At 42.2% G+C, this 144,179-nt stretch overlaps 2 protein-coding genes and 1 non-coding gene across 7 annotated transcripts in view; all 3 read right to left on the minus strand.

The window, feature by feature from the left end:
• Positions 1 to 6,754, minus strand: part of LOC122540818 (hyaluronan and proteoglycan link protein 3-like) — a 21,851-nt gene extending 15,097 nt beyond the window's left edge. For both annotated transcript variants that reach the window (XM_043677032.2, XM_043677031.2), the window contains exon 1: positions 6,598 to 6,754. The gene's annotated coding sequence lies outside the window, so the exon portion shown is untranslated. The remainder of the gene's footprint in view (positions 1 to 6,597) is intronic.
• Positions 6,755 to 25,687: 18,933 nt separating this feature from the next.
• Positions 25,688 to 115,462, minus strand: LOC122540930 (lactadherin-like). Of its 4 annotated transcripts, none has more exons than XM_043677244.2 (11): positions 115,314 to 115,462; positions 77,613 to 77,738; positions 74,096 to 74,176; positions 69,796 to 69,921; positions 46,802 to 46,915; positions 44,349 to 44,530; positions 41,103 to 41,258; positions 39,770 to 39,914; positions 34,757 to 34,959; positions 32,638 to 32,793; positions 25,688 to 29,370 (listed from the first exon to the last, which is right to left on the minus strand). In XM_043677244.2, exons 1-11 carry the CDS (start codon positions 115,381 to 115,383, stop codon positions 29,227 to 29,229), a joined length of 1,503 nt encoding a protein of 500 aa, XP_043533179.2. In that variant the 5' UTR covers positions 115,384 to 115,462; the 3' UTR covers positions 25,688 to 29,226. The 4 variants fall into 4 exon arrangements, with proteins under 4 accessions (XP_043533179.2, XP_043533180.2, XP_043533181.2 ...); XM_043677245.2 differs by having other exon boundaries at positions 34,757 to 34,941; positions 115,314 to 115,460; XM_043677246.2 differs by lacking the exon at positions 74,096 to 74,176 and having other exon boundaries at positions 115,314 to 115,459.
• Positions 97,192 to 97,354, minus strand: LOC122541144 (U1 spliceosomal RNA). Its single transcript, XR_006309533.1, has one exon. It is a non-coding gene; the product is annotated as a U1 spliceosomal RNA (small nuclear RNA).
• Positions 115,463 to 144,179: the final 28,717 nt, after the last annotated feature.

Consider the following 144,179-nt stretch of genomic DNA (forward strand, 5'->3'; position numbering starts at 1 on the left):
ATAAAGTCAAACTCTAATGTCTGTTCATTTCTCCAAATGCTACTGTACAGAACCAATTTGCTTCAGTGACTATGTATGTATGTAAAGCTTTGTTATGAATAAAGTGCATTTTTGAAATAAAAGGAACTGGTGCTACCCACTCAGCTGTCTATGCAGTGATAATGCTGACACCATGGGCTGTTTTACCACCTGCCTCACCAACCAAGGTTGGCATTAATTGGAGGTCCCTTGCCAACACTTGCTGGGTACGAGCAATATGCTCACAGGTGGGCTCCTAACAACCACTCTGCGTGCTCACTGTCCAATTAAGGACAGGCTCTCACTGTAGCTGAACCTGAGTGTCTGAGAGAGAAAACCAAAATGGCGTCATCTGCATAGCGTCAAGCAAACAACAAGGATTCCAGCCCAGGAGGTTTCCATGGCTGGAGAGGAACATTCTTCCACTATAGGGTCTCAACCTTGATTCCACCCATTTACATCCATTGTCCACGCTTTGTGGGCTACAGTCACAGACAGCCACTTCCATTGAGCTTCAGCACATGGCCACGGCTTCTCCAAAGTCGTAAATGCACCCCAATTGGTGCCTTAACATTGTTCGGTAGCTGTCCACCTCCATGGCAGGGATATACTCCTATTTTCCTGCTCACTCCCTCAACTTGAGGCCAGTAGCATTCAGGCACTAGAAATGAGATACAGAAATATACCAATCCTCCTTAAAACATTTTTACCAAGCTCCCAATTACTTTATCTAATAGCTCCTTCTTTGGCCCACTGCTGATAGTTCTCTGTTTGTGGTTCTCAGGAGTTTTTCTTACAATGAGGAGATTGCTAAGTTAAAGTTGCTCACCTGTTTGCTGAGACCCTCATCCACACCTCCACTAACTCAGGTTTTGACTCTTGCAATGCATTTCTGGCTGGTCCTTCCATTTTACACATTGTAAACATGTACTCATGTAAAATTCTACTCCCTGAAACATGTCACTCCTGTGCTCACTGACCTACATATTCCAGTTGCATTTTGATTTTAAAATTCCAACCCAGTGTTAAAATTTCCCGACAGCATCTCCGTTCCCTATCTCTAATCTCCAACCTCACAATAACCTGAGGGATATGTACCTCCTCATCTGTGTTCCTCTATAGAATCCCCACAATGTGGAAGCAGGCCATTTAGCCCATCGAGTCCACAGTGACCCTCTGAAGAAACTACACCCAGACCCAATCCTCTGCCCTATTCCTGTAATCCTGCATTCCCCATGGCTAATCCACCTAGCCTGCACACTCTGGACAATTTAGCATAGCCAAGCCACACTAACCTGCACATCTTTGGACTGTGGGACGAAACTGGACTTGCCAGAGGAAACCCACACAGACACGAGAAGAATGTGCAAACTCCACGCAGTCGCCTGAGGGTGGAATTGAACCCAGATCCCTGGCGATGTGAGGCAGCAGCGCTAACCACTGAGTCACTGTGCTGCCCATATAATTAAAATAAAAACAGAAAATACTGGTGGAACTCAGCTGGAACCTGATGGCATCTGTGCAGAGGGAAACAGAGTTAACTGCTTGAGACCAATATAACTCTTATTTGGAATTCTGAAGAAATCACATTTGACTCAAAGCCTTAATTCTTTTTCTATTTGCTTGGAAGCTGCTGGGCCTGCTGAGTTTCTCCAGCACTTTTTGCTTTTCTTTCAGAACTCCAGCATCTGCAGCATTTTACTTTTTTTAAATTTTTGTTCCATTAGTGGCTGTTCCTTGGTCATTGCAGAGGTCCCAGCTCTGAAAAATCCTTCCTATACCTCACCGCCTCATCTTCCTCCATTAGACAGTCCTAAAAACTGACTTCTTTGACCGAGTTTTGGTCACCTGACCTAAAATCTCCTGTGCAGTTCAGTATCACACCTTCTTTAATAATGTGCCTGTGAAGCATTTTGGTATGTTCCATTGTGTTAAAGGAGCTATATAAATGTAAGTTGCTGTTGTTGGTAAATGCAACTGGTGATCACTTGTATCACCAATACCCATCTCTAACATTGCAGTCACTAATGACAGACAACCAGAATATTAATCAGTTTATAAATAAGAATCTCTTGTCCATTTCAGCTTTCAGTTATCAAGATGAGTTGGAGGTGAGAATGATCTCTGGTAGAATATTCCCAAATGTGAATCACTAACTGGTTTGCCCAACATGGCAAGAAATAGTTCATTGATAAGTTAGTGCTTCACTATTTTAAACTGACAAGTCTCCAGTCCCAATCTCCTGAGCTGAAAACAATTCAGCATCAAGGTCCTTTTGACCTGAGGGGTTAATGTCTAAGCTCTGACAGCAGATGGCAGCAGAAGCCAACATAAGGAACATAAACTACAGTTGATCGGGAGAGAGACAAGAGGGTTCAATGTTTCATCCAAAAGTTGACCTCTCTCCACAGTGCAGTATTCTCTCAAGACTGCACTGGAAAGTGAGCCCAGACTTTGTGCTTGATCTTGGTGGCTGGATTTCCTCAGAAGACGATGCCACCACTCAGTCAAAGTTAACATCTTGTGTCTGCTGCATTGAGTACAAGGCTCCTCCGCTCTTGTTAATGTACAGTGACAGACTGATGTAGCATGTTCACACAGTGCTGTGAAAAGACAAATCCAACCCAGTCAATTACCATTCCAACAGTCTACTCTCAATCAGGAGTAAAGTGATGGAAGGTGTCATTGACGGCGCTATCAAGCCGCATCTGCTTAGCAATAACCTCCTCTTTCACGGTCACTCGGTCAAAATCTTGGAATTCCCTCCCAAAGGGCATTGCAGGTGGATGTGTTTGTTCAAGAAGGCAACTCCCCACCAGCTTCTCAAGGGCAACTAGGGACGGGTAGTAAATGATGGCCAGCCAGATACGCCCACATCCCACAAATAAATAACTTTTTAAAGAGTCCTACAGTGCAACAGTGTTAGCCCATTGACACTTTTCCATTGAGTTAGAGAGTCTGTTTTTAAATTGACTAATGGGATGTGGATATCCCTGGCTGAGTCAGTTATTACCTGTCCCTAATTACCCTTAGGGTATTTATAGGTCACCTACATTGCTGTGGGTCTGGAGTCACACGATTAATTAAGGTGGCAGATTCTCATCTTTAAAATGGACATTAGTGAACCAGATGGGTTTTTCCAACAATCGACAACAGTTTCACCGTCATCATTAGATGCTTAATTCAGGAGGTTTTTTTTCAATGAATTCAAACTCCACCATGTGCCACTGGGAGTTTCTGATGAGTAGTTTATCGATAATCCCACCAGGTCATCACATCCTACCCATCCCAACTCCGTAGCCCATTCCAACCATGCCCCCACTTTGCTCAAGAACCAATTTCATTTTGGAAGCATTCACTGTCTGATTCCAGCACTTCCAGGGGGAAGCAATCCCCATTTGACAAAAATTTTATTTCTTCAAAAGAATAAGAAGATCCCCTTGGGACACAGTTGCAAGGTTTCTTGGTCACTCAATAAACCAAACTCTGTAGGAGACAGTGAGGACTGCATATGCTGGAGATCAGAGTTGAGAGTGTGTTGCTGGAAAAGCGCAGCAGGAAAATTTTCCTGCTCCTCTGATGCTGCCTGATCTGCTGTGCTTTTCCAGCAACACACTCTCAAATCAAATTCTGTTCTGAGTACAAAGGTAAATGTTTGGATATTGTTCTGCAGATTATATTTCACAATTAATTCCACCCATTTCCCCTGATAACTGCACGTCAGCAGACTTGGCGTCCTTTGGAAGGCTCTTGTCTTCACCGCTGCACCTCAGGTGGGTCCCACATTAACAGGGCATTGCTTGATTTGCAGAATTTCATCCCATCTCCCCCCTCCTTTCTGATACAGATAGCAAAGGTATAGGTATGTTGAATAGAAACTTCATTGAAAATGACATGAGCTGAAATCTGAGCTTCTGCAAATTTTGATCTTTGTTTCCTGAGAAAATTTAATTCAGTTTCCAGATTAGGGTCTGGACCCCAAGTCCTGTGAGTGAGGGTGAGATGCAGCTTGATGCACTATAAATGGGCTACCCACAGTCCTCTTCTGCCGCACAGAAGATTGCGAGTGACAACAAAAGGGTCTAACTGCTGCTGTATTTTATTCCCCTCAAACCCTTTGAGCAATCTCCATGAGCAGCCAAACGGAGCTGATTTCTGGCCACATAACGGCTCCTGAGAAGCCACTGAGGAGATTTTAAAAAGGACAATTTCATGGGTGAAAGTTAGGTTGGTGAAACTACAGTTGTGTTCCTTTGAACAAGGGAGATCGAGGGGAGATTTAACGGAGGCATCCAAGATTATGACAGGGTTAGATAAGGTACACAGGGAAAGGCTGCTCCTATACTTAATGGTGCAAGAACAAAGGAACACAGATTTAAGTTTTAAGAACAGAGACTAGGGAACACAGATGTAAGCTGAAAATGTGTTGCTGGAAAAGCGCAGCAGGTCTGGCAGCATCCAAGGAGCAGGAGAATCAATGCTTCGGGCATGAGCCCGTCGATTCTCCTGCTCCTTGGATGCTGCCTGACCTGCTGCGCTTTTCCAGCAACGCATTTTCAGCTCTGATCTCCAGCATCTGCAGTCCTCACTTCCTCCAACACACATGTAAGGTTTAAGTACAGGGACTAGTGAAGTACAGGTTTAAGGTTTGAGTACAGGGACTAGGGAACAGGCTAGAAGCTGGGACATGAAGAGGAACTCTTACACAATGCGTGGTAATGGCCTGGAGCTTGAGGGGCATGCGAGCAACAACATCAGTGATTTCAAACGGACATTAAATTGTCACATAAGGGAGAAACATTCGCAGGATCCTGGTGAGCCAATTGGAGGAATGCGACAAATCTACCTTGACTCAAATCTGAAAGTATTTTGCAGCTGAGGCAGCTACCATGGTTATGGACCAAATGACACTTTGTGTACAGTAAGATCCCACAAAGATCAGTGGCCAGATAACGCATTCTTTTTGCAGCATTAGTTGAAGGAGAAATGTTGGTGTGGCCACAGCCTTCACAAAACAGCAAGGCATCTTTAATATCTTCCTTGAGCAGGCCTTGCAGTTTAGCACATCACCCTCGACAGTGCAGAGCTCCCTCAGTATGTCACAGAACGTTAGGCTGGATTATGTGCTTCGGACCTGAGGCTATTATCTAAGTTGTGAAGTCACCCCATGTCGCTGTAGCTTTAAACATCTTGAGCTCATAGAAAACACTAAATGCCTTCATATTAAAGCAGCAACCTCAGGCATTTGAACAACATTTTAAAATTGGTGCTTACTTACACTAGACACTACACTTTACATAATAGTTTAGTTTTGTGAAACATTAAAATGTTTCGCAATAATTTGCATTTATTTTCAAGTAATAATTATTATTTGTTTTCTTTCCTTGTTCCAAATTTGAGAAAATTACTTCCAGCGATCATCATACTAACTGCAGTCAATTTGTACTTCAACCAGACATATAATAGCAATGATGATATTTACAGCGATTCTTAACTTTATTTGACAGAAATATTCAGAACTAAACAAATATTGCAACAGGGAGAAAACAGCTTAGATCTGCATCAAAATTTGCCCAAATTAAGCCAGCGAAAATAACCCCAGCCCCGACAAAAAAATGCATTAAAATAGGGTGCATCTGGAGGGTGTGTCTATTTTTTTGGTACAGTAATTAATTCGACGTGTTGAGAAGTATTATTTCTTAAATATTCTTATATCTCCTGCCGCTCTCTGTCATGTCTTTGGGGACCCTGCCAATCCTTGTCGCTGCAGAGCGCGACATTGCCAGCAGATGGCGCTGCAGAAAGCTATTCCCTCAAAACTTTGTCCCAAAAAGTTTAGGAATTCTTCCCGAGTTTCAAAAACTTCAGAACTCCACTTCCGCACGAATCTCTCTCCCAACCGCACCGCAAACCAACCATCAACACGGGCATTTTGTCGATAGTGTGGTTGAATCTACAATTCAACTTCCAAGTTCATCATAAAATCTCACAGTAACAATAAACGAAATAGAGAGAAATCTGTTTTTTTAAACAAAAACGAATAATGAATCTGATTGAAATATTGCAATAAAATGTGCTACATCCACATTGCCCTATATTAGGGTCCTGGATACCAGAAATGTGTGAAAATGTATTTTCTTCTTTGTTTCTTAATTAACAAGGACTCGGATAACGAATGTTATCAGAAAAATACATTTTTTTTGTAAATTTTAGGATTTTTTTGAAATAGGTACTGGAAAAATGTTTTAATTGTCCTATCCGTTAACACGTTAACAATTAAATTATACTTGTTTTTTTTTTAATCTCAGCAAACTCACTACAATTGGAACTTGGCTCCTTGATTAATCAGATTCACGCAGATTCCTCATGTATCTCTTCAACCCTCTCTTATCTTCCCAACAAAAGGGTAATTATTTCAGCTCTCTCTCACAAATATTGCTTTTTTTTTTGTTTGGTGGGACATACTTTGAAAGGTCACTTGCAAATTTCTTCCCCCTTAAAATCCGAACAAAACTGAACTCATATGAACATCAACCACAACATTTTTTTTAAAAGAATGCATTGCAAAATTGCACAAACCTGTCTCTTTAAATCCAGGGAGTCTTGCGATTTACAAAAATCGGATAATTTCCCTTCGCTTCAGGTTAACCTCCTGCAAGATAACATTTACCCTTTTGCCAGACGCTGCTGTGCCTTTGTATCACAGGCTTGTAATAAATCTCTGGCACTTAATAACTGTACTTTTTATAAAAAAAACAGGGGGGGGAGGGGTTGGAAGTTAGAGAACGTTAGCAGTCAGTTCAATGACGCTTCGTCCTTAAAGCAGCCCACCCCCATGTAGTCCAGCCGGACACAGGCCGTCACATCCCGACGGTATGTTTTTGTAAAAGGAGTTGCTATTGAATCGGGCACGTCTGCCTGCCCGCTGTAGGGGGTTAGTCTGTACCAACAGAGTGAGGGCCGCTGGAATGCAGAGCATTCGACAGTAATCTGCAGTCCTCAACACCTCAAAAAGCTACCTGAGCCTGAATTGAACCGGGAACTAAATTCTGGTGTATTTTAGGTTCAGTCAAAGCTCTTTCTGTGAGAAGAAGGTCTTTGTGTGGAAGATGTTTGGCATTAGATCAATAAACAAGGGTGCTGTTCACTTAAACTGTCTCTCTCTCTGAATTTATCCATACATCGACTCGGCTCTATTTATATCTTTTTTTGTTCTGTCTTTAATGAACACAAACCGTATTAATTAATTTTGGTCATCTGTCTCATTTTGCAACCCACAGATTCGTATTCGGCGCACCCAATTTAAAGAAAACATTAAACGTATAAACTCTCACCGTTCACCAAAGTCGACATTTCCCCCAAAATGGTAAAAACAATGACTGCAGATGCTGGAAACCAGATTCTGGATCAGTGGTGCTGGAAGAGCACAGCAATTCAGGCAGCATCCGAAGACAGGCAAAATCGACATTTCGGGCAAAAGCCCTTCATCAGGAATAAAAGGACATTTCCCCCAAAATGTCCTACAGCCTGGTGCATTGTTTCAATCGGTGACAGCAACCCCTTCCCCCCCCCCAAAAACATCTCCAGACACTGTCACAGACAGACACACCCAAACTCAGCACAAGTCCCACTCCCTGTCCCACAGTCACCCCGCACCCCCACACCCTGTCCCACAGTGACCCCTCACCCCACTCCCTATCCCACAGTGATCCCTCACCCCGTACCCTGTCCCACAGTGACCCCTACACCCTCACACCTTGTCCCACAGTGACCCCTCACCCCCAGACCTTGTCACATAATCACTCCTCGCCCCCACTCCCGATCCCACAGTGACCCCTCACCCCGTACCCTGTCCCACAGTGACCTCTAGCCCCGTACCCTGTCTCACAGTGATCCTTCATCCCCACTCCCTGTCCCACAGTGACCCCTCGCCCCTACAACCCTGTCCCATAATCACCCCTCACCCCCACACCCTGTCCTATAGTGATCCCTCACCCCTACAACCCTGTTCCACAGTCACGCCTCACTCCTACACCCTGTCCCACAGTGACCCCTCACCCCTCGACCCCACTCCCTGTCCCACAGTGACCCCTAGCCCCGTACCCTGTCCCACAGTGATCTTTCACCCCCACACCCTGTCCCACAGTGACCCCTCACCTCCACACCTTGACCCATAGTGACCCCTCACCCCCAGCCCCACCACCTCTCCCACAGTAACCCCTCCCCCAACCCCGATACATACACCCAGACTAAGATCCCTCAGCCCCTCCCACCCATACATTGGCCCAGACAGCATTCCAAGATTCCAAAAACCACTCAGTCTCATAGAAACATAACAGCACAAAGTGATCATTCAGCCCATTATTCCTGTGCTAGCTCGCAGCTCCTCACAGGTCCATCTTGATGCACAAAATGAATAATCCACCTATTCATCCCCCCACCACATACTCAGTTTATAGTATCCTACCCTAGCAATCTACTCAATCCAAAGTAATTTATACCCCTACAGTGGTGCTCAAAGTTCCTGGTCCATGTTGCAGATATAAACAGAAAATGCTGGCAATATTAGTGTCTCAGTTGCTCGGTGGTTAGCACTGCTGCCTCACAGCACCAGGGACCTGGGTTTGACTCCAGCCTCAGGTGACTACGGAGTTTGCATGTTCTCCCCGTGTCTGCATAGGTTCCCTCTGGAGACTCCAGTTTCCTCCCACAGTCCAAAGATGTACAGGTTAGGTGAATTGCCCATGCTAATTTGCCCAGGGTTGTGTAGGTTAGGTGCATTAGTCAGGGGAAATGTACGGCAATGAGTCTGGGTGGGTTACTCTTTGGGGAGTCAGCGTGCACGTGTTGGGCCAAATGGCCTGTTTCTACACGGTAGAGGTTCTGTGATCTATTCTATCAGAGACCAAGCAGGGGGATGGCCTACATTTCAAGTCAATGACATTCCATTGGAACTGGGAAAAATTCCAGAACATCAACACTGACTTCTACCCAGCATCCGAGGAGCAGTGCCTGAACTGCTGTGCTTTTCCAGCACCACTAATCCAGAATCTGGTTTCCAGCATCTGCAGTCATTGTTTTTATTTACTGACTTCTACCTAACAATGTGCAGAATTGCCCACAACACAAAAAGCAAGACAAATGCAACCCAATCAATTAGCACCCCACAGCCTTTCTTGATCATCGCTTCGGAGTACCCAACAGTGATATCAAGCAGGACTTGCTCAGCAATGGCCTGTTCAGTGACGCTCAGTTTGGGTTCCTCCAGGAGCACTCAATCCCTAACCTCTATCCAGCCCTGGTCCAAACAAGGACCAAACAGACAAATCCCAGAGTTGAGGTGAGAGTGGCTGCCCTTGGTCAGAAAGCAGAAGTTACTATTTCGGAGCCAAAGAGAATGAGGATGGGAACAGGAAAAGAATCAAAAGCAGAAGCAATGCTGTCTGAAAATAATAGTAAGAGAAAAACCACAGGAAGAAAGGAAGGGAAACAAAATGGATGCAGAGATAATGGTTTGCAATTGTTGGATCAATGTTGAGTTTGGAAGATTCTAAACATAGAATTCCTACAGTGTGTAAGCAGGTCTTTTGGCCCATCGAGTACACACCAACCCTCCAAAGAGCATCACACTCCAATCCCTGTAACCCTGCACCTACAACAGAAATACAAGGAGAATGTGCAAATTCCACAGAGACAGTTGCTTATGCCTGGAATTGAGCCCAGGTCCCTGGTGCTGTGAGGCAGCAGTGCTAATCACTGAGCCACTGTGTCACCCCAAGCCATCTTTTCTGCTCAGCTATCTTCCTCACCCATCTATTCTGCTGAACCCCTTCACAGTCCACTTCAACTAACTTTCTCTTCATTCCTTTGTAAAAAGATATGTCGATGAAATCAGCTTCCAAGGGCTAACATTTCCCCAAATTGGCACAATTTACTTTACATACCTATCTATGTAAATATATTTCTTGACTATTTAAAGCAACATTCCATTGCAATTTCTAAGTTGAAGTTTCTATTGGAAGGTACGAGATCAATAATTCATGATACATTCCAGGATCATTACCATAGGCTCGATTCACATCACATTAAATAGTTGCAAGAGGCTCAAAGATGTAACAAAATTGAAAATACTTCCAGTTAATGTTCCATCCAGAGCAGTGCTTTACTAGATCCCCCTTGCAACATAGACAAGATGGGATTGGAACATGGACCAGAGAACTATGCCCACTGTAATGCCCGTTGGACCGGAATGAGCAAAGTCAAAAATCACACGACACCGGACTATAGTCCAGCAGGTTTACTTGAAACCACAAGCTTTTGGAGTCCCCGCTCCTTCCTTAGGCAGCTGCGGTTCAAATAAACCTGTTGGACCACAACTCAGCGTCATGTGACCCTTGACCCCGCTCATCCCAGTCCAACACCAGCATCCCCACATCACAGCAAACATGTTTCTCCGGTCCAGGAGAGAAATGTTCCAATCCCCATCCCATCGATGTTGCAAAGGGGATCTAGCAAAGCAATCAAGATGCTGTCAGCCAGCGAAGGAGGGAGCATAACATTGATCTCCTCTGCTTTGTCTTCCAAAGATGAAAAGCTGTTTCTCCAATTTATATTCCATTTCTTCCTGGTGGATCCAACAACTATCCTCTATCTGATTTTTCGGTGTATAACTGAACATCAGATTCCTTCCCAGCTCTCCAGCTCTTTGTTAGGCATCCTTTATCAAATTCTAACTTGTTTGCTAAACTTCTCTTTCTTAATGGCTTCCTATTCTTGTTGTGTTCCCACCCTGATGTATAGTCCTTGTTGTTGTCAAACTATGACCTGTACTCGCTCTCCAGATTGTCCTAGGTATGGGCAGCACAGTGACCTGGGTTCGATTCCAGCCTCAGGTGACTGTCTGTGTGGGGTTTGCACATTCTCCCAGCGTCAGCGTGGGTTTCCTCCATGTGCTCTGGTTTCCTCCCACAATCCAAAGATGTGCAGGTTAGGTGAATTGGCCATGCTAAATTGCCCATAGTGTTCAGGGATGTTCAGGTTAGATGCACTAATTCCTGATGAAGGGCTTTTGCCCAAAACGTCGATTCTCCTGCTCCTTGGATGCTGCCTGATGGGCTGTGCTACTCCAGCACCACACTCTCGACTCTAATCTCCAGCATCTGCAGACCTCACTTTCTCCAGGTTAGGTCATTAGTAAAGGTTCAATGTGGAGTAATAGGGGAATGGATCTGGTTGGGATACTCTTCGGAGAGTCGGTGTGGACTTGTTGGGCCAAAGGGCCTGTTTCCACACTGTAGGCATTCTAGTTTTAATTCTAATTCTAATTCTAAAACAAATACTGCTGCAATATCACCCCTTCCTGAGATCAGAACTTCTGTCACAAGTTCACAAGCTTTTCTTTGGCAATATTCACTTCCAGTTCCACTTTCAGAACTCATACTACATTTTCTGGCCTTCTGACATTACTAACTGTTCAATCGTATAGCTCCTCTCACACGTACTTATTTTCATCTTCAGGTATTTTTAACTAACATGTTCAACAAAGTTATGAAACAACCCTGGAGCAGCCAGAACCTCGTCCAGGCCTGCTGACCCAGAGGTAGGGACATTACCAACACACCACTCTTGTTTTCCCCTTTATATCTACTTAGTCAAGCAGCTATTTTCTATATCAGCTTGTGCAGAGATCTTATTACACACCTGGGCGATAGATGGGAATTGAAACAAGGCCTCTTGGTCCAGAGGTAGTGACACTACCACTGTATGACACAAGTACCAATTCTACCCAATTATTAATTATCAATCAAGCTCAATCACCTGCTTAACTATTTCCTATGTTAATGGATGTAAAATCGCTCTCCTTTCATTCCATTTCTCTTCCAGAAGACACTGGGGTCTGCAGATTCTGGGGATCTGAGTTGAGAGTGTGTTGCTGGAAAAGCACAGCAGGTCAGGCAGCATCCGGAAATGAAGGGCTCCGGCCCGAAACGGCCATTCTCCAGCTCTCAAATGCTGCCTGACCTGCTATACTTTTCCAGCAACACACTCTCAACCTATTTCCCTTGCACCCCATCACAGACCTTTCCTTTCCATCCACCATTCACTCATAACCAATTACATCTCTATTTTTTCACAAGTCTGATGAAAGCTCATTGATGAAGCATTTCTCTCTCCACAGATGCTGCTGGATCTTGCTGAGTTTTTTCCAGCATTTTCTGTTTCTTCCGGCATTTTCCAGCTTTTCTGCTTTTGAGCTCATTGTTGTTCACCTATGGCACCATCAGTTTGCAATGCCCCAATGTGATATGGAGATCCCCATGTTGACTGAAACCTCAGATTTGATCTTAGCTCCAGGGCCTGTTAATGTCTCTCAGCTGAGGTGTGGTCAGTTTGGCACAAATGACCTTCAGGGAGGAAGTGAAGACTGCACGTGCTGGAGATCAAAGTCAAGAGCGTAGTGCTGGAAAAGCGCAGCCTGTCAGGCAGCAACCGAGGAGCTAGAGTAGGCCTGATGAAGGGCTTATGCCCGAAACGTCGATTTTCCTGCTCCTTGGAAGCTGCCTGACCTGCTGTGCTTTTCCAGCACCACACTCTCAACAAGTGACCTTTACCCTGGGCCAGCAGGCTGCAAGGGAGGGGGGTGGAGAGGCAATGGGTGAGTTTAGAAATCCGCTCAGATTTCAGCACCTCATCAGTATCCAAGTGTCAAGAATTTTCTTCTCTCAAATTGTACAAAATAATCAGAGAAACCTTCCTTCCCTTGGTTCAGTTTTTGAACAACATCTGGATCCCAAATGTTGGAATGTTGATTTATATAATTATTGCAAAGCAAGTCATTTAGAGTTGAATCTATTTTCTGATTCCTTCTTGACCCTTACCTAGATTGCATTAGGAGTGAATGTTTGATCCCTGGTAATGCTTTCATAGGTGACATGCAAAACTCATCATATATTTCTGCTGGAGTCCGTTTTACAGATCGATTTGAACAGATTGTTCTTCACTTTCCACACAAGTAAGATATCCTCGGGAGGTTTTACAATTTATAACTAATTGATTGAAAACAGCAAAGCCAGAACAGACTGAGGATTAACCCTGGAACATTAAGGATTGTGAGATTTTTATTGCTGCCCCATATCATGATACCTCTAGCTGTCTATGTTGTTTCTGTTTTAATCTGCAAACTACGATTGTAACTGACTCTGTAAGGCAGTGAATTAGGTAGAGGCTGGTTTCACCTTCCCACCTGGGTGGATAAAAGACAAAGTTCTGCTTAAAACAGCTCGGAGGGATTGGCTATCACTCTCAGCCATGTGCCTGAGCTCATTCACTCCATTAATATTCTCGGGGTCAGTCTGATGAACAGCAGCTTCTATGGCAAAACACAGCGAAATTCATCAAGAAAACGTGCATGAGATATAAATGTCTTCATTACCTGATCAAAGAAAATTGGTTCAAGTTACAGACAGTAAGTGACCTTGAGGGGAACAGTCAGTAAGTTACATAGTGGGTAACAGACAGTTAGTACATTACACAGAGGATAATGAGTTAAACTAAAGATTAAGACTATCTGTTATATATGCTGTACCTGATCTAGACGTTGTTGATGAAAGAGCCCACAATCAGGAGTTCTGTTCTCTTGCTGTTCAGAATTGCTGTCATACACCTCTGAATATTTTCTAACCACCACTGAATCACCCATGTTTCTAATTAAAAGAACAATTTACAAGCATAGCTCTTTCAGACAAAACAACTACAATAAAAGTGAGGAAAGACAAGGAGAGGGGGAAGGTAGATTATAGGGAGTAAACTCTGAAACCAACCATCTGCAATGTTTCAAGGGACAATGCAGGATATCCCCCTATTAAACACATGTTTAATCTGACCTGGGCAGTGTTTGATTGAACCATGTAGAGGGGCTTTATTCTGTATCTAATCTGCGCTTTAACTGACCGGAGGGTATTTGATGAGACAGTGTAGAGGAAACTTTATTATCTGTCTAATTATGCTGTACTGGATCTGGGGAATGTTTGATATGACAGTGCACAGGGGGGCTTACCGCTCTATATCTAACCTGTACCTGACCAGGAGGGTGCTGTTATTAAATAATAAGTAATTTTGCTCTGCATTATTTAACTTTGAGATTCCAGGAGAACATCTTTGCCATTTCTCTATTTATAATTGCCTCCTATTTAGCAGCATCTCTGAAGTCAGTGGGATGACCCTCTAGTTCTGAGTGTGTTCAGGATTTGGGTCAGCCTAGCTATGGTTCAGTATTCATGAACCAGATGAGCATGCAGTGGAAAGGTGTGTGTGTGTGTGTATCAAGGAACTGAGGGTCAGTGTACCTACCTTTTGCTCTAGAAGATGGACCAAAGCCAGGAGAGATGCAAACCACTAAAGATGAATGAAATTGGAAATGTTATAAACTTTATTTTGCTTTAAGAGCAGCAACAGCCCAGTGAATTGGAACCAGCAATATGGGATTAACCCAGAGGATAAAAGACCAACCCACAAAGTGAATGATTATCCCACACAGTGAACAATTATCCCACACAGTAAGAGATCATCCCACACGGTGATTATCCCACACACTGAGAGATTATCCCACGCAGTGAATGATGAAACCACACACTGAGAGATTATCCCACACAATGAGTGGTTAACTCTCACAGTGAATGATTTTCCCACACAGTGAGTGATTATCCCACACAGTGAGTGATTATCCCACACAGTGAATGATTATCCCACACAGGGAGAGATTATTCCCACACAGTGAGTGATTAACCTGCACAGTGAGAGATTATCCCACACATTGAGTGATAATCCCACACAGTGAGTGATTATCCCACACAGTGAGCGATTATCCCACACAGTGAGAGATTATCCCACACAGTGAGAGATTATCCCACCTAGTGTGTGGTTATTGCACATAGTGAATGATTAAAACACACAGTGAGTCATTATCCCACACAGTGAGTGATTATCCCACACAGTGAGAGATTATCCCACACATTGAATGATTATCCCATACAGTGAATGATTATTCCACACAGTGAGTGATTATACCACACAGTCACTGATTATACCACACAGTGAGAGATTATCCCACACAGGAGTGATTATACCATACATTGAGTGATAATCCCACACAGTAATAGATTATCCCACACAGTGAATGATTATCCTAAGCAGTGAATGATTATCCCACACAGTGAGTGATTATCCCATACAGTGAGAGATTATCCCACACAGTGAATGATTATCCCACACAGTGAGAGATTATCCCACACAGTAAATGATTATCCCACACAGTGAGAGATTATCCCACACAGTGAATGATTATCCAACACCTTGAATGATTATCCCACACAGTAAGAGACCATCCCACACAGTGATTATCCCACACAGTGAATGATTATCCCACACAGTGAGAGATTATCCAACACAGTCAGAGATTATCCCACGCAGAGAATGATGAAACCACACACTGAGAGATTATCCCACACAGTGTGTGGTTAACCCTCACAGTGAGCAATTATCCCACACAGTGAATGATTATCCCACACAGTGAGTGATTATCCCACGCAGTGAGCGATTATCCTACACAGTGAGCGATTATCCCACACAGTAATAGATTATCCCACACAGGAGTGATTATCCTACATAGTGAGCGATTATCCCACACAGTGAACGATTAGCCCATGCAGTGAGTGCTTATCCCACCACAATGAGAGGTCATCCCACACAGTGAATGATTATCCCACACAGCGAGTGATTAATCCACACAGCGAGTGATTATCCCATACGGTGAGTGATTATCCCACAGAGTTAGAGATTATCCCACACAGTGAATGATTATCCCACACAGCGAGTGATTATCCCACACAGTGAGCAATTATCCCATACAGTGAGAGATTATCCCACACAATGAGAGATTATCCCACACACTGAGAGATTATCCCACACAGTGAGAGATTATCCCATACAGTGAGAGATTATCCCACACACTGAGTGATTATCCCACACAGTGAATGATTATCCCACACAGTGAGTGATTATCCCATACAATGAGCAATTATCCCACACAGTGAATGATTATCCCACACAGTGAGTGATTATCCCAAACAGTGAGCAATTATCCCACACAGTGAATGATTATCCCACACAGTGAACGATTAGCCCATGCAGTGAGTGCTTATCCCACCACAATGAGATGTCATCCCACACAGTGAATGATTATCCCACACAGCGAGTGATTAATCCACACAGCGAGTGATTAATCCACACAGCGAGTGATTATCCCATACGGTGAGTGATTATCCCACAGAGTTAGAGATTATCCCGCACAGTGAATGATTATCCCACACAGCGAGTGATTAACCTATACAGTGAGTGATTATCCCACACAGTGAGTGATTATCCCACACAGTAAGAGATTATCCCACACAGTGAATGATGAAACCACACTCTGAGAGATTATCCCACACAGTGAGTGGTTAACCCACACAGTGAACAATTATCCCACACAGTGAGCAATTATCCCACACAGTGAATGATTATCCCGCACAGCGAGTGATTAATCCACACAGTGAGAGATTATCCCACACAGTGAGTGATTAATTTGCACAGTGAGTGATTATCCCACACAGTGAGCGATTATCCCACACAGTGAGAGATTATCCCACACATTGAGCGATTATCCCACACAGTGAGAGATTATCCCACACTTTGAGTGAATATCCCACACAGTGAGTGATTATCCCATACAGTGAGTGATTATCCCACACAGTGAGAGATTATCCCACACATTGAGTGATTATCCCACACAGGGAGAGATTATCCCACACATTGAGTGATTATCCCACACAGTGAATGATTATCCCACACAGTGAGTGATTATCCCAAACAGTGAGCAATTATCCCACACAGTGAATGATTATCCCACACAGTGAGCAATTATCCCACACAGTGAGCAATTATCCCACACAGTGAATGATTATCCCACACAGTGAGCAATTATCCCACACAGTGAGAGATTATCCCATACAGTGAGAGATTATCCCACACACTGAGTGATTATCCCACACAGTGAGTGATTATCCCACGCAGTGAACGATTATCCTATACAGTGAGCGATTATCCCACACAGTAATAGATTATCCCATACAGGAGTGATTATCCTACATAGTGAGCGATTATCCCTCACAGTGAACGATTATCCCACACAGTGAACGATTAGCCCATGCAGTGAGTGCTTATCCCACCACAATGAGAGGTCATCCCACACAGTGAATGATTATCCCACACAGCGAGTGATTAATCCACACAGTGAGTGATTATCCCATACGGTGAGTGATTATCCCACAGAGTTAGAGATTATCCCACACAGTGAATGATTATCCCACACAGCGAGTGATTATCCCACACAGTGAGAGATTATCCCATACAGTGAGAGATTATCCCACACAGTGAGAGATTATCCCACACATTGAGTGATTATCCCACACAGTGAATGATTATCCCACACAGTGAGTGATTATCCCAAACAGTGAATGATTATCCCACACAATGAGTGATTATCCCACACAGTGAATGATTATCCCACACAGTGAGTGATTATCCCACACAGTGAATGATTATCCCACACAGTGAGTGACCCCAAACAGTGAATGATTATCCCACACAATGAGTGATTATCCCACACAGTGAATGATTATCCCACACAGTGAGTGATTATCCCACACAGTGAATGATTATCCCACACATTGAGCGATTATCCCACACAGTGAGAGATTATCCCAGACAGTGAGAGATTATCCCACACAGTGAGAGATCATCCCACACAGTGAGTGATTATCCCACGCAGTGAGCGATTATCCTATACAGTGAGCGATTATCCCACACAGTAATAGATTATCCCACACAGGAGTGATTATCCTACATAGTGAGCGATTATCCCACACAGTGAGTGATTAACTAGCATAATGAGTGATTAATCTGCACAGTGAGAGATTATCCCACAGAGTTGAGATTATTCCAGAAAGTGAGTTATTATCTCATACACTGAGAGATTATTCCACACTAAATGAGATGACCTGACGTGGTGTGAGATTCATGCACACAACACTAATCTTTTCCAGTAGTTACAGTGACTAAATCTGCATAAGTGACACCTTGTGGAAGCAATAGGCATCTTGGCCACCAGCCGGGGAGCCATTGGGAACCCCAGATCACTCAGGCACAGAGCATTGAGGTGATTCAATTAAAGACCCTGCGAGGGGGAGAGCCATCTGCAAAGTACTGGGAAGATGGCAGCTAATGCTGGTACGACATCCACACCAGGTCTAAGGTTGATAGTGGATCTTATAATAGAAGTGAGCTATGGCAGGAGGGGTGCCATAGATGAAGTGGTTAGCAAGGCCAAAGTAGGGGGGTGGGGGGCATTTTCACTGTCTACACCCCCCTCATTCAATCAGGCATTTGATTGAGAACACCACCAACACCTCACCCTCTGGGAATCCCACAGCTCGCCTTTTCATACTGCTCACATTGTGAGACCCCTGCCAACCTCAGGTACTTACTGGCATGGACTTAATCAAGTGGAGCCAGGAAAGAGGTGGCATTCCTCACCTGCCACTTGCCCTCACAATAAAATACCTCCACGGAGGACAACCCAAGATTCATCCTAGAGTTAAATGAGGGAGATAGGTATAAGCCTCCTAATAGTAGTATGTATGTGAGGCAGAAAATAAATCAGGATTTGTAAAAGGTGTGTAAGAAAGGCATTATTACAATAATCATGGGGGACTTCAATATGCAGGTGGACTGGGAAAATCAGGCTGATATTGGATCCCAAGAAAAGGAATTTGTGGCATGTCTATGAGATGGGTTTCTGGAGCACCTTGTGATAGATCTTATTAGCGAACTGGTAATTCTGGATATTGGTGATGTGTAATGAGGCAGAGTTGATTTGGGAGCTTAAGGTACAGGAACCCCTAGTGACCATGATATAGTAGAATTCACCCTGCAGTTTGAGCGTTGTACAGACTCTGAAGCATTGTAATGAGTTCACCACACTACGCCTCAATAAAGAATTATTGACCCAAGAGGTGGGGTAGTACACACTGACTAGAATTATAATAGGCTATAAAGGGTTAAATTATGAAGACTTTTTGCACAAAAGAGACCTGTCGTTTCTAGAACTTAGAGGGTAAGGAGTGAGCTAATATTTAAAATAACAAAACGAGTTGCTTGGTTAGATAGATACTGCTCCAAATAATGGATCACAACGTCAAAAACTTATGTGAGATCAGGCAAACACATCATCTCCCACCCTCCTGCTCAAAAGGTTAAGATTCGCATGCAGGGTCAAGTGAAATTCTCAGGTTCAAGACTGACAGATTTTTGCTATGTAAGGATATTGAGGGTTATGGATCAAAGGCATTTAAATGGAATTTTAACAAAGGTTAGATCAACTAAAATAGTTCTGGACTCCCTGACCCCAGGGAAAAGACCTTGCCAATTTTCCTATCCATGCTCTTCATGATTTTATAAACCTCTATAAGGTCACCCCTCAGCTTCCGAAGCTCCCAGGAAAACAGCCCCAACCTATTCAGCTTCTTCCCTATAGCTCAAACCCTCCAAGCCTGACAACCTCATTGTAAATCTTTTCTGAACTCTTCCACATTTCACAACATCTTTCCGATAGGAAGGAGACCAGAATTGCACACAATATTCTAAAAGTGGCCTGACAGCTGCAGCACGAACTCCGAACTCTATACTCAATGCACTGACCAATAAAGGCAAGAATAATAAACGTCTTCTTCACAAACCTGTCTACCGGCAACTTCACTTTCAAGCAACTATGAACCTACACTCCAAGGTTTCTTTGTTCAGTAGCACTCCCCAGGACCTTACCATTAAGTGTATAAGTCCTGCCCTTATTGACCTTTCCAAATTGCAGCCCCTCACATTTATTTAAACTCCATCTGCCAATACAGTGTTCTAAGTGTCCAATAGAGTCTTGCCTTCATTGGTAAGAACATTGACTATGGGAGTTGGAATGTCATGTTTCAGCTAGAGATGATATTGGTCAGGCCAACAAGAATACTGCATACAATTCTGGTCACCCTTCAATAGGAAGGATATTGTCAAACGTGAGAGGATGCCGAAACGATTAACAAGGACATCACCGGGACTGGAGGGCTTAAACTATAGGGAGAGGTTCGATAGGCTGGGGCTATTTTCCCTGGAGCGGAGACTGAGGGGGTGACCTTAGAAAGATTTGTAAAATCATGAGGGGCATGGATAGGGTAAATAGACAAGGTCTCTTTCCTAGGGTGGGAGACTCCAAAACTAGAGGGTATAAGTTTAATGTGAGAGGGAAAAGATTTAAGAAGGACCTAAGGGTCCTTCATGCAGAGGATGGTGCATGTATGAAAATGAGTTACCAGAAGAAGTGGTGGAGGCTGGTACAATTGCAAAATTTAAAAGGCATCTGGATGGGCATATGAATAGGAAAGGTTTAGAGGGATATGGGCTAAATGCTGACAAATGCAATTATGTTGGACTGGGATTGTCTGGTCAACATAGACAAGTTGGACAGAGGGGCCTGTTTCCGTGCTGTATGACTCAATGACTTTATAACTGATATGTTACTGCGCTGTCCTCAGTAACAGAGAATGTGTGAACACTTGGCAGTTACTTGCCAAATATTTGCTGTTGTGGTTTTGAGTATCACAAAATTCAGAATTTCAACACAAAACATTCAGCCCATGATGCCTCTGATGGTGACAGTTAATATGTTGGCATTTCCTGACCTAAGCACATCCCACTCTTAAAAAATCTCATTAACCCCAACCTTGAAACTGCAGAACCAAATTGACATTTTTCCCTTCCCCATGCAACTCAACCTAAGACCTCTCTCGCCAGTGGTATGCTTGTGACAATGATTGACACCTATTTAGCAGCTGGGTCAAACTTTGATTTGTTCTCAGGATGTTGGAGATTCCAGCAAGGAGACATTTTGTTGGGCACTTAGTCATGGGCCTGCAGATCAGCTGTCTTGCAGTGGAATGTTTCCCCCAGGGCAGTGTATTGGTAGCTTCAAGTCCAACCTTCTCCAGAAGTGTGTATAAGAACATCTTTCTAAACAGATTGATTAGAAAGTACCTTCCCTCAGACAATATCATTCAACTTGGGCTGAGTCTGGGAGAAGATGAGAGAACGTTGTATCTCACTGAACAACCCTGTCCCACTTTACATCCACCATACACTAAAATCAGACCCACATTTTCTGAACTCCTTTTTATTAGGTTTTGTTTATCTTCTTAATCAAACAGTTTAAATTTTTTTAATGCTTGTATTTGGCCACAAATGTTAGTGCTGTTGTTTGAAGTTTGCCACAAGTCCAGTTTTGATGTAAGATTGGAATAAATCCACCAGACAGGATAATTCAAAACCCAAAAGGCATCTCTTCATGTGGTGTGGACAGTGAAATGAATCAACCTAATGGTCAGGGACAAGATCAAACAGAGTTGTATTTGGTCACTTTTGTTTTACAGTTTAGTTAAGGACTGGTTTCTGTAAGCTTTAGAAACTGTTTCATGTCTATTCCATGTTGGATTATAGATCTGAAATTAAAGGTATTTGATGTTTCTTTTCCTGGCAGTTAAACTACTCCTCTCTACTGCAGAATATTTGACCCATTCCCTCCTGAAGCAAACTATGTTACTCTGACAAAAGAGGCTTGTTTGTTGATGAGGCAGGAATCTGGAGGAGCTTTGAAGTATTTTCCCCAGTGTTAATGAACCCATATATTGACACGTTTACATTACCAACCAGCTGAACATCTCGCACTGTTTCAATGAAATTTGCTAAAAAAAAAACATGTGGTTAACAGTCTTGTGCAAGACCTGACTTCTGGCGTTGGCAAATAAAAGATTATTTGCTCCCATAATCTGGGATTTGATGCAAAAAGATGTGGTGATGCAGGGGAGTTGTTGGAAGGGGAAGGTGTCTAAATGTTTATCCCACTTAAAATAAAGACTTTAATTCTTGCTGACATGCAGTTCCATGCACTTCACAAAGTACTTCATCAGTGGTAAAATGCTTCAGGATATCCTGAGGTCATGAAAGGCACCATGTAAATAAAAATTTTTACTGTTTAAACTGGAAATTGAGGTTGAGTTGTTACAGCTGAAGCCAAAGCTCTGGGTTCAAATCCTACTCCAGGACCTGATAACCAAAGCTGTGTTTGTAACATAGCCACACATAGGTGGAGTATCAGCTTGTACCAGATTAGAGTGGAAAAGCACAGCAGGTCAGGCAGCATCCTAGGAGCAGGAAAATCGACGTTTCGGGCAAAAGCCCTTCATCAGGAATGAAGGCAGGGACCCTCCTGGGGGTGGAGAGATAAATGAGAGGGCAGCCTCGGATGCTGCCTGACCTGCTGTGCTTTTCCAGCACCACTCAGTTCTAGACTCTGATTTCCAGCATCTGCAGTCCTCACTTTTGCCTGTCAGCTTGTATCATCCTTCCAACATTGCCCCATGGCAGGCAGTAAGAACGGGAGAGATTCCTGATCAGTCAGGTGATGAAAACAAATCAGAGCCTCTCCCAGTATTATTCACAGCTCTGGGCCAGAATCTGCACGTTGCCACAGCAACCCAGAATGTTTATTTCAGGTTTTTTTTCTTTATTCATGGATATCACTTGCTGGACCAGTGTTAATTACCCATGCTTAATTGCCCAGAGTAAGTTACAAGTCAACCACATTGCTGTGGGTCTGGAGTCACATGTAGGTAAAAACAATGATTGCAGATGCTGGAAACCAGATTCTGGATTAGTGGTGCTGGAAGAGCACAGCAGTTCAGGCAGCATCCAAGGAGCTTCGAAGTTGACGTTTCAGGCAAAAGCCCTTCATCAGGAGTCACATGTAGGCCTGAGTAAGTAAGGATGGCACATTTGCTTCCCTAAAGGACACTAGTGAGCTAGATGGGATTTTCCTGACAAATTCGTTTTTGGGCATGAAGTGAGACAACCACTGGAATTAATTAAGGACAAATTGGTGAGTCAGATTTCCAAGACCACATACTTTGACTGTGTGTCAAATTTGAGGGAAAGATTAAATCGAGCAGGTGGATTGGTTAGACAGCATTTAAAAGTGACAGAGCATGTGATGAAGCAGAAAGCAAACAAGAAAAAAATTTATAGTTTTGCTTGACGAAATGAAGTGTTAATGTTACTATTAATGGTAGGTGAACCATTAAAGGTAAGGTTTAATGAGTCCTATCTCACTCAACTTCCTTTCAATTTGATTACTTCTTTGATAGGAACGCAGATAGAAAGAAATCTCACAGAATGTGTCATATGAATATGCTCAAAAGGTATTTTGATAGGGAAGGAAATCAAAAGGCTTCAACATAGAGTGAAGAACCAAGTTCAGATGATTCTGAATTAAACACTCCTCAAATTAAATTGGACAATGAGGAAATTCTCAAAAATTGGGATAAATAATGGAGTTGCCTTTCAGACGAAAATCAAAAAGACCTGAAAAAGTTATTACTATTGCATGGGGAGATATGTGGGAATAAGCTTGGAAGTACTAATCGAATTACTCATGATGTAGATACAGGATGAAGTATCAAAGACAATATAACCAAAGTGATTTGCAGTGAATGGAGCTCATCCAATATAATGGTGTCAAAAGCAGATGGTACCCAACAACTATGTGTAGACTATCGCAAAGTTAATGCAGTTACAAAGACTCATTCATATCCTATTCCACATTTGGAAGACTGTATTGAGAAAGTGGAACAAGCAACTTTTATTTCAAAGTTGGACTTACTCAGAGGCTACTGGCAGGTACCTTTATCTGAAAGAGCAATGAAAATGTCGGCTTTCATGACACTGAATGGACTGCACCAGTTTAAAGTCATACCATTTGGTCTGAAAAAGGTGGCAGCCACATTTCAAAGATTAACCGATAAAATCGATTCGGGATTATCCAATTATGTATTTCATATTGATAATTTGGTGATTTTTAGTCACACATGGAAGGAACATTTGAAGCATCTATCAGAATTGCTCTATTGACTTTGGGAGGTGGATTTGGTGATAAATCTGGTTAAGAGTGAGTTTGCCACTTGGTTCCTGAGCCATGTTATTGGATATGGACAGATGGTCCCACAGGATGTGAAAACAAAGGTCATTGGGAATTTCCCATGCCATCAATGAAAAGGGAGATACTATGATTCCTGGGAGTGAGTCGTTTTTACCGGAAGTTCGTACCAAATTTTAGCAGTGAAGTTGTTCCACTGACTGACTTGTTGAAGAAGTGCAGAAGATTTCAGTGGACTGAGGAATGGGAAAAGACATTTGACAGCCTGAAAGCTGTGTCAACCACTGCCCCAGTGTTAACTATGCCTAATTGCGCAAAGCCATTCAAGGTGGCTATCAATACGAGTGATGTGGCTGTTGGTGCTGTATTCTTGCAAGATGACGAAAAGATGGAAAGACCGATTTATTCAATTTTCTGGAAAAATATCCAATCATCAATAGAAATCTTCCACGATTCAGAAACAGACCTTGAATTTGGTGTTGGTTTTGCAATATTTCAATGTTTTTTGCCAGTAATGTGTCCGAGAAAATTGTATATACTGATCATATCCCCTGAAAATGTTTTGGAGAAATTTAAAGATAAAAATATCAGACTGTTTAGATGGAGCTTATTATTGCAGCCATTCAATTTGAAAATTATACAAATGGCAGGATGAAAGATAATTGCCGGTGCGTTGTCACGACTTTGATGAATGAAGATGAAGGCATTTAGTGATGAAAAAAACAGACTGAAGTGGATTGTAGTATTGAACATTTGCACGCTTAGAGTCAATGTAATGTACATATATTGTAATGTACTAATAGTGTAAGACTTAAGATTTTTAAAAATGAAGCTTTCTTTATATATTGATGAATCATTTTTGTTTAAATGCAGGGGAGGTGTAACTATGCTCTAGCTTTAGGAAGTGTATCTGATTTTTTTATATATAAAGAAATTTATGCACAGAGGTCCACAGCAGTCTGCTCCAGAACCAATCAAGCTTGTGAAACCTTGGGTTTTATTTTTCAAAGTTGGAACAATAGAAGCAACATGAATGAGTGGGGTCAAATTCCCACAGGTTGTTTTAGCCTTCAGTAGCAATTTCTGATGGGAACCTCAAGCTGGATATGGAAGCTGGTTTTCCTCTCTCCTATACAGCTAAAACCTGGAATTCTCTTCCTGCTGCTGGAATTTCACATGAGATCATCTATTTTACTGAACACGCCTTTGCCAAGGGTGGGTTTATGGGATGTTGCTATATTGGAACAGTATATGTTTAGTAGTTAAATAAGCCATTATTCTGTTAGGTTTTCCAATAGAGCTAAGATATTCCAATTATTTCTTTTGTTGTATATTAACTATAGTTTATGAATAAAGTGTGTTTTGCTTCAACACTGTTAGCCTGACCAAGCAAATTGCATCCAGAATGAAACACCTGGCACTTCCCTTTAAACTTAGTAAAAGTTGGAGTCTATGTTATCTTCTTCATGTATTTTGAGGGTGTTTCAGTCTGGTCCATAACAGAGTGCAATAAAAAGTTTCAGAATAAAGACACAAAAAGCTGGAAAGTATTGTTTTAGTCATCTTTAATTGTTTGCACCAATATTTTTTACTAAATCCAGTAGGATTAGTTCTTACATACATCAGAGATTACACTGACTGGAGGGGTGTTTGTTGGGTTCTATGCACTACAATACTTTATCATGTATATCATGCAAATTATCTGAAGTTCAGCACAAGAAGGGTTAATTCAAAAAGGATGTCCTCATTTGAAAAGGCCTTAAAACTTCTATACGACCTTATGACCCTGTTCCTTAGGCATAGGACATTCTCATAATTCATAGCAGTCAAGCTTGCTTCACTTGATTAATAAATGGGACCTCTTCAAAATTTATTGGATTATTTTTGGTTGAGGGGAAAGGGTCATCTGAAATGATCTCATTCTCTGGATGGACTTGGTGCCTGTAATAGAGAATCAGAAAGGCTGAAAAAAAAAACACAGGTCATAGAAAGAAACTGTGCCTTACCCCGACCTCATCTAAATTTGCATCAGAACACACAAATATTGGACTTGGAGATGCATTTTAATGAGGAAGATTAGCAGAGCTATGGGGAAAGAATAAGGCAGCAGAGTTGATGGTACAACTCTTAGCAAGAGGCAGCCTGAGCTGATGGGGGAATGATCTCCCTCGGTGCTATACAATCCTATGGTTCAACAGCTTCATTCAAAGCACAGGTTTTGATCCTAGATAACAAAATGTTGCAAATTCATGTACTGCTGTCAAATGCTCCCTACCTGAAGCGTTCACACACTCAATTTATAATGTTTTTCTTGTTTTGTAACTGCCTGATTTCATCCCAATCACCAATCCTGCATCATCCCCCTCGCCCACATCTGCAACCATATAGAATGCAAGAATAAAAATATTGAAAAAGGCTATTCAGTCCTTCAATCCCATTTCTCCTGCTTTCTAGTACACATTACCTGTGCACCTCCCATATGTTCATCTTCCATAACGCATGTACAATCCACTTTATCAGAACCACTACCACAATAAGTCGATATTCCTCACAGCCAATATAAATCAAGTCTGTCATTCACTACAACCATTTCTTTTCATTCTGAGGCAGTATTTTCTATAAGTGCTCTCTGATCCTCAAAGATAATCATGGAAATCTCTGTAAGTTCAACTTGCCTCACAGCCTTAACTACTCATCCTTGACTTACTGCACTTCACAAATAGCAATCCTTCAGTCCCAACTGAGAAGATCATCAACCAGGGATTATATGTTTTTGGGTGATGTTAAATTAATTTCAAACCTTCTTGAGACGGTCCTGTGATGGAATTGTAAAGATCTTATGGTATATCTAGATGAGATTTTCAGCTTTCTCACTGCCAGCTATTGGGATACACACTCCCTTTGCTTCCATTTAGACTAGAAATTGGTTCAATTGTTTTCTGTGCAACTGACATTACAGTGTAGAGATAATGACATGGAAAGCTCCATGGAAAACAAACATTCTACCAATGAACAAATGAGTTCAAATTCTCAGCTAGCAGACTAACCTCCAGCCAACCAACATTAAATCTACAAAGAAACAAAAGGTGTGAGAACAGGTGACCCAAGTTAATAAGCAAGACAATAAATACCTAAAGGTCACCTGAAAGAACCACACCTCACTTAACTAAGATTCGCCTACAGGCATGTTCACAAGCCGTTGTATGTTGTTTGGTGCATTGTTTTACAGAGAATTTCTGAATGGATGATGTTAGCAACATTAAGGTGAGCTTAAAATTCACAAGTTCTCCTGGAGTGGCACACTGCTGGGGGAGCTGTGCAAACACAACTACTTTTATATCTCCCTTATATTTTCCTCTTCTCTGCTGAAGTAGAGTTGAACTGCATGCTAACTATCGATAAACAAGTGCATATGACCTGAAGTGAAACTTGCAGACAGGTTTCAGGTACAAGTGAGCAAAAACAGCACCTCCAGATGTCTCCCGTGACAGGTATCTAATTTCTGTGTTAATTAAAATGTAGTATGATTAAAATCTGGCCTTGTCATTAATCCTACTATTTTAATTAATTGAAGGTGATGCCTTTGTGAATTGTGACAGCTGCAAACATCATTGGAGTCTCTAGCTCTTTGTCATGATTTTGGATGAGGGACGGAGATGGGAGACTGTGACTTCCAAACCCTATTGCTCTCCACTTAGAAACCTATGAAGAGGAGGAGACAATTTAGTTCCTCAAACATGTTCTGTCATTCAATAAGAGCTGTATTTTGATCACATACACCTTGGCTAACAAAAATCTATTGATCTCAGTTTCAAAATGTTCAACTAATACTCAGCCTCGGAGTTCCAGATTTCCACTCCCCTTTGAGCAGGACATATGTTCTGTTTTTAGTCTCAGAATTTTACTAACATTCATTGAAACTATGCAAGTGCCAACCTGCAGACATTCAATCTAATCCAATCAGGGGCTGCTTTGATCCATCACTGCACCACCCAGCCATTGGTGGATGCAGTTTTCTTTAAGATGCACAATTTCTCATACAGCCATTAATGCTGGTCATGGTCCCTAAGAAATTCACTGTACAGTAAAAGGGATCTACTTATTTTGCCCATTATCTCGCACATGAACAGTAACCCAACGCAACAGGGAATACTAATGCTTAAGGATCTTGGTTGAGTTAATGGGGGTAATTTTTACTTTGGGGCATTTGAATCAGGACACATCTCTCCTGATTTCAAATGGCTTCAATGGAATACAAATGAAAACTAGGAGGAATGTACTGTGAGCAACCACATTGTCTGTTTTGTGTTGCCATTAAAAAGTTAAAATTATCTATCATAACCTTTAGTAGAGATTGCATCTCATAGTACAAATGTACATTTACAGTTAATATCTTATCAATTACATGGTACAGTGAAACATTCTTTCCTGATCTCATGAAAGAGAGCTCAGGCTAAGATGGCAATACAGATTTTCACCTATTAATCAATAAGAGTCTCAAACTCATTTTTTCTCTTGAAGGACCACAATCCCAGTTGCTAAAAGTTTTCTCAGGGACATCAAGCCAAGTAGAGGTCTGTGCCTGAGAATTCTGCACAGACTAAGCTCCGAACTTCAATCCCATTGTTCTGTTCAGTTAGCAAGTGGAAGTCAAAGACATCCTCACAGGAATAAGACAACCATGCAAATTCCTTTCATTTTAGTGATGGGTTCTTCCATCCACTGTGTGAAAACTGAGAAAATCCAGCTTCCCACTTGCATTCCCTTGCATTCCTTTGCCAGTGAGCAAGAGGAAAGAGAGGAAGCAGCAGGAATTTCCATTAGTATCCCATGGGATGCTGACAATGGAGGTTCAGTCACACACTGGGAATGGCCAATCATGCAGGGTCACAGGTCAAGGGAAAGCACATTACAAATATTATGGATCCTGTTGCTTTAAATTATGGCCAATTTGAATTCTGTCAATGCAGAGTTATCGTAAAGTGAAGCGGGCGTTCCAGTGTGTGTAAACAGGGATAATGCAGTTGATGCAGATCAGCGCGCAAAACATATTGAATGTTCCCCTATTGCATGCAAGAAGCAGGAGTCTATTCCTGACATCCCAGGAGTTCAACACGGAGTGTGATCCGCTCGTGCCAAGTCTGAGGCAAGATCCGAACAAACTGTGCGTAGATTGGAGGATCAAATATGTTTTTCTTGTGGCTGTAGTTATCATAGTTTCCCTGGAAAACCTGAAACAGTAGTTTGCAAAGAAAAGAAAATCATTATCTTTATTTTGCAGATAAACCCTTTCTTCCCTAACATTCCAAAACCTGCACCAACTCTGCCAAACCCCCATTCCAACCTCTTCTCAAACAACTGGTGCATCTCTCCAAAGTTGTGCACATCTTGGACTATCCCTCAAATCCCCTTTATCTTTGATGTTGGATTTTGGTGGACCGCTTAAGATGATTCAGCTGGGGCCTATTGAGATGTTTACACAAACACTTTCCAGCAGGGGTCACTGGTGTGCCAACTGGAGGGAGAAATCACTTTCTTCAACTGCACCCCAGCCCCAACTCTATTTTAGTCCAACTGGCTGAGGTGAGTGGTTGTGAGCCCCAGATCAACGGCTCTTCATAAGTCAGAGCAGCAGGGAATGGCGAGGGAATGTAAAGGCAGGCGTACTTTAGAAGGAAGGCTTGCACTGAGATCTAGGTTTACAGCAGGCCAGTCTTACAGGCCAACTGGAAAAAGAGAAAGCCATTAGAAGGTTGCCTTGCTCCCCTGTGAAAGCTAAAGGCACTTGCTGCATATGCCCAATATCTATCACCAGTAGCAGATACAGGGACTGAAAGGAGGGACACCCACTGACTTTCAGCTCCTATCACCCTAATACCATCATCGCCTATTCCTTGGATAGGGAAGGAGGCATCGTCTTAGGGACAGGTGAAGGTTACATGAGCTCGGGGCAGTGAGGTGGATGGAGATTACACAGCCTGAACCGTTCTTGCATTCACTTGCTTAAGATCAGGTCAAGGAGAACCCCCTCCCCCCCTCTTTGTTGGTCCAAACAGCTACGTCAGCCCTGAAATAGAGTCATAGAGATGTACAGCATGGAAACAGACCCTTCAGTCCATGCCAACCAGATATCCCAACACAATCTAGACCCCACCTGCCAGCACCCAGCCCATATCCCTCCAAACCCTTCCTATTCATATACCCATCCAGATTTCTCTTAAATGTTGCAATTGTACCAGCCTCCACCACATTCTCTGGCAGCTCATTCCATACACCTACCACCGTCTGTGTGAAAAGGTTGCCCCGTAGGTCTCTTTTATATCTTTCCCCTCTCACCCTAAACCTATGCTGAGTTCTTGATTCCCCTATCCCAGGGAAGAGACTTTGTCTATTTACCCTATCCATGCCACTCATGATTTTATAAATCTCAGCCTCTGACACTCCAGGGAAAACAATCCAGCCTATTCAACCTCTCCCTAAAGCTCAAATCCTCCAATCCTGGCAACATCCTTATAAATCTTTTCTGAACTCTTTCAAATTTCACAACATTCTTCCGATAGGAAGGAGACCAGAATTGCACGCAATATTCCAAATGTGGTCTAACCAATGTCCTGTACAGCCGCAACATGACCTCCCAACTCCTGTACTCAGTACTCTGACCAATAACGCAAAGCATACCAAACGCCTTCTTCACTAACCTATCTACGTGTGACTCCACTTTCAAGGAGTTATGAACCTGCACTCCAAGGTCTCTTTATTCTGCAATAGTCCCTAGGACCTTACCATTAAGTGTGTAAGTCCTGCTAAGATTTGCTTTCCCAAACTGCAGCACCTCACATTTATCTAAATTAAACTCCATCTGCCATTTCTCAGCCCATTGGCCCATCTGGTCAAAATCCCATTTTAATCTGAGGTAACCTTCTTCGCTGTCCACTACACCTCCAATTTTGGTATCATCTGCAAATTTACTAACTATACCTCTCATGCTCACATCCAAACCATTTATATAAATGACGAAAAATAGTATAAAATCAAAATGAAAAGTGCTGGAGAAACTCAGTGTAGTGATTATAATTAGGCCAGCCAGGTGGATCTCGTAGAATATGAGTTTCCTGATTGTGACTATTATGCTGGCCCCATTAGGGAGCCCTGGCTGACAGATATAAATGGAATTGTGTAATATGCACTGTTTTATTGTTTGGCTTATCGGACTGTTTATATGTGATTGCATCTATTATTTCCTTTTTGATGTGATAAGATGGAACTTGAGTTTTGTCCTCTTTACCCTGTGAACTGGTTGTACAGTGGGGTTTGGGGGTCTGGCTTTGCTGCCCCTTTCCCCTGTAAATTGCTGTTTCTTGTCAACTGCTGTTTATTGTTAACTGTTTGCTTGTAACTTGTACTGTTGAATAAAATATAAACAGGAGTGTCAGAGGTTCTGTTCACTGTGGAAGCTGGCTTTGAGGGAGTTAGATCAGTGTCAAGGATTCTCCATGTGTAAATAAGAGGTGACTTGGTGATGGGATACCAGCCTCTGGGGTGTTATTTCTTTAAGCAGGCCTGGCCGCGATTGAGGAGACAGAAACAGAGTTAACGTTTTGAGTCCAGTATGCACTTCTTTTGAACTCCACATTCAGTTTCTTTCACTGCAGATGCTGCCAGACCCACTGAATTTATTCAGCATTTCAGAGTTCCAGCATACCCAGTATTTTGCTTTATGTGAGAATCATTTCAAAAATAAAATGTGAATCTGTGGATGCTGGAGATCAGAAACAAACAAAAACAGAAAATGCTGGAGAAACTCAGCAAATCCATAAATGTCTGTTCTGTAGAAGGGCCACTGGACTCCATCAATACTGTTTTCTCTCCATAGATGCTGCCAGACTTGCTGAGTTGCTCCAGCAATTTCTACTTTTGTTTGTTTCTGAACCAGTTTCAGAGTCCCAGTGCAAACCAGTCCACTTCAATGATCTTTGTTTAACAAATTCTAACAAGGCTGACTAAATTCAGACAGGAAGAGGGCTTACATTTGTATGAAGCTTTTCTCTCTGAGCATCCTGAAGTATCTCTCATCAAGACAAATTACTTTGAAGTGCAGGGGCAAACGTCTACTCTCTGCGCAGCAAGATCCAACTCTCTGTTTTTGATTGGTGCAAGCTGAGGGTGGAATGCTGGTCAGGATTTCAGGAAAAACACCTCCAAGGCAGGAAATCACCTTAGTGTTCTACTAATTTTATTTAAACAGTGACCTGAAACACTGATGGGGTCTCAGTCTGAGAGGCAAGTTCCCCTGACAGTCCTCTACTGGACTGCCAATTTCAATAAGATGCACAAGAGCTGGAATCATGCTTTATCCAACCATTTGCTCTCCCAAAGGTGGGGTTGACAATGACTGAGCCAACCTGACACAGCAGAGCAACAAAACAGGGAGGATAAAAAGGAATGTTTCCCCACTAATGTCTTTTGAAGTTCTCTGCACAGCCCACCATGTTGTTTACCTTGTCTTTCCTTGTGATGCTATCTTGGTAAATAGTCCATGACTGACCATCATCACTGAAGGCAACTTTAAAGGATTCTACATATTGAGCTACTCCAAAATCTTTTGCTCCTTGGGTGATGATGCCAGTGATCTTTTTAGGAATCAAGAGGTCAATCTGGAAAAGAGACAATAGACAAACATATTTAAAAAAAACTAATGCAATTGTGAAAGAGCTGCAGCCCAATCCAGCCTTCAAACAGACATAGCACAAACTGCAAACCCGTGAACTCTCTGCAACACATTTCATGTTTCCTTCAGTTTTAACACCAGTACTCTGTTATTCCTGAAGTTGATAACCTATTGCTGCTCCTAACTGTTTGTGTGGTGAATCCCCTCTCATTCCTCAACCGCATTGTGGTTCCTTCTCTATGAGCCTATAGCTATGACTGTGATTAAAACAAAAATAAATTAGAAAATCAATTGTCAAATTCATTTAACTTATTTTAAAGCCTAGCACCTTTTCATGGTCCAAAATGGTTTTGAAGATAGGAAATACTTATTGAAGATGACAGCAGTAATCACCTGATCCGGTTGAACCATCTAGAAGCAGGACTGAAGCTGAACTGAAATTAACATATTAACTAAATGACAGAAACCAGTCATTCAGATCTGCATCTAATATTTGATTTGCAACTTTTAAAATGTTTTAGACATGGGGATGAAAGTTCTCTGTAAATTATTCCCAGTTGCAAATATTAATGAAGTTAGCCACATGAATATGCAATGGAACTGTATTTCACACAATAGCTTTTAGACAAAGGGATAAAAAGAAGTGGATTTAAAACAGCAGAAATGAGAGGCTTGTTCAATCCCTCTCCCTGTTTCTCCCAGCATTTCAATAAGGTGTCCAAAACAAATCAGAATCATCCAATGATATCTACACATTTTACCATTGCGGAGGATACAACACATCAACTAAACAACTATGGTCTCAGACTAAATCTAAAGCTTGAAGAATTTTTCAAATCACACACTCTTGACCTACCTTTTCATTCTAGACACCTCCCACTTTGTAAACTTTATACCTGTGTTTGATGTTGTATTTTATTAATTTTCTCACCGTTAGCAAGTAATAAGTAATTCACCTAGGAAAACATTGTAATTGGCTCAAATTTTGACTCACAATACATTTTAACTGAAATGTGGCACAGGTACATGCTTAAAATAATTAGTTCTGGGCTTTGAGGCTTTGTAGTCTTCCTTGGATATGGGTGAGGGAACATGTCAGTTAAGACTGTGCCCATCTGACCCAAACTCTTGTGAGAGGTGAAGAGAGGAAAGTCCCATTTGCCAGCATTTGGCCCATATCCCTCTATACCCTTCCTATTCATGTATCCATTCAGGTGCCTTTTAAAATGTTGTCATTGTAGCAATCTCCACCACTTCCTCTGGCAGCTTGTTCCATACACGCACCACAGTATGCATGAAAAAGTTGTCCACTTAGGTCCCTCTTAAATCTTTCCCCTCTCACACTAAACCTACACCGTCTGGTTCTCATCTTCCCCAACCCAGGGAAAAGACCTTGTCTATTTACCCTATCCACGCCAGTCATGATTTTATAAACCTCTATAAGGTCACCCCTCAGCCTTCAATGCTCCAAGGAAAACAGCCCCAGCCTATTCAGCCTCTTCCCTATGACTCAAACCGTCCAATCCTGGCAACATCCTTGTAAATCTTTTCTGAATCCTTTCAAGTTCCACAACATCTTTCCGATAGGAGGGAGACCAGAATTACACACCATGCCAGTCCTATCTTTTTAATGCCAATGTTCTACCTTTTCTCCTTAACAGTTTTAGCAGCATAGATTGAACAATCTCCCCCTTTTAAATACACCAAGTCATTTTACAATCAGGACCTTCAGAGGCACTGCACGAATCCCTTGTACGAAGCCACCTTTTTTTTTACCGATTCGACGTTTGATAAATGCAGCTAAAATTCAACAATTAAGTTCGAATAGCACCACAATGTTCCATCAGAGGAAGGTAAATCATTTATCTAATTTTTGCATTATCCAGTTACTATTTATTCATTCACTAAACTATGACATTCATTTACTCAAGGTGGTTTCGGGCCAATACCTGAAGCCACTGTGATTTGTTGCTGAGCTCAGCAGTCCAGGCATTGGTTTTCCCTTGTTTGTCCAGACGCGCTAAGCAAGGTGCCCAAGTGAACGCATCGATTCCCCACATCTTGTACGTACTCGAAGCGGTGATTTGATCGTTTCTAATGAATCTTGACTTCATTCCAAGTGGCTCCGAACAACCTGTTGTGTTTAAGTAAACTGTAAACACAAATTTTTATGACAGAGTGGGAAGTGCCTCCAAGTCACTAAAGAAAGAAAAAAAATCTATCCTTTATCCTGTCTGCTCTTTCAAGGCCCTCAGCACCAGATAGTCTCCTGTACCTCATCAATTGACAATTTTTCATAGCATTTACCCTTGGTTGGCTCCATAGGAACTGAACAAATCAATGTGTGATTGTGAAGTTCCATGACTCTGGCATTTTTGAGGATCACATTTCCAGAATCTGGACAATTTTGTTTGATTTAAAAAAAATCAGGGTTCTTGATAACAACCAAATGAACCACAAAATTAGGAGATAGTTTTCATTTGGAATTTCTCCACAGAGTAATGCTCAGTCTCTATCTGTCATGTGAGGCACTAGCGAGAAGTTTCACCCACACAGAATGAGAAAGCACAAGGTCAAAAGGGCATGTCAGCCTTAGATACTACCTTGGAGTTCCTCTATTCCAGTACAGAAAACAGTATTTTGGAAAAGTTTAACAACGGATTATTTTTGATGGTTCGGTCATGGAAAATGGACATAAAGAACCATATAGAACTGGTAACAGAGCTATAAGTTAGTAAGACAATTGGGCTAGCTCATCTCTGGTGGGTCAGCGATGGGTACAATAAGTGAATCCAAGCCCTTGCTGTAAGCATTGATGCCTGTTCAATAGTGTGCTTGAGAGAATGATTGGGTGTGAGTAGAGCATTGCCCCAAGTTTATAGAGCTTAGTAACACTCCATAATCAATATTACACTGCAGGTGCAGTAGTCCACCTCAGCACAGAATCAGAAATCCATCAGGAAAAACGTTATAACATATTGCTATGGGGAGGAAAGGACTCATGGTACTTGATGGAGAGACAAAGACATGAATCACATTGCTCATTCACTCAAGTTTTCTCTAATATACTACTTTATTTCTGTTTGCCTTCCAGTTACTCCAAGTACCTTATGACAAATGAACTGTTTCCTATTAGTAACCTAACACTCACTGTCAAGAGGGAGGTCAGTGACAGTACATAAACAGGTCGGCAGACTTGCTGAATTCCCCCACTCATCTCACTGCTTCCCGTAATGGGATACCCCATTCTTACCATCATGCTGCAGATTCTGAGCCACTGAGAAAGAACAAATAAATAACATTAATATTTGTGATGAGGTGACATCTTATCAGGCATCGTTACTTTGAAGCATGGTGACTTTTGTCATGTCAGAATGCCCAGCACTTTACTAGTACCAGCAATGGCTAGCCAGTTTGCTGTTTGCTTTTTAGATGGTTAAAGGAGCAAAGTTTGCCCACAGAGATTGACAGAACAAGACCACAGGCAGATTGTGCTGCTTTTATTCTCATCTTTAGTGTTAAACACTAGAGGTTAAAAAGGTCATTGGACATAGACCAGACATATATTTTTTATTGGACTTTTATTTCAACTTGTCCATTGCAAAATTCCAACCCACTGACTATTTGCAATATAATACAATACAGCACAGGAACAACAGGCCTTTTGGCCCATCAAGCCTGAGCCAATTCCTAATCCCACTATTTATTGCCCAAACTTGGTTTCTATTCGTCTGATTGCCTCCCGTTCATGTGTCTATCAAGATATGCCTTCTAATATGCCTGCTTCCACCACCACCACTGACATTGCGTTCCAGGTACCCACCATCTTCTGTGTGCAAAACTTTCTCCACATGTCTCCCCTAAAAACATTCCCCTACTCACTTTGAAACAGTGTCCTCTTGTAGTTGACCTATCCACCCCGGGAAAAGCCTCTGACTATCCACCCTACCTATGCCTTTCATAATTTTGTAGACCTCTGTCAGGTTGCCCCTCAGCCTCCGTCTTTCCAGAGAAAACAATCCGAGTTTATCCAACCTGCACTCATATTTAAAACCCTCAGACCAGGCAAAATCTTGGTAAACCTTCCCTGCACCCTCTCAAAAGCACAGCAGGTCAGGCAGCATCCAAGGAGCAGGAAAATTGCCATTTCAGGCAAAAGCCCTTCATCAGGAATCCTGACCTGCTGTGCTTTTCCAGCAACACACACTCAATGCTTCTAAGCAGTCTGCCATTTATTGTATAGTTCACACCTGAATTTGATCTTCCAAAATGCATCACCTTGCATTTGGATTAAACATTTGCCATTTCTCTTGTTCCCAATATATCGACCGAGTCAAATTCTCACTCAATTATCTCTTAATGAATAGATAACAATCATCTCTTCCTGAGTTCAGTTTGGTCTCAGGCATTTACTGTCAGACCCCATGAGAGGACAACAAGAAGAACAATACCTCTGACTGTACAGCACACTTTATATCCCAAACAATGGACCGTCAGCCTATGTTATGCACATAAGCCCAAGTGTGGGGTCTGAAACCACAGCATTGTCTACCCAGAAACAAAAGTGCTACCAATTCTTCACACCTTCAGATACCTGAGCCTAACGGATTTCTATTGGGGGGAGAAAAAAGCATTAACGCTTTGAGAAAGGAGTCAGATAAATAACTAGTTGTAATAGAATTAGTGTAAAAATAAGGATAGACTAGTGATGAAATACTTCACCATGATCCTGGGGTTCTGAGAATGGGGAAAGGCCATTTTTGGTAACTGAATAATGGAGAATATTTCTTATTTGGTATTGGATGTTATGTTAGTGACAAGGACCCCATTTGTTGCCCATCCCTAATTGCCATTAAACAAAGCGGCTGCTAGACATTTCTAAGGACATTTTAGAGTCATCCATGTTTCCTAGAATTGTTTGGATTCACATGTAGACCAGACCAGGTAAGGATGGCAGGTTTTCTTCCAGAAGGACATCAGTGAACTAGATGGATTGTTTACAACAATCATCAGCGGGTCGTCATTAGAGTTCAATCTCGATTTGTTAAAATTTAAATGTTATCACCTGCTATAGTGAGGTTCTTGGGGCCTCTGGATTACTAGTTTAGTGATATTAACACAGCACGGTCTTTCTGGAGTTATGTCTGTTTATACTGACTGTTAAGGAAGTCACGAGTGGGAACTCTCCTCAGGATATTAAATGGATGAGGTAGAGTTCAGGGTAAAGTAGAACCTGGTGAAGAGTCACATTGGACTCTAAACATTATCTGTGCTTTTCTCTGATCACAGACCCTGCCAGAACTAAACAGATTCCCCAGAATTTTCTATTTTTATTTCAGAACTCCAGCATCCACAGTATTTTGCATTTATTTCAGGGAAAACTTGTTTGTGCTATAATTCTATGAACTAGAAACATCAAATTAGCAACAATCTCACAATCTTCTTTTTGTCATTTACATAAATGATTTGGACGTGAGCATAAGAGGTACAGTTAGTAAGTTTGCAGATGACACCAAAATTGGAGATGTAGTGGGCAGCGAAGATTACAACAGGATCTGGACCAGATGGGCCAATGGACTGAGGAGTGGCAGATGGAGTTTAATTCAGATAAATGCGAGGTGCTGCATTTTGGGAAAGCAAATCTCAGCTGGACTTATACACTTAATGGTAAGGTCCTAGGGAGTGTTGCTGAACAAAGAGACCTTGGAGTGCAGGTTCATAGCTCCTTGAAAGTGAAGTCGCAGGTAGATAGGATAGTGAAGGTGGCGTTTGGTATGCTTTCCTTTATTGGTCAGAGTATTGAGTAAGGAGTTGGGATGTCATGTTGCGGCTGTACAGGACATTGGTTAGGCCACTGTTGGAATATTGCGTGCAATTCTGGTGTCCTTCCTATTGGAAAGATGTTGTGAAACTTGAAAGGGTTCGGAAAAGATTTACAAGGATGTTGCCAAGGTTGGAGGATCTGAGCTACAGGGAGAGGCTGAACAGGCTGGGGCTGTTTTCCCTGGAGCGTCGGACGCTGAGGGGTGACCTTATAGAGGTTTACAAAATTATGAGGGGCATGGATAGGATAAATAGACAAAGTTCTGGATTAGTGGTGCTGCAAGAGCGCAGCAGTTCAGGCAGCACCCAAGGAGCTTCGGAAGCTCCTTGGATGCTGCCTGAACTGCAGTGCTCTTCCAGCACCACTAATCCAGAATCTGGTTTCCAGCATCTGCAGTCATTGTCTATTTAGGTGGTAAAAACAAAGTCTTTTCCCTGGGGTCGGGGAGTCCAGAACTAGAGGGCATAGGTTTAGGGTGAGAGGGGAAAGATATAAAAGAGACCTAAGGGGCAACTTTTTCACGCAGAGGGTGGTACGTGTATGGAATGAGCTGCCAGAGGATGTAGTGGAGGCTGGTACAATTGCAACATTTAAGAGGCATTTGGATGGGTATATGAATAGGAAGGGTTTGGAGGGATATGGGCTGGGTGCTGCCAGGTGGGACTAGATCGGGTTGGGATATCTGGTCGGCATGGATGGGTTGGACTGAAGGATCTGTTTCCATGCTGTACATCTCTAGGACTCTATGACTCTATGATCAACAACAATATAATTTTAACCACCAATCTCATGCTCACCACATTTCATTGTCTGAGCATACACCATCAACATTAAAATGGTCATTCTTTTTGTCATAAACAACACCAAAAACTAAATTTAAATAGTGTCATTCATGCAGAAAAACATTCCATTTTACACCATAAGAACATTATGAATCAATATTTCCTCCTTAAAGCTATTTCCTGCATTGATGCCTAAATAGATAGGCAATATTGGGGATATTTTCCATTACCCACCTCCTCTCAAGTATTTTGGACAGACATATTATCTCCCCTTGCATTCTGCTCTCACCCCTGGGGCTAAGTTCCAGAGGTATTCATTTTCATTCCACCTTAACTACTCCTGATCTAAGATTTACCGTTCAGTTCACAGCCAAGCAGCTCCATGCGCAGGGTGCAAGCCCTCTGACACACCACAGGAATAAAGCGGATGTACTGGGCAATGATGGGTGGATCAATCAGATTCCTCTTCTGTTCATTGTTATTGCGGTTTCCAGTAAATATCTGCAAGAACAAGGAAAAGAATTATGTATCATAATAGTAAATCAGCAAATTGGAGAAACGTTGATATGTCTGTACACCAGAAAGAATGCTATTGGCATTGTTTCTCCCTCAAATATTTTCTCTCTTCTGATACTTCATACAGAGTTCCAAAACTGAATGCTGCTCTGTATCACCCTACCTTCTTTCATGTCATTTCATGTCAACTTAGACAATGAGACCTCATAGACATTATGAACATCGACAACATTACAGCTACTCTTGACCCCCACCTTCAAGCAATAACTAAATGGTCATTGACTGGACACCAGAGGTTTCACCATTCTAGCCCAACATTAAGCAAATGTTACATCCAACCCTGCCCAGTATTAGACCACTGAGATCAGACAAATGGGAAAAGACAAGCTTAGGAACATCCAATAAACCTAAAAAGGTTTACATTCATCTAGCGACTTTCATAGCCTCAGGGCATCCTCTACATCCAAAGAAGCATTTTTAAAAAATCTAATCACTGTTGAAATATTTGAAATGCGGCAACCAATGTGGGAAATGCAGCAGCCAATATGAGAACAGCACCCACCCAAAAACAGAAATGTTAGTGACTAGAAAATCATTTAGGGATGTTGGCTGCAGGACTAACTTTGCCCATATCTGTTGCCACAGGATCTTATGTATCCACCTCAAAAGACACACAAAAACTTGGTTTAATGTCACATATGAACATCCACACAGGTCAGCATTATTACCAACTGGGCCATCAAGCAACCATCCCCCTTTATTATACTCAGTGTTTGACTACCTTTTAGGATTCTGCACAAATGTGACTGAATAACAGAGCTGCCTCTGAACCTTTCCGCAATGCGATGACAGACAGTTGGTTCTGCTATAACATGCGTTTCTTCAACATGAATTGGCTATAACACAATGGAAGAACTTAGACCATTATTTACAGAACACAAACTTTCCTGACCTGTATTGGCTATAAAGCGATTCCGGTCCCATTGGTTTAAATGGTGCTGCTATTACCGATTTACTTATGACGCGGAATCACATGGAACGGAACTATCGCGTTATATCAGAACAAACTGTATATCGTTTTTGACCATAGAATCTACCCTATACCCAACACTCTGTCAGTTAAGGCCATTTGAGAAAGTTTCATTCATGTAGATAGCTATCATTTGCACTTACCTTGTCTTTGTTGTTTTCGCTGTCTTTGATGGTGACAAAGTTTACTCCATCAAAGCCGTAAGCAATTTTAAACATTTTGATATATTCTGGAGACCCCAGTGCCAATGCACCCTGTGTGACAACCCCAGTAATTTGCATCCTTCTCAGCAAATTCACCTGAAAAACCAAAACAAAAGTCATGAGTACAAATAAAAAGCATTGTCCTTCGAAGCAAGTTACTGTACTGAAACTAGGCCCTTGAATTCAGAAGTGGCAGGTGCAAAGAAATCACTCCACCCAGCTCTGAAGAAGCAAAAATTATGGATTCTCCTCCTCAAGTGAAGCCTGAGTTTGGCAGTGTAGGAACTAGATGACCTGGTAGGAAAGATTAGGCAACGAGAGAAAATGGCAGCACTGAGGTTCATTACCATACTTAAAGTGACAACCCACCTCCTTACAAGAAATGTCCATCAGTTTGAGGCATTGCCATGCCAATGTGGAATCAGGTGAGAGGTTTTAACTTTAAAGATCTGTACATCACATCACTGTTCACCGATCAGAATGAGCAGGAATACATTCTCTCTCCCTCATCACAGCCCCTGACTCTCACCCTTTTCCCTCATATCAGAGGCCTTCCTCTCAGACCCTGTGAGTGGGGTTCACATCCACATCCCAGCTTTAAGGATCGAAGACTCCCATTGACCCACCTCCAGCCATAGGCTTTTAACCTGGGCCATTTGTCTGCTCCAAAATGCTCCCTCCCTGATGAGAAGCCAAATCTATTAATCAAGAGATGCAGTGGGTGGGGATCAGGCTGTCAAGGAAATGAAAATATTGTGGTAATAGAACACCCTAGCTTGTAGGGGAATCCCAGACTTGGCTTTTCCCTTCTGAGTGACTCAACACCAAATGCATCAAATCTGTCCCCTTCAATATCGGAGTCACTGGGCTAAATTTTATGGGGACCATTTGGGCAGGCCCCATTCCATATACATGTAAACTATCAGATTGGTAATCTGACATCATTCTCAGCAGTCCCAGAGAACACAGAACATAACCAGGTCCTGAAATTAGAGGCCTCCCCATCTTCACAAAGAAGCTAGTAAACAAGCTATATTGTGTTTTATAAAGCCAATAGAGTTTTCATGAGCCACACTGTCGTACGGAAGGTACATGGCAGTAACGCCAGCAGTGTTTTATGCCCAGTGTGGAGATGCCATGAGGGCACATGAAAGGCCTAAGTGATTGCTTGTCCAGTATGTTCTTTTCGGATGGCAACTATGGGAGGAAGCTCATCCGAAGCATAAACACTAAGGGTCCACTGGGTTAATTAGCTTGCTTCTGTGCTCAAAGTATTATGTAATACTCAAAGAGGGGTTTCACCAGAGCAGCATATAATTTGATGGTGATCTCCTTTGACTCGTAGTCTTCTGTCTGATGGTACATTCTGACCTTTCACTGGCTTTGTTGGCCACTGCTCTGTAATTGGCAGGACATTGTGAGCGAGAGAAAATGAGGGCTGCAGATGCTGGAGATCAGAGCTGAAAATGTGTTGCTGGAAAAGCGCAGCAGGTCAGGCAGCATCCAAGGAACAGGAAAATCGACGTTTCGGGCATAAGCCCTTCTTCAGGAAGGTTCAGTTGAAAGGTTTCCTGTAATCTCTGAGTTTTAAGGACTGATGTGGAGTGACAATACACTGGGGACAGCTACGGCAAGGTCAGTGTGTGTTATTGATCCCTCAGGGACAGGAGGTCCTATTCCTGTGAGTTACCGGTCAATCTGAGTGGAACAGTGGCTCAGTGGTCAGCACTGCTGCCTCACAGCGCTGGGAACCTGGGTTCACCCTCAGGTGACTATCTGTGTTGAGTTTGCAAAATCTCCCCATGTCTACATGGGTTTCTTCCAGATGTTCTGGTTTCTTCCCGTTGTGCAGGTGAGGTGGATTAGCTATGGGAATTACAGGGATAGGATAGTGGGGTGGTCTGGGCAGGGCGCTCTTTAGAGGGTCGGTGTGGACTAAATGGGCCAAATGACCTGCTTCCACACTGTTGAGATTCAATGATCCTCTGATCTGATTGGTCAGCAGCTGAGTAGTCCTCACAGCGCCAGTACTCCATAGTGGCCATTGCTGGGATTGCAGGCAGTCCCAAGGCAAAGACAGCATGGATATCAGACAAAGGTAATTTGAGGCCTCTTTGGGTAGAGAGGAGTGAGTGACCTCAGGGAAGAGGCTGCTGGTTTAGGTTTTGGAGGCCAGGGTGGAGGGGAGTGTGTAGTTGAAAGCCAAGTATAACATCTTGTGTTGGGAGAGCTCCACAGGCATACAGGACACCCTGCCCAAAAGGACATACCCCCTTTCTTTCTGCCTTTTCACAAGAGATAATGAAAATCAGGCTGGCCACCCATCATGGCCTTCCACTGTCTACCTTACTGTGGCAGCAGAGGCAGAAATAAGCCTTTAACTAGGAGAGGTAATATAAACTGAAGACTTCAATTCTCAAGGTTGAGAAAATGTCAAAAAAGGCACATGGGATCCTGGGTTATTTAAGCAAGCATGATGTAGACAGAACAAGGAAGTATGATGAACTTTTATTAAGCACTGGCTCGGGCTCAATTTGCGTACTGTGTCTAATTCTAGTCAGGAGGATTTGATGGCTTAATATTGTGCAGAAGAATCATCACGAGAATAGTTCTAGAGATAGGTGACTTCTGTTGTGTAGATTGGAGAAGCTGAGGTTGTTCATTTTAATTGGTCAGATAGAAGTGTCAGTAAGTTGATGCTTCACCCAGCCTGATTATAGGGGACGGCGTGGGAAGGAAGGTTGGGTGCCTGTCTTATTTTACATGACCACCTCCACCCGCCAAAAACAAGTCCATCTGGGGGCTGTAAATGTACCCCGCCTCCCAGAATCATTTTGGCACAAAACGAGGCCCATCTGCTCCATGACACCTCTCCACAGAAAAATCCCATCAACGGTACTCCTCTGTTCTCTCCTCGTAGCCCTGAAGCGCCTTTAGAAATCATTAATAATCTCAGTATCCACCAATCCTGTAGACAACAGAGTCCATGTCATCACCACTCATCATCAAAAAATGTTTTTCTCGTTTCCTCCTAATCATCTTGCCTGAAATGTTAAACCTGGTACCCCATACCCCCTGTAATACCATCAGTTGAAGGGAACAGCTTTGGTTTGTCCATTGTATCCAAACCCCATCACAGACCTGTTCATCTCATTCACTGTGAAAATATTCACTTGGACTCAGTACCTGAAACCAGGGATTAAGGTCAAAGGTTGCCATGCTCCAAGCATTCACAATCCCCTTGTTGTTGAGTCGTGCCAGCTCTGGGCGCCAGCGCTTCAGACCGAGAAATCCAAGGTGCAGCGAGGAGGCGGAGATCTGGTGGTCATCTATTGCTCCTCCCTCCATCCCTAATGCACTTGCACAAGCTGAAACAAAGAAGTTAAGGGGAAACCAGTGAATAGCTAGGAGTGAGATTTCTTAAGATCGTTGACAAACCCCAGATTGCACACTTTCGGCAATGAAGCCGCATTCCAGTGAGTTTGGAGAGTCAGCTGGAGGAAGCAGTAGTGATTACGCATTGCCAAGCCTGGATTTAGAAAACATGATGTTGATAGATGAAAGAGAATATGATAGGGTAGGGAAGGCATTCTGAGGTTAGGAGTGAATGAGGGGGGGGAAGGGTAAAAATTAAGTTGGATTCGGAGACAGTGCTATGAATCTGGGCTTCCTACTTGGGATAAAAACATAAATTGCTGGAGAAACTCAGCAGGTCTGGCAGAATCTCTGGAAAGAAAGCAGGGTTAATGTTTCAAGTCTGGTGATTCTTCATCAGAGTTCTGCTTTCTTCCCACAGATGTTGGGTTTGTCCAGAAATTTCTGTTCTTGTTTCCAATCTCCAGCATCTGCAGTGTTTGGTTTGATTCCTTGCTGGGATGTTCATAACCTGTCGGGTTATTCCAAGCACATTGAGCAAGGGAGTCCCCCAATGTCAACCTAATCTTTTATTGTGTGAAAAGAGAGGATAGTTACCAGAGGCTGTAAGAAAGGGCAGGTAAACAACTTAATTCTTGGGAGTTTCTTTTCTCATCCAGGCTGCTCTACATTCCAATTGCTTGCAAAGGTAACAACCCATTGTCTCAGTAAACTCTCTCCTCCTAATCCCAACCCCCACCCCCCCACCCCCACACCCCCACCACTCCACCACGCAGATTCCTTCCTGATCAGATTTCATTCACAAGGGAAATTTGCAGATGAGAGGGTAGCAGCTGTTTATTTGTGTGTGTGTGAGTGTGTGAGAGAGAGAGAGAGAGAGAGAGAGTGAGTGTGTGTGTGTGTGTCTGTGTGTGTGTTGGGTGTGGTTGGTTGCAGGTAATTCACAATAAATTTAGGAGAAAGGGCCTCATTAGTTTCCTACTGTCATGAAGGAATGTTCAAAAAATGGCAGAAACTATAGGCCCTATAAAGCACGGCTGAGTGAATAACCACAAAAAGGATTGTTAATACGGATTTAATGTGCTTCTCTAAGCTTCTGTTTGCCTCCCTTGCCTGCATGTCACTCATCCAAAGTATCACTCCCACCTATCTTGAAACTGGGGCACAATTCCACAAGTGATGCCACTGTCCAGTACCTCAGCTAAATTGTCACACTGAAAGCCAAGCTACTAACTTGCAGTGGGCTGGTTAGCAACAGATGGCATCATATAGCTGGACTCAATCCTGTCCTCAACGCCACCTGACTCCTGCAAAAATTTCAGCAGGTGCTGCTGCATTGCACCAGGCACACCAGCAGGATTATCTTGGTGCAGACAGAGGTCAGTTCTGATTAATTAAACCCTCACGACTAGACATAAAGGGTCAGTATGAATTATTTCCAGGTCAAGAACAGTGCAAGTCATATTCAGTGTAAAATGCCTGTACTCTAGCCCAAAAATGTACCTCGTAATGGAAACAGGGAGAATCATTGATGTCTATGGAAGAGCGAGTTGATGGGCTGAATAGCTTCCTTCATCTGTACATGGTTGGGTGATATTTACCTGAATAAAAGGTATCACCACCAAGTTCATAAACCATCATCTGAATACTGTACAGTACAAGAAAACATCCCGCTGTGTCCCCTTTCTGAACAGCTTAATGATTGAGGAAAGCACCCATTCTATTTCTCACACAGGTCCCTCGAGTCAGATTGATGATCTGTACCAGTTGGGAGAGTCCAGAACTTGAGGGCAGAGGTTTAGGTGAAAGGGGAAAGATTTAAAAGGGACCTAAGGGCAACTTTTTCCACAGAATGTATGGAATGAGCTGCCAAAGGAAGTGCTGGAGGCCGGTACATTGACAACATGTAAAAGGCATATGCAAGGGTATATAAATAGGAAGGTTTTAGAGGGATATGGCCCAAGTGCTGGCAAATGGGACTAGATTAATTTAGGATATCTGGTTGGCATGGATGAGTTGGACCAAAGGGTTTGTTTCCAAAATGTACATCTCTATAACTCTATGACTCTGATGTCAGACAGCTTTTGTAAATCCAGTCCCATTCCCTGTCTCTTGTAGATAAAGGCGGGGGGGGGGGGTGCTGCCAACACTCTGGATTTTGACCTAGATCCTAGAGATGAAACAGCAAGTGCCCAACCCACATTGCCATCCAATGTCCAACCCAACATGCAGGTTATGACCTGATGAATAGCACAAACACTCACTGTGTTGGCAGCTTTTCCCCACATACGGAGATGGGCAATGACATGAGAAATCTGCATCCAGATCCACACACTGTCCTCCATTTATACATGGCTGGGAAGAACAATCATCGATATCTGCAAAAAGAAAAGTGTTTGAGTGTTTGTTAAAATTATTTATCATATTGAAAATATTGCACAGTGGTCCAGTGGTTAGCACTACTGCCTCACATCACCAGAAACACAGGTTCGATTCCCATCTTAGGCGACTGTCTGTGTGAAGTTGCACATTCTCCCTGTCTCTGCATGGGTTTCCTGTGGGTGCTCCAGTTTCCTCTCACAATCCAAAGATGTGCAGGAAAAGTGGATTTGCCATGCTAAATTGTCCATTATGTCCAGGGAGGTGCAAGCTAGGTGGATTACCCATGGGATGTGAGGGGTTACAGGGATGGGGTATGGGAGATGTGTCTGGGTGGCATTCTCTTCAGAGGGTTGGTATATACTTAATGGGCTGGAAATGTGTTGCTGGAAAAGCGCAGCAGGTCAGGCAGCATCCAGGGAACAGGAGAATCGACGTTTCGGGCATAAGCCCTTCTTCATTCCTGAAGAAGGGCTTATGCCCGAAACGTCGATTCTCCTGTTCCCTGGATGCTGCCTGACCTGCTGCGCTTTTCCAGCAACACATTTCCAGCTCTGATCTCCAGCATCTGCAGACCTCACTTTCTCCTCATATACTTAATGGGCCAAATGGCCTACAGTCACTTCAGTCCTTTTGCCCCACCACTGTTAATGAAGTCTTTAAACATTCAATCAGACAATGTGAAATTCCTTCCATAAATCTCTCTTCATTTCCCTGTCCAAATGTTTAAGCCTCCTTTGAACCTATCATTGCAACAAAGCTTTTGGTCATACTTTCCCAGCATATCCTTTTGGTTTTCCCTCTATACAGGCACTGGTTTTACTTCTGTACTAAAGATACATTATCGATGAAAGATGTGATTGTTTTGCTACAAATTGCTGGGGAAACTCAGCAGGTCTGGCAGTATCGGAGAAGACAGACACTGAGTTAATGTTTCAAGTTCAGTACAATTCTTCTTCAGAACATCTCTTGCCACAGATGCTGCTGCCAGACCTGCTGAGTTTCTCTAGCATTATCTGCGTCTCTTCCAACAGTATCCACAGGACTTTGCTTTAGTTTGTTGTTTTGGTTAAGGATATGGATAAGGAACAGCCATTTAGGACTTAGACGAGGTGACAAGGGCTCTGAATCTTTGGAATCCTCTACCCCAGGGAGCTGTAGATATTCAATCACTGAATATATTGAAGACCTGATGTGAAGGTGCCAGTGATGTACAGGGGTGGACAAAGTTAAAAATCACACAACACCCAGGTGATATTCCAACAGGTTTATTTGGAAGTATAAGCTTTCAGAACACTGCTCCTTCATCAGGTAGCTAATGGGGCAGGATCATAGGACACAGAATTTGTAGCGTCCTATGATCCTGCCCCATTAGCTACCTGACAAAGGAACAGCACTCCAAAAGCTCGTACTTCCAAATAAACCTGTTGGAATATATTGAGGATAGAGGTCGATAGATTGTTGGGGGTTCAGAGGGATTATGGAATAGAAGGATGGCTTGGGAATGTACACAGGATGGAAGATGGCTATATCTCCAAGGATATAGGGAAGTACACCAAATGTTAAACATCAGCAATGCCAAAAGCTTCAATTCAAGGATATTATCAGAAGAGACATGAGGACCTTCAACATCAATCACAAAAAGGTTGGATAAATGAAAACAGCAACAAGACCAGTGGGCAGGAATTTGCCACTGCTACATTAAGTGGTTTTAGAAGCTCGATTGTAGATGTCAGCCCTGCAAACAAACTATCAGCAGAGATCATGCTCACCAACAGCAAGGAACAACCTCATGGCTGGCAGTTTATGGCAGACTTTACTTTGCCAGGATTGACTTGTTCTTATATCAGAAGAAATGCAGCACATGATCTCACTTGACCTTACTGAAGTTCAGAGTTTCCACCTCCTTATGGATGAATGGATGTCAAACAAGGGATTCAGAGGAAAGGAGAAGTTGAGGTCGAAGATCAGCCATGACCTTGCTGGTGGAGCAAGTTCAAAGGGCCAAATGGCCTGATTTCATTCTGATTTGTTCCAATGATATTAGCATGAGTTACCAGCCTAGTAATTCTGAAAATTAAAATTAAAATGTTGGCGAGGAAGTTACAGAGATACTTGCATCTAGACTAGAAGAGATTGAGGTTCACAAGGAAGAGGCATTAGAAATACTGCAGAGTGTGAAAATAGACAAGTCCCCTGGGCCGGATGGGATCTATCCTAAAATACTCTGGGAAGTAAGGGAAGAGATTGCCGAGCCTTTGGCATTGATCTTCAAATCATCATTGTCTACAGGAATAGCACCTAAGGACTGGAGGATAGCAAATGTGGTTCCCTTGTTCAAAAAGGGTAGTAGAGACAACGCTGGTAATTACAGACCAGTTAGTCTCACTTCAGTTGTTGGAAATGAAGTGTTGGAAAAGGTTCTAAGAGATAGGATTTATAATCATCTAGAAAAGAATAATCTGATCAGGAACAGTCAGCACGGTTTTGTGAAGGGTAGGTCATGCCTAACGAATCTTATTGACTTTTTTGACAAAGTGACCAAACAGGTTGATATGGTGTATATGGATTTCAGCAAGGCGTTCGATAAGGTTCCCCACAGTAGGCTATTATACAAAATGCGAAAGAATGGGATTGTGGGAGACATAGCAGTTTGGATCAGTAAGGGTTCTCTCTCTTACATGGGCCTGTTAAACCAAGACTGTATTGGTTACATTCCCAGGTTATGCCTGTAATAAGCGGAAATCTCTTTTCCAGTTGCCTCCCTCCCAAAATATCCCAAAGCCGGCAATTTTCAGGTATTTTTAAATCAGCCTGTCAAGAGATGTTATGGCACATCTCTATAACACATGAGATTTGCATGTGGGCTTCCTAGCTCTGAGATAGGGACACTACCAGTGCACCAGAAGAACCCTCAATTCGCATAGATTTAAATGAAATTCAGCTCACAAGAGTTGAATTACAAAAATCTTACTTATGAGTATAGATATTTCTAGAATGTGGGATCACACGTTGCTATGTTCTAATTATCGTATTCAGCTGCTTTATCATGCAATTGTCCATTGGGGTCTCTACAGAATACAGGGAGGGAGGGGGGGGGGGTCGATGTGTAACAGTCAGAAGCGAGATTGCTTCTCACTGATTGTCAAAGTTAAATGGTTGAAAGTGAACAAAGAAGGAAAAACCATCCATCTCTCCACAATATACAACAAATCCCCAGTTATTCAGTTCAATAATTGAAGACTGGAGTCTCCTTTGAACAGCCAATTTGAAGTAAATGAGTAAATACAGGAAGTGCTTTGCTTTATTAAATTATAAGTGATCTGGCTGCAACGGTCTAACCTCCAATTGATCCACTTCCTCACCTACTCTGGCCATGAGCCTCTCAGAAACTAGTAACAAGGAAGGTGAAAACTCAACTGCAAAGCAGATCTCTGGGAAAATAATGTTTGGTGCACTCCACTTTGTAAAAGGTGAGACAGACTGTAAACTCATTTAAACACAAGTATTCTTTTTAGAAGAGTGGGACAGCTAGAATAGATTACATTTTTAGTATAATGTGCAATGTTTAAACAGTGGGAGAACTGTTTGCTAATATCCAATCTTCCAATCTAGCCCCACCAATGAGTGCAGAAAGAGGTGTCATCTTCTAGGTGAGACTATAACTGAAATCCCGTCTGCCTGCTTGTGTGGATGACAGAGATCTTATGGCACTATTTTGAATAAGTCCAGTACAGTTATCCAAGATGTCATTCCCTTATATTTATACTTCAAATCAATATCGCTAAAATCAATCTTGTCATAATCACACTGCTGTGTGTGGGAGCTTGCTGTGTGTAATTTGGCTGTTGTAGTCCCTACATTGAACACACTTCAAAAGCTTTTCATTGGTTTACCATTTTGGTAAATTATTGTATAAATGGAAAATCTTCCCTTCTTCCATTTTCAATCTCCACAAATAACTTGTCTATGATAACATGCAGATGATACTTAACTCTGTTCATAACATCTGTGGTTTGTTAGCCCCAGTTTACAACAGCATGAATTCAAAAATAGGGCACCCATGGAATTGAAGTCATAGAGTTATCGAGATGTACTGCACTGAAACAGACCCTTCGGTGCAATTCATCCATACTGACCAGATATACTAGATTTGTCTAGTCCCATTTGCCAGCACTTGGCCCATATACCTCTAAGTCAAGATTAGAGTGATGCTGGAAAAGCACAGCAGATCAGGCAGCATCCTAGGAGCAGGAAAATCGATATTTCGGACAAAAGCCTTCCTGATGAAGGGCTTTTGCCTGAAACGTCGATTTTCCTACTCCTCGGATGCTTCCTGACCTGCTGCGCTTTTCCAGCACCACTTTAATCTTGACTCTGATCTCCAGCATCTGTAGTTCTCATTCTCACCATATCTCTCTAAACCCTTCCCATTCATGCACCCATTCAGATGTCTTCCAAATGCTGTAATTGTACCAGCTTCCACAACTTCCTCTGGCAGCTTATTCCATACACACACCATCCTCTGCATGAAAAAGTTGTCGCTTAGGTCCCTTTTAACTTTTTCCCCTCTCACCCTAAACCTATGCCCTCTAGTTTTGCACTCTCCCATCCCAGGCAAAAGACCTTGTCTATTTACCCTATCCCTGCCCCTCATGATTTTATAAACCTCTATAAAGGTCACCCCTCGGCCTCTGATGTTCCAGGGAAAATAACCTCAGTCTATTCAGCCTCTCCCGATAGCCCAAACTCTCCAAGCCTGGCAACATTCTTTTTAATCTATTCTGAACCTTTTCAAGTTTCACAACATCGTGCCTATAGGAGGAGACCAGAACTGCACACAATATTCCAAAAGTGGCCTAACCAATCTCCTTACAGCCACAACTTGACCTCCCAACTCCTATACTCAATGCACTGACCTATAAAAGGAAAGCATAGCAAATACCATCTTCACTATCCTATCTACCCGCAACTCCATCTACGAACCTGCACTCCAAGGTCTGTTTGCTCAGCAATACTCCCCAGGGCTTTACCATTAAGTGTATCAGGGAGGTTAAAAACAAGGACTGCAGATGCTGGAAACCAGAGTCTAGATTAGAGTGGTGCTGGAAAAGCACAGCAGGTCAGGCAGCATCCAAGGAGCAGGAAAATCGACGTTTCGGGCAAAAGCCCTTCACCAGGAATAGAGGCAGGATGCCTGCAGAGTGGAGAGATAAATGAGAGGGGGGTGGGGGTGGGGAGAAAGTAGCATAGAGTACAATAGGTGAATGGGGGAGGGGATGGAGGTGATAGGTCAGAGAGGAAGGTAGGGGAAAGTAGCAAAGAATACAATGGGTGAATGGGGGTGGGGATGAAGGAAGTCCTGCCCTGATTTGCCTTTCCAAAATGCAGCACCTCACTTTTATCTAAACTAAATTCCATCTACCACTCCTCGGCTCATTGGTTCATCTGATCAAGATCCCATTGTACTCTGAAGTAACCTTTTTCTCTGTCCACTATACTTTCAACGTGCAAGTTCTAGTTCGTAGCAGTTGCTGTGTGCTCTTTTTAAATAGCAGTTATGGAAAATAATAGCTCCACTTTGTGCTGTGGAAGGAATCACTTAGTGCCCATCCATCTCTCCATGTCTGTCTAGACAATAAGATCAATGCAGAAAATGTGTTGTTGGAAAAGCGCAGAAGGTCAGGCAGCATCCAAGGAGCAGGAGAATCGACGTATCGGGCATGAGCCCTTCTTCAGGAATTAGGAGGGTATGCCAAGCAGGCTAAGATAAAAGGTAGGGAGGAGGGACTTGGGGGAGGGGCGTTGGAAATGCGATAGGTGGAAGGAGGTTAAGGTGAGGGTGATAGGCCGGAGTGGGAGTGGGGGCAGAGAGGTCAGGAAGAAGATTGCAGGTCAAGAAGGCAGTGCTAAGTCTGAGGGTTGGGACTGAGAAAAGGTGGGGGGAGAGGAAATGAGGAAGCCGGAGAAATCATCCCTTGTGGTTGGAGGGTTCCTAGGCGGAAGATGAGGTGCTCTTCATCCAGCCGTCGTGTTGCTATGGTCTGGCGACGGAGGAGTCCAAGGACCTGCATGTCCTTGGTGGAATTTAAGGGGGTGGTTGGGTTGGTTGGTCCAGGTGTCCCAGAGGTGTTCTCTGAAACGTTCCGCAAGTAGGCAGCCTGTCTCCCCAATATAGAGGAGGCCACATCGGGTGCAGTAAATGATGTGTGTGGAGGTGCAGGTGAATTTGTGGTGGATATGGAAGGATCCCTTAGGGCCTTGGAGGGAAGTAAGGGGGGGGAGGTGTGAGCGCAAGTTTTGCACTTCTTGCGGTTGCAGGGGAAGGTGCTGGGAGTGGAGGTTGGGTTGGTGGGGGGTGTGGACCTGACGAGGGAGTCACGGAGGGAGTGGTCTTTTCGGAACGCTGATAAGGGAGGGGAGGGAAATATATCCCTGGTGGTGGGGTCCGTTTGGAGGTGGCGGAAATGACGACAGATGATACGATGTATATGGAGGTTGGTGGGGTGTTAGGTGAGGACCAGTGGGGTTCTGTCCTGGTGGCGATTGGAGGGGTGGGGCTCAAGGGCGGAGGAGCGGGAAGTAGAGGAGATGCGGTGGAGAGCATCGTCGATCACGTCTGGGGGGAAATTGCGGTCTTTGAAGAAGGAGGCCATCTGGGTTATACGGTATTGGAACTGGTCCGCAGTAAATGATGTGTGTGGAGGTGCAGGTGAATTTGTGGCGGATATGAAAGGATCCCTTGGGGCCTTGGAGGGAAGTAAGAGGGGAGGCGTGTGCGCAAGTTTTGCATTCCTTGCGGTTGCCCGAAACGTCGATTCTCCTGCTCGTTGGATGCTGCCCGACCTGCTGCGCTTTTCCAGCAACACATTTTCAGCTCTGATCTCCAGCATCTGCAGTCCTCACTTTTTCCTAGAGAGAACACCTCTGGGACACCCGGTCCAACCAACCCAACCACCCCGTGGCTCAACACTTCAACTCTCCCTCCTACTCCACCAAGGACATGCAGATCCTTGGACTCCTCCACCGCCAGACCATAGCAACACGACGGCTGGAGGAAGAGCGCCTCATCTTCCGCCTAGGAACCCTCCAACCACAAGGGATGAACTCAGATTTCTCCAGTTTCCTCAGTCCTAACCCTCGATCTCAGCACCACCTTCCTAACCTGCAATCTTCTTCCTGACCTCTCCGCCCCCACCCCGGCCTATCACCCTCACCTTAACTTCCTTCCACCTATTGCATTTCCAACACCTCTCCCCCAAGTCCCTCCTCCCCATCTTTTATCTTCGCCTGCTTGGCACACTTTCCTCATTCCTGAAGAAGGGCTCATGCCTGAAACGTCGATTCTCCTGTTCCTTGGATGCTGCCTGACCTGCTGCGCTTTTCCAGCAACACATTTTCAGCTCTGATCTCCAGCATCTGCAGTCCTCACTTTCTCCAATAAGATCAATGCAGTCATACACCTATACATGGTACATTGGGGAAACCAAGCAAAGGCTACGACAACGGATGAATGGGCACCGCACAACAATCAACAGACAGGAGGGTTCCCTCCCAGTTGGGGAATACTTCAGTGGTCCAGGACATTTGACCTCAGACCTTCGGGTGACCATCCTCCAAGGCAGACTTCGGGACAGGCAGCAGCGAAAAATGGCCAAGCAGAGGCTGGTACCCGTAGGGAGGGCCTCAAACGGGACCTTGGGTTCATGTCACACTACAGGTGACCACCATTGCACCATACACACACACACACACACACCTTTACAGACACACACACACACTGCCACACTCACACATGCAGCCCCTCACAGAGTTAAGACACTCTGCACTCACTACACACACACACACACACACATACACTTTCTCACACTCACAACCCCCAACCCAGACAGACACACACACACAGACAAAGACCCACATGCACACATATATTTTGTGGGGTGAATTTGTACTTGCAGGATTACACTGTACTTTGCTCAAAAACTGCATGAATTCATGTAAAACTCTGTTATCTCACTTTTTAGATTAGAATCAATCTAAACATCATGGCATAGACAGAGAACACAGGGGGCTAACACCTTCAACATATTGTCTCACTATCACCATTGTTAACAGCAAGCCTGAGAATGCAACTTTTTAAAAAAAGGTTTTGTGATTTACACATGAAAGAAGTGAACCTATCATGGTATTCAAACAGTTGAAAGACTTAACAGACAATCAATTTTTCAATGTATAATTTCAGTTACATCACACTGTAAATTTTGGCTATAAATTCTGTGTTAGGATTGAGCCCTCCACTACCACCTGATGAAGGAGTGACGCTCCGAAAGCTAGTGTGCTTCCAATTAAACCTGTTGGACTATAACCTGGTGTTGTGTGATTTTTAACTTTGTACACCTATAAAGTCAGGAGAGACCACAGAAACAGAGGTCTTGGCTGGTAGACAGCTGCTCAACAGTTAGCCAAATCACATTTCTGGTTGTGGATCTTCCACTGATGTTGACAATTGGGAAAATGCTATGAACTTTGCTGTTGATCCAAGATTTCAGAATGCCTGCAGAGAAAACAAATGTTAAACGCTATTTATGTTTTGTCACCAGATGCAGAGAAGGAAGCCATCTCTCAGTCAGGCCACAATGTGTCATCTAACCTGAGCATTTCAGGTAGCTCAGACTGTCAATAACTCCTTCATCTCTTACTCCCAATTTAAAAAGGAAATTATACATGTCCCAGAGCCATCAATTAAGCTCCCTGCAGATAAACCTTGATTACTGAGATTAGATTCCTCATCCAGGACAAGGAAGGAATGGGAGGTCACTGGTATAACTTGTGTATTCAAAAGCAGAACTAATTTTGCTAGTGCCATTTGAAAAGAACAAAGAATCTTCCCTTGGAAAAACTATCAGAACTGAGAGGGTCACAAAGGGGTTCAGCTGAATGCAGGCCACCACATTCAGTATAACTGATTTTGTTAATGGCACTTGTGCCTGAACTTGGCCTCTAAGAGTGATTCCTGGAGGCAGTAACCTCTGCTATATAGCATTTATCAGTGGAGTAAAGTAGCCTGTCAAACTGAAAACTTACTACTTTTTTAAAAAAATAGATTAGACTCCCTACAGTGTGGAAACAGGCCATGGCTCAACAAGTCCACATCGACCCTCCAAAGATCCACCCAGACCCATTCTCCAACATTAACTCCTGACTAATACACCTAACACTATGGGCAATCTAGCATGGCCAATTCACCTAAACTGCACATAGAATCAGAGAAGTATGGCACGGAAACAGACCCTTCGGTCCAACTCGTCCATGCCGATCAGATATCCCAACCTAATCTAGTCCCACCTTTTTAGATTAGATTAGATTACTTACAGTGTGGAAACAGGCCCTTCGGCCCAACAAGTCCACACCGACCCGCCGAAGCGCAACCCACCCATTCCCCTACATTTACCCCTTTTACCTAACACTATGGGCAATTTAGCATGGCCAATTCACCTGACCTGCACATCTTTGGACTGTGGGAGGAAACCGGAGCACCCGGAGGAAACCCACGCAGACACGGGGAGAATGTGCAAACTCCACACAGTCGGTCGCCTGAGGCGGGAATTGAACCTGGGTCTCTGGTGCTGTGAGGCAGCAGTGCTAACCACTGTGCCACCGTGCCGCCCATCTGCCAGAACCCGATCCATATCCCTCCAAACCTTTCCTATTCATGTACCCATCTAAGTGCCTTTCAAATGTTGCAATCATACTAGCCTCCACTCTTTTGGATTGTGGGAAGAAACTGGAGCACCCTGAGGAAAGCCATGTCTGCATGAGAATGTGTAAACTCTACACAGTCGCCCAGTGCAGGAGTCGAACCTGGGTCCCTGGTGCTGTGAGGCGGCAGTGCTAACCAGTGAGCCACCATGCTGCCCTGTTTTGTACATAAGTTAGCCCTTGCCTCACCTTTAGTCTATCTAATCTTTCCATTTCTTACTTTACAGGATGGGCTATTCTTAACAGTCAACTTCCTTGACTGTAAAGCAATTTCAAGTATGACAAAGTTCCAAAAGGCAATATATAAATGCAGACCTGTAAAGTTCTCCTTGGTTCATCATTAAACTGTTACCAAAACCAATCATCATTTTGTCATTTCCAGTCTCTTGAAACAAGGATAATGTCTCCCAGGCTTTGTGACTGGTGTGTCCCTAGGTGACTCAGAAGGCCAACCCTGGAGCTATAAGTATTTGAGCAGAGTGGACAAGAGTAGCCCAGAGAAAGGGAGGCTCCCAAGCCAGGAGTTGCTCCCTTTCCTGCTTTCATCACGTCTCTGTAGCAGATTGAATGTGGTCAGTTTCAGACTGTGTCATGGCTTGATGCGAGATGCACCACATGGTATAATTAGTGGCATGTTCCTCCAACGTGCGGATTGGAATTTTTTTCCCCTTCTCACCAAGCCTTCATAGGTTTGTAAATTGTAATAAAAGGACCTGCTTCAGAAGCTGATCAGAATTAGTTAGCAGCTGAATGCAATGTCCAGACTAGCAGAGCTTACTCTACATGAACATGGTTATGATGTTGGAGGAATTGCCTTTGGCGGTCATCTCACTTGAGTTTGAGAATCCTGTGGAGACACCAGGGACAGAAATTCTTCATTTACCAGAAATGGGTTTGGTAAGTGACCCAAGTCTTACTGTAATTAAGGATGGTGACCACAGCATCACTATAGACTTGAGCTTTTATTATTTAATGGAGATCTGTGTTTCTTTCCAAAAATATATTTTCTTCATAAAACTTGTAAACAAAGACATTTCGATTTTAAGTATTACAGGATTTGCACAAAAGTAGTGTGTTCTTAGAAAACATGATCCACTCACTATGATTGTGACAGTCTTAATATTTACAAAATACATTGTACGTTTAGTATGAGGGCAAAATATTCCAAAACTGAAATTGCAGGAAATGCAATAGATGAGGTTCTCTGTACAACATCTTCCACTCTGAGGTGCCTCAATACATTTGTAATACTCTTGTTTTTTTTTGTAAGGCCCATAGCAGAAGGGGTCTTTACAGCTTCCAGCCCCTCCATGTGATGTAAATGAAAGTGATGTAAATGTTAGTGATCAGTGTCCAAGCACCTCTGCAGCGACTGCCCCAAGCTTTCCTGCATACCTCAGCACATAGTCCTGGACTTTGGAATGTGCCATGATGCAACACTCAGTCAAAGGCAGTTCCTTGCACCAGACAACCAGTCACGTTTTGGGCAGTTCAAAGAGAGTCTTTCAGCGATTTGATGTTTATTCAGGCACAGTTGATGCTCATCTTGGTGATTGTCCCTTGATAAAGCCGGTGAGCACAGAGTCCTGCCTCACGGAGCTGTTTGGGATGAACTTTAACAAAAACTGTAAAGGTAAATTCAATATGGAGGTGGACAACAGTCTCTTGCCCAATGGATCCTCCTCACAGGCAACGTGCAGAGAAGATGAGATTCCAGGCATGTTGGAGATCTCTGTTGAGGAGCAAGCTGCACTGGACCAGCCAGTTGTGCTCAATTTCCACTTGGATGGTGATCTTTTAAGAAGGGAGGCTGCCTAGACATGGGCAGTGTTCAATGACACCGACGGTCTCCCTGCTAATACTGATCATTGTAGATATTTGTACCTGTCCAGTGGAGCGCTCACACTCCGATCTTCTCTTACTGATGTTGTTGGAGAGTATGAGAGTATATCAGAGTATCGCTTACAGTATTGGCAGCATATGCTCCATGGTCAGTGTTTTAGAAGTTGTGAATGTGCTGGAGGCTCACCTTAGACTTGGCATTCTGTCTGTTGGGGTTGGAAAGCTGCCTGGTGAGTTGAAACTCAATCCTGTTCCACGAGGCTGAGGTGGACGAAGTTAAATATCACACAACACCAGGTTATAGTTTATTTGGAAGCACTAGCTTTTGAAGTGCTGCTTCTTTGGATTATAACCTGGTGTTGTGTGATTTTTAACTTTGTCCACCCCAGTCCAACACTGCTCCTCCAAAGCAAGGCTGAGGTGGATAGTCAAGAGAGTTGGCACAAGTTCTGCTTGACACCATCTGTTTTAGAGTCATAGAGTCATAGAGACGTACAGCATGGAAACAGAGCCGTCAGTCCAACTCGTCCATGCTGAACAGATATCCCAACCCAATCTAGTCCCACCTGCAGCAGTCGGCCCATATCCTTCCAAACCCTTCCTATTCTTATATCCATCCAGATGCCTTTTAAAATGTTGCAATTGTACCAGCCTCCACCACTTCCTCTGGCAGCTCATTCCACACACGGACCACCCTCTGCGTGAAAATGTTGCCCCTTAGGTCTCTTTTATATTTTTTCTCCCTCACCCTAAACCTATGCCCTCTAGTTCTGGGATCCCCGACCCCAGGGAAAAGACCTTGTCATCTATTCACCCGATCATGCCCCTCATGATTTTATAAACCTCCATATGGTCACCCCTCAGCCTCCGACGCTCCAGGGAAAAACTGCCCGAGCCTATTCAAACTCTCCCCATAGCTCAAATCCTTTAACCCTGGCAACATCCTTGTAAATCCTTTTTGAACCCTTTCAAGTTTCACAACATCCTTCCGATAGGAAGGAGACCAGGATTGCATGTTGTTGTGGTTCTGTTCGCCGAGCTGGAAATTTTTGTTGCAAACGTTTCGTCCCCTGTCTCGGTGACATCCTCAGTGCTTGGGAGCCTCCTGTGAAGCGCTTCTGTGGTGTTTCGTCCGGCATTCAGTGGCCTGTCCCTGCCGCTTCTGGTTGTCAGTTTCAGCTGTCCACTGTAGTGGCCGGTATATTGGGTCCAGGTCGATGTGTTTGTTGATGGAGTTTGTGGATGAGTGCCATGCTTCTAGGAATTCCCTGGCTGTTCTTTGTTTGGCTTGCCCTATAATGGTAGTGTTGTCCCAGTCGAATTCATGTTGCTTGTCGTCTGCGTGTGTGGCTACTAAGGATAGCTGGTCGTGGCGTTTCGTGGCTAGTTGATGTTCATGGATGCGGATCGTTGGCTGTCTTCCTGTTTGTCCTATATAGTGTTTTGTGCAGTCCTTGCATGGGATTTTGTACACATTAGTTTTGCTCATGCTGGGTATCGGGTCCTTCGTTCTGGTGAGTTGTTGTCTGAGGGTGGCTATTGGTTTGTTTGCTGTTATAAGTCCTAGTGGTCGCAGTAATCTGGCTGTCAGTTTTGAAATGCTCCTGATATATGGTAGTGTGGCTAGTCCTTTGGGTTGCGGCATGTCCTCGTTCCGTTGTCTTTCTCTTAGGCATCTGTTGACTAGGACAACCCTACCATTATAGGGGCCAGCAAGAGATCATTGTCCACATTGGAACCAACAAATAGGAAGGGAAAAGGTTGAAATGCTGAAGGGAGATTACAGACAGTTAGGCAGAAATTTAAAAAGGAGGTCCTCAAGGGTAGTAATATCTGGATTACTCCCAGTGCTACGAGCTAGTGAGGGCAAGAATAGGAGGATAGAGCAGATGAATGCATGGCTGAGGGGCTGGTGTATGAGAGAAGGATTCACATTTTTGGATCATTGGAATCTCTTTTGGGGTAGAAGTGACCTGTACAAGAAAGACGGATTGCACCTAAATTGGAAGGGGACTAATATACTGGCAGGGAAATTTGCTAGAACTGCTTCGGAGGATTTAATCTAATAAGGTGGTGGGGGGGGGGGGGAGGGGGGGGGGGAGCGGTGGGACCCAGGACATAGTGAGGAAAGAGATCGATCTGAGACGGGTACAGCTGAGAACAGAAATGAGTCAAACAGTCAGGGCAGGCAGGGACAAGGTAGGACTAATAAATTAAACTGCATTTATTTCAATGCAAGGGGCCTAACAGGGAAGGCAGATGAACTCAGGGCATGGTTAGGAACATGTCACTGGGATATCACAGCAATGACAGAAACATGGCTCAGGGATGGGCAGGACTGGCAGCTGAATGTTCCAGGATACAAATGCTACAGGAAGGATAGAAAGGGAGGCAAGAGAGGAGGGGGAGTGGCATTTTTGATAAGGGATAGCATTACAGCTGTGCTGAGGGAGGATATTCCCAGAAATACATCCAGGGAAGTTATTTGGGTGAAACTGAGAAATAAGAAAGGGATGATCACCTTATTAGGATTGTATTATAGTCCCCCCAATAGTCAGAGGGAAATTGAGAAATAAACTTGTAAGGAGATCTCAGCTATCTGTAAGAATAATAGGGTGGTTATGGTAGGGGATTTTAACTTTCCAAATATCAACTGGGACTGCCATTGTGTTAAAGGTTTAGATGGAGAGGAATTTGTTAAGTGTGTACAAGACAATTTTCTGATTCAGTATGTGGATATGCCTACTAGAGAAGGTGCAAAACTTGACTTACTCTTGCGAAATAAGGCAGGGCAGGTGACTGAGGTGTCAGTGGGGGAGCACTTTGGGGCCAGCGACCATAATTCTATTTATTTTTAAATCGTGATGGAGAAGGATAGACCACATCTAAAAGTTGAAGTTCGAAATTGAAGAAAGACCAATTTTGATAGTATTAGGCAATAACTTTTGAAAGCTGATTGAAGGCAGATGTTCACAGGTAAAGGGACGGCTGGAAAATGGGAAGCCTTCAGAAATGAGATAACGAGAATCCAGAGAAAGTATATTCCTGTCAGGGTGTAAGGAAAGGCTGGTAGGTATAGGGAATGCTGGATGACTAAAGAAATTGAGGGTTTGGTTAAGAAAAAGAAGAAAGCATATGTCAGGTATAGACTGGATAGATCGAGTGAATCCTTAGAAGAGTATAAAGGAAGTAGGAGTATACTTAAGAGGGAAATCAGGAGGGCAAAACGGGGACATGAGATAGCTTTGGCAAATAGAATTAAGGAGAATCCAAAGGGTCTTTACAAATATATTAAGGACAAAAGGGTAACTGGGGAGAGAATAAGTCCACTCAAAAATCAGCAAGACAGCCTTTGTGTGGAGCCACAGAAAATGGGGGAGATACTAAATGAATATTTTGTATCAGTATTTACTGTGGAAAAGGATATGGAAGCTTTAACTGTAGGGAAATAGATGGTGACATCTTGCAAAATGTCCAGATTACAGAGGAGGAAGTTCTGGATGTCTTGAAATGGTTAAAAGTGGATAAATCCCCAGGACCTGATCAGGTGTACCCGAGAACTCTGTGGGAAGCTAGAGAAGTGATTGCTGGGCCTCTTGCTGAGATATTTGTATCATCGATAGTCACAGGTGAGGTGCCAGAAGACTGGAGGTTGGCAAACGTGGTGCTACTGTTGAAGAAGGGTGGTAAAGACAAGCCAGGGAACTATAGACCAGTGAGCCTGACCTCAGTGGTGGGCAAGTTGTTGGAGGAAATCCTGAGGGACAGGATGTACATGTATTTGGAAATGCAAGGACTGATTAGGGATAGTCAATATGTCTCACAAACTTGATTGAGTTTTTTGAAGAAGTAACAAAGAAGATTGATGAGGGCAGAGCAGTAGATGTGATGTATAGGGACTTCAGTAAGACATTCAACAAGGTTCCCCATGGGAGACTGATTAGCAAGGTTAGATCTCATGGAATACAGGGAGAACTAGCCATTTGGATACAGAACTGGCTCAAAAGGTAGAAGATAGAGGGTGGTGGTGGAGGGTAGTTTTTCAGACTGGAGTCCTGCGACCAGTGGAGCGCCACAAGGATCGGTTCTGCGTCCTCTCCTTTTTGTCATTTATATAAATGATTTGGATGTGAACATAAGAGGTACAGTTAGTAAGTTTGTAGATGACACCAAAATTGGAGGTGTAGTGGACAGCGAAGAGGGTTACCTCCGATTACAACAGGATCTGGACCAGATGGGCCAATGGACTGAGAAGTGGCAGATGGAGTTTAATTCAGGTAAATGTGAGGTGCTGCATTTTGGGAAAGCAAACCTTTCCAGGACTTATACACTTAATGGTAAGGTCCTAGGGAGTATTGCTGAACAAAGAGATCTTGGAGTGCAGATTCATAGCTCCTTGAAAGTGGAGTCAAAGGTAGATAGGATAGTGAAGAAGGCGTTTGGTATGCTTTCCTTTATTGGTCAGAGTATTGAGTACAGGAGTTGGGAGGTCATGTTGCGGCTGTACAGAACATTGGTTAGGCCACTGTCGGAATATTGCATGCAGTTCTGGTCTCCTTCCTATCGGAAAGATGTTGAGAAACTTGAAAAGGGTTCAGAAAAGATTTATAAGGATGTTGCCAGGGTTGGAGGATCTGAGCTGAACAGGGAGAGGCTGAACAGGCTGGGGCTGTTTTCCCTGGAGCTTCGGAGGCTGAGGTTGACCTTATAAAGGTTTACAAAATTCTGAGGGGCATGGATAGGATAAATAGACAAAGTCTTTTCCCTGAGGTTGGGGAGTCCAGAACCAGAGGGCATAGGTTTAGGGTGAGAGGGGAAAGATATAAAAGAGACCTAAGGGTCAATGTTTTCACGCAGAGGGTTGTACGTGTATGGAATGAGCTGCCAGAGGATGTGGTGGAGGCTGGTACAATTGCAACATTTAAGAGGCATTTGGATGGGTATATGAATAGGAAGGGTTTGGAGGGATATGGGCCGGGTGCTGGCAGGTGGGACTAGTTTGGGTTGGGATATCTGTTCGGCATGGACAGGTTGGACCGAAGGGTCTGTTTCCATGCTGTACATCTCTATGACAAGTAAGTAAGAAGTTGGGATGGGATAGATCATACTGTCCTTCAAGCCCATTCATCCATTCAATATAATCATGGCTGACCTTCTGCCTCAACTCCATTTTCCTGCCAGTTTCTCATTTCCCACAATTCCCTGACAGACCTAAAAAAAAATCTGTCCATGTCAGTATATTCAATCAATGATGAGGCCTCCATTTTCTTCTGGGATAAGGAATTCCCAATACAATCCATGAGGAAAGAAACCCCTCCTCAACTTTTGCTTTGCTCATTGGGAAGGTTTTGTCTCAGTGCTTCATGGCTGACCCCTAGAGGGTTAACAGTGTAAAACGGGTTGGTCACCACTCTTGTATCTTTCCCAGTTTCCCTCTCCAGAGACTTCAATGGGAAATGAAAAAAGATCTATTTTGATGTACACTTACATATTTTACAGATTCGGATTTGCCGGTGTTGGACTGGGGTGTACAAAGTTAAAAATCACACAACACCAGGTTATAGCCCAACAGGTTTACTAGTGTGCTTCCAATTAGACCTGTTGGACTATAACCTGGTGTTGTGTGATTTTTAATATTTTACAGAAGATCTGTTTGTTCACAAATGAAGTGAAATGATATTTGAATAAGAATGAATGGGAATGCGTTGAATAGATGCAGCAAAAACATTGCTGAGCAACAGCAACAATAAGATGAAAGGAAGCAGAATGCAGAGCATAATGCTGAATCTTCACAGACAGCACCTTGCTAAGATTTTAATCTTCTTTCCATAGACCAGGTGTTCTAGTGTCATGCCAGGTTGCTTTAAACCCCCTTTAAAGCCACTGTATATTGAGAGCATGTTAATCTTCTTAAATCCAGAATTCTGTGTTTAGTAAACATCTATCCACTGTTCTGCAGAAACAGACCCTCAGGCAGCCCACAGAAAAGCATAGGAAAAGAAACAAAATTAGCAGCCCAAAGGCAAGAAATAGATCTGAAAAAGAACAATGAAAACAACACAATACTGGATCTGCCAGCACTGAAACAGCCAAAGGCAGGATTACACCTTTGATCAGAAATGCACCCAGTTCTGATCCCCACCTGAAATAGAGAATTGTCTTTATTGTGATGTTGATGGAGCTCATATCCAACCTTTTGTCTTTTGCTTTCAGGAGTTCTTTAGACCTTTATTATGATGATTTTAAAATTTTCAGGTTTTAACCTCAGAGATGTGAGGTTACAAATCCATTCTGAAAAAAACCCTGACCTTTCACCAATCCAACTGGCCAAAGTGTGAGTTTCTGAATTTTTGACTGAACCAGAACCAGGTCTGGCTCAGCTGGGCCTCTCAGTACAGAGTCTGTATACATAGATGGTGGGGCTCAATGTGCCAGTAAATTACTTTGAAATTCATGCAAAACCAATGGTTTCTTCATTCTAAAGCAGCTGGCTCAATATATACCGTATCAGTTGCATGACACGATGATCTTTTGCTGCAAGTTCTGTGTCTCATGATCCTGCCCCACCAGTTACTAAATGAAGAAGCAGCGCTCCAAAAGAAGTACTTCCAAATAAACCTGTTGGACATAACCTGGTGTTGTGTGATTTTTAGCTTTGTGAACAAAAATGCATTTTTTAAAAACTAAAAAGTTAGTCTCACACCACTTACCTTCAATTAACTGCTCCCCCACCAACCGTATGCACTACCATTCTGCATACAGTTGGACTATAACCTGGTGTTGTGTGATTTTTAACTTTGTCCACCCCAGTTCAATACCGGTACCTCCACATCATTCCTTTGTATCCGATCTAAATGCATTTCAAGTATTTTGCAAAAAACTGTAAAACACTGCAAAGCACCACTGCCATTCTACAGTTATACATTTTCAAATTAAGAAACCAAACATCTTTGTAAAGAAAGACCAGTGAGACCGGATCATCAGGCTCAACACAGTTGGGCACTGGTATTGTTAAAGCTGACACTATTTTTTTGCGCAAAGTTACATTTTAGTCTTAAAAATATTTAAAGTTATACTCACAACACTTCAAGTTGATGAAATTCCCTACAGTGTGGAAACAGGCCCTTCGGCCTAACTAGCCCACATCGACCCTCCGAAGAGTAACCCACCCAGACCCATTTCCCTCTGACTAATGCACCTAACATTATGGGCAATTTAGCATGGCCAATTCACCTGACCTGCACATCTTTGGACTCTGGGAGAAAACCAGAGCAAACTCACACAGACACAGGGAGAACATGCAAACTCCACGCAGACAGTTGCACAAGGCTGGAATCGAACCTGGGACCCTGGTGCTGTGAGGCAGCAGTGCCAACCACTGAGCCACTATGCCACACTACTGAAAGTGCAAACAGGTGTAATTCTTTCCATAAAGCATATGGCACTCAACAGATGTCTCAATATAATTTAAGTTACATGAGATAATTGAAAAATGTGTTCCTTCACAGAGACAAGAATAAAAAGTGCTAGAAAAGCTCAGCAGGTCCAGCAACATCTGTGGAGAAAACTCAGAGTTAACGTTTCAGGTTGAGTGATCCTTTCTTGACAAAGATACTGCCCAAAGAGTCTGAAGCAGTTTCTAGCCCCTCAGTGTAGCCTGGCAAGTAGATGTTTGGCAGCGTGCTCTCCTTGCTGTGGCTTTACAGCAGCTGCCCTCAGCTTTAGTGCATTCCTCAGAACTCAGTGCTGGAGCTTGGAATGTGCCAGTCTACAACAGGATCATGGATAATTCTTTGCCAATAGATTTTGGGCAGACCAAAGAGTGCCTTTCAATGAGATGATTGACTTCCAGCAGCAACAGATGCTTTTTAGAGAGTTCCTCTCCAGCTACAGCCCATACATCACAGAGGCCTGATGTTGAAATGAGACTTTTTGTGCCTCTTTACAGAGCTTCTTTGCAAAGGCACATCCCAGAGGAGGTTGACAATGGTCTCTTCCCCATCACGGATGCCTCAACCAGCTATCATCAGCCAATGGTATAGCCACAGTAACTATAATCGAACTGAGTACAGTCAGCCCCTGGTAGAGTCAAAGCTGGGAGAGTCGAACACAACACAGTCAGTTGTTGTTAGACCCAGTGCAATCAGACCTACTCTGATATGGTTTAACCTAATCCCGATCTTTCCTGATCTTACTTGCCTGCCCATTTTACTCCATGCCCGATTTTGAATGGTGTGAAACAGGCTGATGATTTGTTGTTATTAGTCTATTTTGCGCAGCTTCTGGGTGATAAATTTCACCGAGTTTGCACTGAGTTCTCCTCGAGCACCTTTATACCAGACAAGGGAATCAAGGGCTATAGGGGCTGATAGAAAACTGGGCCATATTCAGATCAGCCATGATCATATCAAATAGCAGAGCAGGGTTGACGGGCTGAATGGTCTACACCTGCTCCTATCACCTTCGGATCGTCAGCACAGTTCCTTCATGAAATAACACACCAGCAGCATTGCGTCCATCAGCTCATGCTTATGCTGGGAACAACATGGGTGAGATATAGAATAAAGTTCCCTCTATGCCTTTCCATAAAGCACCGTAGGTCTGATATGGCCAGAGTAAGAAATATTTTGATGCTTTCCCTACATTTCCCCAAAAATGTGACTCAACTTCAAACCCAGATTGGCCTCTGCTGTGTAAGAGCAACATTTTCTTACTTCCTACACAAGCCATCCTTTAGCCCCAGCAAGATTGCTGAGGTAGTTCCAGTTGAAGAAATTGCATGTTGTGGTCTCACACTGAACAGCACCTGGATTGAAATAGCCCCAAACTGAATTTAAAATCAGACATTAACAAGTGACAAAGGAATCTTTCATCTGAAGGAGCTGGGCTGTATTTCAAGCTAAATCCCTGAGATCAAACAACAAATTATTTTCCTGCTTCACCATCTGACCCAGTTGGTTGTGTACATTACAATGTATATTAGCTGCAAGGGGTCACTTCCTAACGTCAAAAAAAGCTCTTCCCATCCCGCACCCCTCAGGTTGCATCACGTATAATCGGCTGGAACTGATGAGCTATATTACTTCAGATCCTTCCAACTGAGTTGGCTACAGAGAACCCTGACTGCAATGGCTATATTAATAATCCCTTTGTATGCTCTTTAGTGGGGCAAAATGTACAGTTACAAATAAACCTTAGCATCAGTGAAAATTAACTTATGTAGTAAAAACAGAGAGCCCAGAGGCTGCAAAGTGACTCTACATAAGATGGCACAATGTGCTTTAATTTGAAGCACTCATCTCTGAATGGTGAAGACATTGTAATCAAAACCCACTTTAGAGACTTGGATGAATTTTATTGTGGAACATCCTGTTCCCTGGATGCTGCCTGACCTGCTGTGCTGTTCTAGCAATAAAGTTTCAACTTTGATCTCCAGCATCTGCAGACCTCACTTTCTCCTTGAATTTTATTGTGGCCTGGGAACCCAATGTCATACAGTCAAAATGGAATGCAAACTTGTACTTACCAGCAAATAGGACTGACTGAGCAAATTTACCACAAACAGACTCCTAACTGAGAAACCTCTTCAGCAGTGCGACACCAATGCGGAGCTGTCTCACGGCAAATGTAGGTAACATACCAACCCCACCACTGCTTTCAATCCCACCACATGGAGCCAGCACAAATCTGATCCAACCCTCCAGTGCAGTACTGAGGCAGTGCTGAAATATTGGATGTCTCCCTGAGATATCAATCCATCTCACCTGAGTATAGAAAGTCCCACCACATTATTGGCTGCCACGTTTCCTGCATTGCAATATTGAATCCACTTCAAAATGTATTTCATTGGTTGTAAAATTTCTGGGATATCTGGAGGTTGTGAAAAATGATTTGTACAAATCTATTTCTATTGTCACCGTGACAGAGACAATGTCTTTCCCATTGACAAACGTGGCTGGAGTTGGATAAATTAATGTCTAAATCAAGGTTTCACATTGTTCAGTCCATCCCCATTGAAGTTCAAGTCATGCTAGGCTTGTGTTTGCCAACTCCAGTTCAGATCCAGTCATGATGTCCTGCAATATTGGTCTCAATACAGTTTGAGCGAAAAAGCTACACGTTAATTCCTAAATACTTTATAACTATTAAGCAATTAAATCTGCAACTGATAATTATGTAACATCTTTGACTACATTAAAAGATCCATTCTCTTCACTACCCACACACCACCGCAACGGTGGATGTACTGAAGCAACTTGTCAAGGCTTCCTTAATCACACATCCTAAATCCAGATGGAAACAATGGGCCAAATATCCTCCTTCTGAGCTGTATTATTTGATAACTCTATAATTTTGTGGTTGAAATAAAACTAGGTATTGTCAACATACTTGTGGAAGCCAACAGTTTTCAGCAATAGGTTCACCATGAGAAATTGTAATATGATTGAAAATTTTAGAAACAGCAATGGAGAACAATCTCCCCTTTATGTCTTTTTGAAGCAAGTCAGCTGTCTGGTTCTTCACTGAAACATTTCTGGGATGAGATCCAAGCCCTGAACGATAGCGGCTTCTCGCTTTAGTGAATTGCTTGCTGGCTAGCCATTGATACCATGGGGGCTGTCAGGAGACACATTAATCACTCTGACCTAGTCCAGGGGTCAAGGCTATCACACTCAGACTTTAGTTGCAGGAACAGTCTTTCATACTTGCAGAGATAATGCATGTTCTAAAGACCATTTAATTGACGGAACTGAACTTTTTTAATGTTGGATACACAATTTATTTCCCTTTAAACCAAATGAGTCCCCTGCTAGAGGAAGCCTACAGGAATAGTCAATAATAATACAGAACATAAGAAATACTTTCAAAGGCTTATGAACAATTGCTAGAAAAAAAAGGAAGTCATCGGCTTTTAGACCTAAAATTCAGTAAGGATTCAGTAACTCAAATTCACACTCAGCTAGGCTCTCGGTTAAGGGTAGAACCTTTCAAATGTTTAAAGATACTAATCTCTAAAAATGGTTCAAATTTCATCACAGAGCCCAGTATGTTACAAGAAAACGCAACCTCCCAGATCACACGACTGCCTTATAAGTAATGTATTTGTCCTTTTGATGAGGAAATGAGGGAGAATTTATTAAAATTAGGGACTGTTTTTCTGACACTAGAGGTTGACATTGTGGATCCCAAGGGCTATCGCACACCATACCAATAATTTAATATCCATGAATTCTTCACCAATAATAATTCCCAAATACTTGTAAAACATTTCACTTACTTGTTTGGCAATGAATGCCCTGAAAGCCAGTTGGACACTTGCAGACGTATTCACCAAAGACATCTCCTCTACGTGACATCAACTCACACAGACCACCATTTTGACATGGGTTAGGGTGACAAGGCCCTGCAATGTAACAAAGGAATAAGTCTGTATGAGAAAAGTTACCATTTAAATTGGTAGCCTGGAGTTTACCACCCAGGTCAACCTGACTGCCAGGTGAAGTAAAATATTCTAGACCACAAACACTTTGTTGTAGGATTCAAGTCAGTTACTGGTTGACAATTCTGAATGCTAGACATTCCCAATTCCCGAAATATCGACTCTCCTGCTCCTCGGACGCTGCCTGACCTGCTGTGCTTTTCCAGCTGCACACTTTGACTCTGACTCTCCTATATCTGCAGTCATCACTCTCTCCTAATTTTGAATGCAGACGTCAGGTTTCCTATTGGAACTATCCTACCAGAATCTTAATCATTGATAACTTGGGCAATTAACTTGGGCAGGAATAGACCAGTACCAAAATCTAAGAGCCTGTTCAGGTGTCCTGGTAGCAACTGACAAACCAAGATCATTCAAACACCATAGTACCAACTGCACTCAGTCTTCCCCCACAGCCTTTTAAATTAGACTTCTAGAAATAGTTACTCTCTTCTCGTGTAGAGCTTTTACAGATCCCATCCTCATAACCATGTTGGATCAAGCACGTCCTAGCAGTCCTGTTAGTCATGATCCTTCTTGGTTACTTTCCCACCAAACAACACAAAATGTTTTCTGAATCTGCCTTACCACAAGCCTCTAAATTGTAGATATATTGCGTTTAGCTTGTAATGTCAGTTCTGCAATTCCCTCCTTAAAACTCTCCATTTCTCTCGTCTTTTCTCCCAATGAGACACTTCTCAAAACATAGTTACTGCCCATTTTCAGTTGCCTGCCTAAAGACTCTTTGAATTTTGCTTGATAGCACTCCTGTAAAACATCTTGGGATGGTTGACCACACTGAAAGTAGCTACATTAAACATATATATTTGGTGTTTCTATCAAGTTTCCAAACAACAGACGATAGGTTTGTCAGAGCTGCCATTGTTCAGAGCTGCATTCGAAATGTAAAAATGCCTTATAAATATAAAAAGGAGAAACCATTTTTATCAGTTATTGTAGGTGCAAATTCCAAAACTTTCTGTCCTTTAAACATTTAACCTACTCTGTTCTGTTTCAGTGACATGTGCCAGTGGCAAAACACTAGCTTTGGCAGTGTGTTTGTGTAAACATATTACTGCTGGTGAGATTAGTTTACATTGACCATTCTCTCCTTCTGTGATCCCAGTTGCAGGTCAGTAAGGCAAGAAATCGAAGTTGCAGGGCAATGGTATCAGAACATGAACAGCTCAGAGGGATCTCCCAGGCAATGGATTTGCTCCTTCAGTTCTTCAATGACTCTACACAGAACCCAGTGACTTGTGCAAACCAGGAAGGTTATTCGTTCCTCCCCTGGCCTCTAGTAACAAACAAAAACTGGGTGGTGCTAGGGATCGGTTACGGTAACAGTTTTAACCCATGTGGATATTCTGTGAACAAGTGATTAGAAGAACAACCAGATGGTACACACAATGGTACCACATCTTTGCTAATGTTAACTTCAGGTTTTTTAGAGTCATAGAGCTGTACAGCACAGAAACAGACCCTTAGGTTCAACCCATCTGTGTCGACCAAACATCCTAAGTAGATCCAGTCCAGTTTACTAGCATCTGGCTCATATCTCTCTAAACCCTTCCTATTCATATACCCATCTAAACGTCTTTTCAATGTTGTAATTGTACCAGCCTCCACCACGTCCTCTAGCAGCTCATTCCATACATGCATCACCTTCTGCCTGAAAAAACTTATCCCTTCGGCACCTTTAATATATTTTTCCCCTGTCACTTTAAACCTATGCCCTCTAGTTTTGGACTTCCCTACCCTGGGAAAAAGGCCGTGTGTATTCATCCCATCCACGCCGCTCATTATCTTATAAAACTCTACAACATCACCTCTCAGCCTCCAATGCTTCAGGGAAAATAGCCCCAATCTGTTCATTCTTTCCCTCAAACTCTGACAACATCCTTGTGTATCTTTTCTGCATCTTTTCAAGTTTAACAACATCTTTCCTATAGCAGGGGAGACCAGAATTGAATGCAGTATTCTAGAAGTGGCCTAACTAATGTCCTGTACAGCCGCAACATGACCTCCCAGCTCCAATACTCAATGCTCTGACCAATAAAGGAAAGCATACCAAAAGTCTTATTCACTACCCTGTTACCTGTGACTTCACTACCCTGCACAACATAGCACTAACCAATGAACCAGAGCTTCATAAAATATCAAAATGTCGCATCTCTTTCTGCAATTTAAATCCAAAATGCAAGGTTCGCATACAGTCTCTGCTGTTAAACTGGCTTGGTCAGTTTTTGGTTGGGCTTGGAGTTATCTTCCTAGGTTTAAAACAGAGAACTTGTTTTTCCATTGACCGAAGTTGTCGATCTGTGAACTCCCACCCTGCAATCAGTTTAACCAAACCCTCCCCACTCCCAGCTCTGTGTGACTTACTTTGCTGAGGGAGCATTTGCTTCAACTCTCTGACCCCTATGCCCACCACTCACCCTCCTGTCACGCGAGCACTTCTGCCACTTTTGTCCAGGGGTCAGAGACAAACTATTTTACTAAGTTCAAGTGGCCTGGATCCTCACAGCAAGGAACCGGTGATGATTTCCCTCATGGGGCTTGTCTGTCTAAAATCAGCACCGGAAACTAGTTAGGAAAGGAGATAAATGATGACGCTCAATCCCCATCAACTGAGAAATAGGTCTATGGACAATGAATAAAAATACAATTGGCCTCAACTGATGTGGATAGAGAGTAAAAAGGCCCCACCTAAAGAATGTTCTTATAGACTATGCTGTGGGTCAGGTGAGGAAGAACAACACAGTATAATTTGAGTTAAAAATCACATAACACCAGGTTATAGTCAAACAGGTTTAATTGGAAGCACTAGCTTTCGGAGCGACGCTCCTTCATCAGGTGGCTGCGGAGGACACAATAATAAGACACAGAATTTATAGCAAATGTTTACAGTGTGATGTAACTGAAATTATGCATTGAAAAATACCTTGATTGTTTGTTGAGTCTTTCATCTGTTCGAATACCATGATAGTTTCACTTCTTTCATATGTAAATCACAAAATTTTTTTTAAAAGTTACATTCTGAGGTTAACTGTAACACTTGGTGAAGGCTAACGCCAATTGTTACAGTTAACCTGAGAATGTAACTTTAAGAAAAAAGTTTTAAGATTTACATATGAAAGAAGTGAAACTATCATGGTATTCGAACAGATGAAAGACTCAACAAACAATCAAGGTATTTTTCAATACATAATTTCAGTTACATCACACTGTAAACTTTTGCTATAAATCTTGTGCCTTACAATTGTGTACTCCACAACCACCTGATGAAGGAGCGAAAGCTAGTGCTTCCAATTAAACCTGTTGGACTATAACCTGGTGTTGTGTGATTTTTAACTTTGTACACCTCCGTCCAACACCAGCATCTCCAAATCATGTATAATTTGAGGATCACCAAGACAAAGACATTCCTTTCTTAGCTACAAAGTAACAGTAACATATTTCCAGAACAGGTATGGTCTCTCAATGCAAAGTAGCAACTTAAAGACAAGCAGACAATGATTTGCCGGGGTGCAAGCATCTGCCAGTGATTAGACATAATTGTCATGTAGAACGATGCAGGTTCTAGGCTGCAGTATGCCTAGCTCTCTGCTTCACCGTGGAAAGCACTCTGCTCACACAATGCAGGCAAAAAGGAACAGAAAGCTCGCTTTCAACGAGTCAGCTCCAGAGCTGAAACGTCTCCCTGGGATGCATTTCACTCAGAGTGTGGAAGGGCGAGGAGGCAGGAGTCAGAGCCAGCCCGCCAATTTGTGAAGCGTGCCTAGCATTTGCCCGTATCGCCACACTGGCAGCTAGCATTCAAATACAGCCTGGAGAATAGGAAGGGAGTGCAGCAGCCCAAGCGGTCAGTGCACACACACGCACAAAGCAGCAGCTACAAATAACAAAATTCGCCAAACAGATAATTGAGACAGACTAAAGAGAAGAGAAAAAGAAGTCTGGCATCTTCTACGAGAGTTTGAGAATGGCTTTGTACCCCGCACAAGGCTCTTGAAGATCTGTGACCTGAAGCATGGTCAAGCTTTGAATTTCTGTCCAACAGCATTGTTTCTGTTGTCAGAAATCCCAGGCAGCTTACCTGAGGGTTTGGAGTATCTAGTGACATCGTTATACCTTATGTCTTCCAACGTGTACCCCGTACGTTTCTCTGCACCACTTCCTGTTTTGATTGCATCAATAAATTTTATTAAAAAGTATAATGATACGCTAGGAAGGAGGGAAAAGAAACATGGTTGCACAATTATTTCATGGACCACAGGAAGTGATGTGAAGGAACTTCCTGGGTACAGCTATGTTCAAAGTAAAAAGCAATGACTTTGCAGAAGTGCCCAATCTCTGAGCACTCTCCTGTGATTGAATCCTCAATGTAATTCTTCAAGCTCCTAATGTTTTGCTCAGAGACAGACAGGGAAAATCTAAAAGGAAAAGATGGTAACAACTGAGCTAATATCAAAAGAAAATGCTTATTAAAAAATGGCAAGTCCATCTTGGTTACTGGTTCAATGTTTTCTGGAAACAGAGAAGTACAAGCAGAAATGAGCCATTTGGCCCATCAAGCCTGCTCTGCCATTTAATATAATCATGGCTGATCCTTTATCTCAATGCCAAACTCCTGCCCTCTCCCTTTCTTTCTTAAATCTAGTGATATCACCTCCACAGCCTCTTATTACAGAGAATTCCACAGGTTCACCAAGTCAAGGGTTATTCCTGCCACAATTTGGGCTGAGAAGTGGCAGATGGAGTTTAATTCAGATAAAGGCGAGGTGCTGCATTTTGGAAAAGCAAACCTTTCCAGGACTTATACACGTAATGGTAAGGTCCTAGGGAGTGTTGCTGAACAAAGAGACCTTGGAGTGCAGGTACATAGATCCTTAAAAGTGGAGTCGCAGGTAGATAGGATAGTGAAGAAGGTGTTTGGTATGCTTTCCTTTATTGGTCAGAGTATTAAGTACAGGAGTTGGTAGGTCATGTTGCAGCTGTACAGGATATTGGTTAGGCCACTGTTGGAATATTGCATGCAATTCTGGTCTCCTTCTTATCGCAAAGATGTTGTGAAACTTGAAAGGGTTCAGAAAAGATTTACAAGAATGTTGCCAGGGTTGGAGGATCTGAGCTACAGGGAGAGGTTGAACAGGCTGGGGTTGTTTTCCCTGGAGCGGAGGCTAAGGGTGACCTTATAGAGGTTTACAAAATTATGAGGCACATGGATAGGATAAATAGACAAAGTCTTTTCCCTGGGGTTGGGGAGTCCAGAACTAGAGGGCATAGGTTTAGGGCGAGAGGGGAAAGATATAAGAGAGACCTAAGGGACAACGTTTTCACGCAGAGGGTGGTACGTGTATGGAATGGGCTGCCAGAGGGTGTGGAGGCTGGTACAATTGCAACATTTAAGAGACATTTGGATGTGTATATGAATAGGAAGGGTTTGGAGGGATATGGGCTGGGTGCTGGCAGGTGGGACTAGATTGGGTTGGGATATCTGGTCGGCATGGACAGGTTGGACCGAAGGGTCTGTTTCCATGCTGTACATCTCTATGACTCTATAATTGTACATAGCCCTCTAGTGTATTGTTGTCTCTCCCTCCCGCTGTTCAATGTTTTCAGATTAAATTTCCTTATCTCAGTCCAAAATGATCTACTACGTATCCTGAGACAGTGACCCCTTGACTAGGATCTCCAGGCCAAGGGAGACATGACCTCTGCATCTAGTCCGTCCAGCCCTGTCAGAATTAGATTCATTTCAATGAGATTGAATTGAGCCTTTTGCTTGTAAGGTTTGTTCTCCTTTCCTAAAGATGCTGACAGTCACAGGGATAAATGGTAATAGATTCGTCTGACTCTATGTAAGAAGATCAGGGTGCACTGGTAGTGTCCTGATCAACATTGCTCCCTCACCTTTACACCACAGGAACAACAGAGATTCACTGGCCACTTACAATCAGAGAGATTTACTGAGTGACAAATCAATCAAATAGCATTTCAACCTTCTTACTGGCTTTATTGTAATGTAATTTGAGATGTCTTGAGCACAGGAAAAGAGGTGTTATTTCTTCCTTTCACAAATCATCACATTTGACAGTACAAAAGGAGGTCACGTAACTATCCTGCTCAGTTCCAGATTGTTCCAATTAATATTAGCCCTAAGTTCTGTCAACCCAGACATCAAGTTAACAACTTCAAGAGTATAACTGTGAAAATGAGGCTTGGAATTAGTTATATTCACAAAATGGACTCCTTTGACCAAAAAAAATCAGAACATATTTGTTTATACACTTGTGCAAAACCTTTATCTCAAGCCACAGGGAAGTACTAATAAGAACCACTTCTAGGTCAAAGTTTAACCCACCCATCTGAATCAACGGCTTCCTATCTCCCAACGCATCATCTAACTAATTCCTGTATAAAGTGCAAAATGTTTAGTTTACCTGCCTTTGTCTGTCCTACTGAAACTGTGCTTTCTGCTATTATTAAGCCACTCCAATTCCTGTACACATTGTAACAGCCAAGGATAGAATAATGATAGACTGGCAGAGTAGACAGAGTCTCACCATGGACCTGACTCAGAAGTTATATAATAAAATGATTCTATTTCTAGACGCCACTCATTGGTGCTGATTCTCAGTTGCTCCTGAGAAGGTGTTGACTGACACTTTATTTGGCAGTAAAACCTAAGAGGGGTCCTCTCACTAGGCCAACATTTATCTCTCAACCAAAAGCTACAAAAAAAAGAGACCATCTATCACGTTACTGGTTGTGGGAGCTTGCTGTGCACAAATAGGTTGTGGCATTTCAACATTAATTGTACCTCGCTAGTATTTCATTTGCTGTAAAACACCTCGATACCCGCTGAAGAAAATAGAAATGTATCTATTTTATTTTAATGGCCTTTCTCTTGCATTAACCTTGGCTGAAAAGGACTTTGCTGGAAGGTTGAGATGTTACCTGACAATGTTCAACAGTGAGGGAGAAATAACATTTTACTGAGAGACAGTACATAACTGAGACAAGGATAGCCTTTGACCTAGAATCATATTTGCATTAAAGCCATGACTGACCTGCAGTAATACAAATGTTCCACAGTGATGATACCTCAACAAGTACTTAATTAACTCTACAGAGCTTTGGGACATCCAGGAGGTTGTGAAAGGCGGCACATAGATGTAAGTCTTTCTTTCTTCCCAATCTCAATAGCAATGGAGTAGTTTATAAAATGAAAATTTAACAGATGATTTTACTACCAGAGATCCCTGGTGAACAGCTGCATGTGTAGCTTCACTATTCAATGAGTTGAATGTGTTCTTTCTCTAGTAAATTGTGCTCAAGAGAAGCCATTGGGAATGAGGCCAAGTTTGGGACAATGGGCAGTGATCTACTGTTGCTACATTTGATATGTTATTTGCGGTCAATTCGTTCCTGAATTTCAATCCAATTTTGCTTGCTTTGCTTCTGTATAAAGCTCCAGAACCATAAACGTTGTTCAACCAATAAAGTGGGAAAGGGTAGATAACAATCATGCAGACATACGAGGCAAGAAAATAAACAGCTCAAACCTTAGCATCGGTCATGCTAGTTAATGTCCTCCTCAGGGTTCTTACCTTGCTCTACCTCGTTGCAATCTTTCCCGGTGAATCCATCCATGCAGATGCAGTAGTAGGGATCTGAAGAGACACCAGCCAGGCATGTGCCTCCATTTTGGCATGGGTCAGGCTGACAAGAATGACCTGCAGAGCAACAAAAATCATTAAACGGCTTTGAAGCACATGGACCAGATCTCAGCAGTCACTCAGCCGTCTTTAAGGATCTCTGCCACTCAGCCTGTGCCAAAATCCATGGATTGGGCAAGTCCCCTTTACATGCTAATCACTGCTGGGCATCTGGAGAATTGCTGGAGAAGTATGGATCTGTACCACACAGTGGCCAAAACAGCAACTGCCTGAAGGGAAGGGTGTCAGCTGAATAGTTAGTATTAGCCCTGGCAAATCCCTATGAAATTATTGAGCAAAATTACTACCTTTGTCTTCAGACGTTTAGGCCATAATTATGAGCAATTCTTAACTCTACAAGGCTCTGGGACATTCTAGAGGTTGTGAAAGGTGCCACATAGATATATGTGAATTCAAAAGTGTGGTACTGGAAAAGCACAGCAGGTCAGGCAGCATCCAAGGAGTAGGAGAATCAAAGTTTTGGGCATAAAGCCCTGAAAATGTCAAATCTCCTGCTCCTTGGATGCTGCCTGACCTGCTGTGCTTTTCCAGCAACACACTTTTCGACTCTGATCTCCAGCATCTGCAGTCCTTGCTTTCTCCGTAATTCTGAACGGTTGAGGGTTCTCCATTTTGAGTAATGGAGAATCCACAGGCCTATCTTCCTCCTTTCATCAAGTTTAGTGGTCCCCGAGGGGAGGACAAGAATAAGGGGACTTCCAGGCTTTCACGTTCCCACGACCTGGCCCTGATGCCCTTGACATCAATGATCAAGTTTTGGATGGGTAGAAGCTTCAGCCATTGGTGACTCCATAGTATGATCCTCGGACAGCAAGGCTTTGCTCCAGTGTGCAGCCATTCCACTTTGTTCCCACCAGGGTTACGGTGGGGGGAGCCAGAAAGGCCAAATATGTTAACACAGTTAATCTTAGTTCAAAGCCAGTTCCTTCTTTTAATGATAACAAGGAAGAGGATAAAGGAACTTAAGACAATACAATAATTTCAGAAATGCCCTGTTTCTTGCAAGTTGAATGAATATAAAGACAAGAACATTATACCATGCAATATACTATTTTATGACCATGCTCCTTTAAGGAGACAAAGACAATTGTTGTTAAGTAAACAGACTCAGGTCATTTAGAGTTTAACGACTGTTTGGCTAGATGGCGAAGATCATACCAGTACTTGTAATTTTCAGCCTGTAACTCTGAAGCAGCTAGCATTAATGTCTGATCTTTCTCTTTAAGATTGTTTGCCCTCTAACCAAAACGTGACAGGTGGAACTTATTATCCATAAGATGATGTGGAGTGTGCTATCTCGGCCAGTAAAAATGGCACGCTATATATGTACAGAGCTTTTCCTGTGGACACACCTCCAGCCCTCTGGTGTAACTCCAGTAGACAGGGAAGGAAAAACAGTCAAAAAGACATTCCATCAATTTCCTCTCGACCAATCACTACTTTCGGGATTTGCCATTAAAAATAATGGCAGAAAAGTCCAATGTTTCCATCCAAATGTAGGCAGCATTTCCTTAGGGGAGTGCAATGGACTAACTGTAAAGCACTTTCAATGAGTTTGTCTGGGCACAATGAGCCAAATGGCCTCTCTTACCTGTAGTTTTCCACAATTTCATGGTTTATAATGAGATTTAAATGATGGAACCGGAGTTGGGGGGTTGGTGGTGGGAGCAGCATTGTGACATTGTCATCGGACTAGTAATCCAGAGACCCACACTAATGCCCAGGGAAAAACAACAAATGATGGAGATCACAGTAGATCAGACAGCATCCATGGGGAGAGCAGTAATTTGCTCCTGCACAATACTCAGGGGAAATGGTTTCAAATCATACCATGGAAATCAATGAAAATCTGGGAACCACTGTTGTAAAAGCCTTACTGGCTCACTAATGCCCTTTAGAGGAAGGATCGATTATCCTGAGCTAGTGTGGCCGATGTGGGACTCCAGGTAGGTCTCCAGACCCATAGCAATATGACTGACTCTTCACTGCCCACTGACATGGCCCTAGCAAGCCATTCAGTTCATGAGCAATAAAATATTGGCCCAGCCAATGAAATAGACATCCTATGAACAAACTTAAAAATAAGCATGTTGTGGAATGGATTAAGTCTCTTATATCATCTTATTGCTGGAAAAGAACAAAATAATTTCTTTTCTGATTCTGTGTGAGCGGGGTATTAACAATGTCATAGTCTGACCAGAATTCAACTCCAAATTTAAAAAAGACTCTAAAAAAAAAGGTTAAAAATGTGCTCGCCTCTGACTAACACTGATTTTGCTCCTTCTCTGAAACAGTATCCCTGATGGAGGTGATTCTACTCATACTGATCCCGAACGCAGGAAATCAGCCTGGAATAGTGGAATATCTCACTCACTAAAGAAGTCCTACTGCAGGAGCTAGGACAAAAACACATTTCACTTTTCTTAACATATTGACAGATGTTAAAGCCAAAATTGTGGTAAATCTTTAAAGATAGATGATAAACAACACACAAATTTTGGGATTTTGATGTCAGCCATCCCAGGGCCTTCTATTTCATTTTCATGAACATTAAAACTGGAGCAATAACAAGTTAAATATTTCTCCAGTGCCTTTAACAGAATAAAAACAGGCAAGACACTTTAGGATTATTGTAAAAAACAAATTTGACAATAATCCACTTGGAGATATTGGAACAATTATCAGATGCTTGGTTATAAGCAGGTTTTAATGACCATCCTCAAGGAGAAAAGGGAATTGGAGATATTTAGATGCAGAAATTCCAAAGCATAGGGCCGTGGCCATTTAAGGAGGGATTGAAATTGTTGGTGCTTAGACAGGCCAGAAATCAGGGAGGTCCAGCAGGTATCTTGCTGAGGTTGGGATCGGGGGAGGTTGCTGGAGGAGATTATAGAGTTAGGGAGGAGGAAGCCCATTCGTATCAAGGATAACCCAAAGGCATTTTATGCGTATGTGAGAAACATGAGAATGACGTGAACGAGGGTAGGTCCGATCAAGGACAGTAGTGGGAGACTGTGTATTGAGTCGGAAGAGATAGGAGAGGTCTTGAATGAGTACTTTTCTTCAGTATTTACGAACGAGAGGGACCGTATTGTTGAAGAGGAGAGTGTGAAACGGACTGGTAAGCTAGAGGAGATACTTGTTAGGAAGGAAGATGTGTTGGACATTTTGAACAACTTGAGGATAGACAAGTCCCCTGGGCCTGACGGGATATATCCTAGGATTATGTGGGAAGCAAGAGAGGAAATTGCAGTACCGTTGGCAATGATCTTTTCGTCTTCACTGTCAACGGGGGTGCTACCAGGGGACTGGAGAGTGGCGAATGTTGTGCCCCTGTTCAAAAAAGGGAATAGGGATAACCCCGGGAATTACAGGCCAGTTAGTCTTACTTCGGTGGTAGGCAAAGTAATGGAAAGGGTACTGAGGGATAGGATTTATGAGTATCTGGAAAGACACTGCTTGATTAGGGACAGCCAGCACGGATTTGTGAAGGGTAGGTCTTGCCTTACAAGTCTTATTGAATTCTTTGAGGAGGTGACCAAGCATGTGGATGAGGGTAGAGCAGTGGATGTAGTATACATGGATTTTAGTAAGGCATTTGATAAGGTTCCCCATGGTAGGCTTATGCGGAAAGTCAGGAGGCATGGGATAGAGGGGATTTTGGCCAATTGGATAGAAAACTAGCTAACCGGTTGAAGTCAGAGAGTGGTGGTAGATGGCAAATATTCAGCCTGGAGCCCAGTTACAAGTGGAGTTCCGCAGGGATCAGTTCTGGGTCCTCTGCTGTTTGTAATTTTTATTAATGACTTGGATGAGGGAGTCGAAGGGTGGGTCAGTAAATTTGCAGATGATACAAAGATTGGTGGAGTTGTGGATAGTGAGGAGGGCTGTTGTCGGGCAAAGAGACTTAGAAATGATGCAGAGCTGGGCTGAGGAGTGGCAGATGGAGTTCAATCCTGCCAAGTGTGAGGTTGTCCATTTTGGAAAGACAAATAAGAATGCAGAATACAGGGTTAACGGTAGGGTTCTTAGTGAGGTGGAGGAACAGAGGGATCTTGGGGTCTATGTTCATAGATCTTTGAAAGTTGCCACTCAGGTGGATAGAGCTTGTAAGAAGGCCTATGGTGTATTAGCGTTCATTAGCAGAGGGATTGAATTCAAGAGTCGTGAAGTGATGTTGCAACTGTACAGGACTTTGGTTAGGCCACATTTGGAGTACTGTGTGCAGTTCTGGTCGCTTCACTTTAGGAAAGATGTGGAAGCTTTGGAGAGGGTGCAGAGAAGATTTACCAGGATGTTGCCTGGAATGGAGAATAGGTCGTACGAGGATAGGTTGAGAGTGCTAGGCCTTTTCTCGTTGGAACGGCGAAGGATGAGGGGTGACTTGATAGAGGTTTACAAGATGATCAGAGGAATAGATAGAGTAGACAGTCAGAAACTTTTTCCCCGGGTGCAACAGAGCGTTACAAGGAGACATAAATTTAAGGTGAAGGGTGGAAGGTATAGGGAAGATGTCAGGGGTGGGTTCTTTACCCAGAGAGTGGTGGGGGCATGGAATGCGCTGCCTGTGGGAGTGGTAGAGTCAGAATCTTTGGTGACCTTTAAGCGGCAATTGGATAGGTACATGGATGGGTGCTTAAGCTAGGACAAATGTTCGGCACAACATCGTGGGCCGAAGGGCTGTTCTGTGCTGTATTGTTCTATGTTCTAAGGAAAGACATGGCCAAAAGGAGATGTCAGGGCAGGAGAGATCAAGAATTCCAGACAGAATTGTGGTCAAGGACTCTGCTGAGAGTGAGGAACAGGGGTGGCACACACACTAGAAACCAAAGTCAGAAAAGTAAGGATGAGTGATGATTTAATATTTGAATGAATCTATCCAGATGTCTTTGTTTCTGTCTAATTTTGGCACAAATTCCTGGTTATGCGTTTGTAGGAACAGATTTAACAGTGTTCTGACAAATTCTCATTGGACTTGAAGAATTAACTCGATTGTTCTCTCTGCAGATGCTGCCTGATCTGCTGAGTTTCTCCAACATCTTCTGTTTTTGTTTCAGAATTAACAGCAACAGATGGTTTGAACTTCGCTAAAATGGAACTGCATTCACCTCTACAAACACTGCTTTACTTTAATAAACATCAAAATCAAACCTTTCAGGGTTCCTCAGACCATCTGCAAGGCACTCAATCATGTTGCTCATTTAGTTTTCATGATCAGCCCTTACATAACACCTTCAACACCTTGTACAGCTTTTGTCAGCTAGCAAACGCTGGCTGGCAGAGGGAGATAGAATCTGAATTTTCTGGCTGAAGGAAAGAGTGTGAGGCAGAACACTTGAAGTGGGACATTTCTGTACATTGTTTTCTTTGTTTGGTTAAAATTGGCTTTTAAATTTCCTTGAATTGTTCCAATATATCCAATCTTTTGAGCCCAGTTATAGAGTTAGAGTCATAGCGATGTACAGCATAGAAACAGACCCTTCGGTCCAACCCGTCCATGCCGATCAGATATCCCAACCCAATCTAGTCCCACCTGCCAGCACCCGGCCCATATCCCTCCAAACCCTTCCTATTCATATACCCATCCAAATGCCTCTTAAATGTTGCAATTGTACCAGCCTCCACCACATCCTCTGGCAGCTCATTCCATACACGTACCACCCTCTGCGTGAAAAAGTTGCCCCGTAGGTCTCTTTTATATCTTTCCCCTCTCACCCTAAACCTATGCCCTCTAGTTCTGGACTCCCCGACCCCAGGGAAAAGACTTTGTCTATTTATCCTATCCATGCCCCTCATAATTTTGTAAACCTCTATAAGGTCACCCCTCAGCCTGCATTTGATCACTATTTTTCTGACCAATTCAGGTCTGCCTTACAAAATTGGGAGTTGGAGCTGTGACAGAATCTTTATTGATGAAATTGCCCAAATAAGTGTTCCCTCTTCTCATGGGCCTTTGGTCAGTATTGGAAGACCACAAGCCCTGTAAGATATAGTAATGTTTTTCTACCCAGTATCATGGATGGACAGGTGTTTGAGATGTGTCCATGGTAATTTGTTTTAAACATCTGTAATTGGAATGAGAGGCTAATCCTGGCAGGACCAAAATATATTGCCCTCGAGAAGGTTGGTCTGCTTGAACCAGTGCAGTGCCTGTGAGGTAGGTACTCCTCCAGTACTGTTGAGTAGAGAGTGTCAGGATTTTGTTTTAATGTTGAAAAAAAAAGTGTGGTGCTGGAAAAGTACAGCAGCTCAGGCAACATCCGAGGAGCAGGAGAGTCGACGTTTTGGGCATAAGCCCTTCATAAGGCAAGTGGAAGGGGAAGGGAGCTGAGAGATAAATAGGGAGGTGGGGGTTGCTTCTGACTCTAGAATAGACCTCACTGAGCTGGTGTGATCCTGCCACATTTACCCACCATTACCCATGTTGGTCAAGCCCCTATAAGATTCCACTCGAGACTTTGAAACTTTCGAGTCCAATCAGAAGCCCCATCTTTTGTTTAGCAGTTTAAATGTTTCTGAATTGAGTATTCAAAGAAAAAGTGATCTAAAAGGAAAACAGAAGAGAGGAAACACATATACTTCAAAAGTGAGTTGCAAAATTCCTCTGCAGCTTCATGATAAGTTTAAATAAGAATTGACGTCATTCTGTCGTAGGAGTGCGAGCCTACTCATAGAATCGTACATGGGCTTTATCTGTACCGTGTGACCTCGAATTAATGGAAATGCTTGAGTGAACGCTAACATGAATAATTTATCTCTATCTCACAACCCCTTTCCCCCTCCATATTCCTGATGAAGGGCTTATGCCCGAAACATCAACTCTCTTGCTCCGTGACCTGTGCTTTTCCAGCCCCAGACCTTTCAACTCTGACTCTCCAGCATCTGCAATCCTCACTTTCTCCTTTTTTAAAACCAGTGTCAGAGATGGAATCTGTGTATTTCCCATCACCTGGAATACATGGTAGGTGAGGGGTGTTACCACGTATCCTTGCAGTATTAGAGGCCACAGGTTTGTGAGGTACTGATGAACCTTGTTGTGAGTTGCTCCAGTGCATCTTCTTGTATGGTGAGAAAGCAGAAATGTGGCATTGAGATAGAGGATCAGCCAAGATCATATTGAATGGTGGAGTGGGCTCAAAGGGCTGCTGCTGGTAGCTATATTTTGCAACGCACCATTCCCCACTAGTCCTATCAATTCCAGCGATGATCAAAACTGAAAACTAGCTGACCACCAGAATTAAAGCCTGTTAGTTTGCAGTGCTAATAACCTTAATGGAGTAAATCCCCTGAAGAAACCACAAGAGGAGCACTAAATGCACATGTAATACTTAAATTATTCATGTTAGCATTCACTCAAGCATTTCCATTACTTTGAGGTCACATTGTACAAATAAATCCCACTTGTGATTCTATGTGCACTCCTACAACAGAATGATGTGAACTCTTATCCAAACATGTCATGAAGCTGCGGAGAAATCTTGAAACTCATGTTGCAAGTATAGGTGTGTTTTCTCTCCTTGGTTTTCCTGTCAGATCACTTTCTTTGAATGTTTCTTAATTGACTATTCAAGCTGCTAAACAAAAGATGTGGTTTCTAAGTAGACTAGAAATTTTCAAAGCCTAGGGTGAAATCTTATAGGGGCTTGACCAACATGAGTAATGGTGGGTACATGTGGCAGGATCACACCAGCTCAGTGAGGTCTATTCAAAAGTTGAGAGCAACTCACTGCCTCTCTTAACTACAACACAGGAGTCAAGGTGAAATTCTCACTACGCAGTGGTGAGTTGACTATTAAGGGGATTATTCCGTGCTGATATTACTCATTGCACTTCCCACCTCATTAATATTTAGCTTGCTTTACCACCTGCTGCATGGAAACTAAACACAGAGACATCAGATCGGGTACTTGGGGACTCATTTCACTGTTTGCTTCAAAGAAGCTTTCATGTTTTACACAGAGCACCAACCTCCTAGGGCATGTTCCATGGGCACCGGCCACATACATCCCACTTACAAGACTATTCACATGCAACATGTGCCAGCCTCTAATAACCTTATGTGACATTTCAGGCACAGTGCACTCAGGGACACACGCCCAGCCCGTGGCATGAACCAGGCTGTATCACCTGCCTGCTCTCTTAGTGCACACTGGCTTGCTTTGCCTTGCCTTTTTGCACCATGCTGCACAGAGTGACCAGGCTCACAATACTGACAACTTGCCTTGCCTGCCACTTCCGGGATGTCCCTGAAGTGTCCTGATCCAGGTATAACAAGTGCTAGAATGGGCTAGAATCAGGCTTGAGTGGCACCATAGGGTGGAGTAAGTATGTAATGATGCAAGTTTGGTGAAATGCAAGAGATCATGTAAAGCCTCGCAGAGAGAAACTGATACTTAAAAAAAAAAGTGAGTTTCAGCCCTGGGTTTTGGTTTTGGATCACTGGCTGGCCAAAATATCTCTTATGGCGAAGAAGGTGTACACTGGCTGACAGATTAGGACAGGGACAGTTTACCTCCCTGGATTGTGCTTAGTTTGTTGCATCAAGATGTGTTGTCAGAAATATTCAATAATGCTGGGATGAGGAGAGACATCAGGCCAGGAATCCCATTTCTGATTATCCAGCCTTTGATTCCCGCCTGGAAGGTGTGAATATTCATTGAGGACAGGAAGAAGATCAGTCATGAGCACCGTTGAACAGATGGTTAACTACTGCTAACATGGTGTTTTACATAATGGCCATGCAGAACTGGAACTTGAGCATTGAGGTCAATGCAGATAATGTACAACCTAATACAACTCTTTTCATTCTTTAAAATGCATAGCAACAGGTCACAAACTAGACTCCCTCCACCAAATTCTGATCCAACCTCTCATATTGTGAAGTTCTTCAGCAATGATGTTAAATCATTGGATTTATTCCCATCTGGCTCCAATATTAAAGTGCTCCTGTTGTCCATGGAGCAAGTGAGTCAGTGACGGGGTGCAAACATTCTTCTTTAGAGCGGACTTCCGCGTCTCCCTATCCTTTGTCCCCCCAAAGAGAAGGTTTATTCCATATTCATGGCAATCTTCTGTTTGTTAAAATGGAATTCTGGCTGCGCTTCAAGACTTGACACCAGTACAGCATGTGAAGGGGTATCAAGTGACTTTAAAAAAGGGGAAAACGAGGTTTGGCTTTAAGACAAGAACTGAAACACCTTCAATAGTTGAGCATTTGGAATCAACTGGATCAGGAGGACAGACCATTTCAAACTCTCTCCAGTCATTGAATGATGTCAAGGTTGTTATCACCTCCCACATGCAGCCTCAAGGAGAGGTTGTAAATGAGGCCAAGAAGATGACAATCTTTCTGGGACTGGGTTGCCCCACACTCCCAACTTCCATTTAGAATCACTGAACCCCCATTTGGCCCATTGAGTCCACATCAACCGTCCAAAGATCATCCCACCCAGACTCACCCCATTCCTGTAATCCTACATTCCCCATGGCTAATCCACTTAGCCTGCACATCCTTGGACACCATGGCCAATCCACCTAACTTGCACATGTTTGGTCTATGGGAGGAAACTGGAGTACCTGGAGGAAACCCACACTGACTCAGAGAGAACATGCAAACTTCACACAGACAGCCACCAGAATGTAGAATCGAACCCAGTTCCCTGGCGCTGTGAGGTGGCAGTGCACACACTGAGTCACCATGCCGCCCAGTTGAATTTACCAAGTGAGGAATGAGAAGGCATTGATGGTCCTGATGAGGAAACGAAGGGGAAATAACTTCCCAATTGAGAAGCTGAGACAGCTTGAATTTGCTGTCATAACCCACTGTAAACCTACCCAATTATGGGGAAAAGAAATTTCCACCCCTACAACACCCTCACCATGTCCTCATTGGCATGAAGTGGAAAAACAGAAAAAGCAATCCCCAGGAGTCTCGTTAGCTGACAAGATGCTGCACTAGAACTGATTTATCTAGCATCAGCACAATACGCAAATTATCTTGTCTGCAGTCAGTCCATCAAAACATTCACAGTGCCACATAACAGGCACAGTTCAATTACTCTTTTGACACCAACGCGGAGAAGCGTTGCACAAAATTCAAAACAAGAAGAAACAAAAACCACAGACAGTAAATACCTTTAAAGCCACAACTAATATAATTTTCTGGCTCTTGAACTATGCCTTACAAGGTCATGCAGCTTTTTTGATGTTAGCACAGGTCATTATATTCCTGAACAGTTTTCAAGACCACCCCACTCCCAACTCACAGCTGCGGATTTTAGAGTGAATTCAACAGTCTAATTCATTTAGCAAACTTGGTTTTATATAACCGAGTTCAGTTTGCCCCATCTTTTAGGAAGGAAGTTCTATCATGACACAAAAACCTAACTCAATGTTTCCATAATTTTGTCAATACTGTCTTTTCCCTCTGCTATTAACATTATTTTATTTTCTATCAGAGGATTTGGCATAGTAGGTAACCTGAGTAATGCCATAGCAGATATGTATTCACTTAGAGTCATAGAGATGTACAGCATGGAAATAGACTCTTCAGTCCAACTCGTCCATGCCGACCCGATATCCCACCCCAATCTTGTCCCATCTGCCAGCACTCACCCCATATCCCTCCAAACCCTTCCTATTCGTATACCCATCAAAATGCCTTTTAAATGTTGCAATTGTACTAGCACCCACCACTTCCTCTGGCAGCTCATTCCATACACGTACCACTCTCTGCGTGAAAAAGTTGCCCCTTAGGTCTCTTTTATACCTTTTCCCTCTCACCCAAACCTATGTCCTCTAGTTCTGGACTCACCCACCCCAGGGAAATGACTTTGTCTATTTATCCTATCCATGCCCCTCATGATTTTATAAACCTCTATGATGTCACTCCTCAGCTTCAACACTCCAGGGAAAACAGTCCCAAACTATTCAACCTCCCCCTTTAGCTCAAACCCTCCAACCCTGGCAACATCCTTGTAAATCTTTTCTGAACCCTTTCAAGTTTCTTGAACTATTAAATTTCCAACTTTCCTCCCCAATATTAAGAATAAACTGGGAGGGGAAAATATAAAATCAACCATTTGGCCCATTAAACTTCACATTAAATTATTTTTTTCCACACATTCCATCTGAACATTTCAGTTTATGTTTTAGGGCATGTTAATGATCAGAAACTGCACAATCCCAGTAAAGATTTTTATCCATTAGTCTTACTGGGGTTTTGTACATATAGTAACTGCTAAAATAGAAAATTTTTCAAATTCTCTCTTCTCGTTCTCCTGAACTGCTTCATGTGGTTAATAGTTCTCAATGTCCCTTTTCACCAGACATCAATTTAGTTCCCTTTTAAAGTATAATATTTTTTGATGTTCTGCATTTAGGATGGGAAAAAAATTGTGACTATAAGAGCTGCTCCTTTTATGAGGTATTTTCAGTGTCAGGGCTAATTTGCTTGAATTCCTTGGAGCATTAATCACTGTTTTATAAGCTGTTGCATTGTTTTGGAACTTTGGGAAAATAAACATCAAAACAACAACACTTTAAAAAAAGGAGAACGAGAGACAAAAGGCAGTGACCACATGGGAAGTGAATTAAATGGAGCAGAAAACCTGCACAGCTGCCTAACCCAGCAGTAACCTGCACAGTTAACTGCCTCTGCTGTTTGCTTTCAAGTATTAGTGATGGAGGCTGGTACAATAACAACATTTAAAAGGCCTCTGGATGGGTGTATAAATACGAAGGGTTTAGAGGGATATGGGCCAAGTGCTGGCAAGTTGGACTTGATTAATTTTGGATATTTGTTCGGTGTGGACGAGTTAGACCAAAGGGTCTGTTTCCATACTGTAAATCTCTATGACTACACCATTCCTTGGGAAAATAATTTAGCCAAATAGTGAATCTGTACTTGTAATCGGAAAATCTGTGGTTCATTACTTTAATTCTCTCTCTCTAACAGAAATTATTTTCAAGACTATTCCTCACCATTAAAACATTTGGCTGGAGCCTTTCATTATTTAATCCGGTTCACATCAGAAAGGGTGAATTCCTGCCTGAGCAGGAATATATGATTTTAATTATCCAATTATAATTGCATGTTCACTTCAAGTTAGGCTCCTAAATAAACCCAGCCGGAACATGTATTTAATCCCAATTTATCTTGGATCCTACAGAGGCAATAAACCACATGCCTGCAAGTTATTTTCTTATCTCAGAGAGATCAAAAGCTGAAACCAACATTTATTCCATAAACTATTTTTTGAAACAATGTTTGATTCATCTCAGAGGTGATTTGATGAGTAGTGCCATAGTGGAGGAAAGAACAGCGCCTATTCATTGGACTCATTTTAAACAGTTCTGGCTATAAATCTGACACAATTTAAATTAGTACCTGCCTCCTTCTTTGTAGGAGTAGAGGAAGTTGGCAGCTCTTGTTAGTTTTAAGGATTGGAATATAAATAAGAAAGTATAAAACGCTATTGTGTAAAGTACTTATCAGAACTCACCTCAAGCACGTTTGGTATCCAATTACACTGAGTATTAATGACAAACAAGAAACTTAAAATATTCAGTTAAAACAGAACCAGAAATGTCAGCCCTGAGGAGTGATTAAAGAAGCTGGGTTTCCATAAAAATGAGGAAAAGCTGTAAGTGAAGCTTCCCAAGATTATGAAGAGAATTTATAAAGTAAATCCTATTCTTGATGGAGAAGAATCTAAATGCTAGGGGAAACAAAACTTGAAACACTTAGGAAGTTAGGATTAAGAAATCAGTCGAAACTGAAATGAATGAAGGCTACTGGTGTGATGTTTTAAATGGAGAAGAATCAATGAGCTGTTTTTATATGTAACAGAAGATAAATTGAATGATAATGGTGAAAAAGGTAAAGTCATTGCTTGATCTGTTAAAAAACAAAATGTAGTCCATTGGTTCTGTTCCTGAATGTTTTATATAGTGTTTAGTTTGGAACAGAATTGATTGTGCAACCCTGATACACCCTATATCTTGAGCACTTTACAGATGGAAACCTCCTATCTACCCTCAAATGCCTAGGAGACCACTGTACCGCCACATTCCCAATGGTATACACCCTAGCAGGCATCTGCAACACCACTTTGAATGATCCCGCATCCCATCACATATCCCAGGCTCAGAGTCACTTAAACAATGGTGCAAACACTCCTGCCATTTATAACCTCTGCCCCATGGATGCTAGGAATGTCAGAGTGAAAACTTGCCTCTCTACTGATTGCTGGGGATAGCTGTTCTACTAAGGATGCCAATCTTTGTCAAAACCATTCCTTTGCCAGTTCACCAATAGCTACAATGGTTGATTAATATTATAGGCACCATGAAAGTATTTGTACTTTCTGAATGTCAGTGTCATTCATTAGCCCTTTATATTAGCCACCAACGAGGTAGAATCAATGGTGTTCTTTTAGGGGATACTATCCGATAAGTGGCATCTCTTTCAATATCAACACAAAGGAATATAATGAGAACAAACTGAACCAACACAACCCCATCAGAAATATAGAATATTGAGGGGTAAAAATAAGGTGAAAATCCAAGGACCTGGGATTTTCCCCATTGGTTTTGCAATTTTAAAAATGCAGAGGAACGTTGAGACATTGTGCTCACCAGGTACAGCATTGAAGAATACAATAGTGCCATTTTTGCATGGTGATTATGCCACTGTAATGTTATTCTGAATTCATGAACCCAGGGTGAATTGAATGAACTTTCTGCTCTGTGTTTGAGCAGGATTAAGTTTCAAAAAAATTTAATGAGCAACAGTATTAATATATTGCTGCCATTTGATAACTTTAACACATCAGTTTAGAATTGACCACATTTATCAGTAGCTTAGCATCAAGCAGCATTTTAATAAACCTGTTCAGAGATGTTATGACACACCTCTGGAAGAAGAGGGAGTTAAACCCCCAAGGCTCCTGATTCAGAGGTACAGTCACAACCACTATGCCACAAGAGCCCTCACCACGCAGGAAATATGTTGTTAAAAATCGGTTTGTGGCTCACATCTCTCAAAATCAGGTGGTTCAACGCAGCACAGTTGAGATGTTAAGCTTATTGTTACCTTCACTTGGTCCAGCTTCTCACTCCTGGCACTTGTCTCCAAAGCAACAGAAGCCAAAATTAAGATAGAGAAGCCTTTGGTCAGAACTGAATCAGTGAACACCACTTGGTGCATCTAGCTTAAAAACCTATCAAAAAACTAAGGACTGTCATGATGTGCATTAAGGGGCACTGATGTGCTTCTAGGAACACTTCTAATCTTTATTTGTGCCTTTTCCTCTTTGGTTCATATTTCATTGGTTGGCACTATGCAGATTTGGATATCTTTGCACATGGCAACAATGGTATTTCTGAACCCTGCCTGGCCACTGTCCCAGTTTTACAACCTCATTCTGTCCACTCAAACTGGGAAACCTTCCAGTCATCTATTGTAAACCAATCATAGAACTTGCAAGGACATGGAGGTCAAAACACACAGTGAGATTTGGTTTGATTCACCGAGAAAGCATGATCTGAAAGTTTGCAAATTCAATTAATTCTTGAAATTAAAAACATTGATTACAGTTGCCCCTTCCCCGAATTAAGGGGTCTAAGTGGATAGTGAACAAGTTGCTACTTAAATGGAACTTTCTACCTTATCACCCAACATGAGCAGAATGATTCACATCACTGTTTCTGGAAACCCTTCACCGTCCAATGGTGTCGAACATATTTCTTACACATATAAGTCCTGATTGCAAATGAGATTCTTCACAGTTCAAGAGAATATGTAAAAACAAAGGCAAAAATAGTCTTCTTAAATTAGTAAGGATGTTTTTGCCCATGGATAATTGAAAAATCTGTTCTATTGTTGCTGTCCAAACCATCTAACTGGATTAATTAAAATTCAAGACGCTGCTTTACAGTTGTTAATTCAGCTGCTGTGATGTAACTTGGAATCAGTACAAGAAAGTCAGGGAAGAGTTGGGGAGGGGGGTAAAAAGGTTAGAAAGAAAATATTTTAAGTAAAGTTAATAATGACTTCAAATGCCTTTTGAAATCAAAATCAAATCACAGTGCTTTAAAAAGGAAGGGAAACATTAAAAAGGATTTGGGGAAAAGCATGGAAGTTGGTCTAGATAGCTCCAGTGTGAAGCGAACATAATGGGCCAAATGGCCTCCCGCCACATTGCAAAGTACATGCTCCCAGACGTTCAGTAGTGTCATAAAGCTATGCCTTGAAGGTGGAGCTGGTAAAGATGGACAGACCACTATCTTACTCTGTAAGCCTCTTATCCATACTTTGGTTCCAAATGAGATGAAAATTTGGAGGGCTGACAAATCTGGTTAGATTCTTAACCTACCGTCTGTAATACTCCAAGGACCAATTAATCAGTGAACACCACTTGGTGCATCTAGCTTAAAAACCTATCAAAAAACTAAGGACTGTCATGATGTGCATTGAGGGGCACTGATGTGCCCCTGCTTAAATTAATTTCTTTGAAAGTTTAAAACTGTATCTGTAAGTTTTATAGGCCATACAAATTCACCAATAACTCTTCCAAAACACTGGCTTTGATCATGTAGTTTAATAATCAAATTTGATTCACTCCAAAATCTGACTGAACAATAAAAATCCCTTGAAAAGGGTTCAAGTCCGGTTTATTCTCCTAATGAACATATAGGGTGACCCCGTAACCAGCTTTAAAGGGAGAATGTGCAAACTTCTCACAGACAGTTATCCAAGGCAGGAATCAAACTTGGATCCCAGAAACTGAGAGACAGCAGTGCTAACTACAGAGACATGTGCCACCTGCTGTAATATATCTTTGATAACTGACCGCTCTACAAAAGTACACCATTAAAAGTGCTTCAAGATGTCTGCTGGTTATGAAATGTTCTGTATTAAGTGCTAGTATTGTTGGTAACAATGCACTGGAGGAGAAAATAATACAACCTTAATGTATGATATTGCACAGCATTAACTACCCTTTCTAATACAAGTGTGGGAAGACAGAATTTAAAATTATACTGCTGAACCCGTTTTAAATTTAAAATGAATTCTGTCTGAAAATATCACTCCCAATATTACATTTGGCTAAATTCCTAGTGATAATGACATTATCAATTTTTACAGTATATGCTTGAAGAGGAGATTACATTGGGAAATGTAGAGAATCGAACAAGAACGACTATGGTGCAGTAATTTCAATTTGTTTTAGATAATGTGAAGTTGAAGAACAAAGTGTTAAGTCACAGTTTTGTGAGAAACACCAATGTAATTCTACCACCCAATGTTGTTTAAACGTAATGTACATAACACATAGGCTTGGCCGTACTTCCTTTCTGTAATAAGGTATTAAGACAGATTTTAGGCAAAATAGCAAGGAAATTAAAATCAGCATCATGTACCATATCAAGAAATAATAAATTTCCCCCACTAAAAGTAAATTAATAAGACATGGAGAGCCATGGTGACTTCATTTTAAACCCTACAGTAAATTGAGAGGACTGTTTTGTCACGTCTGCCTAACCTCATCCCATCATATCACTGAGCTATTCTAGCCCTCTGAAAACTTTCCCCTCTTCCAATTCTGCCATCTTGACGATCCCCCAATTTTCTTCACCCCAGCGTTCGACTGTTATGCCTTGAGGCATCCAGCTGTTGTTGATAGTTTCCAGCTACCTTAAAATTATTTAGAGTTCAATAGGGAGAAACTGCATCACAGTTCTGCCAGTTGGGTTACCCCCAACACTCAGTTAATCCTGCCAACTACTAGGATGAGGGTTGTTTGTTATTCAACACAGTAACAACTGCAGAGTTATCAACAAAACCTGATGCCTAAGCTCCAATTCCATACATTTTGAGTAGCCCAATTACATATGGAGATAGATTGAAGATGTCAGATCAGGGTCGAGACAAAACTTGTCTTCAAACAGATATCTGAAATGTTATTAAAAATAGGAGACAAAACAATGATGCAGATACTGAAATGCGCTGTGCAGAAAAAACAAAGTAAAGTATCACTATGTAGCCAGACTATAGAGTGTATTCATTCAGACTGGAATGCTGCAACAGGACTCACCTTCTCCTTAAAACATTGTTCAGCGTTATTATGAAGCCAACAGATATCAGGAGTACAACTACAAACAGATGGCTTCTGCTACCTGTAGCCAAGATGGAACATCTTTCACCATCTGGTATTGAGGGTAGGCTTTGTGGTGATGGAAATAACTACTTCAAAAGGCTTTCAAAGACCTGCTGTCATAACAATGCCCCTTGAGCCCATTAAATTGCTTAAAGGTGGAAGGATTGTTACTATAACATCAGCTAAATCATTTAATTCTTACCATCAATGAAACAACTCACAAATAAATAACAGATTAATTTCCAGGAGCTTAACCATCATTGGCCTGACATATGTGAGCCTCAATTATTTAGAGTGGTGGTGTTTGGGAACAAATTTTGACTATGATACCTGACCAACTTAAGTCAGTCCACGATAGAGTTCAAAGTGGGCTGATTACAATTTGCCAACCCACAAATACAAACATATCACTCATTCCCTGGAACTGGGAGAGTTTCCAGGCCTTAGTTCCACTGTAGATTCATGCACTAACTTTGGGAATGTTTCAGTGTTTATAACTGGCAGACTTGCAATGAATGCCCTAGTGCAATTTTATTTTTACTCAACAAATTTCCATTATAAGTAACTGAACATTCGAAAGAGTGGTGAGACAAATCCTTTATTTTTGATGATCCATTCCTAAAAATTGCAAATCATTCGTACAATTTTGCAATATTTACAAATAAAGTTAATGTTACTCTAAGTCATTCTTTCCAGAGGTCTCAAAATGATGGAAATCTCTCCCTCCTATAGTTCCTTCTTCCTGCAAGCTATCAAGTTCAAACAAACAGAATCATAACATCATAGAATGAATGATTTCAGCTCATACAACATGCTGAGCCCATGCGGGTTCTCTGCAAAAGCAATTTAGCCTTTCCCATTTCCTGTAGCCCTGCAATTCCAACACCCAAACATTCATGTGGTCATCCGGTCATCTTTTGAATACTATAATTGAAACTATTTCCACCAACCTCCCAGTGAGTGTATTCAAGGTCAAAACCATTTACTGTGTATGTTTGTCCTCAAGTCATCCACTGTGTTTTGCCAATCATTTTAAATCTGTGTCCTCTCGTCCTCAAACCTTCCACCAATTGGAAATAATTTCTTGACTGAAAACAAAAATTGCTGGAGATCACAATGGATCAGGCAACATCTGTGGAGAGAAAGCAAACAAACATTTTGACTCTAGATGACTCTTCTTGCTGTTCTGTCCAGACTCCTGATTTTCAATGCCTGTATCAAATTTCCTCTCAGCCTTTCCATTCAAGTGGGAGAACTACCCCAGATTCTCCAAACTATTCACAGAATGAAAATTCTTCATCCCTGGACTATTCTTACAGACCTTTGCTGAACCCTCTCTAATGCCATTGTATGTTTCCTAAAGCTTGATCCTCTAAGCACTTCATGACTTATTTTCTCCAATTTTGTTCATACTTGTTGCAGCTCTGCACTGAGAGATGTTACTTAGAACAGTGGTAAGGCCATAATCATTGCACTGACATAAAAGCAGATTAGACCTCAAGTCTGTTAACTAAGATTTGATTGGTGCTGGAAAAGCACACCAGGTCAGGCAGCATCCGAAGAGCAGGAAAAATCGACATTTTGGGCAAAAGCCCTTCATCACGAAATGAGGGCTTATTCCTGATGAAGGGCTTTTGCCCGAAACGTTGATTTTCCTGCTCCTCGGATGCTGTCTGACCTGCTGTGCTTTTCCAGCACCACTCTAATCTTCAGCATCTGAAGTGTCCACCACTGCCCTGAGATTTGATTATGACAACTGTTAATTAGAATGGAAAATAAAACAAGGATCTTCACTGTCATTGCAATCCAATGACCACAGATTGAAACCAGGGAAACAAAGGAACCAGACTGGCTGCTATCTAAGTTAAAGTTGTATTGACAACTTTTGAATGGAGCATGGGAAGGAGGGGAAGAGGATCGGAAGGGGAGGGAGAAAAGAAGAACAAAAAAAAATCAAAAATTGGACAAGATGAAGTTGCCACAGAATTGCTGTTGAAAATTATGGTTTTCTCCTATTCAACCGTGGCTGCAACATCCAACACAAGCCCCTCACCCCAACACACAACCCCCTCAAAACTAAAACCACCGCTCACCATAAAGTATTCGACTTCTTAGCAGGTGTGGGCTTGTTTGCTAAAAGTGCATGAAGATTGGGACTATAAAGGGTTCTCTTTGAACTTTCATTCCTAATTAATCCCCAACATAGTCTGCATCAACATCTGCCTGAGGTCTGCATATTTGCCTCAATGTTCTTTGTGGTGAATGACATTGGATTCAAACGGACAGGGGAGAGGAGAGCATGAATGCAGTCCCCCACTACCACAGGTTTGCAGTTGAGTATCCCGCATTTGGGGACATGACAGGCATCAGCAGGCCCGAAGTGCAATGGGATAGCTTTATCGTGGGAGTACCTCCTTCTTGATCAAGGTGTCTCCCCAGCCAAGTAAGTATAATCTGACATAATTAATCTAGGATTTCTTTTTTGCTGAATACCTTGAGCTGTAAGAACAGATTTTATATTTTTCCAACATTTTGTTCCCTCCTTCTGTAACTGTGTTGGCTCCACAATGGGAGGGAATCAGGAATTGTCACAGGTTACGAAGCTACTATTTACCCACAGTTCAGTCGCTTTTGTTCCCTACTCGCTGGCAGTGTATGTTGGTCAGCTTTTTGGCTCTGGGAAATCATCATTAACACATCAGCAAAGAGTCACTGGATGGTAAATAAGATCTAATACAGAGTACGAGAGCAAGGAGGTGATGTTGAACTTGTTCAAGGCATTTGTTGACCCGAAGCTGGAGTATTGAGTACAGTTGTAGGCACCACATGAAAGCAAAGTGGTGAATGCTTTGGAGACAGTGCTGAAACAATTTACAAGAACACTTCCAAGAATAAGAAACTTAAAACAAAAACAAAATTGAGAGGGGATTGGATAGATGGTTTTCAAAAAATCATGCACAGGTTGGAAAGGGCAGATAGGGACAAGCTGTTCCTACTTGTAAAAGGAACAAGAATGAGAGGGCATAGATTTGAAGTGATGTGCAAAAGAAGCAAGGGTGATATAAGAAAAGAAAATCTTTTCACACATTGAGTGGTTAGGTTATGGAATGCATTGCCTAGAAATGTAGTGGAGGCAGTTTCAACTAAGGCATTGAAGACATTGGCTGACTATTTGGAAAACAAATAACGTGCAAGGGTATGGAGAAAATGCAAGAGATTGACACTCGGTAATGAGTCTGTTTGAAGAGCTGATGCAAGTATGATGGGCTGAATGGCCTCCTTCTGATCCATAACAAATTGTGAGATTCTGTGAAGGCCTTGAGTGATCTTCTTTTCACTCAGTCACGTACCTTGCAGCAAACTGTTGTACTCATACACTTCCACATCTGAAGAATAAATCAGGACAATCCAAGGAGAAAATCTGAGGCCATCCTAACCTATCCTGCTCAAATGCTCAGTACTTTGACCTGCTGAAATGTCTGTGAGTGAAACATTCAAACTCTATTTCCAAGAATCCATCACTAAACTGATGCATATTTCTCAGCGGTGAGCACCTCAAAGCAGTTAGCTATACATGAAGCAATTAAGAGAAGAAATTCAACGCTGTAATCTATATGTTGCTGGCTTCGATACCTAATCAGTGACTTCCTGAAGAGAGTGGGGGCTTCCAAAATAAGTCTATTCCATCTCAATACAGTCTGCTCAAAGATTGACGGTTTCAAATTCATTTCCCAAACTGTTTAATGAGTATAGCAACAACAAAAGAAGCTGACCAAAGGCCAGCATTTTCATAACCACATTAATAGTAGAGAACATGCTCCATGGCAGTTTGCTCAAAGGCACATCAAGCTAAATCACTTTGTCAATTACAGCAATTAAGTAAATATACAGTTATTGGCTCATTAATGCAAATCTGACCATCAGCCAAAAAAAAGCCAATTCCTGGCCTTCCTTGAACAAATTCTATTCTTACACAGTTCCACTTATAAACATTTTCTTTGGCTGTTCTCTGTAGATACAAATAGCTTTGAACTTGAATAACTGTTGCCCACCCTGTTCTCACAGGTTTATTTTCAGTCAACACTCAATCAGTTTATACTGAATCTCAATGGGCAAATGCAGTGTTGGAAGAGCACAGGGAATGTGAACCCAAAGTGCCAACTTTGTGCTTCTAATGGGTGACATTCTGTGTTAGAACCACACATTCATACAATTCTGCCCCTATCCTGACATCAGCATACAGAACCAAGAAGGGAGACATTGGTCTGGAGGTGCCAGTGAAAAATGGGCATCGGCAAACCAGATGTGATTTTACTCCCTGCCCAAAATTCACTTTTGTTGGAATCAATGAAAAAAGGATTGCACAAATTGAAAATTGGATATGGATTCGTCATCACCGATTTTACATTACAAGCCAAGACAACTGCGCTTCCTGTCACCTGCACACTACCCACATACCGAGCACTCATCTTTCACACCACAGACCTCTGTTTCCAGATGCCAGACCTCAGAAATTAAAATTATAGGGCATGGAGGCAGGCCAGCTTCCTGACCCAATTTCCGTGGTTGGTTAATTTAGCCAAGTTGGAGTCAGGGCCGAGGAAATTTGCCCATTTCCAAAGGGCAGTGAGGCAGCTAGCCTCACGAAGATCCTTGTTAAAAGTAGATAATGGGAGCCAAGAAGGATTTTCTAGTTGGTCTCAAGGACAGATCATTACCTCGAGCTGGGCACTTAGTTGGAGGTTGAAGAAGCCAAGGTTCCAGGTAGACTTGGGAGGTGTATGCCCTGTAGAGGGCACTCCTCTTCTAACCACTGCGCTGTGAAGGGGTCAAGTGGCTTTTTGTAGTATTTTTCTTAATTTAATGGTTTGAAAAATAGATTAAGAGGGCACTTTGTTGCAACAAGCTCTCAGTTATTGTAGCCATGTGCAGCACCGAAACTGCAAAGTCTCCGATTGGGCTGGCAGTTTTGAGAGATCACCCACCACCTTTAATTGAACAGGAGGCCTGTCTCCATCTCAATGAATGGCTTACTCGTGTGAAAATCTGACTTGATTAAGTTTTCCACTGGAGGACAGTTTGGGTTCTGACTCCCTGGAGAAAGTTCAGCCCTTGATATCTAATATCAGATTTAATACTCAGCTACAGATGCAAAATAAAAGACAGTTATTGAGCTGGAGCACAATATTTGCTGCCTGTTCTCACTGCCAGGAGCTCTAATTCCCTTGTGATCTTAAATTGGGAGGAGGCAGTTAGGAGGCAGGGTTTATGCTGGATTTCACCCAATATTAACATATTTTTCATATTCAAGACCAGTCCTCAAGGTATTAACAGGAAAAGACAGGGTAGATAAAGATAAGCTATTTCCACTGGATGGGATGTTGTACAGACAGCATAGTAAGAATTAGGGCCAGGAATGATGTTAGGAAGTACTTCTATATACAAAGGGTGACAGAGACTTGGAACTCTCTTCCACAAACAGCAGTGGACGCGGGATCAGTTGTTAATTTTAAATCCGAGACAAATAAATTTTTGTTCAGCAAAGGTTTAAGGGATATATCAGCCTGGAGTTATACTGCAGATTAGCCATGATCTCACACTGAATAGTGCAAGAGGCTTAATGGGCTGAATGGCCTACTCCTCCTCCTCCTATATTGTTGACCTGAAATGTTAATGCTGATTTCACTCCATAAATGCTGCCAGACCTGCTGAATTTATCCAGCATTCTATGGTTGTGTTTCAGATCTTCAGCGTCCACAGTTCTTTAGATTATGACACTTTAAGTTAATAGGGAAAGAAAAAGATGATCCACTGCAACATCCAAAAAGTTATCAATTCAACTTAATTTTTTTAAATGGCATAAAATGTCAAAAAGGTATTTTGCCAGATAAATAACAGTCATCCTTAGAAGAGTATAAAGGCAGCAAGAGTGTGCCTAAGAGGGAAATCAGGAGGGCAAAAAAGGGGCATGAGATAGCTTTGGCAAACAGGAGAATCCAAAGGTTTTTCACAAATACATTAAGGACAAAAGGGCAACTAGGGAGCGAATAAGACCCCTCAAAGATCAGCAAGACAGACATTGTGTGGAGATGCAGGAGATGGAGGAGATACTAAACGAGTATTTTGCTTCAGTATTTACCTTGGAAAAGGACGTGGAAGATATAAGAATGTAGGGAAAGAGATGGTGACATATTACAGAGGATGAAGTGCTGGATGTCTTGAAATGCATAAAGATGGATAAATCCCCAGGATCTGTTCAGGTCTATCCTAGAACTCTGTGGGAAGCTAGGGAGGTGATTGCTGGGCCTCTTGCTGAGATATTTGTATCATCGATAGTCACAGGTGAGATGCTGGAAGAATGGTTGGCTAATGTGGTACTATTATTTAAGAAAGGTGGTAAGGACAAGCTGGGGAACTACAGACTGGTGAGCCTGGTGTTGGTGGTGGTCAAGTTGAAGGGAATCCTGAGGGACAGAATTTACACATATTTGTGTAATGTGTAAGGACAGATTAGGGATAGTCAACATGGCTTTGTGCATGGGAAATCATGTCTCACGAACTTGAGTTTTTTGAAAACATAACAAAGAGGATTGATGAGGGCAGAGTGGTGAACTTGATCTATATGGACTTCAGTAAGGTGTTCGATAAGGTTCCCCATAGGAGACTGGTTGGCAAGGTTAGATCTCATGGAATACAGGGAGAACCTGCCATGTGGATACAGAACTGGGTCGAAGGTAGAAGACAGAGGCTGGTGGTGGAGGGTTGCTTTTCAGATTGAAGACCTGTGACCTGTGGAGTGCCACAAGGATCAGTGCTGGGTCCACTACTTTTTGTCATTTATATAACTGATTTGAAATGAACATAGGAGGTATAGTTAGTAAGTTTGCAGACCACAGCAAAATTGGAGATGTAGTGGACGGTGAAGGTTACCTCAGATTACAACAGGATCTTGATCAGATGGGCCAATGGGCTGAGGTGTGGCAGATGGAGTTTAATTTAGATAAATGCGAGGTGCTGCATTTTGGGAAAGCAAATCTTAGCAGGACTTATACACTTAATGGTAAAGTCCTAGGGAGTGTTGCTGAACAAAGAGACCTTGGAGTGCAGGTTCATAGCTCTTTGAAAGTAGTGTCGTAGGTAGATAGGATAGTGAAGAAGGCGTTTGGTATGCTTTCCTTTATTGGTCAGAGTATTGAGTACAGGAGTTGGGAGGTCATGTTGCGGCTGTACAGGTCATTGGTTAGGCCACTGTTGGAATATTGCGTGCAATTCTAGTCTCCTTTCTCTCAGAAGGATGTTGTGAAACCTGAAAGGGTTCAGAAAAGATTTACAAGGATGTTGCCCGGGTTGGAGGATTTGAGCTGTAGGGAGAGGCTGAATAGGCTGGGGCTGTTTTCCCTGCAACATTGAAGGCAGTGGTTTATAAAATCATGAGTGGCATGGATAGGGTAAATAAACAAAGTGCTTTCCCTGGGGGTGGGGGAGTCCAGAACTAGAGGGCATAGGTTTAGGGTGAGAGGGGAAAGATATAAAAGTGACCTAAGGGGCACCTTTTTCACACAGAGGGTGGTACGTGTATGGAATGTGCTGCCAGAGGAAGTGGTGGAGGCTGGTACAATTGCAGCATTTAAAAGGCATTTGGATGGGTATATGAATAGGAAGGGTTTAGAGGGATATGGGCCAAATGATGGCAAATAGGACAAATTTAGGTTGGGATATCTAGTCGGCATGGAAGAGTTGGAACGAAGGGTCTTTTTTCCTGCTGTACATCTCTGAGTCTATGTTAAAAAAGGAGAGATCATTGCAAATATGGTTGTAGCAGGCCTGTGAAATGATCTGTAAATTAATTGGGAAAAGCAATCTCAAAATCAGCAATACCCAATACATTTTTTTCCTCAGTGCTGTAAAAATCAAGCCAGTCTTTATATAGCGTGATGTTCTTATCATACCCAAGGGCATACCATTGGGTGTACGTAAGTCATACTTGAAACAAGCTCAGTGAGCAGTAAATGATGATTCACATCTGTGGTTCCATTAAGGAAAAGTTAAAGCAAGTACTTCTGCAGGGGGCCGATGTACTGAAATTATTTTTCCATTTCAAAATGCTTTAAGTGTTCAAAGGTCTGTGTTGTTTCACGTGTAAGGTTGAGCAAGATTCAGACTGAGACAGAGAGCTATGCCAACAGGATGGCACTTTGACTCAGTGGTTAGTACTGCTGCCTCACGGCACCAGGGACCTGGTTTTGATTCCAGCCTCGGGCAAGTGTCTATGTGGAGTTTGCATTTTCTCTCCGTGTCTGTGTGAGTTTCCATCAGGTGCTCCAGGCTCTTCCCACAGTCCAAAGATGTACAAGCTAGGTGTATTGGTCATGCTAAATTGTCTGTACTTTCCATGGATGTGCAGACTAGGTCAGGGGGATGGTCTGGGCGGAATACTCTTCAGAGTGTCAGTGCAGATCCAATAGGCCGAATGGCCTCTTCCTGCACTGTTGGGATTCTACAATTGTGCACAGTGTGTTAATATGGTCCTGTTACAATTTCAAAGTTCATGGCTGGATGTTGCATGTTGTGGAACCTCAACATGTCAAACAACCTGATATCTCGGTAGAGCAGCTGGAAATGAGAGCGGGCATCAGGGCAAAAATAAAAAACAGTCTAATGACTGGATAAGTCTGATCATAGCGTTATTGGTAAAATCTTTTAGTCAAGGCATTAATCTATTTGCATTTGTGGGATACATGGTAACTACAGCGTTACCTGCCTCTCTCAACTACTGTGAATGCCAGTCCATTCATTGTATTGCCTATTCTGCCCCAAATACAAATGAACTCTCAACAAGTATGAAATTAAAATCCTATGACATCCAGAACAAAAGTTTTGTTTTAACTTTTATTTTTGATAACAGTGAATCCTTTATTCCATTTTTAACACAGCATGTACAGTGAATTCTTTCAATCCAAGGCTCCAAAACAACTCTCAAAGAAGTCCTTGAAACGGAGCCTAGGGCTGAAAGAATGCTCTGTAATTGTTAGGTTTTTGAAACAGGGCACTGACTCTGGAACGTCTCAATGACCAAGGAATATGGCTTTTCTCTTTCCATGTTTATCGTTATTTCTCAGGTAAGGCTTGGCAGACCACATCAAGTGTACCCGCTAGAAACATCATTAACAAGTGTGCTTAGGTCAGAGACAACATGTTTGCTGGAATACCAAAGCATTGGCTCAATCCAACTCCATGTTTGCGGAGCTTCTCCAACCGGACTGATGTAGATCTACAAAGAACAATGGAGCCCTGGAGATTCAGCCCAATTTGGAAGTGGACTAGAGATTTTTGCTTTGATATTACGTTATGAAAATATGAGCATTTCTACCTTACAAACATTTATTCCACCTTTAAATGTCCCCTACCCCCAGAAGATAGTGAGGCACATTTTTTGAGTCCCTGCAGCAGCCTGTGAGGTGAGGCTAAACTCATTGTGGTGTTAGGTGGGAAGTTCCAGAAGTCTGACCTAGAAATTTCTCTCCTGCAAGGCAGTGGATGTTGTCTGCATGGACCTCACTAAAAGTATTTGAGAAGGCCCTCATCTTCAGGGTTACAGGGATAGGGTAGGGAGGTGAGTCTGGGTGGGATGTTCTTTGAAGGGTCAATGTGGACATGATGGACCGAATGACCTGCTTTCACACTGTAGAGATTCTATGATTCTATAAAATCAATGGTCAACTCAATATTAACATTTACCTTTAAGAAATGGACCTCAGAATAATACCTTAAGAAGTGTCAATCATTTATATTTTGAAAACTGCCCAGACTTCTTCGCACAACATCTGAAATGAAGTAAAATCAAGTCCCGTATCCTAACAACAAGCCAACATACAGCTCTGCTTTGGATCCACCCAACATTTTGGTTCCATTGACAGCTGACCCTCCCTATTTTGATGCATGGTCTGGAGCTATATGTTGGGCAGTCCCAAAATAACTTTTGCCGGTTCAGTCCTCCCAAGATCAGATCACTGGGAACTGAGAGGCTCAAGGAAAATATTGACACAGAATGTGCTGCTGGATGGATCCTTTCCAAATACCAACACATTCCTGAAGAAAGGCTTATTCCTGAAACGTCGATTCTCCTGCTCCTTTGATGCTGCCTGACCTGCTGCGCTTTTCCAGCAACACATTTTTAAGCTCTGATCTCCAGCATCTGCAGTCCTCACTGTCTCCAAATACCAACACACCCAATGTCCACTGGCAGCCAGATCACACCATGGTGGAAACTCCTGACTTTGTTCAAAGATTAACACAATGCCAGGAAAGCATAAAACAATCCCAAATTGCTGTAATAAAGATTTTTTTCCAACTGACCAGTCAGTTTAATTTCAGTTGTGGGGAGAATTTTCGAAAGAATTATTTAGAATTCAATTAGTGGGCGGTACAGTGGCACAGCTGGTGGCATGGTGGCACAGCAGGCAGCATGGTGACATGGTGGCACAGTGGTTAGCACTACTGCCTCACAGCGCCAGAGACCTGGGTTCAATTCCTGCCTCAGGCGACTGTGTGGAGTTTGCACATTCTCCCCGTGTCTGCGTGGGTTTCCTCCCTGTGCTCCGGTTTCCTCCCACAATCCAAAGATGTGCAGGTTAGGTGAATTGGCCATGCTAAATTGCCTGTAGTGTTAGGTGAATGGGTAAATGTAGGGGCATGGGTCTGGATGGGTTGAGCTTTGTCGGGTCAGTGTGGACTTGTTGGGCTGAAGGGCCTGTTTCCACATTGTAAGTAATCTAATCTAAGTAGTGGTCACATGGAAAGAAATCTGGTTGTTTTTGGAAAAGCCACCACTGATTTCTCAAGGGGAGATCATGTTGCACTAGTGTCTGGGAGTTTTTCAAACCAGTAGTGGAGGTAATGTTGTTGCTGCCATGCACATGGACATTCAAAAGGTATTTGATAACACAGATTTGTGAAAAAAACACTAGAGCTCATGGAATAAAAGGGATAGTAGTAATGTGGACATGTTGAGTAACTGGAAACAGAGTGTAATAGTCCCATGGATATTTTTCAGGCTGGGGGAAGCTTTGTAGAGCAGGGGGTCCCCGGGGGTTAGTATTGGAACTCTTGCTTTTCCTAATATGTACCTAAATATATAGAATTGAACTAAAGCTTGGTGTGCAGGAGGCTATTTCAATGTTTGCAGATAATACAAAACTTGGAAAGATTGTGAACTGTGAGCAGGGCAGTTTATAACTTCAAAAGGACGCAGACAAGTTGGTGGAGTGAGCAAATAGATGGCAGGTGAAGCTCAATGCAGAGAACTGTGAAGTTATGTGGTGGGAAGAACATGGGCAAACAATACAAAACGAGTGGCAGAAAACGTAAGGGGATGCAGAAGCACAGAGACCTGGGGGTTTATGAGCACATATCAGTGGAGGTGGTGCAACTGATGGAGAGAACAGTTAGTTAATTAAACATACAGTATCCTGGGCTTTACAATCAAAGCATAAAGTACAAGAGCAAGCAGGTTACACTGAACTTATATGAGATATTGGTTAGATCTCAGCTGGAGTATTGCGGACAGTGCTGGGTGCCTCATGATAGGCAGGAAGAAGGAAAAGTATTGAACAGAGTGCAGAAGAGCTTTACAAAAATGATTCTGGGGATGAAAAACATCGGTTATGAGGATAGATTAGGCTTCTTTGAGAGAAGAAGCTAAGGTTGATTTCTTGTAGAAGTTTTCAAAGCGATGTGAGGTCTTAATAGCGTGGATAGACAAGGAGAAACTGCTCCCACTCATTAGACTTCTGAATGGACCTCACAGATTTTAAATTTATGTTGCAATTACCCTTTGTTCACGTTCTCTGCAGCCATAACATTGTACTCTTTGCTCGAATCTATTACCCTAATGGCACTTTCCATGGTATTAGTTGCCTGTACAGCATGCAAAAGAATACTTTTCACTGTACCTAGGTACGTGTGACAATAATAAATCAAAATCAAAAGGGTTGAGGATGACAGAGCCCACATTTTAAATGATTGACAAATGTAGTAAATGTGACGCAAACAGAAGACTTTTTCATTTGAGGAGTTGAGTTTGGAATGCACTGACTGGAAGTGTCATGGGGCAGAGAAAATTGAGGCATTCACGAGGGCATTAGATGATTACTTGAATAGAGACAATATGAAAGGGCATGGGGAAAGGGCAGGCGAATGGCAATGAAGCCAAGTCACTGATGAGCTGATGATGATCCAATAGGTTAAATGGTCTCTTTCTGTGATGTAACACTGCTGTGATATCTATACCACATTTGGCATTAGCTAGAATCACACATTTGTTAGCATGCTGTTTAAATGTATTCACTTCAGTAAAATTAATGAGAGAATATACAAAGTGATAGAAGGAAATGAAATACATTGGATTTCCAATTTTTCTTGAAAGCATCAAGCAAAAGTAACATTTTTGCACCTCATTTCAAGAGCTGAATGATCAGTAACCTGAAATGTTGTCCCCTTGCTCTAGATTTCATAGCTAAGGGAAACAATGGCTCTATCTACCCTGTCAAGCCCCTCTGTAATATTAAGTCTGTATTGTGCTCACTAATCCCATTAGAGGAGCAAGTGGTACTCATCAAGATAACTGCAATTGGTCTAACTGGCTCTGAAACGAGTAATGTCACTCAACATTCATAGAATCACCTCATAATTACTGTGGGGGGACAACCACACAGACACCTTCATTCATTTATCCAGAATAACTCTACATTCCACACACGAAAAAGCATTGTCAGCGATTAAAACTACAGCGATTATATGAGTTTTGTATCAACTTTGTTGCATTAATTACTTCTTCAGAACAAAAGCTATTACACTTCTTGGGAGCTGTGAACCCGAATCTTAATCTTAAAATTTAAAAGTAATTTTTCATAGATATTTTCTGTAGGACTTTTGATCTTACTTAACTCTTAAGATCAATTCTTGAACAGCCGATTTCAAGTACAAATAGCATACTTTTTTGTAGTCTTTCCTTGATATTAAATCTTTAAAGACGAGCAATTAGCCTTATGGTTCTTCATTGTCTTGACAGATGTGTTCAAATTCCTCCATTTTATTTCAGTGTCTGGTACTAGACAAAGCATTCAAGGTGCCATCTGGTGAGGGCACTGTACATTTGGTCTTGCAGCTTATTTTGATACCGCTATGCAGTTCAATACTCTATTAGACTTCTTGGTGGGTACTCTACACTGGTTGTTTGCAAGAATAGTCTTTGGTGAATTTTCAACTTATCCTTCATCATTTCAATACCATTCAGAAAAAAATCTGCTCCGGCTTGATGGTAAGTGAACCCAAATGCAAATGAGCCTGAATGAGACTGAAGGGGACAAAAAACAGGCTAAGGCTTGAAGAGCTGAAAATGTGTTGCTGGAAAAGCGCAGCAGGTCAGGCAGCATCCAAGGAACAGGAGAATCGACGTTTCGGGCATAAGCCCTTCTTCATTCCTGAAGAAAGGCTTATGCCCGAAACGTCGATTCTCCTGCTCCTTGGATGCTGCCTGACCTGCTGCGCTTTTCCAGCAACACATTTTCAGCTCTGATCTCCAGCATCTGCAGCCCTCACTTTCTCCTTAAGGCTTGAAGGCTTGGCTCTTGGCAGGGTTATCATGGGCCAGTCGGCCCGTTTGAAACTGTACACTGACAAATAGTCAGCATTATCAGGAAGAGGAAAAGTGGAAAGAGGAAAGTTAGAAAGGGGAAATCAGCCAAGCCTTCGTTTTGCAGATTTGCTGTAAAAGCAGACTGAAAAGCAAAAATAGTGCTTGGAACAGATTGCATCAATTTATCCACCATCATATATATTTTTATCCATGCAATTTGCTAAATTTTAATTCGTTTTTAGAAAACTGCGTACATAATTATAGTGCAAGTCAGGCTAGAGATAATATTTTGGACACACCATCCTTGTAATTTGTTCCTTTTCGTTTAAGTATATAATGTGACTATTATGCACTGCTGCACATTAGCAAGAGGATGTTTTTTTCAAAAAAGCATTATCTTTGCCTTGGGCAAAGCCACTTTCAGCTAAAAAGCTTATGTTTAAATATGGCCATATCATTGAATGTGATTTTAGTTCTTTCTGGCAGATGAGCACATCTGCAGAAATACCATTTGTATCATATCATTTGTGGCTCAGGGTTCCTGTTGGAAAGTGGTAGGAGAAGGTCACCAAGGACAGAGCCAGCTTTGGCTGAAATGCCTTCCATAGCTTAAACAGTCTATCACTTCCTTGGTTCACACACAGGGGTATAACTTAATCTGAAGGTCAATGCTTCATTTTTGATGATGCATGCCTCAAAGCACTCACCTCCTTCTTATTCCGATGATGGCCAAACAGTTGGGTGCTGTTGGTATTTTCAGGTTTTATTTTAGTTTTCCAGCATTTTTGACTTGCAAGTCATCCTTGAAGTGCCAATTATTATTAATAGACGTTCTAATATGAGTAACCACAGTCTCACAGCCAAGCTGAGGATGGTTTCACTATTTTTAAAAAATAACTGTAAGTCGGTGTGAGAAGAATATTCTTTTCCTGTGAAATAATAGATGTCAACCATGCACCGAAAACTCAGCCACAAATTCTCCTCCACAGAGAAGCATGAAAAATGGCTCCAATTAAAATGCTGATTTGCTTTACTTCTTTCACTAACATTGAGTTGGGGCCTGGGCCAAGTGATAAACTGGTTAGAACATCAGTTCTGTTGTTGTCGTCATCTAGTGCTGATAATGTTACATTCTAACTAACCGGTGATCAAATGAGTTCTTGGAAACTGAGGCTTTGATAGTTTTCTGCTATAAAGATGTAAGGACAATGCATGTTCCATTTGGCAAGTCTGTGCACCCTGTAATATCAGCTAATCTATCCTATCAAGCACTTTACTGGAACTGTAGAAGCATTCAATCTGAAATGTCATGATTTGGAAGGGTCCAAAGGGTTCGGCTGACTAAATATTTACCTTGATGCTTTTTAATCTGTATTTCTCCAGCTCCAATCCAGGACCTGAACTCATAATCTAGTCAAACCACCACAGTGTAGAACTACGATAGGGAATGCTGCATTATCAGAAGGGCCATCCTTGAGGTGAGAAATCTGCCTCATCTGGTCCAATTGATGTCAAACATCCCAAGGCACTAGAAAAGGACAGGGACAAGATGCCTCTGGTGGCTTAGCTGAAATTCATCTCCTTAAATCATGCAAAACAAACAGATTACTGATCATGGATTCATTGTTGCTGTTTATAGCATTTTGCAAATGTACAAAGTGACCATTGCATGCTGACATGACAATAACTGTACTTCACAATAATTCATTGTATTTGAAGCTCATTTAGACAGTTTTGAGATTTGATCTTTTATTATACAAAGCAAATTTCTTCTTTTGTTCTTCCGCTAAAGATTTTACTAAAGCCTTTTTAAAGAGAGACCACTTTCTCAAGTAAAATCTGCTGAACTTCGGTCTCATTGAATAGTTATTCCGTGCTTTTATTCCTAAAACAGCCGAGAGTTTGGGTAAAATTCAGCTTTCAGAAAATGCAGTATGACATACAGCTTACTACATTCTGAAGTAAACAGAATCAGTACTCACCACCTGAGTAGAACAGCACAACTAAAAAACAGTATGTACTTCTAGATTGCATGCTACACAACACATCATAGAAAGGCATACACCTATCATCAGGCTGTTTTGCAATGCATTAAGAGATATGGGTCAATATTTTGCAACTGCATTCTAAACTAAGAGAGGGAAGGAGGGTTGCCAGGGCAACTTGGTCGGTTTTCCCAATTCCGGGCACCAGTACCTATCTTGGGACATGGCTCATCACTGAAACAGTTGATTCCTTTATCTTTGTTTCTAACCATGACGTTACAGGATGCAGTGGGGAATTGGTGCTAGAAACATAACCAGACAGCGGCATTGTAGACAGAGAGCTTCTCACATATAATAGCTTGGGATGTTTTTTTGGCATTACACATACTACACACAATTATACAGGCATAGTAAATGAATGTCTAAAATATTACAGATCATATTCATGAATATCAATAAAATGAGAGCAATAATAATTAACATTATTGAATTCTGCCTGCATCCTGATAAGAATTTCACAAAACCAAAGTTGCCATGGTTTTTGAATAGTTGAAAAATGTGTTGTTGGAAAAGCGCAGCAGGTCAGGCAGCATCAAAGGAGCAGGAGAATCGAGGTTTCGGGCATTAGCCCTTCTTCAGGAATGAGGAGGGTGTGCCAAACAGGCTAAGATAAAAGGTAGGGAGGAGGGACTTGGGGGAGGGGCGTTGGGACTGCGATAGGTGGAAGGAGGTTAAGGTGAGGGTGATAGGCCAGAGAGGGGTTGGGGGCAGAGAGGTCGGGAAAAAGATTGCAGGTCAAGAAGGCAGTGCTGAGAAAAGGTGGGGGGAGAGGAAATGAGGAAGCTGGAGAAATCTGCATTCATCCCTTGTGGTTGGAGGGTTCCTAGGCGGAAGATGAGGCGCTCTTCCTCCAGGCGTCGTGTTGCCATGGTCTGGCGATGGAGGAGTCCAAGGACCTGCATGTCCTTGGTGGAGTGGGAGCGGGAGTTAAAGTGTTCAGCCACGGGGCGGTTGGGTTGGTTGGTCTGGGTGTCCCAGAGGTGTTCTCTGAAACATTCCACAAGTAGGCGGCCTGTCTCCCCAATATAGAGGAGGCCACATCGGGTGCAGAGGATGCAGTAAATGATGTGTGTGGAGGTGCAGGTGAATTTGTGACAGATATGGAAGGATCCCTTGGGGCCTTGGAGGGAAGTGTGGGGGGAGGTGTGGGCGCAAGTTTTGCATTTCTTACGGTTGCAGGGGAAGGTGCCGGGAGTGGAGGTTGGGTTGGTGGGTGTGGACCTGATGAGGGAGTCGCGGAGGGAGTGGTCTTTCCGGAACGCTGATAGGGGAGGGGAGGAAAATATATCCTTGGTGGTGGGATCTGTTGAGGTGGCGGAAATGACGAAGGATGATACGATGTATCTGGAGGTTGTTGGGGTGGTAGGTGAGGACCAGTGGGGTTCGGTCCTGGTGTCGATTGGAGGGGCGGGGTTCAAGGGTGTAGGCGGGAAGTGGAGAGCATCGTCAACCACGTCTGAGGGAAATTTGTGGTCTTTGAAGAAGGAGGCCATCTGGGTTGTTCGGTAGCAAACTACATATAAATGTAATAAAAACTCTCATTTCAAAATTTCCCTAAAAACCCTCTCACTTCCACAGAGTTAAAATTGAACCTCTTAAAGATTCACTCCTAAAGACGCTTAGATTTCCTTTAAAAACACCTCAAAATTACAGCTTTAGCACTTAGTTCTTTAATTTATTTCCTCAAATTTTGTGTTAGAATAAAAGCTGATTGTGTTCTGATCATTTCAGGTTTTTGTAATGTTTCTGGAAACTTTTCTTTTTGATACACATTTAAAATGAAAAGCTTCATCCAATGTTTACAGGTCATGATCTAGCTTCATTCTAACGAGATCTGGACTGTGTCAGCATGTAAAACAAGCTGAAACATTACAAGAACAGCTTACGCAGCAAAATAATTGAACAGAATCACAGTCATCTACCTACTTCCCCAGCTGAATGTTATTATTTGTTTTGCTCTGTTCATAGTTAAAAGCAAATATCTACTTCACAATCTAGGTTGCATGTTAAAAATCCTTTGTGTGTTACTTGTTGATCTGATGGAACTGTCAGAAGATGATTGATGCTTCATTTTGCTTTGATATCTTAGATATTATGGCAAAGAGCCAAATGAAATCAGACACTTTGTCCCATAACCAAAGTAACTAGTAGAACTACATCTTCAACTCCAACTGTTCTTATAATCCATAAAGTTCCTTCTTTGTTGAACTGGCTAACAGATAATAGCTTCATGATGCAGATTTAAATAAATTTGTTGTTGCTAAACATAATTTGAATCAAAATACTGCATTCACATGTTTGCTTTCTCACTCACCCCCAAAATCTTTTCCAGACCACAACTTTTGCTGAGATCAAGGGCAATGGGAACAATCCACTCTCCTTTACCTTACCTAAATGGCCAACTGTCCTGTGGGACCAGGCTATTAAACTATTGGGTGAGTATCACTGATTACTCAATTCTCTGACCCACCCCTTAACCTTCCTCTGTTATAATGGAAAATGCTTCACCCATCTCCACACTTCAGAATTCACCTCTCCACCATCCTTCATTCTTTCTATCTTCAATACTCTCCTTAAAATCATGAGGTTTCTGTGTGATAGCTAAAGCAACAAGAGAAAATTATATGTAGAGAATCATCTTCTCAAACTGTTTTCCAGTTCTCGCTGGATGTTTAACAACCTCCACTGACCCTTTCTCTATCTCTATCCCTTTTGGAAACACTTGAACGGTTTTGCTCCAGTAAGGATGTTGCATGTTTTCCGTGTTGACATTCACATACAACCATGTTTCCAGCAATTCTTACTGTGGAACAGCCTGAAGTCTGGCTGATTTCAACCTCTTACAGCCCTGTTAACCATTGCTCAGGCAGTAGCACTCTTGCCTTTGTGTTGGAGATTCAAGTTTCACTTCAGAGACTTGAACACAGACCATTTGACACTCCAAAGGGTGTGCTCCATTCTAAGATGTCTTGAATTTCAGATGGAATGTTAAACCAAGGCCCCATCTGCTCTCTCTGGGAAATTTAAAAAAACCCAAAGTGCTATGTTTATGAACACTGAGGGAGTTCTCCTGTCCAATATTTATTTCTCAGTCCACATTACCAAATAGATCATCTAATCATTCCAGGAGCTTCCTGTAAGCAAACTGATTGTTGTAGTTCCTACTTTACAAAAGGAATTTCACTTCAAAAGAACTTTCATCATAGAACTTGTTGGGACCATTAAGAAAGATATTATAAAAATGCACATTTTTTATTTCAGATTGGACATTAAATATTGAAACAGTTAAATTGTCTTCACTTCTGGTTATTAGAAAAGTTTTGTTGGGGATTGATGAAATTTAATTAATATAGACTTTAGTGGGAGTTGTATAAATTTTAACCCTCAATTACTCTGTAGTGCAAGCACATGTTGAAGCTGCCCATTCAAATAGTTAATACAGTCATAGAGCTGTACAGTATGGAAACAGACCATTCAGTCCAACTCGTCCATGCTGACCAGATATCCTAGTCCCATTTGCTAGCATCTGGGCCATATCCCTCCAAACCTTTCCTATTCATGTATCCATCCAGCCACCACCACTTCCTCTGGCAGCTCATTCCATACATACACCACCCCCGTTAGGTTCCTTTTAAATCTTTCTCCTCTCACCTTAGAACCTATGCCCTCTAGTTTTGGACTCCCCCACACTGGGGAAAAGACCTTGTTTATTCACCCTATCCATGCCCTTCATGATTTTATAAACTTCCATCAGCATCCGATGCTCCAGGGAAAATAGCGCCAGTCTATTCAGTCTCTCCAACCCAGGCAACATCCTTGTAAATCCTTCCTGAACCCAGTCAAATGCAAAAAGCTCAATTTAGCTACAGGGAATCATAGTCAAGACCACAACTTTGTCATTTTCTGAGCAGAATGTGATCCCTACCACACCAAGGAAAGATTCCAGATTCACAAACAGAATATGATATACTTTATCACTGCAAGCCAATGGTCCTGATTTTCAGAAATACCAGTCTCCTTTGAATATTGTGGGTGAGGCTGCTTGATTCTCATTTCCAAACCAGAAAGATTATGGAATGTGATTCTCATTCTCAAAACACCGGAAAATATGCCTAAATCCCCTGAAGTAAAAACAGACCTGATCTTTTTCAGGAACATACATAGACCTGGCAATAATTTCCCAGGAAGTGAATCATTCTGTGTGTTCTGGTTAGTCAGAAAGCCCTGATTCATTTTTAAGCCCTCCAAAAACAAACTAGAAAAACAAAACACTATACTGTATTCCCTTCTGCTGAGTTGGAATAAAACCCTCCTTCCCAGTTGACTTGTGGCTTATCCTAACTTTTTATAGCTTGTAAATCCGAATTAGTAACGGGGGATCCAGTGAGCTATTTGTTTACAACTCCTTGTGAAATAATTGCAAAGCAAAAGTGAAGACTGGCAGAGGTGGGTGAATTTTCCAAACTGCTTCTTGTTACAAGTTGAAAAATGATCTTACCTCACGCTCTGAATATCTTAATATAGCATTTTTAAAAAGGTGGGGGGGGGGGGGGAAGAAGAAGAAACAGATGTATTTTTTCGAGATTATTCCAGTAGAATTTCCTATCGCAAAGAACAATCTGGGTATTAACTCTGGGAAAGAACTCAATAAAATCTGAAGTTATTTCGAACCGCGTGTATAAAAACTCAGGCGCCCTGCACAAATTTGTAAAGTCAACTTGCTCCTTACCACTTGTTCCCAGGGCGAGGGAGTAGGTGATGAGGAAGGCGGTGCAAAACTTCACGCTGCTGGCTCTCATCCTCTCTCCTTCTTGCCGCTTGTCTGTCTGTGTTTGTGCTCACGAACTGTAAAGAGAAAGGTGGAAAAACGCCGGAGCTGTCAAGAGCTGATATCGCAGTTTAGAGGACACGTGCCTCTCTGTGCATCCAATTATCTCGCTGACTTTTGGAAACCCAGCCTCAGGCATCAGCCAAACGCGTCAAAGTGGGACCTACCTTCAGGAACAGCTCAGACAGAGTGGGAGGTATCTTTGCTCGCAACTCCTTCTCTATCTGACTGTCAGGCTGTCTCTGCCTCTCTCTCTTTTCTCGCTCCTTCCTCAATCTTATTCGACTTTTGTGACTTCTTTTTTCCACTCTCTACTTATGGGATTATTGTGAAGCAAAACAGATTTTGTAAAAACGTTTTTGGGGGAGTGGGTGCTATCTAAACCTTATTCCTTTGTTGTTTCTGTTTTCTATGATTAAGATAATTTCTACTTAACGGAATCATAACAGCTGATTTAATCAAAAATAATTAGGGCTCTTGCTTTATGAATAAAATTCTGTTTCCATTACATAGGATTCCAGGATTTTTAAAACCATGTTTTTAAAAAGACATCTAATAATTACGTGAAATTCTCCGACAAATGACTTTGAAAGTAATACTTTAAATCCAATACGCCAATTTATAACTAACGCTGCAGTGGTTTTTATCAATCCTGAGCTCGTAAATAAAATTGCCCTTTTGGAATGAATTTTCGACTTGTATTATTTACATATACACATAAACTTACGCTCACATCTGAATCAAAGGATGTAGATTCAAGTACAAATCCTGGATATGATTTCCAAAGATCAAAACTGACGTTGGAGTTTCTGAGGGATCATTCAGTGAAATTATATAGGTCATAGTTTGAAAGAAGAATATGATGATCACTTTGATGGCATTGTACTATAGCCCCCCCCCCCCCCTCCCCCCATAGTCAGTTAGATGTCAGATATATGTAAGAGTAATAGGGTTGTAATAGGAGGGATTTTAATTTTCCAAACACTGACTGTGTCACAGTGTTAAAGCTTTGGATGGTGAAGAATTTGTTAAATGTGTTCAAGAAAAAATTCTCTATCAAAGGATGGCACGGTAACTCAGTGGTTAGGACTGCAGCCTCACAGTACCAGGGACCCAGATTTGATTCCAGCCTTGGGCAACTGTCTGTGTGGAGTTTGCACTTCTCCTTGTATCTGCATGGGTCTCCTCTGGGTGCTCTGGTTTTGTCCCACATTCCAAAGATGTGCAGGTCAGGTGAATTGGCCATGCCAAATTGCCCATAGTGTTAGTTGCATTAGTCAGAGGGGAAATGGGTCTGGGTGGGTTACTCTTCAGAGGGTCAGTGTGCACTTGTTGGGCCAAATGGCCTGTTTCCACACTGTAGGGAATCTAATATAGTGGAAATGTACCTACTACAGAAGGAGCAAAACTTGACCTCTTGGGAAATAAAATAAGGCCAGTGACTGAAGTGTTAGTAGGGGAATACTTTGAGACTCTATAATTCTATTAGTTTTAAAATAGTTATGGAAAAGGATAAGCCTTCACTAAAAAGTAAAGGTTTCAATTGGGGTACAGCAAATTTTAATGGTATGAGACAATAACTTTCAAAAGTTGATTGGAGTAGACTGCAGGTAAAGGGACAACTGATAAAAGTGTAATAACGAGAGTTCAGAGGCATTATATTCCTATTAGAGTGAATTTAAGACTGTTAAGAGTAGGGTACAATGGACGAATGAAGATATTGAGGTTCTAGACAAGAATAAGAAAGAATCATATATTATATATAAACAACTGGGATCAAATTAATCTCCTAAAATGTATAAAGAAAGTAGGGGCATTCTCTAGAGGGAAATCAAGAGGGCAGATTTCTTGATTGGCAGATAAACTTAAGGATAATCCAGAGAGGTTCTAGAAATGCATTAAGATCAAAAGAACAACTGGAGAGAGAATAGGGCCCTTTAAAGATCAACAAAATCGTCTATGTATTGAAACTTAGGTGATGGAAAAAATACTAAATGAATCCATACACCACGATGGCTCAGTGTTTAGCACTGCTGCCTCACAGCATCAGGGTCCCAGGCTTGATTCCAGCCTCAGGTGACTGTCTGTGTGGAGTTTGCATGTTCTCCCTGTATCTGTATGGGTTTTCTCCGGGTGCTCTGGTTTCCTCCCACAGTCCAGAGATGTGCAGTCAGGTTAATTGCCGGTAGTGTTCGGTGCATTAGTCAGAGGGAAATGGGTCTGGGTGGAGGGTCAGTGTGGACTAGTTGGGCTGAAGGGCCTGTTTCCACACTGTAGGGAATCTAATCTAATCTGGTAGATTTATTAGTAAAATTAGATTACATGGGATGCAGGGTGAGCTTGCCAATTAAATACAAAATTGGCTTGATGGTAGGAGACAGAGGGTGGTGGTGCATGATTCTGTGACCGGTGACATTCCCCAGGGATTGGTACTGGGTCCACTTTTGTTTGTTATTTGTGTAAATCATTTGAATGAGAATACAGGAAACATGATTAATAGGTTTGCGAATGACACAAAAATTGGTGGTATAGTGGATGGTGAAGAAGGCTATCTAAGAATACAAAGTGATTTGATCAGGTGAGTCAATAGGCTGAGAACTGGCAGGCGAGTTTAATGTGGATAAATGCAAGATGTTGCATTTCGGTAAACCAAACAAGGGCAGGACTTGTGTAATTAATGGTAGGGCCCTGAGCAGTGTCATGGAGCAGAGAGACTAAGGGGTTTATGTACATAATTCTTTGCAATTTGCATCACAGGTAGACGGGGTGATTAAGAAGGTGTTTAGCACACTTGCCGTCATTGCTCAGACCTTTCAGTATACGCGTTGGGATGTCATGTTGAGGTTGTACAAAACTTTGGTTAGAACTCTTCTGGAGTACTGTGTGCAGTTTCTGGTCGTCCTGCTATTGGAAGGATATTATTAAATAAGAGACGATTCAGGAAAAATTTACCAAGATGTTGCCAGGAATGAAGGGTTTTAGTTTTAAAAAAAGGCTGGATCGGCTGGAATTTTTTTCACCGGAGCATATGAGGTTGAAAGGTGACCTTATGGATGTTGATAAAATCATGAGGGGCATAGAGAAGGTGAATAGCCAGGGTCTTTTCCCTAGGGCGGAGGAGTTTAAAACTAGGGGGCATATTTTAAAGGAGAGAGGAGAAAGTCTTTAAAAGGATGTGAGGGACAGTTTTTTTTACACAGAGAGTGGTTTGTGTGTGCCAGATGAAGCAAGTAGTTACAACTTTTAAAATACATCTGGATAAGGTCATGAATAGGAAGAGTGTACTAAGATATGGGCCTAAAGTAGGCAAATGTGATTAGTTTAGTTTGGGAACATGGAAGGCATGGACCAGTTGGGCCAAAGACTTTGTTTGCATTCTGTATGACGCTATGAGTGCAGTACATTAGGAGTGATATACTGTTGGAGGTCCTCTTTTTGTTTAGAAATGATGCTATATCCCTTCTGATTCATTCAAATGAACATATAAGGTCCCAAGGCACTATTTTGAGGTGTATGTGTGTGTGTGTGTGTGTTTTGCATTGGCCAATATTTACACTAGTGACAATATTTCAAAAGTTATAAATAAATCTTGAAAATAGTAAGTCAGGCAGCATCTGTGGAGAGACACAGAGTTATGATGAAAGATCAACGTCCTGAAACATTAAAAACCAAAAGAACTGCAGGTGCTGTAAATCAGAAACAATGGCAGAAGTTGCTGGAAAAGCTCAGCAGGTCTGGCAGCATCTGTGAAGAGAGTTCAAAGTAAACAATTCGTACTACTCTGAGGATGGGTCAGCGGATCCAGGAGGTTAACTTGGATTTCTCTTCACAGATGCTGCCAGACCTGCTGAGCTTTTCCAGCAGCTTCTGTTTTTGGTGCTGAAACATTAACTGCCCTGTTGAATATTTTCAACATTTCATTTTTTTTGTAATTCCAGATTTCCAGTATTAGATTAGATTACATTACATTACAGTGTGGAAACAGGCCCTTCGGCCCAACAAGTCCACACCGACCCACAACCCACCCATACCCCTACATTTACCCCTTACCTAACACTACGGGCAATTTAGCATGGCCAATTCACTTGACCTGCACATCTTTGGACTGTGGGAGGAACCGGAGCACCCGGAGGAAACCCACACAGACATGGGGAGAACGTGCAAACTCCACACAGTCAGTCGCCTGAGGTGGGAATTGAACCCAGGTCTCTGGCGCTGTGAAGCAACAGTGCTAACCACTGTGCCACCATGCCGTCCACAAAGTATCTGCAATAGTTTCATTTCCTATTAGTATACTTCAAAAGTGGCTGTGGAGATTTCTATGTGACCATGAAAGGCACTATACGAATGCGAGTTCTATTTTCTCCTTTGGCTTTAAATTAGTTAAATTCTACCTTCTATAAGCAGACAGAAAAATTCTACACAATGGTTTTAATGTGCTATGAAATAGAAATTGCTGGAGAAGCTCAGCAGGTCTGGCAGCAACAGTGGGGAGAAAAAGCAGTTAACATTTCGAGTCCAATGACCCTTTTCAGAATGAGTCATGGGCCACTGGACTCAAAACACTAACTCTGCCTTCTCTCCACAGATGTTGCCAGACCTTCTGAGTTTCTCCAGCAATTTTTGCTTTTGTTTTAGATTTCCAGCATCTGCCGTTCTTTGCTTTCTTTTAGGCTTTATTGTGTTGTTTGATAATGTCACACAATGTGGTTTCACTACATTTGCACATTTGCTTTTAAAACAAATTGATGGTAGGTGGGTCCTTCATTGGTGCTGGGGTGGGAAGGTATTGGCGTTATTATTAAAGTAAAATATTCTTCCAGTTTGGGCATGGCATATGAAGAGGAAACGATCTCCAAACAAACTTTTTAAAAATTCAGTCAAGGGAGGTGGGTATCAAAGTCATCATCAATTGACCATCCTTAATTGTATTGTGAGGTTGGTGTTATACCATCGTCTTGAGCTGATGCAGTTAGTGTGGTGTTGGTATACACAGTGCTTTTAGAGAGCAAGTCACAAGATTTTCACCAAATGAAGCAGAGGAATGGCAGTAAAGTTCCAAGTCAAATGGTGTGTGGCTTGGAAGGGAACTTGTAAATGGTAGTATTCCTAGGTGACTTCTTTAATGGTTCTTCTAGTGTTAGTGGAACCTGTATATTTGGAGTGCGATGTTGAAGGAACCTGGGCAAATTGCTACAGTGCTTCTTTTAAGACGGTATATACATCATTGGTTTGATAGAGAATAAAAATACCTTGACACTGCTGACCAAGCTTAGCTGTTTTAATTCTTAAAAAGAACAAGAGCATGATACAGAGAGGGAGTAAGTCACATTTACACTGGGACAGTGTAGGGAGGAGTGCCCATGTAGTTGCTGGTTCTGCAGGATTTCAGATCATTTGAACCGAATGTTCAATGTTCAATCGTGGAAGACTGGAAGGATGTATGTCTCCTGTTTTTTTTTGTTGGTTAGCCTGTCAGGCAGAGTTTGTATGACATTACTCCACTTACACCCTTTGAACAACTTAGTGGAGCTCACATCTATTGAGTACTTCCATAGCTTTCTAAAATTTCCAAAAGATTATCAGCTAAGATTGTTGATTCAATCAGCTTCTCTAAATAGTGTGGCAGCAATGGAACTGAAGATTGCTTAAAGAAAATCTTCAGTCCATTTGATCCTTAGGACAACAGAGGTCAGGATGGATTTGATTGATTCAGGCCAGATCTACTTGGTTCATCGTGACTGATATAGTGCATTTTAGTTGTACAAGTTCACAGACAAAATCTGGTATCCACGCGGAGTTGGCACCATAGGAAGTTCCAGGTGAGATTTAAACTCCACCTCCACTGCCTCTTCAAGCGCTCTGACCCCATGTTCATTATTAAATGTGACCAATTGTATTTTTTCAATTTTTGTGGACCAGATAGATGCAACTTATGAAGCCTCAACCTTAAATCCATATCTTTATTGATTTGAATATACTTAAGCTGATGACACAAACATTCAGAATCAGTTTACCAGTGAGAATCCAACACAAAGTAAAACACTTTCCAAATTTCCAGGCCCATGAAATTTAAACTAAATCGAGTAGGAAATGCCTGGACTCCAAAGACTAGACTATCAATAGCTTGTAAACCACAGCTTGGTTACTTGTGAGGTGTAGTACAGGTTAGAAGCATTCATGTGCTCCCTTTATACTTATCAGTTAACCATTTCCCAATTCAGACTAGGTTATAAACAGAATTGCAGTTGCAATTCTCATTAAGCACTCTCAAGTCAGTTGGAATATAGCTAAACTGCAGAATAAAGTTTCCTTGCTCTTGCCCACATTTAATTGATTTAACTTGATTTAAGCTGAAAATGTGTTGCTGGAAAAGCGCAGCATGTCAGGCAGCATCCAAGGAACAGGAGAATCGACGTTTCGGGCATAAGCCCTTCTTCAGAAGGGCTTATGCCTGAAACGTCGATTCTCCTGTTCCTTGGATGCTGCCTGACCTCCTGCGCTTTTCCAGCAACACATTTTCAGCTCTGATCCCCAGCATCTGCAGTCCTCACTTTCTCCTTGAAGATTTTAACTTGATTTAACCCCAGTCTCAGAAACACCGTTGTAACATCTCTATTTCCCATACCACACATTATGGCCATAAGTATGGCTTTCTAAGTACGTTTGCTAGTCATTTGGCAAATTATGCTAAATTATAGTAAGTTTGAGCATTAAAATTACTGCAATAAAACTGAGCTGAGATTAAGCTATCCCAATGTTGATAACGCACAACCTGGTGTGACATTGACGCATACTGACCAAAATTGTCTGCGACCGGATGCATGCACTGCACTGAGCTGACAGATACCAATTGTAGGAGGTGATATCATTTGCATCAGTCTGGGATAAAAATTGGAATATTCTCAATTCTTAGTGAGGGTAATTGTTGTGCTATTTGCCAACAATAGCTAGCATTTTCAAGCAAGCTGGAGACAAATCTGAGAAAAACACAACTTAATAAAACTATTTCAATGTTTTGCAGTTACCTGGATTTCATATTTGAAATAGTATTGTGTGAACTAGCTACTTGACCATAATCAAATTACATCTTTCATGAGTTATACCACTCAGCAAAGTTCCCTTACCTACTCCAATTTGGACTTTTGCAATAAATCATAATCAACTGACAGATGTAAAAAACAGCAAGTAAACATCCATTGACATGAGTCACAGAACTACAGGAGATAGAAAATCTACCTCATATTCAGCAATCTTTAGGCTGCAAGAAATAAGCCTCAGTCAGGCCCTGCAACAATGACATTTACAAAGCCTTTATAAAACAGGAGTGCATCTAAAGATACTTAACAGAAGTGAAATTAGCACAATATAACATCAGTCCATAGATGGACATGTTTTGACAGGTAAATAAAACTTTGGTCAAAGCTTTAGGCAGATTTTAAAGAAAGAGAGCAAGGCAAGGAGACAAAGTTTTTAAGAAGGTTTCATAGTGTAGGGAGTAGACATCTGAAGGCACAGTAAGGTGAAGGGACTGGGAGGGCCGAGGAGGGTTCACACAGTTGAGTTTGAAGGATTTAGAGACCTTGGGAAATGGTCAGGCTGGAGAAGGTTACCGAGATCGGGAGTAGAATGGCATTGTCAATTGTGCTAAAGCTAGCACAATTTGTGGAGGAATAATGCAGTGTAAATTCAGTCACACATAATGCCGTTCATGACATTGATAAGAAACATTTGAGTGCTGTGGCACTGGTGTTACAATAGTTTCAGTCAGTTCCTGCACTGACTTACAATAACCTTACAGCGAGTGTTTGTACCCTTACCAGAAAATTGGCTGTAAAAAACACTGAAGCTCATGTTCTTCCCTCATCAAAAATATTCAGAAACTCGAGAATAGAGCAAGGCTCTGAATAACATTCAGGATAATATGAGGCTTTATTTTTTGATTTTTGAACTAAACTATTTTTTCCCTAGTTGTCGTCTAAAGCATTCAATAGTATTAAAAATCCAACATCAAAGGCTGGAAATGAATTATTCCAGTGTAATTTCAGCAAGGAAAAAGCCTAGATAATAGATATTTTCTAATCAATCTGCTCTGAGATGCTATTTCACACCTCTGGGGTACATGGGGCTTGAACCTCACTCAGAGCTAGGGACACTACCCTTATATTTTAACCTACAAGACTGACGCAACATGGTTTTGAAATGTGACCTGGACCCTGAGATTAAGCAGTTGATTTAATTGGTCATGCGTGCCATATGATCCCAATTATCTTATCTCATCCAGGACACGGCTGTGAGTACCCCAATTAAGTTTTTGTACCCTTAGGCAAAGAAACTATCCTTGAGTTCCTAATGTAAATACTCATATGTGTGAATTGTTTCCAGATGGATGAATAAGAAGAGCAAAAGAATATTAGGCAAGCCTTTCTGCAGGAAGAATGTTTTCTGTTGGCTCATCTATCCCCTCACACCCACTCAGATACTTAAAAAGAGAGCAAGGTAATTACAGGGAAGTGGCAGGAAATGGCAGCAACATTGGTTCAAGCCTTTGAAAAATTGAGAAAACATTACAGACGATAAAATGCGGCACTGGAAAAAGCACAGCAGGTCAGGCAGCATCTGAGGAGCAGGAGATGTGACGTTTTGGGCAGGACCCATCTGATAGCCCTTTGTTTACTGGAGAGCTAACTGGACAAAATCTAACAAAGTTCAGAGATTGCTGCTAGGTATCGGCATAGCCCAGAGCACCACCACTGCTCCTATGGAGTTGATACTACATGAGATGGTCACGAGGACGTGTACAACTGCATGAATTGCAATTCCCCATTCTGCAACTTTCTTGTAATTATCTAATTCCCTACAAGTTTCACTGATGTGATTTTTTTCACTTCCTTCATTCGTATGCTCACGGAACCTATCCAAATCAGTGCCTACAACTATGACTAATTATGCTAATAAATTGACCCACAGTGGGCTGCACGGTGGCACAGTGGTTAGCACTGCTGCCTCATAGCACTAAAGACCTGGATTCAATTCCCGCCTCAGGCATCTATCTGTGTGGAGTTTGCACATTCCCCCCGTGTCTGTGTGGGTTTGCTCCGGTTTCCTCCCACAGTCCAAAAACGTGTAGGTTAGGTGAATTGGCCATGCTAAATTGCCCGGAGTATTAGGTGTAGGGGAATGGGACTGGTTGGGTTGCTCTTCGGAGAGTCGTTGTGGACTTGTTGGGCCGAAGGGCCTGTTTCCACACTATAAATGATCTAATCTAAATTAAGTGGTCTTGCCATTCTCCTGGGCTTTGTGTGTGTTCTTAACTATTTAGATTTGATTTATAGAATTACATTAAATTTTCTTTGAAGTGGAGCTGGGTACCCAGATGTGACCTGAAATGTGAATTAAACCACTAGCTTTCAGCCATTAACATACTCTGAGGTACTACCTAAAGGAAATCTTCAAATTTGTCAGCTTTAATGTTTGTACAATTATGGAAATAATGACAGCATCTTGAATTTTAGCAACGTTAACTTAATAAAGTGTTCCCAAAGTGCTTCACAAGAGCATTATCAAGCAAAATTTGAGTCCACACCACATAGGTGATACATAATGTAAAGATTTTAATTTGTTTTGGAGATCTTTGTGAAAATATCTGCTCTCAGCATAATTGACAATTTCTGTTTTGCAGAAAAAGTTGAACACTAGCCACAGGTCCAAGCAGCTGACAGCAAAACATACAATACTCTGCTGTCAGCAATGCCACAAAGCCAGCTCAACAGAAACAACTGCAGACTTACTATTAACCCTGTCAGCAGCAGCAAATCCCTGCTTCCTTTCACTTCAGTTTCTTTGTCCTTTTTTTTTATCTTTCTAGAACTTTTTCTGTTCATTTAATCCCGAGGTATGGAAAATACTGACAAAAGCTTCATCAATTGTTCATTCAGGGCTGTTTTCACATTGGAATAACTGAGGAAACTTGACTGGTAAGGAACATTATTTATTGCTGAACACCAAACTGGAGCCACTACTCTGTACACCATATATGAGCTATAGTCCCAGCTTTGGAGGAGCAGTATTACAGACCCATCCTTGGCTTTGCCTTAACTGAAAACAAAAAAATGCAGGAGATCACAACAAGTCATCTAGACTTAAAACATTAGCTTGCTTTCTCTCCACGCATGCTGCCTGACCCGGTGTGATTTCCAACATTTTTTGTTTTTAGTACCGATTCCAGCACTTGCAGTAATTTGTTCCTACACTGGATCTGCTTTTCCTTATTTTCTAATTAGCCTATACTGAGATGTTATCACACACCTCTGGAACAGGTAGGATTTAAAGCTGGTCCTCCTGGGCCAGAGGTAGAGACAGTAACACTGTACCACAAGAGTCCTAGCCTGGGTCTGTTTCTCTTTTTAACACTGCTTTTGCATCAGATTTCCAATGTGCTCAGTTTTTTTTTAAACAAATTTCTAGTCAACCTTTTCAGAGATGTTGTGACACCCCTCTGGAGCAGGTGGGACTTGAATCTAGGCCTATTGGTTCAGGGGTAGGGACATTACTAATGCATCACAAGAAAAGATCCAGCCATTGCAGGTTATCCAGGATACCCACACTCAATCAGCTCCAAGGAGAGATTAATCAGTGATTCTTCATGGACTCGCTAGGGTTATCACAGAAATTATGGTGGTTAGTCTTCTCTTTGAACAACATCAGTCCTTGGGGTAATGTTACTCTCATTGTGAGTGGCACGGTGGTTCAGTGGTTAGCACTGCTGCCTCATAGTGCCAGGGAACCAGGTTCAATGCCAGCCTCGGGCGACTGTCTGTGTGAGGCTTGCTCCAATTTCGTCCCGCAATCCAAAGATGTGCCGGTCAGGTGAATTGGCTCTGCTAAATGGTCCATAGTGTTAGGTGCATTAGTCAAGAGTAAATATAGAGTAGGGCAATGAGTTTGGGTGGGCTACTTTTCAGAAGGTCGATGTGGACTTGTTGGCCTGTTTCCATACTGTAGGGAATCTAATCATTACAGTGTTGAGGCGTGACTTCCAGCATTGTGACCCAGTGATAACAAATGAAAGGTTTGTAGTGTCCTCGCAAATATTTACTCTCCACCAACACAGCTAAAACATATTATTCAGTTGTTAACTTTTCACTGTTTGCAAAACCTGGTTGTTCACAAATAGCCTCTTGTGTTTCCTACATTACAGCAGCGACTGCACTTCAAAAATATATCAATGGTTGATAAGTACTTTGGAACATTTTGATCTTGTGAAAGGTACTATATAAATGAATCTCTTTTTGCTTTTGGTGTTACATATAACAGTTAGGATAATTTGTAACTTGCAGGGAAACTGGGAGGTGATGATGTGCCCACACTTTTGCTGTTCTTGCTTTTCATGGTTCTAAAAGTTGTTGGGTTCTTGGTGAGGTACCACAGTTCCTCAAGTACACACTGCAACAACAGTGCACCAGTCCAGAAATGGGACAGCAGTAAAACAAATTTCTGTCACACTCTCCAAAGAACATTTTGTTCCTGTTATATATAGTTCTTGAAAATGTACAATCTATTTAAACATTCATTCTATAACACATTGAAGTAAAGTTTGATGCTATGTGATAGTATAAAACACATGATAGTAAATTGGCATTTATATAAAGGATTTGGATGTGCACATAGGAGTTATAGTTGATAAGTTTGATGACATCAAAATTGGAGGTATACTGGACTGTGAAGAAGGTTACCTCAAAGTACAATGGGACTTGATCAGATGGGCCAATGAGCTGAGGAGTAGCAGATGGAGTTTAATTTAGTTAAATAAGGGGTGCTACATTTTGGAAAGACAAATCAGGGCAGGACTTATACACTTAATGGTAAGGTCCAAGGGAGTGTTGCTGAACAAAGAGACCTTGGAGTGCAGGTTCATAGTTGCTTGAAAGTGGAGTTGCAGGTAGATAGGATAGTGAAGAAGCCATTTGGTATGCTTTCTTTTATTGGTCAGAGCATTGACTATAGGAGTTGAGAGGTCATGTTGTGGCTCTACAGGACATTGGTGAGGCCACTTTTGGAATATTAGAGTCATAGTCATAGAGATGTACAGCATGGAAACAGACCCTTCGGTCCAACCCGTCCATGCCGACCAGATATCCCAACCCAATCTAATCCCACCTACCAGCACCCGGCCCATATCCCTCCAAACCCTTCCTATTCATATACCCATCCAAATGCCTTTTAACTGTTGCAATTGTACCAGCCTCCAACACTTACTCTGGTAGCTCATTCCATATATGTATCGCACTCTGTGTGAAAAAGTTGCCCCTTAGGTCTCTTTTATATCTTTCCCCTCTCACCCTAAACCTATGGCCTCTACTTCTGGACTCCCCGACCCCAGGGAAAAGACCTTGTCTATTTATCCTATCCATGCCCCTCATGTTAATATTGTGTGCAATTCTGGTCTCCCTATTACAGGAAGAATGTTGTGAAACTTGAAACGGTTCAGAAAAGATTTACAAGAGTGTTGCCAGGGTTGGAGGATTTGAGCTATAGAGGGGGGCTGAATAGACATGGGTTATTTTCCCTGGAGCTGAGGGGTGACCTTATCGAGGGTTATAAAATCATGAGGGGCATGGATAGGATAAATAGACAAGGTCTTTTCCCTGGGGTGGGGGAATCCAGGACTATAGGGCATGGGTTTAAAGTGAGAGGGGAGTGATTTAAAAGGGACCTAAGGGCAACTCTTTTACATAGAGGACAGTACCAGAGGAAGTGGTGGAGGCTGGTACGATTGCAGCATTTAAAAAGCATCTAGATAGGTATATGAATAGGAAGGATTTAGAGGGACATGGGCCAAGTGCTTGCAAATGGGACTAGATTAGGTAAGGATATCTGGTTGGCATGGATGAATTGGACCGAAGGGTCTGTTTCTATGCTGTACACCTCTATGACTCTATGGCAGCTTATTTTATATCTCTCCTGATATTTAATTCTGTTGAAAAGTTGCAATGTCAATATTTTACCTTATTTATTTTGTTATACAGCATCACTGTTGTACCACCCACAATTCCAGGTTTCTATCATGCTCCAGCTTCCTATTCATATCATAAGTAACACTGGCTTGACTTCTAAATGTTTTGCTTTTCTTATTGAGAAATGTAGGTGATGGTTCAAGGATAGTACCAAGTTTGAAATGAGTAGGAGGGAATTTGTGATAAATCAAACTGATGAGACACCACTTTCTATGTCTCAAATTCTTTATGACTGTCAAATGAATATACACGGAAGAGTATTGGACATGCAAAAAACAACACAGAAACAGGTTTTAATAAAAACAGAAAATGCTGGATATAGTCAGAAACAGGCCATTTGGTAGCAGGTCTATGCTGTTGTCTAAACTCCACACTGGTGTCCTCCAACCATGTTTCACCTAGTGCCTAACCATTCATCATTTAGTGCTTAACCTTCTAATTCATGTTATCTTCTATACATCTCTAGCTTTCATTTAAATGGATCTATACAATAAAGATTTCTGGTCCACACACAGATGTACGGATTATTGTAATCCTGTATTTCCAGTTAATCCTTTCGCCCTTTATTCTCTAATTAATCAGCTATCTATTTTTTATTTGGGTCCTTCAATTGCATTATAACCTTTTACATTAAAGGGTAAGTATATACATCAATGTCACTTCTCAAGATACTTTTAGCCTGATCTATCCATAGTTTATAATCAAGTCCTTTCTGTTTTAATGTTTCAATGAGGGCGTAAGCTGCCAGTAAGAATCAAGATATGCAATTTTCTCAATTTGAGAGGAAAACAAGTGAATATGAACTCATATGTGGTTAACAAAGCCCTTCTAACTCCTTTAATGAAGCAAGAGTCCTGTTGCTCCCTGTGGACCCCTCTATTTATACCACATGTCTGGTTTTGATGAACACTGTTGTATCATAAATGGAAACTGATCCCACCCATCATGTGGTTCAGACAAACGGATATGCAAGATGTTGTTGGTTAAAAATCTAAATAAAACTCAAACCATCGTAATTTTTATATAAAATAAATTGGACACGGTATAAATATAAAAAAGAAATTCTCCATGCAGGAGTGTTCATTGATATTATTATTCCACATGTTTAATGACCCTTTCTAGCATGCTTGATGTATAAATTCTCTTTATTCCCTTCCTGGGGCAAAATTTTAAATGTGACCAGCATAAAGTAGTCAGATGCTTTAAGATAGCCTTAGAACATGCACAACTATGCAAAAAGGAACAATAACTCTTTCTCTGGCTTGTACCTTCTGATTAAAACCCTATAAGACTATTAAAAGGATAATTAGGGTCATTATTTTTATGTAACTCCTTTCTTAAAAGATATCTGCCTTCTCTTCAATCTCCTGCATTTCTCATAAGTTAGCTTTATCAATTTGTGGGGTCAAGTTAATGTACCATGGGAAGGGGCACTGCTGATCCTGTTGACTCTGTTCTCACTCAAGGTTTAACCTAAATATTTATTAGCACCTTTCGTGACCTCAAAACATCCCCAATGCTTTTAAACCAGGAAGGTATTTTTGATTTGTAATCCTTGGTATAAAAATAAAACCAGGTCACCAATTTTCATACAAGATCTTATAATTAGCAGTGTGGTATTAATCAGATAATCTATTTATAGTAACATTGCTGATAAATGTTGATGAGCACACAAGGGAAGACTGTACTGCTCTCCTTCACATATTACCCCAAATTGCCTTATAGCCACCTGAGAGGACAGTTGGGAATTTGGTTTATCATCTCATCCAAAATATAGCACTCTAATAGTGTATCACTCCCTTCACACAGCGTTAGAATATCAAACTGAATGAACTGCTCAAAACTTTGAACTAGATTGTAAATCCATGACCTTCCCTCAGAAGACCACTGAACAAGAATTGAGGCACATACATTGTATTGAAACTTAGACCTTTTGCTACTTCCCTGACTGAATTCAGCTAACTCCAAGTGAGACTGGAACTTTTAGTTTGTTGAGTCTCATTTCTTTCCTGGGACATCAAGGATGTCTGCAGCACACTTTAATGCAAGCGCCCTAATTATGTTTCTCTTTATAACAAAGGTACCGCACCACCCCGATCATTTTTCTTTTTCTCTAATGATATATCTTTATCAAAGGTTGATGTATAATCACACCCTGCAAATAGCCACCATTTATGTTTTGTAAGACATATTTTCTGTCCATGTACACTCCATTCAAATCACCTGTGAGTGGAAGATGAAGTAGTGCTGGCATGTGATTTATTTGTGCTTTTAGAAGTAGGTAAATCTGTGAGTGTCTTTATTGAGACGTAAACACAGGGGAACAGCTCTGGCCTGAGGCCTGAAGGTCCATTACATCAACTTCACTTGGATAGACCATCTGACCTGCTCAATGTACTAGGCTTTACTGTAATGGAAAGAACTAAAAATGCTATTACATGGAATGGTAATGAGTCAGAAAGGTTTCTATATGATTAACTTACAAACATAAAGATGTTTTCTCCAAGCAATTTTTAAACAGAGGTTTAATCACGCTTACAGACAGCAGACAGCTTGTGGTATAGAGCCACAGTTGTAACAGGAGTTCACTGTTACCAGAGCTCATCTATACATTGGAAATGCATTTCACATGTAATCTCCAACTTCTTCAAAGTGTTATGATCATCTCATGATAAACTTCAATTCCTTGATGACTCCGCGGATAAATGGTTTCTGCATGAGTCATACATAATAACAACTAGCATTTATATGGTGCTTATACCATGAAAGTTTAATATGTGTGGTGCCATGAATTCCGTCTCTTTCTATCCAACTTATTGTCATAGATCAGACAAGGTGATTATTCATACGCCATCACACCCTGCTGGGAACATTTCAGAAGTATGCTGAGATGTGCCTGTCTATTCCTGTCTCTTGACCCTCTAAACCCAACATTATAGCAAATCATTTCAGAAACACGCTGCTGCAGGGCTTACATTACAAGAGTTATTTGGATAATTATGTGTACACTAGAATTATCTGTTATTGAGAAGGAGTAAAAATGCCAAAGGCAAAGCTCCCGTCTTTTGATCAACATTTGTTTTAAACTAATATCTTCTTTTAAACAAAGAAATATGGTAAGTGTAAAAACTGAATAGTCAAATTGACTCGTGCTCCATTGGACTAGTAAGACATCAATGTATCTTGAAGAGAAGATGATAAAACTGATATCAAACAAATGAAGGAAGAAACTGTAGGAGAAAGGGAAAGTGGAAATGCTGGAATTGTGGTGTTTCGTCTTTTAGGAATAATGAACACATTTGAGCAAGAAATTAATCTTGGCCAGTTTTGGGTTATCATCCTCACGCTCTCATCAACTCCTCATGCAACTGCCCTGGCATCATCCAATGCATATCTCTCTGACAAAACAAAGGCTTCTCTCCCTTCCCCAACCTGATAACCTCCAATATCCTATTCTATTTCTTTTGAATCTATTTAAATCTATGCCTCAGTCTCCACAACAGTATTGTCCAGCGAAGAAAGTCAATGCACATTGATTTGAAGTTGAACAGAATCTAAATTTGAAACTGAAATTAAAATTGCATTGAAATAGAAGTTGAATGAGAACTTTAATTTGAAATTGCAACAGCAAACACATTACACCAGACTCCAGAAATGGGAGGTGAACAGTACGGGAGCCCATATCATATTTTGTTCTCTGAACTACAACTGCTATGGGAGGCCCTGGCTTGTGACCAACCAAGATGCAGAAGGCTTCAAACAACCCATCTGCCCAACCCTTCAAACATCACCTGTTCCACATGTGGCAGCTGAATCTGCAGATTGTGCATTGGTCTTAGCAGCCATCTCAGAGTCCATCGAACCAGAGGGACTGTCTCAGAGAGACTGCCCTGGTTGTTAAATTAAAGGTGAGGAAATACTGAATGTTAGTTTCAGATTTCCAGCATCCGAATGATCTTGCTTTCATCTTACTAAAATGAAAAGATTTCAGTTGTTAAAAGTTGGCTTCCTTTGCTTCCCTTAGCCCTAAAACTATTTTTAAAATACCAGATAAAAAATATATAGACATTAGCTAGAGACTGGCATTAAGCTTTACTAGTGTAGGTTTTCTCACAGGAAAGCTCTGACTGGCAAATTCAAAACTCTAGGTAGAGGTTTGTCTCCACAGTGTGTGCATGCACTTTTCATTCCAACAGTGTCCCCACCCTAAACCAGGTTGGTGTACAAGCTTGGCACCTTGTCAGTCAGGGAGTGCTGCAGTCACAGCCTAGGCACAAGTGCGTATCTTTCCCACAGCTATGGTGGAGATTATAAGGCTGGTCTGAGGGGAAGATGATGGTGGTGGTGGTAACAGTTGCTCAATGAAGATCAGAGGTTGTTGTTGTAGCTTGATAGGGGTGGAGCCAGGCTGGTAATCACAGGAAGGTGTGCAAAAATGAGGGCTGGTTCCCTTTTGTGGGAGAGGCTTCGTTAATTTATGTTCGGAAGTGGCATGTTTGCAAGTGTCAGGCAGGATCTGACCATGGAAGGTCATGGGGCCAGGAGCAGGTGAGCATGAACCAAAAGCAGTATTGGGATATGTTTCAGTGCTGGCATGCAGTCATTTCTGCCTTTCAGGCTGGCCAGTGTTAAACTTAGAAGAGAGATCCACTCTGAAGTACCAGATTGAATAACTAGATTGAAATAACTTCACAGAGGCCAGTATCCAGTCACCAAGTCACTCTTTATTTACACTTAGACAGTCCTTGACTTATTCAGCTCCCCCAGAGCCAGCTCTCAGAGTGAACAGGATGTCTGACACTTCTGTTCTCACCTGTCAGCCAGGGCTCCCTGATTGGACCAGATTAATAACCCCAATCAGGGAACTCATATTCTATGAGGTTCACCTGGCTGACCTCTTTATAATGAGTACAAATAGGTTGTTTGGAGTGGGTTAGTTCACACACACACTCACACACACATATCCATCATGACTGAACAATAATGTCAAGGTGAGTTTAAATTGAAGACCTTCAAAATCCAAGTGTTTAAATCAGGGTGTGATTGATTGGTTCAGATAAAGTCGATACAGAGAATAGTAAATTTCTTTCTCCCAGGTTAACTTGCTCAGGATTGAAGCCCTAATCACTCAAAACAATCTCTGTCAGGCAGGACATGTTGTTCCTACTTCTGACACCAGATTCTTAAATCTGTTCAGAACTTGATTTCAACAAGAGCTTCCTAGGTGTGTCCACCATCTACAAGATACAACTCAGGAGTGTGATGGAATACGCCTCACTTGTCTGGATGAGTATAACTCCAAAAAAACTCAAGAAGCTCGACACCATCCATTAAAAACAACTTACTTGCCACGACACCACCAATGCTCAGTAGCAGCAGTGTGTACCATCTGTAAGTTGCACTGCAGAAATTCTCCAAAAATCCTTAGACTGTACCATCCAAACCCATGACCACAATTATCTAGCAGGACAAGGGCAGGAGATACATGGGAAAACCACCATTCAGAAGTTCCCCTCTGAGTCATGCACCATGTTGACATGGAGTCATATCACTCTTCCTTCAGTGTCATTGGGTCAAAATCTTGGAATTGCCTTCCTCATAGCAATGTGAGTCTAACACATGACATGGATGAGAGCAGTTCAAGAAAGAAACTCACCACACCTTCTCAGGGGCAACTAGGGATGGGCAATAAATGCTGATCCAGCCAACGGTCCCCACATCCAATGAGTGAATAAAAAAAATTGGAAATACCTTAGGGATGTACTCAAAGCATCTCTGAAGTTATGAATGATACCTATTGACTCATGGGAGACAAAATCAGATATTGCTGGAAGGAAAATCAGCATCTGTGGACAGAAAGCAGATTTAATGTTTTGGGTCCAGTGACACTTCAACAGAATTGATTGTAACTCGGAAATGGTTGAAGATTTGGTGAGGGGAGGGGGAAGGAGTAACAACAGCTGGAAAATGGGAAGCCTTCAGAAATGAGATAACAATAATCCAGAGAAAGTATATTCCTGTCAGGGTGAAAGGGAAGGCTGGATGATTATAAAGAAATTGAGGGTTTGGTTAAGAAAAAGAAGGAAGCATATGTCAGGTATAGACAGGATAGATCGAGTGAATCCTTAGAAGAGTATAAAGAAAGTAGGATTATACTTAAGAGGGAAATCAGGAGGGCAAAACGGGGGCATGAGATAGCGTTGGCAAATAAAATTAAGGAGAATTCAAAGAGTTTTTACAAATATATTAAGGATAAAAGGGTAACTAGGGAGAGAATAGGGCTCCTCAAAGATCAACAAGGCGGCCTTTGTGTGGAGCCACAGAAAATGGGGGAGATACTAAATTAATATTTGCATCAGTATTTACTGTAGAAAAGGATATGGAAGATATAGGCTGTAGGGAAATAAATGGTGACAGCTTGCAAAATGTCCAGATTACAGAGGACGGAGTGCTGGATATCTTGAAACGGTTAAAGGTGGATAAATCCACAGGACCTGATCAGATGTACCTGAGAACTCTGTGGGAAGCTAGAGAAGTGATTGCTGGGCCTCTTGCTGAGATATTTGTATCATCGATAGTCACAGGTGAGGTGCCGGAAGACTGGAGGTTGGCAAACGTGGTGCCACTGTTTAAGAAGAGCGGTAAGGACAAGCCAGGGAACTATAGACCAGTGAGCCTGACCTTGGTGGTGGGTAAGTTGTTGGAGGGAATCCTGAGGGACAGGATGTACATGTATTTGGAAAGGTAAGGACTGATTAGGGATAGTCAACATGGCTTTGTGCATGGGAAATCATGTCTCACAAACTTGATTGAGTTTTTTGAAGAAGTAACAAAGAAGATTGATGAGGGCAGAGCAGTAGATGTGATCTATATGGATTTCAGTAAGGCGTTCGACAAGGTTCCCCATGGGAGACTGATTAGCAAGGTTAGATCTCATGGAATACAGGGAGAACTAGCCATTTGGATACAAAACTGGCTCAAAGATAGAAGATAGAGGGTGGTGTTGGAGGGTTGTTTTTCAGACTGGAGGTTTCTGACCAGTGGAGTGCCACAAGGATTGATGCTGGGTCCTCTACTTTTTGTCATTTCCATAAATGATTTGGATGCGAGATAAGAGGTACAGATAGTAAGTTTGCAGATGACACCAAAATTGGAGGTGTAGTGGACAGCAAAGAGGGTTACCTCAGATTACAACAGGGTCTGGACCAGATGGGCCAATGGGCTGAGAAGTGGCAGATGGAGTTTAATTCAGATAAATGCGAGGTGCTGCATTTTGGGAAAGCAAAAGTTTGGAGGGATATGGGCCAGGAGCAGGCAGGTGGGTCTAGTCTGGGATTATGTTTGGCGTGGACTAGTTGGACTGAAGGATCTATTTCCATGCTGTATGAGTCTATGACTCTATGTCCAACATGAAAATTCAGTTACAGCCTTACAAATAGGGCTGAATGGCTTGACGGATTCATTCTCTTCACATCACAGTAGTTAACTAGTAATATGACCGACCACCCACTCCAATATTAGTCACTCACACAACTGCTGAATTAATTGAGGATTCAACTATCACTTTCTTAAATAGTTGCATCGTCAAATACTCACTCAAATAACTTACCACTTACATTATCTACCTCACAATAAACTAATCACTCACACAACTTGTAGCTATCCTAGCAAGCAATTGTTTAAATATCATAGGAATGTACAGAATTGGAGCAACCTATCAAAGTGCATAAACGGAATATACAATCCAGATTTCTTCTATCCTTTGCTTGGAAATGTGCCTCCTGACATTGATCTTGAATGACCGAGTGTTCATTTTAGGTATTTATCCTCAGACTTGACTTTACAACCAAGAGAAATCTTTCTCTTGAGGCATGACCGAATTATCCAATGCGCAATTTGCAGGCTCACCATTGCTGCATGTGGGGATGCAAGTGTTTGAAGGGTTGGGTTGATTGATGTTTGAAGGTTTGTCCACTCCCTTCAGATTTACCTCTGCACATCCCTGATTAAATGCACTTTTTATACCGTATTCATCCCTTCCCGAAACAGTCTTCCAAATTTCGGTTACTCACAAGGTAGGGTCACCGATGAGTTTGTCAGGGCAGAGTTCAATAATCTTAAGGCCTGAACACCTTCATCCATGTCCTTCACCCAACATGGTGGCTCAGTGTTTAGCACAACTGCCTCACAGCGCCTGGTTTGATTCCAGTCTCAGGGGATTGTTTGTGTGGAGTTTGCACATTCTCTCTGTGTCTGCATGGGCTTCTTCCAGGTGCTCTGGTTTCCTCCCACAGTCCATAGATGTGCAGGTTAGCTGGAATGGCCATGCTAAATTACCCATAGTGTCCAAGGATGTGCAGACCAGTAGATTAGCCATGGAGAATGCAGTGTTACAGGGATGGGGTAGGTTTGCATGGGACGCTGTTCGGAAGGTCAGTGTGGACTTGATGTGCCGAATAACCTGCTTCCACATTCTATGATTCTATGATTCTACCCCCACACTTTAGACCTTGACATCATGTGTTGCTACCACAAACAGCCCATCATCAGCTACTGACGGTCCCCATTAGCAGCTATTAAATCTCCTAGGCTGACATTTGCTTTGTCTGCTCAAATGTGTTTCTCTCTCTCTGTGCTCCATCCAATCTCCACCTATTAAAGTCATAGAGTCATAGAGATATACAGCATGGAAACAGATCCTTCAGTCCAACCTGTCCATGCCAACCAGATATCACAACTCAATCTAGTCCCATCTGCCAGCACCCGGCCCATATCCCTCCAAACCCTTCCTATTCATATATCCATCCAAATGCCTCTTAAATGTTGCAATTGTACCAGCCTCCACCACATCCTCTGGCAGCTCATTCCATACCCGTACCACCCTCTGCGTGCAAAAGTTGCCCCTTAGGTCTCTTTTATATTTTTCCCCTCTCACCCTAAACCTATGCCCTCTACTTCTGGACTCCCCAATCCCAGGGAAAAGACTTTGCCTATTTATCATATCCATGCACCTCATAATTTTGTAAACCTCTGTAAGGTCACCTCTCAGCCTCCGACGTTCCAGGGTAACCAGCCCCAGCCTGTTCCATCTCTCCCTATGGCTCAAATCCTCCAACCCTGGCAACATCCTTCTTTGCTTTGCTTGAACCCTTTCAAGTTTCACAACATCTTTCCGATAGGAAGGAGACCAGAATTGTGCACAATATTCCAACAGTGGCCTAACCAATGTCCTGTATAGCCGCACCATGAACTCCCAACTCCTATACTCAATGCTCTGATGAATAAAGGAAAGCATACTAAATGCCTTCTTCACTATCCTATCTATCTGAGACTACTTTCAAGGAACTATGAACCTGCACTCCAAGGTCTCTTTGGTCAGCAACATTTCCCAGGACCTTACCATTAAGTGAATAAGTCCTGCTCTGATTTGCCTTACTTAAATGCAGCACCTCACATTTATCTTAATCAAACTCCACCTGCCATTTCTCAGCCCATTGGCCCATTTGATCAATATCCTGTTGTCCTCTGAGTAACCTCCTTTGCTGTGCACTTCACCTCCAATTTTGGTGTCATCCGCAAACTTATTAACGATACCTCCCATGTTCACATCCAAATCATTGAAATAAATGATGAAAATGCAGTGGACCCAACACCAATCCTTGTGGCACTCCACTGGTCACAGGACTCTAGTCTGAAAAGCAATCCTCCACCACTACCTTCTGTCTTCCCCCTTCAAGCCAGTTCTATATTCCATGAGATCTATCCTTGCTAACCAGCCTACCATGAGGAAACTTATCTGACACCTTATTGAAGTCCACATAGATCACATCCACCGCTATGCCCTCATCAATCCTCTTTGTTATTTCTTCAAAAAATTCAATCAAGTTCTTGAAACATGATTTCCCATGCACAAAGCTACGCTGACTATTTCTAAACAGCCCTTGCTTTTCCAAATGCATGCAAATCCTGTCTTTCAGGCTTCCCTCCAACAACTTGCCCACCACCGATGTCAGGCTCACCGGTCTATAGTTCCCTGGCTTTTCCTTACCACCTTTCTTAAAATGTGGCAACATGTTAGCCAACCTCTAGTCTTCCGGCACTGCACCTGTGATTATCAATGATACAAATATCTCAGCAATCACTTCCCTAACTTCCCACAGAGTTCTAGGGTACACAGGATTAGGTCCTGGGGATTTATCCACTTTTATGCATTTCAAGATATCCAGCACCTCCTCCTCTGTAATAAGAACATTTTTCAAGATGTCACCATCTATTTCCCCAGATTCTTCTTCCATGTCCTTCTTCACAGTAAAGCCTGATGCAAAATACTTATTGATTAATATCTCCCCCATCTCCTATTGTTCCACACATAGGCTGCCTTGCTGATCTTTGAGGGGTGCTATTCTCTCCCTAGTTACCCTTTTGTCCAGAATGTATTTATGAAATCCCTTTGGATTCTTATTTGCCAAAGCTATCTCATGTCCCCTTTTTGTCTTCCTGATTCCCCTCTTAAGTATACTCAGACTGCCTTTATATTCTTCTAGGGAATCACTTGATCTTTGATGTCTATGCCTGACATATGCTTCCTACCTTTTCTTCACCAAAACCTCAATTTCTTTAGTCATCCAGCATTTCCTACACCTACTAGCCTTGTCTTTCACCCTAACAAGAATATACTGTCTCTCAATTCTTGTTATCTCATTTCTGAAGGCTTCCCATCTTCCAGCTGTCTCTTTCCCAGCTCAAATCTGCCCCCATCAACTTTTGAAAGTTCTTGCCTAATATAGTCAAAATTGGCCTTCTTCCAATTTAGAACTTCAACTTTTAGATATAATCTATTCCTTTCTATCATTACTTTAAAACAAATAGAATAATGGTTGCTTCCCCATTGACATTTAAGTCACCTGCCCTGCCTTATTTCCCAAGAGTCAGTCAAGTTTTGCACCTTCTCTAGTAGGTACATCTGCATACTGAATCAGAAAGTTTCCTTGTACACATTTAACAAATTCCTCTCCATTTCAACCCTGAACACTGTGTCAGTCCTATTGCCACCCTACCATAACAATCGTATTAGTCTTACAGATAACTGAGATTTCCTTATAAATTTATTTCTCAATTTTCTGCTGACTCTTGAGGGGTCTATAATATAATCCCAATAAGGTGACAAACCCTTTCCAATGTCTCAGTTCATACCAAATAACCTCCCTGGATGTATTCCCAGGAAAATCCTCTCTAAGTACAGCTGTAATGCTTTCCCTTATCAAAAATGCCATTCGCCCCCCCCCCCCTTTCTTGCACCCCCCCTTAACTTTTCTCCCCTTCTTATAGCATTTGTATCCTGGAACATTAAGCTGCCAATCCTGTCCAGCCCTAAGCCACATTGCTAATTGCTATGATATCCCCGTCCATTGTTCCTAACCATGCCCTGAGCTCATCTGCCTTCCCTGATAGGCCTCTTCTATTGAAATAAATGCAGTTTAATTTATAAGCCCTGGCTTCTTCTCTGCTTTGTCCCTGCCTGCTCTGACTGTTTGACTTGCTCCTTTTCCCAACTCTACCAGTCTCAGATTGATCTCTTTTCTCACTATTTTCCTAAGTCCCACCCCTCCACATTACTAGTTTAAATCCTCCCGAGCAGTTCTAGCAAATCTCCCTGCCTTTATCTGCGTCACCTTCCAATTCAGGTGCAACCTGTCCTTCTTGTACAGGTCACTTCTACACCAGGAGAGATTCCAATGATCCAAAAATGTGAACCTTTCTCCCCTGTACCAGCTCCTCAGCCACACATTCATCTGCTCTATCCTCCTATTCCTACCCTCACTAGCTTGTAACACAAGGAGTAATCCAGATATTACTACCCTTGAGGATCTCCTTTCTAAATTCCTGCCTAATTTCCTATATTTTCCCTTCAGAATCTCATCCGTTTCTCTTCCTATGTCGTTAGTCCTGGTAAATCTCTTCTGAACCCTCTCCAGCTTAATAATAGCCTTCCCATAAGTGGGTGACCAGAACTGCACATAATATTCCAGAAGAGGCCTCAACAATATCCTGTATAGCTTCAACATGACATCCCAACTCCCATACTCAAAGGACTGAGCAATAAAGGCAAGCCTGCCAAACACCTTTTTAACCATCTTGTCTATACATGATACAAACTTCATAGAAATATGTACCTGCACCCCAAGGTCCCTGTTTTCTACAACACTACCCAAGACCCTATTATCAATTGTATAAGCCCTAGCCTTATGTGTTGTACCAAAATGCAATATCTCGCATTTACCCAGATTGCACTCCATCTGCCATTTTTCAGCCCATTGACCCATTTGATCAAGATCCCTTTTTAATCTTACCAAAACCTTCTTCACTGTCTACTATGCCACCTCTTGCAAGAATCAATACATGAGTTGTTAATGTAATGGAAATAGTACAGAATAAATAGCATTTCATAGTGATATTGCCACAAAGTTTCATCATTATTTTTACAGTTTGAATCTCAGCATATATAGATTAATCTTTCTTCATTTCAATTGCTCAATATTGAAGCACATTTCCATCTCTTTTCATTTTTAAGGTGTTTTCCTATCCCACATCTCATCACTTTGAACTGATCACCACAGCTGGGTACTTGCAAACAAACATTTGGCTGAATGGTTATTTTCCTCTCGCTCAGTATTCGAGTGACACAGCTTTGTTGGAGAGGTGAGATCATCAGAGAAGAAGCAGATGTAAAACTATGTGGCTCTTTGGGCTTGCATTATTTCATGGATGATCCATCAGAACCACACATCCCCTAACTGTTCAAAAAGTGTAATTACAACTCTCGGTCCAGGGTGCTGTATGAATCATTGTTTTAAGATTTCTGGTAAAATTCTTTCTATTATCTTTCTCCAGAAATGGCAACACGAGTATTACAGATACTCTTGTTCAATCCGAGGAAGTGTCATATCAGACTCGAAATGTTAATTCTGTTTCTCTCTCCGCAAATGCTACCAGACCTGCTGAGTTTGTCCAGAATTCTCTCCTTTTTTCAGATTTCCAGCAACTGCATTATTGCATTTTTATTTGAGGATTACAGATGATTGTTTAAACTTGACGTTTTAACCATTTTTTTCTCAAGGAGAATCCAAATGATTCTGAACAATCAGAACAAATTCTGAACAAAAATAATCAATCTTGAACGCTGTCCAGTCAACATAAAAACTCCTTAAACCACAGAATAACCCGTGGATTTTGGCAACAAATCATTGATTAGCTGCAGAACCATTTTCACTTGGTGGGCGGCACGGTGGCACAGTGGTTAGCACTGCTGCCTCACAGCGCCAGAGACCCGGGTTCAATTCCCGACTCAGGCGGCTGACTGTGTGGAGTTTGCACATTCTCCCCGTGTCTGCGTGGGTTTCCTCCGGGTCTTCCGGTTTCCTCCCACAGTCCAAAGATGTGCAGGTCAGGTGAATTGGCCATGCTAAATTGCCCGTAGTGTTAGGTAAGGGGTAAATGTCGGGGTGTGGGTGGGTTGCGCTTCGGCGGGTCGGCGTGGACTTATTGGGCCGAAGGGCCTGTTTCCACACTGTAAGTAATCTAATCTAATCTCTAATTTGGGTGGAAAATGCTAATCACAGGATAGCATGGAATTGTTTCAGAAATATTTTCAAGCTATCAATTGTTGTATTATTTTAAATAAGGGCTTTCATATCATCCTTTTAAATTGTTACTCTAGAAGCTTGGAGTCTCTCGGTTGTTGTGGACTAATGCTCATCCTTTCCAGTCTATTGCTATCTCCCTCTGCTGGTTAGAATCAGCTAATTCGCTATGCATCGGAGAAATGGAAATGGGCACTATTCCCGAATGACTCAGCACCATACACCTAGCATGTTTCAGCCTTGACTCAGTCCAAACATGTCTGACATTTGATCTAAGGGATTAATTAGTTTGTCATTGACCTCTTGTGTCTCATTATTTCCTTGCTGCAGTTTGTCCTTGTCTGATCCACTATTTGCTTTCCATTTTGCTTCTTGCTGTATGTGAAATAACTTCACTGGGGCCGGTATCCTGTCACCAAGTCACCCTTTAGTTACACGTCGAGAGTCTTTGACACTGACAGTCAGCTTCCAGAGTGAATAGAACCTCTGACACTCCTGTTTATATCTGTCAGTCAAAGTTCCCTAATGGGACCAGATTAACAGCCCCAATCAGGGAATCCATATTCTATGAGGTCCACCTGGCTGGCCTCGTTACAATCACGACATCCTGCCCCCTCTGAGCTCCTTCTGGAGTATTTTAGCACTGGGTCAAGCTCCTCCAACTCTGCTTCAGATACGGACGGCGTATATCACACAGTACCTCACCTCTTATGCCTGGAGTATCTTGGAAGAAATTAATTCTCCTCTTCAGGTGGCAAAGGCGGCGACATCCATTGTGTCAGATTCCGAGGTATTTTCAACGTTTTACGGAGAGGGAGAACCCACAGGTTCTGGAACAGTAGAAAAAGCTGTCGAGGAGCTGGACTCATTTTGTTCCTGCACTGCTTGCGAGTTTGCAGCTTTCATATGGTCCACATGCTGGCTCAGGACCATCGCACCTACCCAAACTTTATATGTCACTGGACCTTAAATTGCATCAATCTTGCCTCTTACCCATTCAGGGCCATTCGTGTGGTTTCTACACCAAACATCGTCCCCTGAAGTAAACTTTCTCTCTCACTTAGAGGAATCTTGTGTCTGGCATTGGTGTTCCTGATGCATTTCACCCTCCCCCACCCAGATCCAGGAAGATCAGATTTAACATGCTGCAGAATCTTCTCCCCGTTAGCAACTCTGCTGGGGCTATTCCTGTAGTTGATGATGCGTGGTCCCATAATCAAACAGGAACCGGGACAGTTTGGTGTAAATGAAGCTGCAGGCTATATCTTTAAGGGGGAGAAAGTGAACACTGCAGATGCTGGAGATCAGAATCAAAGAGTGTGGTGCTGGAAAAGCACAGCCGGTCAGGCAGCATCCAAGGAGCAGGAGATGAAGAGCTTATGCTTGAAACATCGATTCTCCTGCTCCTCGGATGCTGCCTGACCGGCTGTACTTTTCCAGCACCACACTCTTCGGCTATTTCTTTAAGCCTGCCTTCAAAGTTTGGACTGCTGTTTCTGCCAGACCATTGGAAAATGGATGATATGGAGCTGTCCTTATATGATGCATACCATTCAACTTTAGGAAATACGCATACTCCCAGCTGGTAAACGATGGACTGTTATTTGTGACCAACGGTTCCGGGATCCATGTATTGCAAAAGGTGTGCACAATTTTTTTTATTGTCCTCCCATGTTTGAGGAATGAACTCTATGCATATCCAGCCATTGCTGTCACAGATGAAGTGGTGTCCTTCTTCATCTGTATTTAACAATACTAGTGAGAGTGGGTCATGTCCTTTTGTGGCTAGTTGATGTTCATGTATCCTGGTAGCTAGTTTTCTGCCTGTTTGTCCAACGTACCTTGTAAGGTATTTTGTCAATGATATTAGTTTTGTTTGTTGTCTGTATATGTTCTTTCAAGTTTATTAGTTACTGTTTTAGTGTGTTGGTGTGTTTGTGGGCTACCATGATGCCAAGAGATCTGACTAGTCTAGCTGTCATTCCCGTGATGTCATCGATGTAAGAAAGAGTGGCTCGGGTTTCTGGATGCATTTTGTCTGCTTATTTGGGTTTGTTGCTGAGAAATCGGGAGACCGTATTCATTGGGTACCATTTTTGAATGGGCTGTAT

The sequence above is a fragment of the Chiloscyllium plagiosum genome, unplaced genomic scaffold, assembly GCF_037043375.1.
Source record: "Chiloscyllium plagiosum isolate Xiang-an unplaced genomic scaffold, Cpla_swu_hap1 HiC_scaffold_39, whole genome shotgun sequence".
NCBI classification, from domain to species: domain Eukaryota; kingdom Metazoa; phylum Chordata; class Chondrichthyes; order Orectolobiformes; family Hemiscylliidae; genus Chiloscyllium; species Chiloscyllium plagiosum.

Excerpts from the sequence above, each read along its gene's own strand:
- LOC122540930 (XM_043677244.2), bottom strand. The coding sequence starts at position 115,383 with ATGAGAGCCAGCAGCGTGAAGTTTTGCACCGCCTTCCTCATCACCTAC. Across the intron at positions 46,916-69,795 it reads GGGCATTCATTGCCAAACAA|ATATCGATGATTGTTCTTCC; the intron begins GTAAGTGAAATG and ends TTCTTTTTGCAG. Across the intron at positions 29,371-32,637 it reads GCATCACAAGGAAAGACAAG|GTTTTCCAGGGAAACTATGA; the intron begins GTAAACAACATG and ends CTACTGTTTCAG.